The sequence below is a fragment of the Marmota monax genome, unplaced genomic scaffold, assembly GCF_021218885.2.
Source record: "Marmota monax isolate L192 unplaced genomic scaffold, Marmota_monax_Labrador192_F-V1.1 WCK01_AAM20220418_F8-fsc00241, whole genome shotgun sequence".
NCBI classification, from domain to species: domain Eukaryota; kingdom Metazoa; phylum Chordata; class Mammalia; order Rodentia; family Sciuridae; genus Marmota; species Marmota monax.
In genome coordinates, this window is record NW_026692134.1 from 228,087 (window position 1) to 372,265 (window position 144,179).

At 33.6% G+C, this 144,179-nt stretch overlaps 2 protein-coding genes and 1 long non-coding RNA gene across 3 annotated transcripts; 2 read left to right on the top strand and 1 right to left on the bottom strand.

The window, feature by feature from the left end:
- Window positions 1-16,729: 16,729 nt before the first annotated feature.
- Window positions 16,730-103,692, bottom strand: LOC131423200 (uncharacterized). Its single transcript, XR_009224296.1, has 3 exons — window positions 103,558-103,692; window positions 70,578-70,682; window positions 16,730-17,596 (listed from the first exon to the last, which is right to left on the bottom strand). It is a non-coding gene; the product is annotated as an uncharacterized LOC131423200 (long non-coding RNA).
- LOC131423198 (uncharacterized) lies at window positions 99,360-103,579 on the top strand. The gene is made up of 2 exons (XM_058570823.1): window positions 99,360-101,147; window positions 102,589-103,579. Exons 1-2 carry the CDS (start codon window positions 100,949-100,951, stop codon window positions 103,440-103,442), a joined length of 1,053 nt encoding a protein of 350 aa, XP_058426806.1. The 5' UTR covers window positions 99,360-100,948; the 3' UTR covers window positions 103,443-103,579.
- A 113-nt stretch (window positions 103,693-103,805) lies between the features above and the next one.
- On the top strand, window positions 103,806-106,401 carry LOC124108921 (uncharacterized). The gene is made up of 2 exons (XM_046467460.2): window positions 103,806-104,497; window positions 104,991-106,401. Exons 1-2 carry the CDS (start codon window positions 103,806-103,808, stop codon window positions 105,301-105,303), a joined length of 1,005 nt encoding a protein of 334 aa, XP_046323416.1. The 3' UTR covers window positions 105,304-106,401.
- The last annotated feature ends 37,778 nt before the right edge of the window (window positions 106,402-144,179 follow it).

A 144,179-nucleotide genomic window follows, 5' to 3' on the forward strand; every position in this document is an offset into this window, starting at 1 on the left:
CATGTTGATCCTTAGCAATTAGTGAGACCTTCTGCCCAGTAGTACCTGTGATATTTCTCAGTTAAAAAAGGATAGAGAGATGGAAGATGGCGGCGAGGGGAGTGCATTGCCCCCGTGTGCTGCTTCACTGTGTGGGAGTATGACAAGTCAGGACGGCTAAAGGCTATCTTGTTAGGAATTTCCAGCAATAGTGGGGTGCTCCGGAACCTGGAGGAAGGATTTCCATTGCACGAGGATCGGCTACGGGGACTCAAACGCGAGAGGTTTGTTGCACGGAGGGTAACACTGCTTATTCAGCAAATCGCCCCGCGGCTAGAGTCTGCAGCACACTGGGAAACGAGGAGATAGCGACACAGGAATACAGCGCTGCAGTTCCTGCAAGCCGTGCAAGCACCGTACTCAGGGCTGAATTCTGGGTTCGAGACGGGGGAAGGAAGCGGTCCATCTAGGTTCTCCACACCAGTCAGACCACAGAGGAGGCCAGCAGCCACCATGTTGGAAAGCTGACGTCACCATCCCTTTTTTCAACTGACCGCAGCTCATTCAGCCATAGAACAGGTAATTTCAGGCTGCCATTCGCCTGCGGCTTGCAGACAGATTGCTCGGGCTCAGTGCCTGGGTGCTTCTTAGAACCTGCTCTTATCAGAGCAAGCACCGAGCACAGGGCGGCCGAGTTCCGGCTTCCAGAACCGCCCTGGCCCAGGGCTGCGGAGCCTGTGGAGGCTGCTTCTTGGACCCTGCTCTTATCAGAGCATACACCGAGCACTAAGCGGCCGAGTTCCTGCTCCTGAAACTGAGCCGGCGGGGGCTGCTTCTTGGAGCCTACTCTTATCGGAGGACACACCGAGCACGGAGTGGCCGAGTTCCGGCTCCCGGAACTGCCCTGGCCCAGGGCTAGGAGCCCGCGGAAACTGCTTCTCGGTCCAGGTCCTGCTGAGGGCCGGTCAGGACTCACTCGTTGCTTTGGATGCCCGGCAAGGGGAACAAATTGCTGCCATTCGCATAGGATACCAACATGGCAGAGATCTGATGTCATCAGAAAGCGGCGGAGGAGAGAACTTCATCAATACCAGCGGCGACAGAAACAATTGGTCTCCTGGTAGGGGGGTTGAGGCACAGACACCCGAGTCTCCTCAATTTGTCCTCGAGCCAGAGGGGAGGAGCCGGGCCGCCGCCCGCGCCCGGAGCAGGCCCAGCGGCTCGCCAGCATGGCGACCACGTGACCCCAATTGGAGAGGGGGCGGAATGGAGCCGCTACCAGCTCCCACAAGGTGGGCAGACCCGCGACCCAGTGGTACACGGGCGTGGTAGGAGGGGCAGGGCAGAGCTGCCGCCCGCGCTTGCAAGGTAAGCAGACCTGTGACAGACTGGCGGGTCAGGCCCAGTGTCCTGCCAGCGTGGTACACACGTCACCCCAACTGGAGTAGGGGCAGAGCAGATCCTTCGCCCACGCCCGGATCAGGCCCTGCCGGTGTGGTGGTCACGTGACCCCAATTGGAGTGGGGGCAGAGCGGAACCGACACCCGTGCCCGCAGGGTGAGCAGACCTGTGACCAACCTGCAGATCAGGCCCAGAGGTCCGCAGGCGTGGTAGGAGGGGCAGGGCAGATCCGCCGCCCACGCCTGAAAGGTAGGCAGACCTGCAACAGACCGGCGGATCAGGCCCAAGAGCCTGCTGGCGTGGTACACACACCACCCTAATTGGAGTAGGGGCAGAGCAGAGTCACAGGCCGTGCCAGGAACAGGCCCAACGACCTGCAGGTGGGATAGCCATGACACCCCAATTGGAGTAAGGGCAGAGCAGAGCCACCACCCTTGCCCGAAAGGTGGGCAGATCTGTGACCGACCAGCGGGACAGGCCCAGTGGCCTGCTGGTACGAGAGACAGGTCACCCCATTTGGAGTAGGGGCAGAGTAGAGCCGCCGCCCGTGCCTGCAGGGTAGGCAAACTTGCAACCGACCAGCAGATCAGGCCCGGTGGCCTGCTGGCGTGGTACACTCGTCACCCCAATTGGAGTAGGGGCAGAACAGAGCCGCCTCTAGCACCCAGAACAGGCCCAGTGACCTGCCGGCGTGGTAGTCACGACACCCCAATTGGAATAAGGAGAGAGCAGAGCCGCCGCCGGCGCCTGCAGGAAAGATACGCAAGCAGTATGAAAAGACAAGGAAAGAAAGGACCACAAGCAATGCAGGTCAACGCAACTTTAGAAGAGGTAACAGCTGCAGCAGATGGAATGTCAGATAAAGAATTCAGGATATACATGCTTCAGATGATCTGGAGTATCAAGGAAGACATTAAACAGCAAAATCAGACAATGAAAGATCACTTCGACAATGAATTACGCAAACAAATCCAGGAAGCAAAGGATCAACTATACAGGGAGATAGAGGTTATAAAAAACAAACAAACAGAAATCCTAGAAATGCAGGAAACAATAAACCAACTTAAAAACTCAATGGAGAATACTACCAGCAGAGTAGAACACGTAGAAGATAGAACATCAGACAATGAAGACAAAGTATTTCAACTGGAAAAGAACATAGACAGCTCAGCAAGACTGTTAAGAAACCATGAGCAGAACATCCAAGAAATATGGGATAACATTAAGAGACCAAACTTAAGAATCATTGGGATACAGGAAGGTACAGAGCTCCAAACCAAAGGAATGAGCAGTCTATTCAATGAAATAATACAAGAAAACTTCCCAGACTTGAAGAATCAGACAGAATCCCAAATCCTAGAAGCCTACAGGACGCCGAATGTGCAAAATCATAAGAGATCCACACCTAGACACATTATAATGAAGATGCCCAACATACAGAATAAGGAGAGAATTTTAAAAGCTACAAGAGAAAGGAAGCAGATTACATTTAGGGGTAAGCCAATCAGGATAACAGCTGATCTTTCAACACAGACTCTGAAAGCTAGAAGATCCTGGAATAACATATTTCAAACACTGAAAGAAAATGGGTTCCAACCAAGAATTGTGTATCCAGCGAAATTAAGCTTCAGGATGGAGAATGAAATTAAAACCTTCCACGATAAACAAAAGTTTAAAGAATTCGCAGCTAGAAAACCATCTCTTCAAAACATCCTCGCCAAAACATTACAGGAAGAGGAAATGGAAAATAACAATGAAAACCAACAGTGGGAGGTAGAACAGTAAAGGGGGGGAAAATAATCAAAGAGGAAAACAAACCATGTTTAGTAACAGAAATAAACAAATATGGCTGGAAGAACAACCCATATCTCAATAATAACCCTAAATGTTAATGGCTCAAACTCAACAATTAAGAGACACAGGCTAGTAGAATGGATAACAAAACAAGACCCAACAATATGCTGCCTACAGGAGACGCATTTGATAGGAAAAGTCATACATAGGCTGAAGGTGAAAGGTTGGGAAAAATCATATCACTCATATGGACTTCGGAAACAAGCAGGAGTGTCCATACTCATATCAAATAAAATAGATTTCAAGCCAAAGTTAATCAAAAGTGATAAAGAGGGACACTACATACTGCTTAAGGGAACCATACACCAACAAGACATAACAATCATAAATATTTATGCCCCAAACAATGGTGCAGCTATGTTCGTCAAACAAACTCTTCTCAAGTTCAAGAGTCTAATAGACCACCATACCATAATCATGGGAGACTTCAACACACCTCTCTTGCCACTGGACAGATCTTCCAAACAAAAGTTGAATAAGGAAACTATAGAACTGAATAACACAATTAATAACCTAGACTTAATTGACATATATAGAATATACCAACCAACATCAAGCAGTTATACTTTTTTCTCAGCAGCACATGGATCCTTCTCAAAAATAGGTCATATATTATGTCACAGGGCAACTCTTAGACAATAGAAAGGAGTAGAGATAATACCATGCATCTTATCTGATCATAATGGAATGAAACTGAAAATCAACGATAAAAGAAGGAAGGAAAAAGCATACATCACTTGGAGAATGAATAATAAGTTACTGAATGATCAATGGGTTATAGAAGACATCAAGGAGGAAATTAAAAAATTCTTAGAGATAAATGAAAACACAGACACAACATATCAGAATCTATGGGACACATTGAAAGCAGTTCTAAGAGGAAAATTCATTGCTTGGAGTTCATTCCTTAAAAAAAGAAAAAACCAATAAATAAATGATCTCATACTTCATCTCAAAATCCTAGAAAAAGAACAGCAAAACAACAGCAAAAGAAGTAGAAGGCAAGAAATAATTAAAATCAGAGCTGAAATTAATGAAATCGAAACAAAAGAAACAATTGAAAAAATTGACAAAACTAAAAGTTGGTTCTTTGAAAAAATAAACAAAATCGACAGACCCTTAGCCATGCTAGCGAAGATAAGAAGAGAGAGAACTCAAATTACTAGCATACGGGATGAAAAAGGCACTATCACAACACACACTTCAGAAATACAGAAGATAATCAAAAACTATTTTGAATCCTTATACTCCAAAAATTAGAAGATAGTGAAGGCATCGATAAATTTCTTAAGTCATATGATCTGCCCAGATTGAGTCAGGAGGATATAGACAACCTAAACAGACCAATATGAATTGAGGAAATAGAAGAAACCATAAAAAGACTACCAACTAAGAAAAGCCCAGGGCCGGATGGGTATACAGCAGAGTTTTACAAAACCTTTAAAGAAGAACTAATACCAATACTTTTCAAGCTACTTCAGGAAATAGAAAAAGAGGGAGAACTCCCAAATTCATTCTACGAGGCCAACATCACCCTGATACCTAAACCAGACAAAGACACTTCAAAGAAAGAAAACTACAGACCGATATCTCTAATGAACCTAGATGCAAAAGTCCTCAATAAAATTCTGGCGAATCGCATACAAAAACATATCAAAAAAATTGTGCACCATGATCAAGTAGGATTCATCCCTGGGATGCAAGGCTGGTTCAATATACGGAAATCAATAAATGTTATTCACCACATCAATAGACTTCAAAATAAGAACCATATGATCATCTCGATAGATGCGGAAAAAGCATTCGACAAAGTACAGAATCCCTTTATGTTCAAAACTCTAGAAAAACTAGGGATAACAGGAACATACCTCAATATTGTAAAAGCAATCTATGCTAAGCCTCAGGCTAGCATCATTCTGAATGGAGAAAAACTGAAGGCATTCCCTCTAAAATCTGGAACAAGACAGGAATGCCCTCTCTCTCCACTTCTGTTCAACATAGTTCTCGAAACACTGGCCAGAGTAATTAGACAGACAAAAGAAATTAAAGGCATAAAAATTGGAAAAGAAGAACTTAAATTATCACTATTTGCAGATGATATGATTCTATACCTAGCAGACCCAAAAGGCTCCACAAAGAAACTATTAGAGCTAATAAATGAATTCAGCAAAGTGGCAGGATATAAAATCAACATGCATAAATCAAAGGCATTCCTGTATATCAGCAACAAATCCTCTTAAATGGAAATGAGGACAACCACTCCATTCACAATATCTTCAAAAAAAATAAAATACTTGGGAATCAACCTAACAAAAGAGGTGAAAGACTTATACAATGAAAACTACAGAACCCTAAAGAGAGAAATAGAAGAAGATCTTAGAAGATGGAAAAATATACCCTGTTCATGGATAGGCAGAACTAACATCATCAAAATGGCGATATTACCAAAAGTTCTCTATAGGTTTAATGCAATGCCAATCAAAATCCCAATGGCATTTCTTGTAGAAATAGAGAAAGCAATCATGAAATTCATATGGAAAAATAAAAGACCCAGAATAGCAAAAACAATGCTAAGCAGGAAGTGTGAATCAGGCGGTATAGCGATACCAGACTTCAAACTATACTACAGAGCAATAGTAACAAAAACAGCATGGTACTGGTACCAAAACAGGCGGGTGGACCAATGGTACAGAATAGAGGCACAGAAACCAATCCACAAAACTACAACTATCTTATATTTGATAAAGGGGCTAAAAGCATGCAATGGAGGAAGGATAGCATCTTCAACAAATGGTGCTGGGAAAACTGGAAATCCATATGCAACAAAATGAAACTGAATCCCTTTCTCTCGCCATGCACAAAAGTGAATTCAAAATGGATCAAGGAGCTTGATATCAAATCAGAGACACACCGTCTGATAGAAGAAAAAGTTGGCTACGATCTACATTCAGTGGGGTCGGGCTCCAAATTCCTCAATAGGACACCCATAGCACAAAAGTTAATAACTAGAATCAACAAATGGGACTTACTCAAACTAAAAAGTTTTTTCTCAGCAAAAGAAACAGTAAGAGAGGTAAATAGGGAGCCTACACCCTGGGAACAAATCTTTACTCCTCACACTTCAGATAGAGCCGTAATATCCAGAGTATACAAAGAACTCAAAAAATTAGACAATAAGAGAACAAACAACCCAATCAACAAATGGGCCAAGGACCTGAACAGAGACTTCTCAGAGGAGGACATACAGTCAATCAACAAGTACATGAAAAAATGCTCACCATCTCTAGCTGTCAGAGAAATGCAAATCAAAACCACCCTAAGATACCATCTCACTCCAGTAAGATTGGCAGCCATTATGAAGTCAAACAACAACAAGTGCTGGAGAGGATGTGGGGAAAAGGGTACACTTGTACATTGCTGGTGGGACTGCAGATTGGTGCAGCCAATCTGGAAAGCAGTATGGAGATTTCTTGGAAAGCTGGGAATGGAGCCACCATTTGACCCAGCTATTCCCCTTCTTGGTCTATTCCCTAAAGACCTAAAAAGAGCATGCTACAGGGACACTGCTACATCGATGTTCATAGCAGCACAATTCACAATAGCAAGACTGTGGAACCAACCTAGATGCCCTTCAATAGACGAATGGATAAAAAAAAAATGTGGCATTTATACACAATGGAGTATTACTCTGCATTAAAAAATGACAAAATCATAGAATTTGCAGGGAAATGGATGGCATTAGAGCAGATTATGCTAAGTGAAGCTAGCCAATCCCTAAAAAACAAATGCCAAATGTCTTCTTTGATATAAGGAGAGTAACTAAGATCAGAGTAGGGACGAAGAGCAGGAGAAGAAGATTAACATTTAACAGGGATGAGAGGTGGGAGGGAAAGGGAGAGAAAAGGGAAATTGCATGGAAATGGAAGGAGACCCTCAGGGTTATACAGTGGAGGGGGTAGAGAGAGAGGAGGGAAGGGGAGGGGAGAGGTGGGGAGGGGGGATGGTGGAGGATGGGAAAGGCAGCGGAGCACAACAGACACTAGTATGGCGATATGTGAATCAATGGATGTGTAACTGATGTGATTCTGCAATCTGTGTATGGGGTGAAGGTGGGAGTTCATAACCCACTTGTATCAAAGTGTGGAATATGATATGTCAAGAAATTTGTAATGTTTTGAACAATCAACAATAAAAAATTTAAAAAAAAAGGATAGAAATTTTTGATTTTTGTTCTATACATTTCTGTACTTTAAATATAAATGGAATAATTTAATTTAGAAGAATTTCATTTTTAAAAATATTTCAATTCTCATAAATCATAAACACAATTTAATTTTTAATATATATAAAATCATTTAAAGATATATGCCATCAAAGTGGATTTGTTTTTATTTTTTACCTTCACAATCAACTAATGGGAAATCTCAATGAAGTCTCAGAGCTGTGGCTGAAGCAGGAGGCTATGCTGAAGAGGAAGGAGTGGCTCTGAGCAAATTTTTTGTCTTCTTGGAGCAGAAATTATTAGTGTGATGTTACTTCTTGTGGAAGCTGACAACATGCAAACTTATGTTAGACCATATTGACCCAGCTGTGCTTGTGGGTAAGCTGTCAGAAGTACATTTTATGATTCTGCCTTGCAAATGAAAAAAGGTCCAAAGTAGACTCTTTCTGGGTGTTATAGTCTGAGAGTGTTGTTATTCTTCAGCTGTTTGAAAATAATCTTACTCTGCTTGTAAGAGTGGGATGCTCTCCTTGACTTGGATTTGGCTTCAAAGTTTTGTATGGTTTCTATGGACCTGACCTCAAGGGTGATGGTGGTCCCATCAGGCTCTTCACAGACATCTGTATTTCTGCATCTACTACTTGGTTACTACTTGAAAAGAGAAAGCTCAGATAAGATTGTGTGGCAGAAAATTTGGACTACCAAATAAACAAAGCATTTTCTATATTTTAGAGCTTTATCTATATATGAACATACATAATGTATATATTTGTGTTTATTCAAAACTTATATACATACACTCATATATTTATATCTAATATATTTTTATATATTCGCATGTAAAACATACATATTATATGTAACATACATGTGAAATCATAAGATGAATAGCACATCGATATATCTGTAACAACACTTTAATTTTTAAAAGGCCAGGGTAAGAAAGGAATACATAACAAATATTAAATAATTTAATAGATAAATACACTATAGTCTATATACATGATGGCAAACTATAAAGCTGAAAGATGGACAAATTAAAAAAAAACAGAGATGCAAGCATGCAAAAGATTTCAAGCACAATTGTAGGGTGATTATATCTGCAAGAAGCTAGAATACTGGCAAGGTGCCAATTGTGAAGGAGTCATTAGTTCATTTTTTAATTTGTTCTTGTCATGACAATATGACATATTATACATACACGGAGTATACATTCCCACTCTTCTAGTTGTACATGATATGGAGTTACATTGGTAGTGTACTCATATATGGATATAGGAAAGTAATATGCAATTCATTCTATCTTTCTACTGAGTTAAAAAATAGCAAATAATTTTTGTTTATCTAATTTTTAAATTATTTTTATTGGTTCTTCTTAGTTGTACATAACATCAAAACATTAAGATTTATTTTGACATAATTATATATTCATGAAATATACTTTATTCTAATTCAGTCCCCAGCACTTCCCCTTTCTCTTCCCTCTCCCCTCACTTGTTCTCTTTTTTCACTGTTCTAACTGCTATTTACTTCTAGTTTGTTTTTTTTTTTAATTAATTTCTCATGGATGTGCATTATGGTGAGTTTCACTCTGGGGTATTCATACACGTACACAGGAAAGTTTAGATCAGATTCATTCCACTGTCCATGTGTTTAAGAAGCTGGTGAATGAATCCAGGGCCCAACAGCCTTCTAGGGAAGCGCTCTACTACTGAGGTACATGTTGAACCCAACAATAGTTATTTGGAATTGAGGGAAATGGAATAAAGGGAATTCTAAAAGAGAGAACAAGAGTGGAAATGTTGTGCACAATAATTTGTGTGATGTTTTCACTGGGAATTTTTGATGTCATATTGGAAATATACTCACAACTTCTTTACTTTTTTTCTTTGTCTTTCCTATTGTGTGTGTGTGTGTGTGTGTGTGTTTTTCTTGGAATTCAACCTAGATCCTTGCACCTTCTAATCATGTGCTCTATAACTGAGGTCCAATCCTAGCTCCATTTTTTATTTTTAGACAGGATCTTACTAAATTTCCTAGGCTGGCCTCAAAGTCATGAACCTCCTGCCTTACATAAACAACTGCCTTAGTTTTCCAAATAGCCAGGATTACATGTGTGTACCATTTGTCCAGCTTTTAATTTTTAAAGTAATTTATATGAATATTGAACAGTGAAGCATAGCTGCTAAGTTATTCATAGATATTCTAGAAAGAACATTGCACTCATTCAGTCTATAAACATGTCTTGTATGTATTAGCACTAAAATTTAAGTTGAATTATAAATTTAAGAATTTAAATTTTGAATATCATAGAGAAAACCAAGATGACAACACATTAAAGTGCAAATTTTACTATAATATTAGTAATTCTAAATGTACTCAACCATCACTTAGAAGATAATAGTAATGTGGATATTTTAGCAACTTTTTATGCAGAGAAACTTAGCAAATAGTAGGTATTGACACTATATGGGAACTTTGAGATTGTTCACCTAATTGTTTACTATTTCCATAACATATGGTGGTTATAGAAATGTCCAGCTAACTGACTTGAAATTTTAAGGTTTCCTATGGCTCACATGTGATAATAAGCAATTGTATAAATTAGCAATGAGTGCATGAACTTTATCTTTAAAGAATAGTACTAATCAGTAAAAAACTGAACATTTTGTATGTTTTGTTTTATTTACAACTAACATAATAATGAATTAGTTTATTTTAATCATCTATCTGAAGTATGGATACTAAATTGAAAAACATTTTGAAGAAAATCATACATAATAATAACAAGATAGTGGGTAGAATGATTTCAATTATTTGAGTGGTGATTTTCAAGGAACAATCTTCCTATTTTAAAAGATTACAAGTAGATTAGATTATTTTTATAGTAACCTTTAATAGCTATTTATTTTAAAAAACATTGCAAATACACACTATTTTTTAGTAATTTATACCTGTTTTAGTTCCTCTGTACTGCATTTATTTGTGTAGTAAAGGTATTTATTATTAAAATGTATAAATACATTTTCTAGTTTTAAAATATTGTGACATTTTTAATTTTCTAATTTTCCATTACAATATAGTGACATAATTCATTTAACATCGTTTTTTCTGTCCTTGATTCAGTATTGATCATTTAATAATATACAAAGAGAAAACAATAATTCATTTTGAGAACATCTATTCAAAAATTGGTACATCTTTAACTCCTGTGTGTGTATGTGTGTGTGTATATATATATATATATATATAAAATATGTAACAAATTAACATATTATAAACATATAAATATATATATATATATATATATAAAATATGTAACAAATTAACATATTATAAACATATAAATATATATATATATATATATATATATATATATATCCAATATAGTGATATTTTCATGTAGTAATATATAGGCTATGCTAAGATAATAAATATTTGTTCCAGGAGGTAATTTGTATGTTTTCATTCTTTTAAAAAATTCCTTTTACTCTATGAACAGTGTGATTCTGCAATCTGTACAATTAGAAAAATGAGAAACTATACCCCAATGATTCAAGTATATGAATTGCCAAGATCATTGTAATGTCATGTGTAACTAATAAAAAAAATAAAATTAAAAAAAAGAAACATCCCTGGAACATAGAAGAAAAAAATTCCTTTTAAATAATATTATAAGCACAATACTTCTGTAACTTCTATATCAAAGAAGATTCTGAAATAAGATCAACATGTTATTTTTGAACAAATAGCTATCCTATTGTTGAGGGTGAGGTACAGAATAGCATGCTTGACAACTCTGAATAAAGAAGGCAGAGTTCAAACATTGATATAGACAGAATAAAAAGGAATAAAATATCACTAGCCTTCAGGTTTAATATTTGTATTAGTAGGGAGTCTCCACGGAAAACCAATATATATATGTGTGTGTGTGTGTGTGTCAATCATGAATGTATATATGTGTATATATGTATAAATGTATATATACGTTATGAGTATATATTTGTATTATGATGTGCAAATCTGTACATAGATACATGTTTAAATATACAGAAAGAAAAGGAAGAAGAGAAAATTATCATGAAAGTTGGTTCATATAATTATGGAAATGTCCCATCCTCTATTCTCTCTCTAAGCTGGAGAACCAAGGGCTCTGTTGGTGTAATTTGATCTGTGTCTGAAATACTAAGAAGAAAGCCTCAGAACAATGAACCACAATGCCTGAAGGCAGAGAAGATTAAAGTCTCAGATCCACTAGAGATAATTTTTCTGTACTTTATGTTTTTGTTCTATTGAAACTTTAAATGAATTATATAATAATTCCCCACAATCATAATAGCATACAATCTTTATTCAGTCTATTATTTACTCACTGAAATTTTCTGTGCTAGATAATTTCTCTTTTCCATTGTCCTTCAGAGATAGGAACCTGATGACTTCCTGAATCATGTACCTTCTGAGTCTTCCTTCCTTTGTGAATTAATTAAAGGCAACTTGTCATGAAACTAAAAGTCCAAGTTGAGCTGGAGAGGGTAATGTAGCAGAAATAGCAATAATGAGCATATCTCCCATATTAATTGTATAGTAGTACCTTCCAGATCTATTTGAGCCCTACTAATTGTACTCATTTGATGATGGAGGTCGAAGTTGGTGATGATGTTGTGGACCAAACTCTATGACCTATGGGTAAGATAGGTCAGTTTATTATGGACAGTTCAGGTCACCTGGTGATTTTCTTGACCATGATTAAGTGCTCAGTTTCTCCTACAGCCAAAAAGCAGGCCAAAATCTCTCCCTAGGAAAGGAGAGCAGTTATTTATGAGAATAACAAAGCTTTGCAATTCATGAATAAAGAACCTACATAAAACTACAAAAGGCATCCCTATCTTCCAGTGACAGTAAGCATCATTGCATCTATTGTATTGTATGGCATAAGCTGCAGAGCAGCTTTTACAACAGCCTGGGCCAGTTTTGGAACCTCTGCTGTTATGGGTTCACTCAGAACGTGGACTGAAGTAACACACACAAATGAGAAATACGTTGTCTCCAAAACACAAATTGCCCCCCAGGCCAGGTGCCTTTTTCTTGGTTGGAGGAGAAGGGAGAAGCCATTAATATACCAACTTATTCTTCACCTAAAAAGGGATATTTCAAAATGCCTTTCAAATACCTAGACCTCTAAATCTCACTGAAGTGGAAAACCATTTAGGGTTCACTGATGTGGAATATCACCCTCTCACATGCAAATGTCTTACTAGTAAATCTAGAGCAGTTGCTACTTCTCATCATCAAGGTCTCATCAGTTTAGTACAACCAACATTAGGCACCGATGTAATATTTTGTGGAATATAACAATCATCAACCAGAATATCACTAGAAAATTAAGTATGACATAAGGCTGGGGAGTTGATATGACCCTGAGGTAGGACAGTGGAAATACATTTTTGAATTTACCAGCTAAATCCAAGCTAGCTTCTAGTGGGCTTCATTAACAAGAAAATTGAGCAAAAATGAATCTTTCACATTAATAGTTTAGTACCAGTTAAAAGGGAGTGTGATAATTTACTCAAAAAATGAAGTCATATTTTTAACTGAAGCTAAAATTGGAGTCACTACTTGATTTAGTTTAAGATAATCTATTCCAGTATCTGATATCTTTTTGTATTCTGCAGAGACTACACAGAAGACGAGTTTAGTGGGAATATAGATGAACTCACAACCCCAGCATCTTTCAAGTTAATGATAAAGGAATTAATCTTTGTTTTCCTTATTTATATGTGATATTTCTGAAGTAGAAGCAGTTCTTTTTTCTCTTCTGTTTTTTTTGTTTGTTTTTGGGGGAAGGAGATCAGAGATTGAACCCATGGGTTGATTGACTACTGAGCCACATCCCAAGCCCATTTGTTTGTTTAATTATTTATTTACTTATCTGTCTATCTATCTATGTATTTATTTTGAGGCAAGTTCTCACTAATTGCTTAATGGCCTGGCTAAATTACTGAGGCCAGTCTCAAACTTGTGATCCTCCTGCCTCAGGATCCTCCTGCCTCAGCATCCCAAGCCTCTGAGATTATAGGTGTATGCCACTATAACCAGGAAGCAGAGGCAGTTCAAATGGCATTCACTTGGACTTTGCAATCATATTAGCCCTCACACTACAGGTCAGGAAACAAACATGAGCATTCTGCAAACTGTTAACTTTTTTCACTTGTGCATTTTGAGACTGAGAAAATTACTATAGGATAAGTTTCTAATCTCTTGGTACCCACTTGGATATAAACTTGAGCTAAACCCCAGTGATTACTGATCCCTGGAAATTTGATCTTCAATTAGTTGACCACAGTGATGACTTGGATTTCATGGAGTCAATGTCTGCTTAAAGAATAGAGCTAATTAGTGTCCCAATGATCCCACCATTTCCTTTACCCTAATGCATAGTTCTTTTTAATAGAGCTGGTAGAAAATTAACAGTACAGATTTGGGCATTTTACTATGGAGCTTTCATGAAGGCACTCATTTTTCCCTTTATTCAGGTGGTTCTTTGTCTGTAAATTGCATCAGGCCTGGGAACTGATTGAGAGACACTAACTCTTTTTTTTTATGATTAGAGTTAGACTTTTGTTCATTTGGCCTGGCAATTTTCTGCTTATAAAAATGAAACCAGAATGTATTAGACTTCATCCATTTTTTCTTCTAGGAACACCATGACAAACCATATGACTGTGTGAGTCAGTCTACTCTGACTGGTAGTTTCATTCTGCAATCTATTATAGTAATTATATTTTCTTAATCCAGTTGCTGTTGCTGTAACAAGAACCTGGATAACAAAAGTTTATTTAAAAACTGAAAGTTTACTTGTCTCCCAGTTTTGGATTCCAGAAAGCACAAGAACATGCTGATGCTATATTCTGGAGATTCTGTGAGAAAATAAATGTGCCAGGTTGGGCCTCCTCCATCTGCTTATAAAACCCCACCCTCATGACCTCATCTAATCCTAATTACTTCACAAAACCCTCATCTCCAAATATCATTGATATGTGAAATTGAGAATTAAATGGAACTCATGAAATTTGGGGGAGACATAAAAACGACAGCATTTTCACCACAGCCCCAACTTCACGTTTTTAACACATGGAAAATACATGTTTTCTAGCTCCATGTCTGTAAAGTCTTAATTAATTTCAGTGTCAAATAAAAAATCCAAAATTCAGATTATTTTGTGAATCAGGCACATAAGGCATAAATCATCCTGGGGTAAATTCACTCCAGCTATGAGCTATAAAATTAAAACAAGTACTCTACTTCACAACTTCAATGTTAGGACAGACATAGAACTGACACACATTGCAAAAGGTAGAAATTAGCAAAATAGTTCCAAATTCAATAATGGAAGCAACAGTAAGTCAAGATCTTACATTATTCAGGCTTGCAGAAATAACAACATAGGGACTCTGCCAAGTTTGATAGCTTGTGTCTTCTAGAGCAATGAGTTGGTTTATACATAAGGTCACTTGACTAGCAGTTGGATAGCTACACCAGAATGCAGGATAAAGAGACTCAGGGTGGTCCAGGGCAGTGATTCAATGGAGAATGTCCTTACTCATCCTCCAAAATCATGTTGTCTGCTAGATCACTGGGACTGTGCTGAAAGTGGTAGCCTTGAAGCTACCCTTAAGATTCTCATTATCTTGATGATTGCATTTATTCATACTAATCTCACTAGCAAGCAGTTTCTAGTTTATATCCTTGGTTTATTCTCCTAGAATCTTTTATTTTCTACCACATAGACAAGCTTAGAATTTTTCAAATGCCTCTGTTTATTTTTAATTACTTTTCTGGTTTAAATCTTCTTTTTGCTTTTTCATTTTATTTTAAACAGTTAAAAGTAGCCACATAAAAGCCTGAATAGTTTGCTGCTTAGTAATTTCTTTTGCCAAATGCCTTAGTTTATTGCCCCTAAATCTGCAGTCCTTAATGTGCTAAGCCATGTGCACAATGCAGTCAAGTTCTTTTCTGTTTTATAACAAAGATGGCCTTAACTACATTTTCCAAAGTCTTATTGCTAGGTTCCATTTGAAACCATATGAAAATGACCTTCACCATTCACATTTTTGTCAACATTCTGGTCATGATCACTTAGATATTCTCTAAGAAGTTTCAGATTTTCCCCATTCACTTCTTTCACAAAGCACTTGCCAGAATCTCCCTTAATGCTCCAATTATGGCAATATAAACGTTTTTCAGTATTCACTTCTAACCTCTATAAACACTTCCACATTTTCAGGTACTTTAAGAGAAATAGCCCCACTTCTGGATACCAAATTTCTGTTAATTCTTTGCCATGATATTACTAAGTACCAGAAAGTGGGTAATTTGTAGGACTAGGAGTTCATTTGGCTCATAGTTCTGCAGCCTGGAAATTCCAAGAACATGGTGCCAGCATCTACTTAGCATCTTGTAAAGGCTTTTTGAAGTACCATAATATGCCAGATGGTACCACCTGGCAAGAAAAATAAAGTGTGCTAGCTCGGGTCTCTCTTCTTCTTCCTACAAAGCCACTAATATCATCATTGGATACCCCACCCTCATGAACTTACATTATACTTATGTAATGGCTAATTTGGGGTATCAACTGGATTGAGGTTTGCCTAGAATATTGGCAAAGCATACTTCTGAGAGTATCTGTGAGGATATTTCTAGATAACATTGGAATGTGGGTGAGCTGAGAGAGGAAGACATGCCCTAAATGTAGGTGTCACCATCAAAGAGTATGGGGGCTCATATGGAATGAAAAGGCAGAATAAAAGGAAAACTCATACAAATTTAACAACACTTGAGTAATTATGAAATATCAGACTCCAAATTCTTCAGCCTTTGAGTGCAAACTTATACCAGTGGATCTCCAGACATAATTCAGGTCTTCTGCCTCAGATTGGTGCTGCATTATTAGTCTCTCTCTCTCTCTCTCTCTCTCTCTCTCTCTCTCTCTCTCTCTCTCTCTCTCTCTCATTTTGAGGTTTGTGAATTAATTTAATTTATTTGCTACCAAATTTCTCAGCTTCTCAGACTGCAGGCAACCATTGTGGGACTGTTCAGCATGTGATCATGTGAGTCAACTGAAGAAATCTTTATTTCTTATTGGTTCTGTTTCTATGGGAAACCCTAAAATATCTCATACTTCCCAGACTCTCAAAATACCACTAACATGAATTGGGGAGTTAAGGTCTGAACACACACAATTTGGAGGAAGACATTCACAAATACCATATGCTTACAATGTCTTTGAAAAATGAGTGTGGTCACTGGTCCCCTCCCACCATAGCATCTTTTAACTCTCCTTGTTTTTAAGCTTTCCAATTAAGTGCCTAACGCTTCTCTGTATGTTCTGACCAAAAGATCAGTGATTTTTGAACTTGACAAAGATGGTTGGGAAATGCTTATGAATTTTTTATATCTCAAAATACTGGTTAAATGTATGTCATGAGTAACTTCCCATTGTAGATGGACATTTCTTGAATGATGAAAACAATCTCAATGTCCAATTTCCGTATTCCTTTGAATCCTTCTTCTCCACAAGAAACTGAGATTAGCCATTTCAAGTTATAAAAGGGGAAGTCATTCATTCTTCTATATCTAAGGTGCCAACTCAACTATTTGATCACTTTATACCTGTTGGTTTTGCAACACTAGATGCATATTATCTGCTTAATAAAACCATCCTAGCTCAACATTGTGTTCCTTCCCTTACTATATTAAATCTTTAATATACATTTCCAAATATGGTCTCCAGTTTTCTACTTGTATATACTTGAAAATTCAAGTAATTATTTTGGAACATAGCACTCCTCCTCATGAGTCATATTTTTGATTAATTTATTTATTCATTTTTTTTTACAATGCTGGGGATCAAACCCAAGACATCATGCATGGTAGGTAAGAAATCTGTAACAATCTTCTAACTCAATTTTGTGACCAGGAAAGACTTGGGTCTCCTTGCAGTTTTGGGTGGGGTGGCGGGGGGGAGATGGATGGGCAGTGAAGAAAGTCTGTCTTGGAAGATAGTTGCCTGTGGGAAGGCCATTCTCTTGCTTTTCACAATGCAGGGTGAATCCTTTCAAATATAGGTAAAGGAGGATACATCTGTGGATGAGGAGGAGATCATTACTAGGTTTGTATAGACCACCTTTCATGAGAGTGGAGAGTCCAGTTCCATTGAGGATGGGAAGGCTGCTTCTACTGGTTATCAGGTGATTGCTTCCAATGGGGGGAAAATAATCATCAGCTTTTTGAAGCTAAAAATCTATAGCTTTATCACTTTCTTCTGACATGTATCTATTCCATTTAACAGGATTCAGTTCTTTCCTACTCGGTGCACTTACTTTAACAGGAGAAACCCAGGAAGGTCAAAAAACTGATGAGCCTTTTTATTCAGCCAATTGCTGGATGAGTTTCTGCATTTGATGTTCAGCAATTTTAGTTCTGTTAGTACATGAGATCAGGCTATCCTTCAGAGCACACCTAGACATTACTGGATCCTTTATACAGCCCTATAACTGACCATGTCCTTTTCTTTCATTATTTTTTCTAATAATATTAGAAGCAGCCAGCCAGTGACAAGTATGAATCTGAGCTTTCCAAAAATGTTCAAAATTTATCTAGAGAATCATTTCACTTTTTGCTTCAAATAAGTGGTTGATTAGGATTATTTATAGAAGTCATTTGCATATTTACATTGCCAGAGCATTACATGAACTATCAGTGCTCTTTTGAATACTGGAAAAGTTAATTGCAATCTTTATATTGAGTCAGATTAGAAAACCAATTTCAGAAAATCCATTGACAAGTTAAAAAACTCATTCTTAAAATTCTCTTCTTCTATCATCTCTCTTGGTAACAAAATCTTTATCATTCAAAGTCCTCCAGTAGAATATAATCATTATATGAAATATAAATATCATAAATATATTACATATGCATTATATATATTTGTATATACATATCATGCAATTATGATGACTGAGAATTGAAGTTTGTCATTTTTAAGCTGGAGAGCCATCAAAACTAGTTGTATATAACTCAGATGGATTCTGAAAACCTTTAAATCCAATGGTGTAATTCTCATTCTGAGTCTGAACATCTGACTCTAGGGATGAACAGAATGGGGTGTTGATGTTACAAGTGACAAAGTGTGGCCCTGGGTATTAGAAACTGTGAGCTCTAAGGGCAACAGAAGATGGATGACTCAGTTCAATTAAGAAGAACTAGCTTTCCCTTTGCAACATTGTTCTTTTCAGACCACAAACGCAGAAGATTTTTCTTAGTTCCATTGTTTAAGTCAGATATTTATTATTCAGTCTACCAATTCAAATGCCAATGCCTTCTAAAAACACCCATGAACAAAATTTTTGCAGCTTTCTGAGCATCCCTTAACCCAAACAATTTGACACATAAAATGAATCATCACTATAGTCATTAGTGAATGTTCAGGTCCATAATTCTGGTTCAATTTGAAATTAATAGACATATGCACTTCCATGAGGATTAAAGGAAAATATTCAGTAAAGATGTGATAAAATGTTGTGACCAGCAAACTGTGTGAAATTTTCCCTTGATAATGTTATAGCACCAGAAATATATAAAAAAAAAATCAATATTTATGAACCATCAGAGAAATACACTTTGAATCCACAGTGAAATATCAACTTAGTCTGATTACATTCTGTGTCAACCTGTGAAAACAACCTTGGATTGCTCACATTTTATTTTCTTCCCTTGAGAAGTTTAGGTCTATATTCGGATGTGTTAGGTGACTATACATGAAAGTTAATTTAATTACTTGCCATGTGTTAGACATTAATTCCCAAACACCTTAATTTTAATGTATTAAGCATAAGTATTTCCTTATCATAATCCTATCCCTAAGATTTTTAAGTTGTTTCAATTTTATTACTACTAGTACAAATATTGTGCTATTGTTACTTTTTCTGTTTTTTCAGTGACATAAAATTAAGCAAGAATATATCCACATATGTTAACCTAATTTGGATAAATCTCAGATTTTCTACATTTTAACTGCACTTCTTCCATGGCCTACATTGAAAGTGGTATATATATGACAGTTGATGTGAGAACCAAAAAACATCAGTGACATTGCTGGAAATATATTCTTCTGAGTTTCAGTAAAGTGAAGGATGTATCTTGAGAAAAATATCTTCAGTCATCCCTGTATTAAGCAATCTACCACTCCATCAATCAGAAGATGGCATTGTATCATAGAAATATAGTCTAAGAAACTATAATATATGACCTTATATCCATTTTAAGCATACATATTTTTAAGTGTGAATTTCATTACCATACGTCTTTGGAAAGCAAACAAATAAGTGTGCTTCGCTTTGCAAAATGAAGAAAAACAAATGTTACTGTGAGGAATAAGTGCTTCAAATATTATATCATAAATATGTTACTTGAATGCTCATATAATAGGTTTTAATGAAGTGAATATTTCACTTAGGATGATCTCAACCTATTATGCTTTTAAGTGGTTTAAGACATATTAGCAATGATGCAAACATTTTGTCACATTAGAAGTCATTAAAATTCACACAACAGATTAAAAAGCAAAACATACATTGCTTTCTTTAAATGTATACTTTATATATATATATGGATTCATATATATAAAACATTACATACATGAAACGAGTGAAATAGAAATATATATGTTTGTGTGTGTGTATGTGTGTGTGTGTTTGTGTGTCACAAAAATATCAATTCATATAGCCAGGCACAGTCGTGCATGCCTGCAATCCCAGTGGCTTGAAAGGCTGAGGCAGGAGGCCAGTGTCAACAATATATCAAGGCCCTAAGTTACTTAGTGAGACTCTGTATCAAAATAAAATTTTTAAAAAAGGGGGGTTGGGGATGTGGTTCAATGATTCAATTCCCTTTACAAAAGAAAAAAAGAATTATATAATAAAAGATTTAAACCTATGAACAAGAACATGTTTGACAAAATATCTTCAAAAAATTATTTTGGCAGTAATGTCATTTATTTATAAATGAAAATAAACCCAATATAAATCTATGTATCAACTTCATGCACATATAATGAAATCTCACACACTGATTTATATTAGGATAGCATAACTCATTGTATAATTTCCTGTAGCTGACAAATATCAATATCACTCCTGTGACTTTTCAGATAAGACTGAGTATTAGATAGCTTATAATATAATGAAAGAAGCAAAACAAAATAGCATGCACATAATTATAATGGTTGTATCACTTATGCATTTCCTGTAATGATATTTTAATAGTTTTTAAAAATGAACTGCATCATCAGCAAAATCTTCATGTTAGAAAAATCTGACATTGATGCAATTTAAAATGGTAAAAATATTCATTGTTCTTGATCACTATCCGGTATTAATGTATCAACATCAACTGTTGCCTCCCAGATCAGGTCCATAACAATGGTCAAATGGTGATGGTGGTGTTAGAGGCAATATCTCCCTTATTTACACTAATAAAATCAGAGTTTTTAAGTCCGGTGCAGAACACACCTGTAATCCCAGTAAATCAGGAGGCAGAGGCAAAAAAATTCCAAGTTTGAGGCCAGCCACTACAATTTTGGGAGATGCTGTTTCAAAATCAAAGTGACTGAGAATGTAGCTTAGTGGTAGGAAACCCCTGGGTCAATTCTCAGTATCTCATATGCACGTGCATAGAAATCAAGGTTGTTAATGTTATTTCTTAAATGTAATTTAATAAATAATCAATAAAAACATAAAAAAATATATGTATTAATGTTGTAAAATACAATGTTTGAACACATGGATACATTGTGTAAATCAGGATAAATATATCTATATCCTCAATCATTTATGATCTCCTTATGGTAAAATCATTCATGATTATTTCTTATTTATTTATTTGTTTATTTTTGTTGTTTTCTTTCTTTATTTTTTTAAGATCAGGGCATTATTTTTTCTATAATTACCCAAATATGCAATAGATGATCAGAACTTCTTACTTCTAACTAACTGTAACTTAGTGGTTTAGTCAGCTGTTGCACTGCTGTGAGTAACAGATTTGACCAGAACAATTGTAGAGGAGGAAAAATTTATCTGGGGCTCATGATTCCAGAAGCTCAATCCACCCAGAGCAGGCTACATTCCTTGGGGCTCAAATTGAAGCTGAACATCATGGCAGAACAGTGTTGCAGAAGGAAGCAACTCACAGGATGATCAGATAGCAGAAGGAGATTCCACTTTCCAGAAACAAAATATATAGCCCAAGGCCCACTGGAAATGAACCACTTCCTCCAGCCTCATTCTATCTGCCTCCAGTTACCACCAGTTAACCCCATCAGGGAGTAATCCACTGATTCATTTAAGGTTATAACACAATCATTTCTCATCCAAACCTGCTTACGTTATCTCATGTGAAGTTTTGGGTGATACTATATCTAAACCATAACAGTGTCCATTGATAATCTATTCTCCATCCAATCCTATGACCTCTTCCCCAGAAACTGGTAACCACCACTTCTATTTGAATTTATATGAGGATAATTTTTTTTATATTCCACATGAATAACATCATGTGGTACTTGTCTTCCTCTGTCTGGCATTTCTCTTAGCATAAATATTACTCTACTTCCATCCATGTCATTTCACAGGATTCTATTATTCAATGGCTGAATAGCATTCCACTGTGCACATGTACCACATTTTCTTCATCCATTCTTCAGTAAATGGACACTTAGGTGGTTCTCATTGTGAATAGTATTACAGTGAAAATGGGAGTGCACTATCTCCTTAAATTTTGATTCCAATTATTTTAGATAGTATCTTAGTAGTGGGACTGCTAGATAATACAGTTCTATTTTCTTTCTTTTTTTTTTTTGCAGATTTTCCATACTATTTTGCATACAGATGTTCTAATTTACATTCCCATTTACATTCTAATTTACATTCCTTTTCTCCACATGCTCACCAACAATTTTTATCATTAGTTTTTTGTTTTAATTGCCATAATAGTTACATTGAGTTGATATCTCTCATTGTGGCTTTTGATGTTTTCTGATGTTTTCTTAATGTTAGTATCATTGAGCATTTATTATAACTATTAGCCAGTTGTAGATCTTTATTTGAGAAATGCCTATTTAAGCATATCACTCTTTGCTTAAACTGTTTTTCTAATTTTTTAAAAGAACTTCTTTTTTATACCTTTATTTTTTTCTTATTTATCTATTTTTTATGTGGTGCTTAGGATTGAACCCAATGCCTCACAAGTTCTAGGCACTCTACCAATGATTCACAACTCCAGCCTGTAAACTCTATAATATCTATTACACAGTTTTTATTATTCCTATCTTTTCTGAGTACTAATCTCATGAAGTTTGCAAATATTTTCTCCCATTCTGAGGTGTGTCTCCTCTTTCAATGATTATTTTCTTCTGTACAGTTTACAGTTGATATAATGCCATTGTCCAGACTTGCTTTTATTTATTTTATTTTTTTTTAGTTGGGGAGTTTTTTTCTAAAAATAAATAAATAAATCCTTGCCCAAATAAATGTTCTGAATCATTTACCTAATGATTTTTCTATTAGTTTCATAGTTCCAAGTCTTACTTTAAGTATTTAACTAGTTTTGAGTTGATTTTGTAACTCGTGGAAGATAGTCATTGAATATCATTTGTCTGCATAGGAATATCCATTTTTCTCACCACCATCTGTTGAAAAGAATGTCTTTTTCACAATGCATATTTTAGCAACTTTTTTGAAAATCAGTTGGCTATAGATGCATATTTTATGTCTGGATTCCTTTTTCCATTTCACTGGTCTGTATGTCTGTTCTTACACTATATTATGCTGTTTTGTTTTCTCTGTCTATATATATATATATATATATATATATATATATATATATATATATATATATATATATTACGATTTGAAGTCAGGCAGTGGAATACCTGTTGCTTTGTTCATTTTTCTCAATGTGATTTTTCACTATTTGGGAATTTTTGTGGTTCCATAGAAATTTTAGGATGTTTTCCCTCTAGATCTATGAAGAATGTCACTGGTATTTTTAAAGATTTTTACAGAATCTATGCATTATTTTGATTAATATGAACATTTCAACAATATTGATTTTTCCTATCCATGAACACAGGATGCCTTTTTATTAATATGTATGTGTCTTTTTCAACCTTTTAATCGGTGGTTTATGGGTTTTATTGTAAAAATAATTTACCTCTTTTGTGATATTTATTCCTTGGGAGTTTATTATTTTTTAATTGCTATTACAATTGGGATTTCTTCTTTGCTTTCTATTTCAGATCATTTCCCATTGGTGTTTAGAAGCACTATTGATTTTTGTATACTGTATATCCTGCTGAGATAATTTATTTTCTAATAGTTAATTTAGGGAGATGAAGTTTGGGGGATTTTCTATGCATAAGATTATATCATGAGCAAATATTTGAAATTTGACTTTTTCTCCAAGTTGGGTCTCCTCTTTTCCAGATTTTCCAGTAGTATATTAAATAAAGTGGTGAATTGAGAATCCGCATCTTATTCCAGATCTTTGAAGGAAAATTTTCAGCTTTTCCACATTCAGAATCATATTAGTTGCATGCTTATAATATATGGTCTTTATTATGTTAAGATTAATTTCCTCTATACCCAATTTGTTCCACATTTTTATCATGAAGTGATGTTGCATATCATCAAAATCATGTTGTACATCTCTTGAAATTATCATATGCTTTTGGTTCTTAAATGTTTATTAAATGGCAGAATGTATGCTGATTTGCATGTTTTGAATAATGTTTTAGCCCTGCAGTAAATTCCACTTGATCATGGTGAATAAACTTAGTAAAGTGCTATCATTTTCAGTTTGGTAATATTTCGTTGAGGATTTTTGCATTGCTATATCTCTTCTTCTTGTGTTTCATATGATTAAGCAGTGAAGTCATCTTGTCCTGGGCTTTTCTTTAATGTAATATAGAATACATTTTTTTTTTATTTTTACTAATACTTATTTTTAACTTTACCTATTATTAGTCTGGGTTTTCTATTTTATTGCGATTTAATATTGGAAAAGTATGTGTGTGTCCAGGAACTTGTCTATTTATTTTATTGTATCTGGTTGTTGGCAGGCAGTTGTTCATAACAGTCTCTAATGATCTCTAGCATATCTGTTGGAATCTATTAGCCTAGCTATTTGACAATTCATCTTTTGAAAATTCAGTCCTTCATTTTTTGGTCTCTATTTTATTTATTTCTACTATGATGTTCATTAGATATTCATTCTACTAAATTTTTGTTTAATTTTTTTTCAATTTATAATATTTTGATATATACAAACAAGTATTTTTTTTTCAATTTTTAATTTGAGATCTTTCTGCTTCTTGATATGGGCATTGATTTCTACCCACTTCCTTATATATATCATATATATATATATCTTGGCTTTGTTTAATGCATCTACAATTTTATTTGTTTCAAGACATTTATTCATTATTTTAATTTCTTCCTTGGTCAAATGGTTGTTCAAAGTTATGTGGTTTAACTTCCATATATTTGCATAGTTTTTAAAAAATATTTTTAGTTGTAGATGAACACAATATCTTTATTTTATTTACTTATTTTTATGTGGTGCTGAGGATTGAACCCAGTGCCTCATATGTGCAAGACAAACACTCCACCACTGAGATACAGCCCCAACCATAGTTATGTAGTTTTTGATATTGTTTAACTTCCATATAGTTGCATAGTTTTTGATACTGGGATATTCTTTGTTTTGATATTAATATTTTCTACTGTTATTTATTTCTAGTTTTATTGTCTTGTGGTGGGGAAAGATACTCAATATGATTTTATTTTTTTTATTGTTGTTGTTGAGCCTTTTGTGGTCCACATGTCATGTGATCTATTATGCAGAATGTTCTAAGTTCTAAATGGAAGAAAGTGTATTCTGCAATTGTTGGACAGAAAACTCTGTGCGTGTTATTTTGGCCTGTTTGTCCTAAGGTGCATTTGAAATCAATCATTTTTGTCTTGACTTTCTGTCTGGATGATCTGTCCATTGGTGAACATGATGTATTAAATTCCCCTATAGTTTTATATTGCAGTCTATCTCTCCCTTTGTTTCTCTCAATATTTGCCTTATGTATTTGACTTATATGGTGTAATTCCCTTTTTTGTAACTTTTTTTGCTTTGGGCTTAAAACCTATTTTACCTGATATGTGTGGCTATTACTGCTTTTTTCTTCAGGTCTCATTTGCATATAATTATTTCTTCCATCTCTTCACTTTCAATATATTTATGTCATTAGATATAAAGTGAATTTTTTATCAGCCATATGTAGTTGAGTTTCTTTTAAATATGTTCAGAACTTTAGGTCTTCCAATAGAAAAACTTAATCTGTTTATATTCCAGGAAATATTTATAAGTAAGTTCTTAGCCACTATAACTATTGGCAACATGTTTTCTAGTTTTATTCTAGTTCGTTCATTCATTCTTTCTTTATTTCTTTTTTTCTTTCTTTCTTTCTTTCTTTCTGTCTCTCTTATAAAGTCTTGCTCTTGAAATGATTTGCTGTACTAGAGGTTTTTTGATCCCTTGATTATTTTTTAATCATCTATTATGGCTGTTGATTTTTTATTTTCCTAAGGCTTACACAAATATTTTTTTAATTATAAGAAACTGTCTTGAAAAGACAGCAATTTACTGTGATTATCAGGTTCAGACATTTTTTAAAAACTTAGAGAAATGTATCAATAATAATATTTTATTTGCATTCCATTTCTCCCCAAATTTTGAGTTTTGAAATTATATTTTATATATATTATGTTGAATAACTGTTACTATATTCATGCAGCTATTATTATTTGTTTTGATTTTAGTTTTCATATTAAAGTAATGATTGGTTTATGCACTGTGTTATAATATTAGAGAATTCTGAATCTATCTACATAATCTTGCTTTTTTGTTGTTTTGTGTTTGGTACCTGACTTTGAATCCCGGGGCACTTAACCACTGAGCCACATTCCTAGATATTTTTATTTATTTATTTTTATTTTGAAACAGGATCTTGCCTAGTTGCTTAGGGCCTCATTAAGTTGTTGAGACTGTTTTTGAAATTGTGATCTTCCTGACTCAGCCTCCTGAGTCACTGGAATTACAGGGGTCTTCTACTGCATCCAACCACAATTATAGTTTCTTAAAAAAATGTGGTACTCAGGGTTAAACCAGAGACTTGTGCATGCTAGGAAGGGTTCTATAACTGAGCTATATTACCAGCCGAAGAATTTGTCTATATATTTAATCTTACCAGTGAGTTTTATCACTTTCCTTGTTTATTCCATTAAGATTTTTATTTCTTTCAGTTTGAAGAGTTCTCTTTAGCATTTTCTATAGAATAGGGCTGGTAAAGATATATTCTATTAGCTTTTATTTTTTACTAATCCCCTTATCTCTCCTTTATTTCTAAAGGTTAGCTTTGCTAGGTGCAGTGTTTTTGATTGATATGTTTTTCTTCTCCTGTACTGTGAAAATTTCTTCCCACTCTCCATATGTGTAAAATTTCTTTGAAGATGTCTATTGTTAGGAGTATTGGGACATTCTTACATATTATTTATTTCTATTCTCTTATAGTTTTGAACATCTTGTTAATATTCATCTTTGATAGATTGAATTAATATATTTTGGGTTAGACTTGTTTTAATTAAATCGGGTTGATGACTTTGACCTTTCCATACTTAAGTATTTGTATCCTTTTCTAGGTATACCAAGTTTTTGTTTGTTTATTTGTTTGTCTTCTCCTCCCTTCTGTTCTCTTCTCTCTTCCTTCCTTTGAATAAGCTCTCTTTTCTTTTGGCACACTTAACTCATCTTGCAACTATACTTAGTTATACCAATATGCTAGGTTCTATCTCAAATAAGGGTCATATGTTTTGTCAAATAAAGGATAGTACATGTCAAGCATCTCCCCTTTGTTGCAGAGGTGTATGAAGTTTTAAAGGTTCTTGCACTTATATTCTTGTTTGGTCTCTTATGCAACAATACATGGATATTCCTCCATGTCAGAACTTTGTTCTTATTTGGAGTTATAAGATATAAGAAGCTGGTTTGGCATTAGCAGGAAAGAAAAGAAAAGGGGTTTTGTCATGAATGGGTAAAAGGGTTCTGTAGCCTCTTATAATTCAGCAATGTTTAGGACAAAGATTGAAAATGACTTAGAGTATTTTTATACATTGTGTTCTTTTAGCAGATACCCCTTGGGAGTTGCCCAGAAGAGTAGTAACTTATTAGGATCTAAGTTGTGTTGGGTCTTTGCCACATCTTCATCTCTTTCTGTACATTCATTCTTAATTCACAGGCTTACTTCTGAGTAGGTAATTGTGGAGGAAGATCATTTTTTTTTGGGGGGGGGGGCGTAGATACTTTCACTTGAATGGCGCAGTAGTTTTTGTTGTTGTTGTTGTTGTTGTTGTTTGCACAGTAGTTTTTGAGTAATTTTTGTACATCTTCAAAACATTCTCTGACATATTTTGAGATTTTTTTATGTTCTCAAACCTTTAGTGCCCAGTTCACTTTCCCACTTCCTAATCTCAGCTTAAAAATGTTATCCCATTCCAGCAGATATTAAATAATGAAAATTTTAAAATAAATGTGACATTTGGCAGCTATGTAAATGCTATAACACAATGAGTATTTTCTCAGAAGAATTTATATCTCTTCCTCAGGCACACAGACATCAGACTATAGTGTAATGATGCTTCACTAGGCCAAGGACTTGCCTATAGAGCTATCCTGAAACGTGCAGATGAACAACTCCTCATGACTTGGCACTGGGTATATGGGGAAGAGAGTCAGGCTGAAGATGGGCTTAGAGATGGAGTCAAAGAAACAGAGGAATAAAAACTTAGTGTTTTCATAAAAGTAAGAACAAAAGGATGTTCTAAAAAGTCATTTATAGATAATGCACCAAAAACATTATTTTGATAGTAATGAGTGAGGGTGAGGTAACAAGAGAACTCTTTAATTTTTCTGGGTTTTATTTTATTTTTTTCCATCTTTTTAAAAATTTCACCTGTCCAACATGACAATCAGCCTCTGCTGGTGCATAATAAATGCATTATGTTTAGAACCACAGACAAAAAGTCAATATTAGCTGTAAATATTTAATTACCAAATTTTCCTAATAATAGCTATTATATTTATCTAGCTCTCACCTGCTGGTTTAGGAGCTTTGTTACTTTTACAAGAACTTGTTCAAATCACTCTCCTTCATGCCACAGTATAATTGAGCTGAAGAGAACAAAACCATTTTATCAAGTATCATAGATATTAACTCCCTATCAATATTACTAATGCAAATATAAATTGCTCTTATGCTATGACTATTTAATTCTACCAACATGATGTGCCTCTTAGTTGCTGTACCAATTGTTTGGCAGACAGTGGATAGATTACTGTTTATATAAATATTCCTGGTATGTCAACTTTCAGAATTAGGCACAATTTTTAACAAATTGGATAAAATATTAAGTAGCTAATATTTTTTCTCAACTTATGAATATTAGAGTTCCAACAAACATAATGATTTTCAAAAATTCAAATGAGTATAATTAAAAGTATATTTCTTACCTAGTAGAAGCAAAATCACCTACCAAATAGAGAGCCACGGTATTATATGAAATATTTGTAATAAATATTCTGTTTTTATTTATTTCTATAGGTTTACAATTATTTCCATATAATCCAACCTTCTTTTAAAAAACCCAACCTGGGGCTGGGGATGTGGCTCAGCTGTAGAATGCACACCGAGCATGTGCCAGGTCCTGGGTTCAATCCTCAGCACCACATAAAAATAAATAAAATACAAGTATCATGTCCAACTACTTCTAAAAATTAAATATTAAAAAAATCCAACTTGCTTAACATAGCTTGCTTTGATGTGTAAGTAAGGTTAAATTTAGTAGCATTTCAGTTTAGTCACATGTAATTATATATTGCATTCCCCATACATAAAGACTTCTAAAAGGATGTAATCAAAGTCTGCTTCCTTATTATTTGAAAAATTCATTAAAATTATCTTTTAGATTGTTTTTTAAACATTTGTAATAGAGAAGTTTCTTTTTTAAAAAATATTTGCAAGACATTTTTAATACATATTCTTTTTTGGCAGGGGTTACTGGTGATTGAACTAAGGAGCACTCAACCACTGAACTACATCACCAGCCCTATTTTGTACTTTATTTAGAGACAGGATCTCTCTAAGTGGCTTAGTGCCTCACTTTTGCTGAGGCAGGCTTTTGAACTTGAGATCCTCTTGCCTCCACCTCCTGAGCTGCTGGGATTACAGGCATACACCATTGTGCCTGGCCAATTTTTAATACATATTCTTTTTTTTATTGGTTGTTCAAAACATTACAAAGCTCATGATATATCATCTTTCATACATTTGACTCAATTGGGTTATTCTTGACTCATGCCACTTTTCAGGTTTCGTACAGCTTTCATATGATCCATTTTTATTTTCATTACAATATTTATCTTTGTCTCCTAGCAAATTGGTTTTGTATTCTGCATCTATATTATTGAATTTATTGAGCATTTTATACAATCTAAAATTTATTTTTCTATGGACTACAAAAGATCAAATAAAATAAGATTTCTCTTCCATAATAAATCCAACATAGATACAAAGTCCTGTGAACTCATGATGTTTATTCCTATTCCCTAGTTAGACACACTCTTCTCATGTACTTATCAAAAGTCAACTGCTTTTTGTCTTAAACGCAGTAAAAATAGTTTTACTACTCTTTCAAATTATGTGGATTACTAAATCAAATATACACATAAAATCATTAGGAAAAAATGTAATTCCATTAAGAAAATTGAATGATTTGAAAAGTATAAAGGTGAGTCAGAATAATTATTGTCAAGACAGTGTGAGTCAAGTATAATAGGTGATTGAACTAAAGGGATTACAAGTTTCTTAAAGATCAAAGTACTGCTAAAATTCTCTCCTATCTTGGTAAAATAAAATGATTACTACAAATATGTTTGGAGTATAAAACAAAGACCACATGCAATTCCATCAACTAAGGACCTCCATACTAAAATTAAGGCTTTGATCATCATTACAGTAATTGTATGCTTGTACACATTTTCTTTTTTTTTAATTTTTTATTGTTGGTTGTTCAAAACATTACAAATTTCTTGATATATCATATTTCACACTTTGATTCAAGTGGGTTATGAACACCCATTTTTACCCCATGTACAGATTGCAGAATTACATCAGTTACACATCCATTGATTTACATATTGCCATACTAGTGTCTGTTGTGTTCTGCTGCATTTCCTATCCTCTAATATCCCCCCTCCCCTCCCCTCCCCTCCCCTCTTCTCTCTCTACCCCCTCTACTGTCATTCATTTCTCCCCCTTGTATTATTTTTCCCTTTCCCCTCACTTCCTCTTGTATGTACTTTTGTATAATCCTGAGGGTCTCCTTCCATTTCCATGCAATTTCCCCTTCTCTCTCCCTTTCCCTCCCACCTCTCATCCCTGTTTAATGTTAATCTTCTTCTCCTGCTCTTCGTCCCTACTCTGTTCTTAGTTACTCTCCTTATATCAAAGAAGACATTAGGCATTTGTTTTTTAGGGATTGGCTAGCTTCGCTTAGCATAATCCTCTCTAATGCCATCCATTTCCCTGCAAATTCTATGATTTTGTCATTTTTTAATGCAGAGTAATACTCCATTGTGTATAAATGCCACATTTTTTTATCCATTCGTCTATTGAAGGGCATCTAGGTTGGTTCCACAGTCTTGCTATTGTGAATTGTGCTGCTATGAACATCCATGTGGCAGTGTCCCCGTAGCATGCTCTTTTTAGGTCTTTAGGGAATAGACCAAGAAGGGGAATAGCTGGGTCAAATGGTGGCTCCATTCCCAGCTTTCCAAGAAATCTCCATACTGCTTTCCAGATTGGCTGCACCAATTTGCAGTCCCACCAGCAATGTACAAGTTTACCCTTTTCCCCACATCCTCGCCAGCACTTGTTGTTGTTTGACTTCATAATGGCTGCCAATCTTACTGGAGTGAGATGGTATCTTAGGGTGGTTTTGATTTGCATTTCTCTGACAGCTAGAGATGGTGAGCATTTTTTCATGTACTTGTTGATTGACTGTATGTCCTCTTCTGAGAAGTGTCTGTTTAGGTCCTTGGACCATTTGTTGATTGGCTTGTTTGTTCTCTTATTGTCTAATTTTTTGAGTTCTTTGTATACTCTGGATATTAGGGCTCTACCTGAAGTGTGAGGAGTAAAGATTTGTTCCCAGGTTGTAGGCTCTCTATCTGTTTTGGTACCAGTACCATGCTGTTTTTGTTACTATTGCTCTGTAGTATAGTTTGAAGTCTGGTATCGCTATACCGCCTGATTCACACTTCCTGCTTAGCATTGTTTTTGCTATTCTGGTTCTTTTATTTTTCCATATGAATTTCATGATTGCTTTCTCTATTTCTATAAGAAATGCCATTGGGATTTTGATTGGCATTACATTAAACCTATAGAGAACTTTTGGTAATATCGCCATTTTGATGATGTTAGTTCTGCCTATCCATGAACAGGGTATATTTTTCCATGTTCTAAGATCTTCTTCTATTTCTCTCTTTAGGGTTCTGTAGTTTTCATTGTATAAGTCTTTCACCTCTTTTGTTAGGTTGATTCCCAAGTATTTTATTTTTTTTTTTAAGATATTGTGAATGCAGTGGTTGTCCTCATTTCCATTTCAGAGGATTTGTCGCTGATATACAGGAATGCCTTTGATTTATGCGTGTTGATTTTATATCCTGCCACTTTGCTGAATTCATTTATTAGCTCTAATAGTTTCTTTGTAGAGCCTTTTGGGTCTGCTAGGTATAGAATCATATCATCTGCAAATAGTGATAATTTAAGTTCTTCTTTTCCTATTTTGATGCCTTTAATTTCTTTCGTCTGTCTAATTGCTCTGGCCAGTGTTTCGAGAACTATGTTGAAGAGAAGTGGAGAGAGAGGGCATCCCTGTCTTGTTCCAGATTTTAGAGGGAATGCCTTCAGTTTTTCTCCATTCAGAATGATGCTAGCCTGAGGCTTAGCATAGATTGCTTTTACAATATTGAGGTATGTTCCTGTTATCCCTAGTTTTTCTAGAGTTTTGAACATAAAGGGATGCTGTACTTTGTCGAATGCTTTTTCCGCATCTATCGAGATGATCATATGGTTCTTATTTTGAAGTCTATTGATGTGGTGAATAACATTTATTGATTTCCGTATATTGAACCAGCCTTGCATCCCAGGGATGAATCCTGCTTGATCATGGTTCACAATTTTTTTGATATGTTTTTGTATGCGATTCGCAAGAATTTTATTGAGGACTTTTGCATCTAGGTTCATTAGAGATATCGGTCTGTAGTTTTCTTTCTTTGAAGTGTCTTTGTCTGGTTTAGGTATCAGGGTGATGTTGGCCTCGTACAATGCATTTGAAGTTCTCCCTCTTTTTCTATTTCCTGAAGTAGCTTGAAAAATATTGGTATTAGTTCCTCTTTAAAGGTTTTGTAAAACTCTGCTGTATACCCATCCGGTCCTGGGCTTTTCTTAGTTGGTATCTTTTTATGGTTTCTTCTATTTCCTCAATTCATATTGGTCTGTTTAGGTTGTCTATATCCTCCTGACTCAATCTGGGCAGATCATATGACTTAAGAAATTTATCGATGCCTTCACTATCTTCTAATTTATTGGAGTGTAAGGATTCAAAATAGTTTTTGATTATCTTCTGTATTTCTGAAGTGTCTGTTGTGATATTGCCTTTTTCTTCCCGTATGCTAGTAATTTGAGTTCTCTCTCTTCTTCTCTTCGCTAGCATGGCTAAGGGTCTGTCGATTTTGTTTATTTTTTCAAAGAACCAACTTTTAGTTTTGTCAATTTTTTCAATTGTTTCTTTTGTTTCGATTTCATTAATTTCAGCTCTGATTTTGATTGTTTCTTGCCTTCTACTTCTTTTGCTGTTGTTTTGCTCTTCTTTTTGTAGGATTTTGAGATGAAGTATGAGATCATTTATTTGTTGGTTTTTTCTTTTTTTAAGGAATGAACTCCAAGCAATGAATTTTCCTCTTAGAACTGCTTTCAATGTGTCTGATAGATTCCGATATGTTGTGTCTGTGTTCTCATTTATCTCTAAGAATTTTTTAATTTCCTCCTTGATGTCTTCTATAACCCATTGATCATTCAGTAACCTATTGTTCATTCTCCAAGTGATGTATGCTTTTTCCTTCCTTCTTTTATCATTGATTTTCAGTTTCATTCCATTATGATCAGATAAGATGCATGGTATTATCTCTACTCCTTTCTATTGTCTAAGAGTTGCCCTGTGACATAATATATGATCTATTTTTGAGAAGGATCCATGTGCTGCTGAGAAAAAAGTGTAACTGCTTGATGTTGGGTGGTATATTCTATATATGTCAATTAAGTCTAGGTTATTAATTGTGTTATTCAGTTCTATAGTTTCCTTATTCAACTTTTGTTTGAAAGATCTGTCCAGTGGCGAGAGAGGTGTGTTGAAGTCTCCCATGATTATTGTATGGTGGTCTATTAGACTCTTGAACTTGAGAAGAGTTTTTTTGATGAACATAGCTGCACCATTGTTTGGGGCATAAATATTTATGATTGTTATGTCTTGTTGGTGTATGGTTCCCTTAAGCAGTATGTAGTGTCCCTCTTTATCCCTTTTGATTGACTTTGGCTTGAAATCTATTTTATTTGATATGAGTATGGACACTCCTGCTTGTTTCGGAAGTCCATATGAGTGATATGATTTTTCCCAACCTTTCACCTTCAGCCTATGTATGTCTTTTCCTATCAAATGTGTCTCCTGTAGGCAGCATATTGTTGGGTCTTGTTTTGTGATCCATTCTACTAGCCTGTGTCTCTTAATTGTTGAGTTTAAGCCATTAACATTTACGGTTATTATTGAGATATGGGTTGTTCTTCCAGCCATATTTATTTATTTCTGTTACTAAACATGGTTTGTTTTCCTCTTTGATTATCCCCCCCCCTTTACTGTCCTACCTCCCACTGTTGGTTTTCATTGTTATTTTCCATTTCCTCTTCCTGTAATGTTTTGGCGAGGATGTTTTGAAGAGATGGTTTTCTAGCTGCAAATTCTTTTAACTTTTGTTTATCATGGAAGGTTTTAATTTCATCTTCCATCCTGAAGCTTAATTTCGCTGGATACACAATTCTTGGTTGGAACCCATTTTCTTTCAGTGTTTGAAATATGTTATTCCAGGATCTTCTAGCTTTCAGAGTCTGTGTTGAAAGATCAGCTGTTATCCTGATTGGCTTACCCCTAAATGTAATCTGCTTCCTTTCTCTTGTAGCTTTTAAAATTCTCTCCTTATTCTGTATGTTGGGCATCTTCATTATAATGTGTCTAGGTGTGGATCTCTTATGATTTTGCACATTCGGCGTCCTGTAGGCTTCTAGGATTTGGGATTCTGTCTGATTCTTCAAGTCTGGGAAGTTTTCTTGTATTATTTCATTGAATAGACTGCTCATTCCTTTGGTTTGGAGCTCTGTACCTTCCTGTATCCCAATGACTCTTAAGTTTGGTCTCTTAATGTTATCCCATATTTCTTGGATGTTCTGCTCATGGTTTCTTAACAGTCTTGCTGAGCTGTCTATGTTCTTTTCCAGTTGAAATACTTTGTCTTCATTGTCTGATGTTCTATCTTCTACGTGTTCTACTCTGCTGGTAGTATTCTCCATTGAGTTTTTAAGTTGGTTTATTGTTTCCTGCATTTCTAGGATTTCTGTTTGTTTGTTTTTTATAACCTCTATCTCCCTGTATAGTTGATCCTTTGCTTCCTGGATTTGTTTGCGTAATTCATTGTCGAAGTGATCTTTCATTGTCTGATTTTGCTGTTTAATGTCTTCCTTGATACTCCAGATCATCTGAAGCATGTATATCCTGAATTCTTTATCTGACATTCCATCTGCTGCAGCTGTTACCTCTTCTAAAGTTGCGTTGACCTGCATTGCTTGTGGTCCTTTCTTTCCTTGTCTTTTCATACTGCTTGCGTATCTTTCCTGCAGGCGCGGGCGGCGGCTCTGCTCTCTCCTTACTCCAATTGGGGTGTCGTGACTACCACGCCGGCAGGTCACTGGGCCTGTTCTGGGTGCTGGCGGCGGCTCTGTTCTGCCCCTACTCCAATTGGGGTGACGAGTGTACCACTGGGCCTGATCCGCCGGTCTGTCGCAGGTCTGCAGACGTGGGCAGCGGATCTGCCCTGCCCCTCCTACCACGCCTGCGGACCCCTGGGCCTGATCTGTAGGTTGGTCACAGGTCTGCTCACCCTGCGGGCACGGGTGGCAGTTCCTCTCCGCCCCCACTCCAATTGGGTTCACGTGGCCACCACACTGGCAGGGCCTGATCCGGGCGTGGGAGAAGGATCTGTTCTGCCCCTACTCCAATTGGGGTGACGAGTGTACCAAGCCGGCAGGTCACTTGACCTGACCCGCCAGTCTGTGACAGGTCTGTTTACCTTGCAAGTGCAGGCGGCGGCTCTGCCCTGCCCCTCCTTCCACGCCCATGTACCACTGGGTCGCGGGTCTGCCCACCTTGCGGGTGCGGGTGTCGGCTCCGCTCTGCCCCCTCTCCAATTGGAGTCACGCGGTCACCACGCTGGCGAGCCACTGGGCCTGCTCCGGGCGCTGGCGGCGGCCCGGCTCTTCCCCTCTGGCTCTTGGACAAATTGAGGAGACTCGGGTGTCTGTGCCTCACCCCCCCTACCAGGAGACCAACTGTTTCTGTTGCCGCTGGTATTGATGAAGTTCTCTCCTCCGCCGCTTTCTGATGACATCAGATCTCTGCCATGTTGGTATCCTATGCAAATGGCAGCATTTTGTTCCCCTTGCCGTGCAACCAAAGCAACGGGTGAGTCCTGACCGGCCCTCAGCAGGACCCGGACCGAGAACCAGGGCAGTTCCGGGAGCCGGAACTCGGCCGCTCCGTGCTCGGTGTAAGCTCCCATAAGAGTAGGCTCCAAGAAGCAGTCCCCGCGGGCTCATTTCCGGGAGCCGGAATTCACCGCTTAGTGCTTGGTGTATGCTCTGATAGGAGCAGGGTCCAAGAAGCAGCCTCCGCAGGCTCCCCAGCCCTGGGCCAGGGCGGTTCCGAGAGCCGGAACTCGGCCGCCCCGCGCTTGGTGTTCGCTCCGATAAGATCAGGTTCTAAGAAACCCCCAGGCACTGAACCCTAGCAATCTGTCTGCAAGCCGCAGGCGAATGGCAGCCTGAAATTACCTGTTCTATGGCTGAATGAGCTGCGGTCAGTCGAAAACAGGGATGGTGGCGTCAGCTTTCCAACATGGTGGCTGCTGGCCTCCTCTGTGGTCTGACCGGTGTGGAGAAGCGAGATGGACCGCTTCCTTCCCCCATCTCAAACCCAGAATTCAGCCCTGAGTACTGTGCTTGCACGGCTGGCAGAAATTACAGCGCTGTATCCCTGCGTCGCTATCTCCCCGTTTCCCAGCGCACGCTGCAGACTCTAGCCGCAGGGCGATTTGCTGAATAAGCAGTGTTACCCTCCGTGCGACAAACCTCTCGCGTTTGAGTCCCCGTAGCCGATCCTCAAGCGATGGAAATCCTTCCTCCAGGTTCCGGAGCACCCCACTATTGCTGGAAATTCCTAACAAGATAGTCTTTACCGTCCTGACTTGTCATACTCCCACACAGTGAAGCAGCACACGGGGGCAATGCACTCCCCTCGCCGCCATCTTCCTCTCTAGAAAATTGTTAACTGCCTACCAAAATACGTTATTTTATAAATTATGTTTCCCTGTATTAAACTGAAAACTATTTTCCTGAAAACAAGTATTAAAAAAATTGAGAGGTTATTATTTTGACTGAGCTTCTATACTTGGCCTCAAAAGAGCAGAGCAAAACAAAATTGAGTCACTCATGCTAAAGGCCACATCATCAAGATGAAACCCAGAGAAAACAGATCAATCCAGAAATAGACAAGTTTTTCCTAAAAATAAGAGAGTTCAGTCTATCTGAGTCAGCATAATAAAGAAGTTCCCTTGCTTAACACTGACAAAATACAAAACAGGAATGTAACCTGAAGTGACCTGATGTTAACCAGTTTTACTTCTGTTGTTCTGTTTCCTCATTTGTGCCTTACAAAACCCACTATTCTGCCTTTGCTCAGTAATACTTTTCATTCTATTTTTTAATATCTATTTTAAATCAATGCCAATTAAATCTATAACTAATTTATTGTAATCTTGTCTTTTGAAAGAATAAATCTGTTTGTAAGTGTTACATCAGCTTTAAATTAAATAGCCATTTTAGATCTAGTGTTGCTGAGTTCCTGCAAACTTCATTAAGGTGAACTTCCTGGTGGCTTTGAGCCAACAAAATCCTACTGGCATTTCATCATTGTCAAGAGATGATTATATGCTTTTCTCTACTTTTATTATGCTAAGTGTGTACCATAAATTTGTTCTTCAATTAGGCCTTGCATGAATATAAAATTCTGAAAGCTATAACAAATAGAAACAATATTTTGAAAAATTAAGCATTTTTCCTATCAATATGTGACATCCCATGAAGCCATTTAAAACAAACAGTTTTATGTTTAATTCTCCTATAAAATATTAATTATGAATTAATATTTTCTCAATAGAGTTAGAAATTCTATCCTTATTCTGGATTATTAACAGTAAGAAATAATTTTTAAAATGTGAATGATACCTTACTGTTTTAAGGTAGAATTGAAGAAAGCATAATTATACAAAATGAAAAATAAGGTGTTAGTAGTTCTGTCATTCTCTCATGTCATTTGCCCAATTTATTTTTGAGTTTGGAAAATATTTCATATTTTTATTCAAATATTAAATATCAGTAACAAAGTCTGCACACACACACACAGACACAGAGAGAGAGAGAGAGAGAGAGAGAGAGAGAGAGAGAGAGAGAGAGACAGATTTCATCACAAATGTGTTAACCCCTTAAATAATTCAAATTGGTCTGATATTTGCACTGATTTGCCTGATTCACACTCATTTAAATTTATTTAACCAATTTACATAAATGAGTAATTGCACATACTCCATGCATACCAAAAAGAAAACCAGATGAATAGAACCTTTACTATTTTTCTGATTTCTTCTTTGAACCTCATGCCTCTGAATTTTGAATAGATTAAACATCTTTCCTCCTTCTTTGGGATACCATTTATATTATTGTGTTTTGTATAAAACATGTATAGGTTATTGTTAATTCAAGGTTTTCTCTGAAATAATTTTCTGATTTTAAGTTGAAGGCACTGAGACACAAAAATCTAATTCAATTTTATATTTCTCATAACGTATAACTGAAATTTGAAATAACTAATCTTAATTGTTTTTAACTATCATGGTGCACTCATGTTGTTCATTAATCTCAAATACATTTCAAAATTTCATTGTATGTAGAACATAAAGAAATGTTTAGAATATGTTTTTGTTATGCTATCAATATTTATGTAATAATATAGATTTGCTAAAGAGACCACAAATAAGATCTGGAGATATCTAACATTTTCCCTTTAAGTTAGTATTTTAACTTCATAATTATTAAAATTGCTTCTAGAATTCATTAATAAAATAGAAATAAATCTGTTCTGCTGAAGGGCAAGTAAAATTGTGCTTAACAGATATGAAACTGATGAAATGTTAAAATATAAAACATCTAGTTTTACTTTGTCACTTGCTAAAGAAAATAAGATATACATGTTAACTACAAGTTAATGAAAACATTCTCTGAAATGATCTCCTTATATATCAAAATGTATCATTTTAGATATGGTGATATTATTCAATCTTTTAAAAAGTGTGTGAATTTGAGAAGTTTAGTAGAATTACCATTTTAAGCATATATATATATATATATATATATATATATATATATATATACACATATATATAGTAGATGGACACAATACCTTTATTTTATCTTTATTTTATTTAGTGATTTTTTTATGTGGTGCTGAGTATTGAATCCAGTGCCTCACACGTTTGTTAAGCAAGTGCTCCACCACTGAGCTACAGCCTCAGCACTAGGATTTCCATTTTTCCCTTTTGAAAATAAAGATAATTAAAGTATGAATATTTGAAGGTGCACCTTGTAAGACCATTTATTCAGTGAGAGTCCTAGGTTTGATAGTTAGTACTATGGAAAATATAACAAAAAAAGGAGTCTGTAAATCACATTCTTTTAGTCCAAGAATTCATAACATGTTTTATTTTTTATTACAATAAAAATGTTGTGATTATTTTATTTACACATAGGTATGCATTTTATGAACATTCCCATTATTTTCTTCATCCTTTCTCTTTTCTCTATACTTTCTTTTTTCATTACACTGTCTTATTACTATACCTCCTCAGAGATCTGCACTGTGCAATTAGCCCAAACAATTAATTATTTACTACTTGCCAGCCAGTAAACCTTAAAATACCTGTCAAATGATTTAACATGTTTTTGGCAACAGTAGGAAATTCAGAATGCTTCTAAGTATGCTCCACAGGAAGAAGTTGTAGTTAGAGATCTTGGAGTAAAATCCATTTACTACCTTAAAGGAAAACACATGATATTGGGAACAGTACATCTAAAGTAAAATATCAACAGGCAGCCATCAGATTGATACCTTCAGATTTAACCAGTAATGGTCTGAGCAATCCCACAGTTGTTATTCACTGTTTGTTGAAAAGGGAGGCTAATCTTAAATTAAGAAACTTAAATGGGACTTATCATTTTCTCCATGGAAAGAAGTAAGATTTCAAAAACTCTTAAAATACAGGCACTAAAGGAAATACTCTTCAAGACATATTGTATAAAATATGGTATTAAATAGAATTTTTTTTGGTTAGTTTCTGACAAAAAGTAGTAATACAAAATAATTACAGATACAAAAATCCTGTTGTCAGGAAAATAGTCTTCATTTTGGCTACTGATAGTCCTGAAATTTCTATAATTTCTGTTTAATGTATAAGAAAAAGCACTTAATTGGATATAAAATCAACACCCATAAATCAAAGGCATTTCTGTATATCAGTGAAAAATCCTCCGAAAGGGAAATGAGGAAAACTACCCCATATACAATTTCCTCAAAAAAAACCAAACAAACAAAAAAAAAAACTTGGGAATCAACTTAACGATAGAGGTTAAAGATCTATACACCGAAAACTACAGAACCAAAAGAAAGAAATCAAAAACCTTAGAAGATGGAAAGATCTACTTTGCTCTTGGATAGGCAGAATTAATATTATCAAAATGATCATACTACCAAGAGGACTATACAGATTCAATGCAATCCCCCCATCAAAATCGCAATGACGTTCCTCATAGAAATAGAAAAGACAATCATGAAATTCATCTGGAAAAATAAGAGACCAACATAGCCAAAGCAATCCTTAGCAAGAAGAGTGAAGCAGGTGGTATTACTATTCGAGACCTTAAACTATACTACAGAGCAATAGTAACAAAAACAGCATGGTATTGTCACCAAAATAGACCTGTAGACCAATGTTACAGAATAGAGGACACAGAGACTAAGCCACATAACTACAGTTATGTTAGACAAAGGCACCTAAAACATACATTGGAGAAAAGATGGTCTTTTCAACAAATGATTCTGGAAAAACTGGATATTCCTATGTAACAAAAGAAACTAAAACTCTCTCTCTCTCTCACCATGTACAAAACTCAACTCAAGTAGATCACTCACCTAGGCATTAAACCAGAGACCTTTCACCTAATAGGAGAAAAAGTAGGCTCAAATCTCCATCATGTCAGATTAGGCCCCAACTTCTTTGGTAAGATTCTTTTTAAACAAGAATTAAGACCAAGAATCAATAAATGGGATGGATTCAAACTAAAAAGTTTCTTCTCAGAAAAAAAAATATATATATCAGTGAGGTGAATAGAGAGCCTACAGAATGAGAGCAAATTTTTACCACTTGCACATCAGATAGAGCACTAATCTCTAGGGTATATAAAGTACTCAAAAAACCTTAACACCAAAAAAATAAATAACATAATCAATAAATGAATCAATAAACTGAACAGACACTTCTCAGAAGAAGATATACAATTAATCAACATACATATGAAAACATGTTCAATATCTCCAGCAATTAGAGAAATGCAAATAAAAACTACTCTAAGATTTCATCTTACTCTACTCAGAAGGGCAGCTGTCAAGAATACAAACAATAATAAGTGTTGGTGAGGATGTGGGGGGAAAGACACACTCATCACTCATACATTGCTGATGGAACTGCAAATTGGTGGAGCCAATCTGGAAAGCAGATTGGAGATTTCTTGGAAAACTTGGAGTGGAACCACCATTTGACCCAGCAATCCTACTCCTCACTTTATACTCAAAGGACTTAAGAAACAGCAAACTATACAGGGAAACAGCCATATCAGTGTTTATAGCAGCACCATTCACAATAGCTAACTTGTGGAACCAACCCACATGCCCTTCAGTAGATGAATGGATAGGGAAACTGGTATGTATACACAATGGAACATTACTCAGCATTAAAAGAGAATAAAATCATGGCATTGGCAGGTAAATGGATGGAGTTGGAAAATATAATGCTACGTGAAGACAGCCAATCCCAGAGAAACAAAGATCAAATGTTTTCCCTGATATGAGAAAGCTAACTTATTATGGCAATGCATGGGGAAGCATGGGAGGAATGGAGGAACTTTACATAGGACAAAGGGGAGGAAAGGGAATGGAGGGAGGAAGGGAGTAGGAATTATGATGGAATGAGTTAGGCATCATTACCCTAAGTATATGTATGAAGACATAAATGGTGTGAAAATACTTTGTGTACAATCAGTGACTTGAAAAATTGTGCTGTATATGTATAATACGAATGAATTGCATTCTGCCATAGTGTACAACACATTTGAATAAATAGATAATTTAATTTAAAAAATTTGAGACAGTGTCCTGCTAAATTGCCTAGGGCCTCACTAAGTTACTGAGGCTGGATTTGATCTTTCGATCCTCCTACTTCAGCCTCCCAAGCCACTGTGAGGCCTGGATGAACACTATTATTATTATTTTTTTACATACATGACAATACTGGAATGCCTTACACTCATTATTACCCATTTACAGCACATTTTTTTTTGCAACTCTGTATATAAAGTATGTTCATGCCAAAATTATGCCATTATACATGTACTCTTTTTTTTTTTTGCATTACAATTCTTAATACACATATATACCACTGTTTTTCATATCTCTGTATATAGGGTATGTTGACACCAAATTCACTAGTATTTCTAATTGTATAAAATTTAATATGGTGATCTTAGAAATGCATTCAAGATGTAGATACTTTCTTTGTGTACAAAAAACATTTCTTATCCATTTTGTTAATATCCATTACATTCAGTATGCTAGATCAATATATAGAGATTTCTGATTAATCAATTATATGTTGAGTTTTGACTTCAACAAGATCCTTTAAAATATGAGAGTACTTAACAGCATTTAACATCATATAGGATAAATGTGATTATATTACAAATGAAGAAAGAGGATCCAACGTGGGTAAGTTGAGCTGAGACTATGCCAGGGGGAAGTCAACTATATGCAAAATGATCTGGGAGTTACAGGACAGAACCAAGTATACCACCAGAAGTGGAAGTTGGTCATCCTAAGTAAGCCAAGATTGGTTCTATAAGGTAATGACTATAAAACCAGAATACCATGGCCTTAGAAACCAGTGCAATATGACAGATTCAGATGGTTTGATGATAATTTGATTTAAAAGAACTTGAAAATCATTACATAAGGCAAAAGTTTTGATGTCCCAAACTATAATTGTGTGACCCACTCAACATGGGGTCTACCTGTAGGAGGTATTTACTTTTGAGGACATCTTGTTTTTCTAGATCCAGAAGATCTCAGATATGCTCCTCCCTTCTTCTTGGTGGGCCTAGACAACAATGCCAGGTTGTCTTTAAGAGTTTTTGGGATTTGTACCAAGGTACAGACCTGGAACAGATTCTAAACCAGTATACCATCTTCTTAAATCAGTCTTTGAACAGTGGAATTTTGACATAAATTTACTATGTAGATATATGAATACACCACAGTGAATCTTTACATCAAGTACATCCACATTACTGGGATCCTAATTAGAATAAGGTACACTCCATATTTGTATAAATAGGTCAAAATTGACTCTACCATCATGGATAACTAAAAAAAAAAAAAAAAAAAAAAAAACAAATTAAAAAAAAGGAAAAAGAAAAGAAAAACAATCTTTGAGGCATTCTGTGTGTTAAAAAAAAAAAAAAAGGTAGCCCGATTTGAACATCCCTCAGGGTATTAACAATATGTTTATTGTTAATATAATGGATGCTTTATTTTGTCAATTTCATCTGAAGAGAGACATCAGAAAATGGCAATTTTCTGTAGGGATTACAAATAAACAGAACTTCAAGAAGACATTTTCTCAATAAAGAGCCCACAGTCCACAGTGGGGTGCTGAACTCTGACAAAAGATCACACTTGGATTCCAGCTGCAGACTCATTGAGGAGGTATAATCTTGGGAAGGTTGCTTCCAAATCCCAGACAGATAGAGGCTTTCAGGGACAAGCCTTAGAAATATCCTTCTGCCCATAAAAATCCTAACCACTTCCTGTTAGCATCTTACAGGGAAACTAGTCAATGTGATTAGGCCATCTGTGTTTGCTAATTGCTATGTATGGAAGTTAGGCTCCTATCCTTTGGGAAACGGGGAAATAGGGTCTCTGCTTACTAGATGATTACATTTTAAATGATAGCTCTAAGTCTATGTGAAAAAAAATATATTCCTGGATTGTAAATCAGGCAAAGGCTTTTAAAGTGTTTTACATCTCAAACTAGCAGAGAAATAGTCCACAATAATAACATTTTCAAGAGTAAATGCTCTAAGAGGAAAGTCAGGGACCTATGATCAGGAAACATTTTGTCTAAGTACTTAGCACAGCTGAAGGAACTTTAAGATTGTCTTGTAAAAACCATGACTATTTCCATAAGATTAGATTAAGGCAAAAAAAGGTTAAGGAATTGAAAGAAGATTAAGATCATTATAAGAAAAAAAAAGAAAAAACTACGTATAGAGATACAATCTATGAAAGAATTGACTAGTTTCCCTCTATCCAAACAATGGCCCACTAGAAAATGTAATAAAAAAAATGGGATAGCATTCAAATGACACAAAAACATAATATATCTGAAAATAAATCTAATCGAAAGCACATATTCTGTATAGGAAAAAAGATAACTGTAGTAAAACACCTGCAGGAATGTTTTATAAATGGAAAAGAATACCAGGTTTTGCCATTTATGTTTGACAGGACATTATAAAACTGTGAATTTTCTCCAAATTAATTTATGTTAACCATCAGATAAATTTGATTTTATAGAAATGTTGTTTTTGACAAATGTCAAGACCTAAAAGTAAAAAGGATTTTTTTTTTCTAAAATTAAAATAGTTTTTTTTTTTTTTTGCTTTAATAGTGCACAAGGGGTTTATACTTAATTAAAATAAAAAATAGGGGACTGATTTTTCTGTTTTATTCAGTGACAATTATTTCTACAACCAATATTTATTAAACCATTTTGCTACCAGACTGCTGGCATCACAAATACCTAAATCCAGTCACTCATCTGCATCAGAGACAAAAAAAGAAAAGGAAAAATGAGTTTAAAATGTGTTTATTATTAATGGCAATTTGATCAGAGCTGGGAAGACAGCTAAACTGGATTCCCGTCCCACAGAAATGTTTTAGAGCAACAAAAAGCCATAAGGTTTACCCAGGCTGTGCTAACCAAAGATATGAGTATACTCTATATACGACAATTATGATTTTCCAACTTTTGTTGGCATCTGGACTAGAGCATTGGGGTGAGCTTCCATTATCAGTGTGAGGTGATAGGTTTTAGGCAGGTGAGATGGACAAAAGAGCTAGAAACAGGTTGTAGGAGAATTATAGGTTTTTCAATACAACATCTCTCTCATTGCTTAATCTATGTTTTGGTGAGCTAAATAACAATGCACATGATTATTATTGTGAGGGGATTATGATAAATTTTAAGATTTACAGATTTTCTAAGTTGGGAGGTGACAAGACTGGGAGAAAAACAAACCTGGGGAGTAACAGGCCAGAACTAGTATGCAGAACTTGGAATTAAAAAAAAAAAATACAAATGATCAACAAATATAGGAAAAAAAATTAACATATTTAGCAATCAAGAAAATGCAAATCAAATTTCATCTCACTCCAGATAGAATGGCAACCATGAAGAATAAATGCTGGTGAGGATGCGGGGAAAAGAAATAGTCACTGTTAGTGATGTTGTACATTGGTGTAACCACTGCAAGACTGGGATAAAGATAATGTGCATATATACACAATGGAGTTTTTCAACCATAAAGAAGAATAAATTATGTCATTTATAGGAAAATGAATGGAACTTGAGAGCATTATTTTAAGCAAAATAATTCAAACTTAGAAAGTCAAGGGTCATATGTTTTTTCTCATATGTAGAAGTCAAACAGAAATAGGAAAGAAATGGGGGCATCTCGTAAGTAAAGTGGAGACCAGTACTATAGAAGAAGGACACTAACTGGAGGAGGAGGAGTCAGGAAGGGGAAGTACTGGAGAATTTAACTGACCAAATATATTCCACTATTGTGTTCATGTTTGAATAAATAATACAGTGCCCTCCCATTACAAATTATTATAAAAAATCAATTAAAAATAAATGAAATATACTTTTTATTTCATTGTCCTTCCTTTATGTATTTTCAACCATTTTACTTCTTCTATTTATCCAGTTATAATCTCTCTTCCTATTTACTTGAAGTGCCTAAACTAGCTTTTAATTATTCAAATACATTATGTATTCTCTTCAATTTTCTATCTGTTAAACCATGAACCAAGATTTGTCTTACTTATGAGACAGAGCTTTAAAGAAAACACTTCTAATTCAGGGAATACTTTGCCTTTGCCACACCTAGAGTTTCTCTTTTGCAAATCAACTTGATTTTTAGTGGTTCTCAATATTTCCGTATGAATGAATATTGTTAATTAATGTGACAATTTACTCTGATTTGCACACTTCTGGTCCCCCAAAATTATACATTTATTTTACATTTCCACATTTTTAAAAAATATTTTTTAGGTGTAGATGAACATAATACCTTTATTTATTTATTTGACCATGGACTGATACTTTTGAAATTGTGAGCCAAATAAATCTTTCATACTTTGAGTTAATTTTCTCAGGTAGTTTGTGACAATGGTTAAAAGTGGACTAACACAGGAACATCCTGTGGTGATCTTGAGAAATAAGAATGTAGGGGCAATGGGAATGGAATTGATGGTCCTTTATCTGGAGATGATTGTAAATGTAGCCTCACCCTTGTAAGTAAGTAGCAGAGAGGCAGGAAATACTAGGAAGGGGTATTCTGTGGTATTCCTGATAGTAGAGCTATGGCTGGGGGTGGGAGTGTAGGACATAGGAACAAGCACATGCCCAGCTCAACCAAGCACAGACACTAGCTCTGATCTGACCTGATAGGGTCCCTAATGTGGTGAACCCTTTGTCCAGACATTTAGTTGTCACTGTTTACATCTCTAGTTCAGATGGATAGCCTCTCAACCATCATTCTGAAATTCTCAAACTTTGAAAACTGAGCTTTTTAAATTATGTATTTAGTAGCAAAATTTCATCTTTCACTAAAATGAGGGTCTATATTATTGTTTGTAGTTTCTCTTCTCCTATAATATCAAAATAGGTGAGAAAAGAAAGTAAAAAAACCTTTTTAAATTTTTATTTTTTTTTCATTCTAATTTGTTATACATGATAGCAGAATGCATTAAAATCATATTACACATATCAAGCACACTTTTTTCATATCTCTGGTTTTATATAAAGTATCTTCACACCATTTGTGTCTTCATACGTGTACTTGGCGTAATGATATCCATTTCATTCCATCATCTTTTTTACCCCCATGCCCCCTCCTTTTCCCTCCCACCCCTTTGCCTTTGTAGAGTTCATCTATTCCTTCCATGCTCCCCCTCCCAACCCCACTATGAATCAGTCTTCTTATGTTAGAGAAAACCTTCAGTATTTGTTTTGGGGGGGATTGGCTAAATTCACCTAGCATTATATTCTCTAACTCCATCCATTTACCTGCAAATGCCATGATTTTATTGTATTTTATTGTTGGGTAATATTCCATTGTATACATATACCACATTTTCTTTATCCATTTATCTACTGAAGGGAATCCATGTTGCTGAGGATGAAACCCAGTGCCTCACACATGAAGCGCTCTATCACTGAGCCACAACCCTGGCCTGTTTTCACATGTTTTATGTCACTTGCACACATGCATATTGAACATTCTTGGTAAATGGTAAATATATGATCATATTGCACATTGTATATTAAATATAAATTATTTTTATGTCTTTTGTATTGAAATATAAGCTCTTTAAAGACATATTGTACACATGAAATGCAATGATAAAAATCTATCTTGTCTATATTTTTTTCTTTTCTTTTCTTTTTCTTTTTCTTTTTTTTTTTTAGTTGTAGGTGGATGCATAAGAGTTGTGCTCAATCACTAAGCTACAATCCCAGCCTGGACCTTGTCTACTTTTATCATTGCATTTCATGTGTACAATATGTCTTAGCATGCAGTAAGTCCAAATCCAGAGTAAATGAAAAATATCTGCCCATACTCAACGATCCCTATTCCTAAAAACTGTTTCAGGAATACATGATTAAACTACATCTCAGAAAGTCTTTTCCTGAAGAACATAGTTATTGATCCAGAAACTGCACATGACATAAGCTAGTTCATTTAAACTAAAAGGATGATATTGGTCCCTCAGCAGGAGTAGTAACTTCCTCAATCTCTCACAGATAGAGGAGGTAAAGTTTGTGACCTCATTACTGAGAGGCTGTGATGCTCCTGGTAGATTCTTTGTGACTATCAGGAAAATTATTTGAAGAAGAAGTAAGAATTGGGCTGGAGATGTGGCTCAAGTGGTAGCGCACTCACCTGGTATGCATGGGGCGCTGGGTTCAATCCTCAGCACCACATAAAAAATAAATAAATAAATAAAGATGGTGTGTCCACCCAAAAGTAAAAAAAAAAAAAAAAAGAAGAAGAAGAAGAAAAAGAAGAAGAAGAAGAAATAAGAATTCAAGTCAGGCAGATAGAGTTACTAGCAGGGATAATAATAAAAACAAAATTTACCCTGAACTAAGGCCACAACATGTTTTAATTTTGACCATACTATAACTTTTTAGATTATATCTTATTTCTAAGCGAAACAGCAGATGAGCTTGAATTTAGTATTATTTGTAGTTGAAATTCCTTACCAGAATTTTTCTTCAGAAAAATTTGCTGACTTTTTCAAAAATGGATAGTTTTACCCCAGAATGCTGATTTAATAACTATCAATTCAAATGTGGAAAGAATTATTTCAAATCCCAGGGATTGTCTTACATGAAATAAGACAATTAGAAAGATATAAACATCACCATAACAAAAGTAATCCACCACTTAAATTCCTGAGAGGCAATACATAATAATTATAGTGAAGATCCCTGATTAAAAAACAAATGCACAAACAAAATACTTTCAAGCTAAATTTTAACTGTATTACTGTAAGAACTCTGATTTTGAAGAAATTTATGACTTAGATCCTTAGATCCTTTGTGAAATCTCAAAACTTGTTAGTTAGTAATGCTAATTTCATAAATGCTGGGAGAAAATTCTTATAAGCTATTGATTGTTGGAAAAAATATTTATATAAAATGAACATTATAATTTGTAACAACAGAGTTAAAATTTTACTCAGCAGGGAATAAAGCTAACAGAAAAAATAAGTGCTGAAAAATTCCCCAATGATTTTTGTTATTATTGTTGTTGTTTTCATTGCTCTTTTGATGAAAGGAAATTTTGAAAAACTTTAATGTAACTGCATAATTTCTGGAATTTTTGAAAAAAAATATTTTAATGTTTAACTTGGATCACTTATTTTGTAAACACAATCTGGTTGCTTCATAAAATTCGTGCATGTTACATATTTTGAGAAATGATAAACTTACGCCCTGAAGACTAGGGTGTAAGTGCAAAGAAATCAGAAATGTAGGTTTTTTAATCTGTATATCACACTGAACTTCTACCATGTGAAGACTATAGCCTTTTTAAAAAATATTTTTAAATATTTATATTTTAGGGTTTTTTTTAGGTGGACACAATATTTTTTATTTTTATGTGGTGTTGAGTATTGAACCCAACGCCTCGCACATGCCAGGTGAGCGCTACCGCTTAAGCCACATCCTCAGCCCTTAAAAAATATTTTTTTACTTGTAAATGAATACAATATGTTTATTTATTTATTTTTATGTGGTGCTATGGATTGAATTCAGTGCTCTACACGTGCAAGGCAGGTGCTCTATCACTGAGCTACAGACCCAGCCCTATCTATAGCTTTTTAACATGGATTTTTGCATTATTCTTAATATGGTAGGAAGTCAGTTTGGAATATTGAGTAGAAGACCAACTAAACCTCTTTGACAATATTATAAGAGTACTCTGATAGACTGAACATAGAAAAATGAGGGCTGGGGTTTGATTGTGGAAGCAACCAGAACATAGGTTATGGAATATAGGATATAGAATATACCATATATTTGCAGATGAATAATCATGATTTGGATCTGTGCAGAAGGATTGTAAAACATTCAGATTTTAGATGTTGTTGGAAAGTAAAACATTTGCATTTACTGATGTATTGGCTGTTAGGAGGTGACAGAAAAAAAAAATCCAGATGACTCCAAAGTTTTTAGGCTGAGAACGTGGAAGAAGATCATTGAAATTTAGGAAAGTTCATTTGATATAGGAAATATTGTATGAGTAAAAGATATGTGTGGAAAGGAGGTATACAGTAGATTGTGATATCGCTTTTGATGTCCAACTCAGGGGTTCTTTAGGAAGGATTTAAACATAAGAATTTGGGATTATGGGAGCAATATGAAGTGGAATTATAAAACTGAGAGTTTTAGGAGTATGTATGTTATATAAAGCCTTGGAGCCAGATAAAATTATAGGGAAAAGAGCAAAGAAACTGATTGGAAAGAATATGTCAAGTAACTATATTGCAATTATGTTAGTCTTTTCAGCTATTGCTTCATACTATCAATTGTAAATGGATAAATGAGGAATATGGGCTTTACCAGAACACTGCTGTATAATGATACTGAGAACAAATCCAGAAAGAGAAAAAATAAACAGAAAGAAGAGAAAAGAAAGCATAGTGAGTTAGAATTAGACAAGAATGGGAAAAGTTTGCATCCTTAAGAAATATAAAATATGTGATTGCATTAATGTGCTCTGAAGCAAATGAAACATTAAAAATGGAATGCAGAATAATCAGTTACTTTTTTTGTGCAATATATGCCTGTCAGTTTGCTTGAGTTTGATGACTGTGTTGGCCATTCATGATGTTCTACCCAATTCCCTTAAGCTTTAGATGTAACCATCTGCAATCTTTAGCACATAACCATCTGCAAGCTTCTGCTAGTGCTGGAGATACTGGCTTCAACTTGTAAGCTCACACAGGAATTGTCCCTATCTGACAGAAGTCATCTGAGGAGACATTTGCCTCAAATTTTAGATCAGTCATAGACTAACATGTACGTGGGGACAATTGCCTGTGTTCTTTGCCTGAACATGTAACAATTTTTAGTGTAAATTATAACTCAAATTTCCTTTTGGTTCAGACCAATTACATGTTTTATCTAGTATCCAAATGAACCTTCTTTCTTTCCCTTTTTCTATCTTGCTTCCTTCAGTTAACTTACAGATTTTTCCAGAAGATCACATATTCAAAAATTCATAACCACCAGATTCATGATGTCGAGTTATGTGTCCAGAGAGGATTACCTAAGAAATATTCTGGATGAATTTGCAGTTAAAGTTCACAGGATGACCTAAATGCTTCATTCTGAGCACTAAAAAATTAAATCAACTTTGATCTGGTCTTAGAAAGATAACAAAAAAGAACAGTTGATGGATTAGGTCACACACCAGCTAGACAGAATTAAGCATAGCTTCAATTAGGTAAGCTGAGTACTGGTACTGGCATGCTGGTATTGTACACGTTAAAATTTGCACTTGTGTTACACTAGGATGCTATACAAAAATGGAATGAACTGTTTGGTGCAATCTTTTTGGAGTTTGAAATGGGAGGGACAGTAAGTATTAGAGTATGCATTGACTATTGCTTAGAATCAATAATATTCCTAAAAGAGAGAAGTATAGATTCAAGTGAATCAATTATATGTGCAAAGAGAAATGTGGTCTAAAATCCCTTCTGGTCATCAAAAATATCTTACTGTATCATGATTGGAAGGTTGATTCTTCTGAACATCACAAATGTAATCTACATATGAGTACCAGGGCATCAATAAAGGCTGAATTTTCAGCTGTAAAATATGCAAAATCTGAAACCTGAGCAGAGAAATAGTAATAGGCTGAATGGTTTCAAAGCAGATGATTGAGAAATAGCAATGTCCAGAATCCCACAAACCCATTCTATCTATAGGAATCACTCTTTGCTCTTTATTCAGTGAAAGAGTTTCCTACTTCCCTTTCTTGAAGATCATGAAAATCCTCAAAGTAAGTAGTGTGATGTCAGAAAATGCTTGCCCTGCTAATTATCCAACCATAAATATGTTGTAGGTAATAAAAACACCACTCAAGTTTAAAAAAAATGGTATACCTTAACAAGCAATCATCATCTTTATTAAGAGAAGAGTGTGCTTAAATAAGAAAATATCATGGAAGTCGACTAACGTGCACTAGTCCAATCCTGGAGCATATGCTTGGGAATGGTTCTGAATCTAGTGAATTAAAACAAATCTAGGAGAGGATTATTGTGTCAATAAAGGGTCCTTCTCATATGTCCCATTATTTAAAATACTTGTAAGAGCACAAGGAGATAGTTTTAAATGCTTAAAGTATGCCTTTCAGAAGCTTGAAAAAGTATCCCTCCTTTTAAATGGAGTAATTGATCACCAGAAACACTCTCTAAGACTCATGAAGTTGTCATCAAGCTCATAGAATTGATGCACAGTGATGGTTACACTATATGACACTTGAAAGTCATCTGTTCACTGTGTTTCTAAGGAGCATCAGGACATTCTTATGGTGCAGAAGACAAATATTCAGATAAGTAGTGAAGGAACCAATACAATTGAGAAGATGTATAATGTGATCTCTGTACATCAGGTTTTGTAGGAAATGCTGTTATAGACTATAAATCCTAATAGAAAGGCAGAGGACAGAAAACTGAAATATCAGAGACCATTAAAGAACTTTAACCATCAGCAGCAACGTGAGTGTAATAACTATAATCAGCAAATGGTTCACCTGGGCATGGTAGTGCCCACCTGTAATTCCAGGACTTGGGAGACTGAAGCAGGAAGATATCAAGTTCATAGCCATCTTCAAAAAAACAAAAACAAAACAAACAAACAAACAAACAACAACAACAAAAAAAAAACAAGATGCTAAGGGAACTCAGTGAGACCCTGTCTCTAAATAAAAATACAAAATAGATCTGAGGAGGTGGCTTGGTGGACTAGTGCCTCTGAGTTCAATTCCCAGTCCCCACTCACCCCCTGCCCAAAACAAAAACAACAACAACTAGTTAAGAATGGCTACCAAGTAGTACCTTTCTGGCCTTGATATGTTGATATGCAGGTACCTGTGGAAGTGGCTAATATAAAACAGATATTTTGGTGAAAAAAATGATCAGTAAACAGTTAGGGAAACAGTTAATAGTATTTTCAGAATTGAAACTGGTACTCATACTCAAATCCTGAAGAGTGAATGGATAAGTGGGTCCTCATAAAGAAAAAAAGATTCTATAATCAGTGATTCAGTAGTAATTTATTTTGTCTTTTCCCAAAACGATTTAGAGTCATTTACATTGGTACAATGCATATGGAGAGTAAAATAAACAATATTTTTAGGGGTTTTAGAAATAGGTTCCCCTGCTAACATTAACATCTCAGAACCAAAAACCTTGATTATCTTAGGTATGTAGTGATTAAATAGAAAAAGAAATGCTATATTATTTTTAAATTTTAAATTTGCATGGGGTACAGATTGATTATCCAGTACATATACACAAAGTGCAAGGAACAAATCAATGTATTTATATTTCTCTTTCAAATACTTTTAAAACTTTTAATTAATACATAACAATTGTACATATTTACATGGGATTCAGTGTGATGTTTCTCCAATATTTGTACACAACGTGTACTAAAATAATCAGAGTAATTTTCTTACTATAAGTTTAAATATCTTTAATTTCTCTTTTAGTTACTCACAAAATATATAATGGGTTATTATGAACTATAGTTACCCACCATGATGTAGAATATTAGCATATTATTCTAGTATTCATCTGAGTATGTTTTAGTGCCGGTTATTCATCTTTCTTCTACATCCTCTGTTCCCCTTCTTAGACTCCAATAATCACTTTGGAGTTTGATCAACTTTTTTGTACTTACCATATATAAGAAGGAATATGTGGCATTTGTCTTTCTGTGTCTGATTTGCTTCACTTAATATTCTTAAGTTCCACCCATTTTATTGCTGCTGATAGGATGCCAATAATTTTATGGTTGAATTATATTGCACAATATTTAAAAATTCATTAATTTGTTGATAAGATTTAGGTTGAGTCTATACCTTAAGTCTATACCTCAAGGTTAAGGTTATACCTTAACCTTAACCAAACACTGTGTGTTTGGCCACAATAAACACAGCATGCAGTGATGGCCTTGATATGATGATTTCATTTTCTTTGTATATATACTCAGAAGTGGGATAAATGAATTATATGGTACATGTACTTTTAGTTTCTGGGTACCATCCATACTCTTCTCCATAATGATCATACTGATATGCATTGATATCAAGAGTTCTTAAGGGTTCCTTTTATCCATATTCTTACTAGATTTTGCTGTTCATCATCTATTTGATAAAAGCCATTCTAGTTGAAATGAGATGATACTGTATTGTTATTTTGATGTGCATTTTCCCTGAGGGCTATTAATGTTAAACATTTTTTTTCATAAACACATTGGTCATTTGAATTTCTTCTTTGGAGAAGTGTCTATTCATATATCATTTGCTCATTTAAATTGGACTATGCTTTTATTGAGTTGTAAAAATTGCTTAAATATTCTTGATTTATTTCTTTGTCAGATTAATAGTTTGCAAAAATTTTCCCCTTATACAGTACATTATATCTTCACTCACTTGATTGTTTCCTTTGTTGGGATAGCAACATATTTTGACATAACCCCCATTTGTCTATTTTTTTGCTTTATTTTCCTGTGCTTTTGCATTAGCTATATTATTTATTCTTAATTTATTTTGTAGTTTTGAGAATGGGAATACTCCTAAGAAACAGAGCTACTGGTGATATAGCAATCATTTAATTTGCATAGAGAAGGAACTTTTCTTAGTGTAAGGAAATATGTAGACTTCTTGGCAGTGGTAAATGGCTTAGTTTATATTTTAGGGACCTAAGAAGTAAATTTGTAAGATAAACCACAAAATAGTTAACTGGAGGTGAAATATAGATGGGTTTATAGGAATACACACAGGAAGAATACCTTACAAGTTAATTGTCATCATTGGGCTTCTATTGAGATTTGGCCAATAGCTGTCCTTCTTAAAGACCCTGCAACTTGGCTGTAGTGGCAGAGATGAGAGAAAGTTATTAGCCCAGGAGGACAATTTTTCAATTGATACAGCCGAAATAACTTATGTTGCCACTAAATCTTAAACCTGTGTATCACAGATAGTAAACATCACTTGGGAGAATTCAACTACCTACTTAGTAACAACTTGTTTACACATTTTCTTTTCTATTTTCATAAAAGGAAAATTTTCATCATGATATGGAGTGAATCATCTTATAGACAAGGGCTTGCATTTCTCATGAATATTACCTCAAGTAGCATCACTATCCATGAAGGCTCAGAGATTCATATTCAAATATATCATTTTTTAAACAGAACAAGGAAATATTTTACAAAATATAAAATATTGGAGTGGCAAAATGTTTTCAAAATATAAAAATGATCAGAGATTTATTACTTATTTTTATATCCAGAGACTACCATCTTATTTACAAGAGAAAGGTAGTGTCAGAAGGAAGTAAAACATCATGGTTAAGGAAAAAATGGCAAAGGCATGAGTAACCTCATTCACAATTGATCTCAGCTACTCAGTTGGTGAGCAGTGGTTTCTTAATCCTATAAATGTATGCTTTTGGATTCAGGTATTTGGTTCCTAGATTGGGTATAAAATAAGCATCTTACTGTTCTTAAAACCATGACAACCCCTTGGGCATTTCAAGAATTCAAACAAGTTCAGACTCAACATATTGGAGGTAGAAGCTACTGCTACATATATAATAGGGAAAATATATTTGGTAATCATGCTTTGAACATTTTGGAATAGTCACATGCCCAGCCCCACTATAAGTGTGAAAATACAATGATCAGTGTTCTTAAAGGTATGACAAAGAGGAAGATCACAGTCCAATGGAGTGTAGTCCTTGATCATCACTTCAGGAAAGCCTCCTAAACCAACTTAGACACTCACCAATGGGGAAAACAGATTGGAAATAGAGCAACAAGATGGTTAAACCTGGGAAATAGCCTCAGGATAACCACAGCAGCAAAAATATAGGTCTAGCTATAATTGAAATAAAAATTATAGCTAGTTCTCCAAGAGGTATATCAGTAATTTCACCAGGAGATAGAATAGCACAGTTGTTAATAATACCCAGCCTACATGATAAATTCTCCAGCCGTAGTGTAGAAAGAGGTTCCAAGGGATTAGGCTCCACAGGTGTAGATTGGGCTATGCTGTCTTTAAATTTAGATTCTCGCCCAATGCTAAAACTAAATATTCAAGGACATGAGTTTAATGGACTACTGGACACAGGTGCTGACCTTAGCATCATATCTCGTCAAGAATGGCCAAAACATTGGCCATTACAACAAGCCACTCAAACGCTTCGAGGCCTATGAGTGGCGACTAATCCCCATAGAAGTGCAATGATATTAGATTGGAAGGATCCTGAAGGATGTGAAGGAACTATACAGCCATATGTATTGGATCATCTTCCTATAAATTTATGGGGACAAGATGTCCTAGATCAATTAGGTTTGATGTTAACAAATAACATCAATCCTAATGCGCCCACTACTAGGGCTAGACAAGGTTTTAGGAAAGAAAAAAAGATTAGGAGAAAAAGAACAAGGTATAGCAGCACCAATTCAAATAGATCAAGGAATAAATAGACATGGATTGGGTTTTCAGAAGGGGCCACTGACACAATCAAAATTACTTGGAAATCAGAAAGACCAGTGTGGGTTCCTCAGTGGCCCCTGACTAAAGAAAAGATACAAGTAGCCCATGAACTGGTCAAACAACAATTAGCCGAAGGACATATACAACCTTCCGTATCTCCCCATAATACTCCCATTTTTGTCATCAAAAAGAAATCTGGTAAATGGAGATTATTGCAAGATTTAAGAGCCATTAATAATGAGATGGTTATTATGGGACCTGCTCAATCAGGGATTCCTCAATTGTCTGCTTTGCCAAAAACCTGGCATGTTTTAGCTATAGATATTAAAGATTGTTTTTTTTTTTTTTTCAATTCCAATTCATCCCGAGGATAGTCCACGTTTTGCATTTACTATCCCTGCACTAAATTATGAAGGTCCTGATCAGAGCTATGAATTAGAAATTACTCCCTCAAGGGATGGCTAACAGTCCAACTATGTGTCAAATCTATGTTAACAAAGCAATCCAGCAACATAGAAATCAAAATCCTGAACTACAAATATTTCACTATATTGATGATGTTTTATTAGCACATAAAGATAAAAACACATTGCTGGAATGTTATGCCACACTTACAAACTTATTAAAAAATTATAATCTAGAGATAGCAATAGATAAAGTACAATTAAATTTTCCAATTAATTATTTAGGAGTTCTATTATCCTCAACCATGGTCCGTCCACCAAAAATTCAAATATGAGTAGATCAACTCAAATCACTTAATGACTTTCAAAAGTTATTGGGAGACATAAATTGGATAAGGCCTTATCTAGGCATACCAACAGGAGAGTTGGGACCTTTATTTGATATTCTAAAAGGTCCATCAGATGCAAATTCACCCCGCATGTTAACTCCTAAAGCAAGAAAGGCATTAAAAATTATTGAAACATATATGGAAAATATGCATTTGGATAGAATTGATATAAGTTTGCCTTTATTATTTATTGTACTACCAACAAAAAATATTCCTACAGGAGTATTTTGGCAAGAAGGTCCATTATTGTGGATACATTTATCTTATTCTCCTAACACTATTCTTATTGGGTATCCTGAGGCTGTAGGACAATTAATACTCAAAGGAATAAAAGCAGCGAACGGAGTGTTTGGAATTTCTCCCAATAAAATTATTACTCCATATACTATGGATCAAATTGATGAGTTAGCTAATGAGTTAAATACTTGGGCAATAATCATGTATAAATCTAATGTTACATTTGATAATCATTTACCATCTAATCCTTTGTTGTCTTTTTGGTCTAAACATCCTGTAGTTTTTCCAAAAATGACAAGAAAAACCCCTATCATTAATGCTCCAAATATATTCACTGATGGGTCAAATAATGTCACAGCAGCAGTAGTTACCCCTGATCAAACTTTTACATTTTTAGTACCCAAACAATCAGCTCAAAAGGTAGAGCTTAATGCAGTTTTACAAGCTTTTGTGATGTTTAAAGATTCTGTATTTAATTTATTTTCTGATAGTCAGTATATAGTTAATGCTATAGTATCCCTTGAAGATGCTGGTAGGATTTTTCCTTCCTCTACTGTTTTTTCTTTGTTATCCACTATACAAAGTCTAATCTGGGACAGAAAAGATCCATTCTTTATAGGACATATCAGGGCACATACAGGATTGCTTGGAGCCCTTAGTTTGGGCAATGATTTAGCAGATAAAACTACACATGACATACATATTTTCTCTACATTTGAAGAAGCTACAAATTTTCATAAAAGATTCCATGTTAATGCTAATACTTTACAAAAGCATTTTAAAATAACTAAGGAACAAGCCAGACATATAATAAAACAATGTCAAAATTGTGTGACCTTTTTACTACAAGTTAATCTTGGAGTCAATCCTAGAGTACTGATACCTAACCATATTTGGCAGATGGACGTCACACACTTGCCAGAATTTGGAAAATTAAAATATTTGCATGTTACAGTTGATACTTCTTCCAGATTTTTGATGGTCTCCCTCCATGCCGGAGAAAAAACTAAAGATGTTATAGCTCATTGCTTACAAAATTTTGCCACTGTGGGCGTTCCTAAACAGTTAAAAACAGATAATGGTCCTGGTTATACTTCTACCTCTTTTAAACAATTTTGCTCATCATTTGGCATTACTAGTATAACAGGAATCCCATACAATCCACAGGGACAAGGCATAGTTGAAAGAGCTCATCAAACTATTAAAACGTACTTATTAAAGCAAAAAGAGGGAATTGGAAAGGGGTATATATCCCCCAAAGATAAACTTAAAATAACCCTTTTTACTCTAAACTTTTAAGATTTGGATTCATCAGGACTTAGTGCTGCGGAAAGCATATATATCCAAAAAATGTACATAAGCCTAAGGTACTTTGGAAAGATATTCTAACAGGACAATGGAAAGGTCCTGACCCAGTGATTGTCTGGAGTCGGGGTTCTGTTTGTGTGTTTCCACAGGGAGAACAGCAGCAGATTTGGATTCCAGAGAGACTAACCAAAGCAATTTCTACAGATCAAAAAGAAGATGATTTGACTCAAATCCATAACAGCAGATATCCAGAGCTCCAGCTTGGCTATTCCTACATCTGTGACAGTGATTAACCAGGATGATTTTTTCAATATCTATTTTATTATTGCCTTTTCCCACATCATAAAGTTTTATTTTATTTTTTGAGCTCATACAAACCTAGGTTAATGTTTTTCTGATCAGTTTTATGTTTTGACTGTGGAGTTTTTAAGCATTGCAATGGAGATTTCACCTAGGTAAAGCTACAAGGCCTTTACTATTGTCTTATGTGTTGTATGTTATGTGTGCACACTTCTGTTTTGTGTTGTATGTCTGTATGTGCGTATGTCCATATTTCATATATGAGGAGCGCTCATGAAAAAATGGATCCGAATTTTTTTTTTATTCATGTGATTTAAATGGTTTAATTTAAATTGGGTAAACAGCTGTTAAGGACTGTTTTTAAAGGAGGCTAACAGATCTGTTTGTTTACTTTCACCTTTCCTTTTCATTATATTTAATAATTCTGTTCAGGATAATGTCTCTTTAACATCATTGCCAGAATTCCTATCTTCATCCCAGTGCCGGTGAAGACAAAGATAAAACCAAACTACAGCTTCTATGATAGCTATCACAGTAAACTGTATAAACTGATGCATCAATGAATATAACTCAACAAGTAATGCTCAATCAATGAGTCAATTTACTTTGGGAGGAAATGGACATATTGATAGACTCCTCTGCTTTGAACTGCTTGCAGAACTTGCCTGGACTATGTTTCACTTGTATACATTGTGAACTATCGTTTGGTGCAGCGGATTGTGGTTGTGCTGGCATATCTTTGCTGAAGGTGTCACCCGTGATGTGATTTTTCCAAAGGAGCTGTCAATTGGCTTGGTGTCGTGGCATTTCTGTATCCTCCTCCCTTCTGCTAGTGATGGTCTAAAATTTGGGGGCCAACAGAGGTGAGGCAAAGAACCTCACCCCCCCACTGGCACCAAGGCCAAATTTGGGGGCCAACAGAGGTGAGGCAAGAACCTCACCCCCCCACTGGTGCATAGGCCTATCCACAAGTATGGCTATATGCTGGACCGGTAGTCAGTGACGGGTATGATCCAATTGCAGTGGTATCAACCTAAGACAGGAGGCTGATGCCTAGAGGTCAGTTCATCCCATGATGGGTAAAAACCATATGTTGAATTGGACAGCCTACCAGGCACGGTTGGTCCCTAAGCCACATTGCTTGTTGTTTAATTAATCAGAAGGGGGGAGATGCTGAGAGCCATAGCTAAGTAGGTACGACACATGGCAATTTCCTTGTCAGCCTACCCCATGTTGCTTAGAGGAGGGACTCTCCATTGTGGAAATGGGCTTGCCTTGGACCCAGGTCATTTGCAGTGACATTGCATGAAGTTTGAGTAAGGTGACCCTGCTCAAGGACTAGGGTGGATCCGGGTTTAGGGCGGATCAGGGTTTAGGGCGGATAGGGGTTTAGGGCGGTTCCAGGTTTAAGGTGATTCCTGCTGGGAATAGGGTGTATCCTGCTGCCTCAGGCGCCCGCCCGCTCCTTGAGTTCCATTGAGTTCTCGCAGGATTCAGAGAGTATTTGGGATTCAGAGCCCCGTGGAGAATGTGGATTTTTCCCCAAAACGTACGTGTAGAGTGCCGGTGAGAGTTCTGGAGTAAAGACTTGCTGTTTGAGTCTACAAGGCTGTGAGTGGCTCGTGATTTTGTGCCCAGCCAGACTGTGGCATCATTCCACAAAAGTTTTGGGGTTAGTCAGAATTATGGAAGAGCTGTAGCTGAAAAGAGTGAGTTTAAGGTAAGAATCATATGGACCTAAGTAATACTAGTAGTAACTGTAACTGAAAAAACACCTCACATCCATCCTCTAGCTTTTGCATGTACTACAGATAAAATTTCCATTCATTGTTTCTGTGGAGGAATTATTTCCCTTTGTGGATGGGAAGCAATTCACCTGGAGATACCTGAAAAACAGTACTACCCACCCCAGAGAGCAACCATTGACTAATGCAGGGATACAAAACCCTAGGTGTATCCCCCAGGTCAGAACATTGTAAACAATAGTCTATGTTCCAGGAAGTCAGAGCCTAGGCTTAAGCTGATCCAGCCTGAAACCACAAACTTCTTAGCCCTTCCTCCTTTCTCTTTAGCCTAACTCACTCCCTCGAGGAACTTTTCTGGGTGCAGTTCCTCAGTAAATCCCATCTACATCCAATCCTATCTCAAATTTCTGTGTTCCAAGGCAGCCCAAATAGACAGTCATCATTTCATTATTTTTAAATAGTTTAAGAACATCATGTTTCTATTTTTTCATAGTTATGTAAGATATTCTGCTTTTATTTTAAACAGAGAAGGTAGTTTCCTGGGAGCAGAGTAAGAAAAGTCTTAATATTTTAAGTTCAAAATCCCAAATTTGTTAATTTTTGCTTTTAGAATTTTTCATATACATATATGAAAAACAGACATGCATATACAAACACATATGTGTATATGTATAGGGACAATCTAATAAGTTGCTGTTACATATCTCATACTAAAGTTTTTAAGCATTGTCATACCATTTCTATACTACTAACGTATTTTTTTTGGTTATAATTTTCTTGATACTTACAAGTTTGGTGGGATTGATATTTTCCTGTTTGTCCCTCAAGATAAATAACAAACCTGTTTATCATAGGAATTATATCATGTGTGTGTATGTGTGTATGTGTGTCTGAATTTTCATGATCAAAATATTTTTTTGAAAAATTCATCATTAAAAATTTAAATAGGGCTGGGATTGTGGCTCAGCGGTAGAGTGCTTGCCTAGCACAGGCGGGACCTGGGTTCAATTCTCAGCACCACATAAAAATAAAGGCATTGTGTTGTGTCTATCTACAAGAAAAGATTCTCTCTCTTTCTATCTCTCTAAAAACAAAACAAAACGAAAAAACCATGTTATGTTCAATTGGGCTGGGGATGTGGCTCAAGCGGTAGCGTGCTTGACTGGCATGCGCGGGGCACTGGGTTCGATCCTCAGCACCACATACAAATAAAATAAAGATGTTGTGTCCACCGAAAAACTAAAAAATAAAGGTTAAAAAATTCTCTCTCTCAAAAAAAATTGAACATAGTGAAATCTTAATACATATAAATATTTACTGTTTGCATGAACACTGTAAGTGGGATTTTGTATTTCTGAGCATTATCATTGGTACTAACATTGACTTATATAAAGAGAAAATTTCATTAATATTTATGTATGCCTTTCTATTTCCAAATTTACAATTGAAAACTCAAAACAATAACAACAAAAGCAAATAGAACAAAGCCACCAGGTCTGCCACTTTTCTTCCCTTACACAGTTTCCAAAGAATTGTGTTTTTGTCATCAAGTTCTTAAATATGCTGTCATATGTTACAGCAGAAGAACTTGAAAAAATGAGGATAGACAAGAAAAAATGAAAGCAAATTATAGCCAACAAAACATCCCCTTACAGTGCTTCTTTAAACCTTTCCTACCCAAATCCCTTTGTCTTTAGAATACCTAATTCCAAATTCCAAATCACTTTCTCCAGGTAGAACCTCATTAGTCTCCTTCCTGTTAGTCATATAACAGATCCTTCAAATTCAAATAAGCTGATGTGAACTCTGGTCATGATCTGGCCTATGAATATTTGTAGTCCCTGGAAGGAAGAGCTTTATCTTATGAGATTCTGTAAGCTAATAAATTATATTCAAGCTGAGCATGAAGAAAAACTGTCAAGAGAACAGTTTTTACCCCTGCATGAAGAGTAGGTGGAAAAATTCATAAAAGGAAAATCATGATTGTTTATAAACTTCTGTCTCTACAAGAGAAGTCAAACATTATTTTAATACAGAAGCACACTATATTATACCTTAGAGATATTTATTAATTTTGTATCTAGCATATGCTGGTGTCAGTTAAGACACTACTGGAATGTAAATTGAAGTACAAGATCAGAAAAAAATAGGATATAAATTTATTTTCTTGTGGACTTACAAGTTGTCAGTGGCTAATTTATCAATTTTTTTAATATTCAAATGAAAATGAAAATCAGTGTCAAATGAACAGAGATGGCTCTGATGAAAATATTTATAATGGAACCCTTAAATCAAGTGCTCTGAGAAGTGCTTTTTTTTATTCATGACCATACTTAGACAGACACTGATCTGTTTCCATTTATAGGTTTTCTGTAACAATAGTAGGTACCACTATGGGAAAAATATTAAGATTTATGAGCATTTAAAACCCACTATCAAACATATACTCCATTTTGTTATTCTGTTACGCATAACCTACAAATTTTCTGACCATATTATCACTCTTATTCAGGGTCATTAAAGCATTATATGTATCTCAGGTTTTAGTGAAAGTTTTGTCAAATTTCTTAAGCATTCATTTGACAATTTCCATAATTTCTTTCCCTTTCAATGACCTGTGAAATTCATGTTTTCTACTTCAATATCTGGTTATAGGCCATTATGACAAATTGTCTCTTCAGTAATTTTATATTACTCTTTAGCTGTCTGTACTATACTATATTAGATAACCTGAGTGGACTGAGAATATATGCCCTTTTTATTAACACATATTAATTGTACATATTAATGGGATTCATTGTGATTCTTCAAGAGATTATTGCAGTGTTATTATTGCCCTTTTTCAAAAATTGTACCTAGGGGCTGGGGATGTAGCTCAGTGGTAGAGCACTTGCCTAGCATGTATAAGGTACTGGGTTCAATCCCTAGTAGTGGAGGAAAACTTTGTTGAATAAAAATTAAACCAGATTCTGCAATCTTAATTGAAACTACTAAAACTAATATGTGCACTATGAATGTACTATTAGTGATAGATGCAAGAATGTCTCACGCTAATGTTTCCTTGCTGTACTTCCCTAAACCTGTTAATATGTGACCATACTTAGCAAAAAGGTCTTTATATATCTTACTACAGTCAAAGATTTCTTTAAATGGGGAGGTTATCCTCCGTTATCCAAGTGAGCTCAATGGAATCATTTGAACTCTTAGAAGAACAGACAGAATTGAGACAAGGACAAGCAGCATAAAAATAAATTAAAAGTGATGAAGCATGGTGAGAAGATCTAAGAACAACGTTGCTGCCTATGAGGTAGAGGGCCTTGCATCAGGACCCTGCAAGATCCTAAGAGAGGTCTCTAGCAGGGTATATTTGTTACCAGCTGACATTCAGCAAGCAAATGGAACCTCAGTTCCACAGCAACATGGCATTGAATTCTTTCAACAACCCTAATGTACTTCAAAGCTCATTACTCTCCCCAAAGCCTCCAGAAGAAAAAAAATGAGCCCAGCCAACACCTCTGTTTTGGTCTTATGAGACACAAAGCAGAAGAGCTACCTAAGCCATTTTGTGCCTGGATTTATGACACATAAAAACTTTAAGGTCATAAGTATGTTTTAAGGTTCTAAATGTGTAATAATTTAAGCTGCAAAAATAATAATAAATACACTTGCTTTCTTATCCAATAAAATTATGTCAGAGGAGACTCAAGGATGCAATTTTGAATTAAGAAGTCAAGGTATACTATCTGAGGGAGCTTAAACATTTAGCTAATTTTCATGGACATTGCTCTGGTATATTTCGTAATTGACTCCTCTTTTTCTTATCTCCACATTCACATTTTTGAGTCAGTATTCTTTGGAATATTTTATGATTCCATTTTCCATTTAAATCTTGGTTATTTCCTGTCTGTGCTTATTTTTATTTATCCCTTAGTTATATTTCTTTATTAAAATACTATAGTTCAAAAAACGTATCTGTTTTAGCTGGATAAAGTGGCACACAACTGTAATTAGAGATACTTGGGAGGCTGAGGTAGGAGAAGTGCAAGTTAGAGGTCAATCTGAGCAATTTAATGAGACCTTGTCTCAAACAAACAAAAAAAAAAAAAAAAGAAGAAGAAGAAAGAAAGAAAAAAAAGACTGACCATATTGCTCAGTGGTAAAATGCCGTGGGTTTGATTTGATTCTCAGTATCCATATATATTCGGGGATATCTCTCTTTCTCTCTCTCTGTTTCTCATGTGTGTGTATATTTATATATATTTATGTATTTATATATATATATATACATATATACATATATATGCTTTAATCTGTAATATATTTACCTTATTTACATTTTTATAGATGTAGAAAAGTGAAATATTTTTAAATCAAAAAGAAAAAGGGAAATGTGTGCAAATCTGTGAGAGCAGTTTTGTATTTGCTCTTTTATTTCCTATCTTGTATTTTTCAAACTGAAATTTGTTAGTTCTTTTTTATTTAGACTTTTTAAATAAAAAGGAAATCAAGACCAGATACGTGAGGTAATAATAAGTTTGAGGTCACAAAATCAAAGAAATAGGCAATGTGAAATTCAACTCAGTATAATCTGACTTCAAAATATCTGCTCTTCTGACCACTCCATAATGTCTCCCTCAGGGGTACTCAATCTTGTATTCAGATTTATTGTTGCAATTGTATGAGATCTGATACAATAAGGGGCATAGGAAAACTGTTGAATATATGTGCATTTCACTGACTTCATCAGAAATAAAAGCTGATGTCCTTTGTTCAAGATCAAAATAGATTAAAATAGGAGAGTTTCAAATGATGGGGCATCATTCTCTAACATTCTGGGTAGGTGTCACCTTGGCAGAAAAACTTACTAAGATGTGATAAAGAGTTTGTGATTTATCTATTTTGGCTATCTGTATGAATTATGTCTATTCTCATTTTTACAAAGCAAGTTAGGAAAATGTTTGACAGTACATTTTTTCTTTTCCTTTTGAGTTCATTTTAACTGAGAGACATAAACATAAAACTCACACATATTAATTGGATACTATGTAATAGTTTTGATACATCTATACATTTTGTAGTGTTTAAATCAGACTAAGCATATCATTCTTTTCAAATATTTTTCATTTCTTTAGAGCAAAATCTTTCAAAATACTTCCTTTTTACTTTTTAAAATGTACAATCCATTACTGTTACCTGTAGTCACCCATCTGTGCAATGGGAAACTAAAGTTTCTTGTTCCTATATAACTGTAGTTTAGTGCCAATTGATCAACTTTTCCCCATCTACCTTTCCCCTTTCATCTCCTTGATTTCTAGTAACTAACCCAAATGAGACCATCATTTTTAGAATTCACAGATAAATGAGATCAGGTTGTACTTGTTTTCCTTCATCTGACTCATTTCATATAGCATAATGATCTGTAGATGCTTTCAAAGGACAGAATTTTATCCTTTACAATGGATGAATAGTATTTCATGATGTATATCTACATTTAGTCTATGATTCACTGGTTTATACACACTTTCCTTTTTTTTTTATTTAGTGTGAAACTGCTGCCAACAACATGGGAAAGCAGGTATCTTTTTGATATGCTGATCTAATTTCCATAGGAATTATTCTCAGTAATAGAATCACTGGATTATATAGTACTTTTGTATTTAATTTAAAATCTTAAGGAACCTCCATACTGTCATTCATGATGTCTATACTAATTCATATTGCCACAATTTACATTCCCATCAACAGTGTACAGGGCTTCCTTTATCTCCACATCCTTAGGACCACTGTTGAGTGTATTTATAATAGCCATTGTTATGAGACATTGTATCTCCTTGCACTGCTGATTTGTATTGGCTTAATAATCATTGATATCAAGCATTTTTTAATATACCCATTGGCCATATGTGTGTGTATTTTCTTTTGAGAAATGTCTACTTAGGTCTATTGTCCACTTCAAAATAAGGCTGTTTGCTTGCTTGCTTTTGAGTTTTGACACTTCTTACATAATCTAGGTACAAATATTTTGACGAATTATAGTTTGCATTTTTTTTTTCACATTTTCTAAGTTTTCTCTACACTCTAATAACTTTTCTCTTTGCTATGCACAAGATTATTTAGTTTGGTGTAACCCAAATATCTATTTGTACTTTTGTTTCCTGTGCTTTGGGGGTCTTGTCCAAACAACAACAAAGCACTTGCCCTTTCCAATATGCTGCAGCATTTCCCCCATTTTTTCTGTTAGTAGCTTCACAGTTCCACATTTACATTTAAGTCTTTTTTCTTAAACTGTTCTGGGCCCAAAACCATGCTATGTATGCTACCCACATACAAGTGATAACAGAATATTATCTAAAAACACTAAGTTACATCCCTAACTTCTGCATTAAAGTTTTTAATTTATTTTGAGTTCGTTCTTGCAGCTGTTTAGATATTAGCATCTAGTTTCATTCTTTTGTGTGTGAATGTCCAATTTTCACAAGAGCATTTATGGAACAGACTGTCTTTTCTGCAACATGAGCTGCTAGTGAGTTTTTCAAAAACATTTGGCATAGGGGCTAGGGATGTGGCTCAAGTGGTAGTGCGCTCGCCTGGGTTCGATCCTCAGCACCACATACAAAGAAAGATGTTCTGTCCACCAATAACTAAAAAATAAATATTAAAAAAATTCTCTCTCTCTCTCTCTCTCTTCTCTGAAAACAAAACAAAACAAAACAAAAAAACAAAACAAAACAACAACAACAAAAAACAACAGCACTTGGCATAGACACATGTGTTTGCTTCTATGCTATTCATTCTGTTCCACTGGTCTATGCACCCATTCTCATATCAGTACCATGGTGTTTTCATGACCACATTTTTGCAGTATCTTTTGAAGCTTTATGATATACCTTGCTTTGTCCTTTTGCTCAAGATTGATTGATTGTTCAGGGTCTACTGTAATTCCATATAAATTTTGTAAATTTTTTTTCTGTTCTGTGAAAAATGTCATTGATGTTTTGAAAGGAATTTCATTGAATCTGTGAACTGTTCAGTGTAATAAAATATTTGAATGATATTGATTACTTTTGTCAATGAACATAACTTTCCATTTGTGTGTGTATGATTCCTCTTCAATTTCTCCAACGTTTTATAATTTTCATTGAAGAGAACTCTCCCATTGATTAAATTTCTTCATAGATATTTTTAAACCATTTTGAATGAAATTACTTTCTTGGTTTCTATTTCACATAATACTTTATTGGCACCTATCTGTGCTACTGGGTTTTGAATGTTAATTTAATTTCTACAATCCCGTTGGAGAATATTTTGACATTTTCTATGCAAATACTCATGTCATTAGTAAACAGTGACAATTTGACCTGTTTCAATTTGGATGTTCTTTACTTCTTTCTTCTTCCTGATTCCTCTGGATAGAACTTCCAGAACTACGTTGAATAAAAAATGGTGAATAGAGTCATCCTTGTCTTAATCTAGATCCTAGAGAAAAAGTTTTCAGTTTTTTTTCCTTATTTAGTATAATGTTAGTGTTGGTTTCTTATAAATGACTTGTATTACACTGGATTATATTCTATGCATACTAAGTTGTTAGATGTTTTTATTACAGAGTGATTTTGAATTTTATCAACTCACTTTTTTGCATCTCCTGAGATGAACATATGTTTTTATATCCTTCTTTCTGTGGGTGTAACTTACATGTTTATTTATTTGCATATACTGAAACATGTTTGTATCACTGTGATGAATTTCACTTGATTATGCTGAAAAGCCATTTTAAGGTTCTGTTTGATTTGTTTTGCTAGAATTTATTAAAAGCTTTTGCATCTATGTTCAGCAACAATTTTGCCTGTAGGGTGTTTCTCTCTCTCTCTTTCTCTCTCTCTCTCAACTTGCTTTTTTTTTTTTTTTTTGCTTTGTTTTGTGTGGGTGTCTTAACCTAGTTTCAGTATCAGGGTAATACTGTCTTTATACAATGTTTGGAAGAATGTCTTCATCTTATGTTTTTTGGCTGACTTAAGGAGAATTGATATTTTTCTTCATTAAATACTTGGTGGAATCTAGCAGTGAGGCCATCTGATCCTGAACTGTACTTTGTTGAGAGACTTCTTACTACTGATTAATCTTTCATTTTTTTTTTTTTTTTATTTCTTCATTATCCAGGCCCAGTAAGGCACAGATGTCTAGGAATTTATCTACTTCTTTCCAAAACTTTCGGGCTATGTGCCTTTTCCTGGCACTAGATTTGTTCAAGAGGCTTCATCCATAGGCATGCCTGGGAGCAGATCTTTAGGATCTGCCCAATGTTAGGTTAGACTAGCATAGCACTGTTCCAGTACTACCCTGTTTTACCCCTATTATTTTACCCTATGCTTTGCTGTTTGGGGTTGGGATAGCCTTGGTTGGAGAAGTCCCCTGGGTACTTGGGACAGTACACTATGACACCTGGCCTAAAAAAAAAAGGTTCAAAGGGATTTTGCCAATAATGGGTTTTACTCTAGCAGGTCTGCTAATGGGTTTTAAGTCAAAGTCCTGGACTTAATTGTCTCCCCTTCTCTACATGGGAAGCATCTCCATCCAGGTTGTGTTGGTTTGAGTTGAGGAAGAGGTGACATGGGAAATTATTCTCTTCCTAATTTCTTTAAAACATTCATTTTTTTATACTAAAAACAGGCACTACAGATGTTCATCTGGTTTCATTAGCTCTTGTGAAGATTGTTGGGCCTAAATTGCAGTACAACTTGGTATGTTTGTGGGGAGAATATAGCTGGAGAAACTTATCTTCTACCTTTGTGTGTCTGAGTATATTTTTTGATCAGACTGTCTTGAATCTTGATTCAGTTATTTAATGAACAAAACCTCATTCAAATGAATCTGTGTATTCTTCTAATAAAGAACAAATCCTAAACTCTTTACCAATTGGTCCTCCACAGAAAACTCTAATACATCAAAATCTTTTGTATCTGAATATTTTTCCCCTTTCTTATTTCTGCAAAGTTTATTCCATATTTTCACATAGCTAGCTGCCTTTTTCATTTTGGTATTATGTTAAAAATCGCATTGTTATATTAACTCTCCATTTATTCTGTATGTGAATTGTACAATAAAATTTATTGTTCCTGTAACTACACAACAACACACACACACAGAGTTTTATGATTTTTGTCTACTCACTGAAATGCTCAATGAGTGCTGACACTCTTCTGCCTATTCAACATCCTATGTCTACTCAACATCCTGTCATCCTGGTCCAGAATGTGATGATATTTTGTATGTACACTGAAAAAACAAATAGATACGCATATAAATATGCTATATTTTTAGGCTGATTATCTGATAGCATAATTCTCTCTAAATACCATTATTGATTGAATGAAGTTATTATAGATTTAAAGAATAAAGTTATTTTGGGGGTTGAAGCCCTGATTAAATGATAGCATTTCTATAATCTCAGAAAATTTTGTTCTTGGTCTCTTTAAGTTGATATATATATATTTTTTTAAGATTGCTTTTGTTCAGCAAATTTTATAAAACTTTTTATAAAAATTGTTGTCACTCAAATATATTCAAAAATTCTACTTTTATTAAATTAGAATAATTGACAGAGTGCTCAGTAGAAAAGTGAAGCATTGACTTGTGGTAATAACACAAGAAATTGCCTCACTCCTTTGTTTTCTTTTTTGTTGAGAAGGAAGAACCTATATTTGAGAACTTAGGCAGCTGGTTTAAGTGGAACAAAAGAAACTTGCTGTGATTCTATTTGAGACATAATGTCTTCACTATAACAATTTTACATTTCAATATGACTGGGGAGTTCATTACTATTTATATCACACTGAGTACTTTCCATGCTTCTATGCCAAAGAACATTGATATTTTGTACCAAGGCTCTTATTACTTATGGTTTCATTTTAAGAGTCTGGAATTTTACAAGGCATCTCTATAAAAATTGAGAAATTAGAAATTTTCCCTCAATGTATTGTTTGTTAAAGCATGCAAATACCATTGATAATCACAATTATTAATAAGGTAGTAATCTAGTTTTTAAAATATATGTATTTATATCTGCCCTACAAGCCCCAAACACATTGTAACTCTGTACCTTTTAACACATACATACATACACAATTTCCATGACTGAAATTAAGTATTTATATACACACAAATGCAAACCTGTTTCTGGGTTTGCATATGTGTGTATTCACATTGGTTTCTATAATTTTAACTGTTGTTTTCTTTAGTAAGATTAGGAACATTTATATGTGCAGTACATTTTAGTAAAGAAATAATATTTGTTAAGTGTCATAGCATTTCATAGACTGTCTTGCACAAAATGTTTATAAATATCTGCTTTATTGAATTCAAGTTGCTCTTTGTATTAGTACACAGAGCAACCATAAAAAAAATACCATAGAGTAGTAGCTTAAACAACAGATGTTTATTTTCTCTTGATTTAGAGACTGGAAAGTCCAATATAAAGGTTCTTACAAATTTCTGTTATGGTGAGTTCTCTCATCCATGAGTTCTCATATGGTGTGCACACACTCACTCTCACAGAGCTTCCTCCTTACAGTCCTATGAGATCTGCCTCCCACTCTTGTGACCTCATTAACTTTAATTTTCCTGTCAAGGCTTTATTTTCTGGTACAGTCTCACTGAGAGTTAAATCATTCACATATGCATTTTGAGGGACAGTCCATAGAACTTCTCTTTAGAGAACTTTCATGTCTCTATTATTTCTTAGTTTACTTATAAAAATAATATTTATAATATTTGGCTTGTCTAAATTAATGATTTGCTGAGATCAATATTCTAAGTACACTATAATAATGATGCCTATTTTTATTGGGATATGTTTATATGAATTTTATATATTCATATTTAGAATTATGAATATTTATACTTGATATTTTTATGATTGGCATGTTTTTATTCCTAGAGTAACTTGCTTTAATCTTCAAGAGATGGAAATTTGCTCTCATAAACATATAATTCTTATAGCATTTTTTGAAAATATGGATACTGATAAACTTGAAAAGTCTTTCTTTTTGATTTTATAAACATTCTGTTTAAATTGACACAATTTTCCAGTCCATCATATGGGAAATCTCTACCACATTTATAATTATCATTCTTTTTAAAGAATATGTGCAAGTTATGACTGGTAATGTCATTTCCAGATAGTTTTATTAAGTTTGACCAATCCAATCTGTGCTAAATATTTTAATATTAGAGTCTAATACATTGTGTAGAAAAATCAGTTTTATTTTATTCCTTGAAATTTCATAGTACATTCTTCAAAATGCTCCTTGTACTTTAAACGGTTCATCATGAACTGCTAAATTTCCTCTCCATTGTAAACACTTTAGTTGATAACACTTTCTTTTGTGGCACAAATTCTACATCCTTCTCCATTCTCACCACCCATAACTTTTAGCCTTTAAATAATTACTAAATTTGTTGACCTTAACTATATACATATTGGTATGATCTGGGTAGAGGAAATACAAATATCTTCTTAAATAATGCCCATAATATTATGTTTACTTTCAATGCAACTGAAACTAAGAAGCAAGCAGGAACATAGCAAAAGTATGCTACAGATGTAAAACTTTTTCAGTTACCCTAACTTCAAATTCAACAAAAAGTATGCATCATATTAATGTTCCTCCTAAAATTTTGGCAACAGAGAGTTGTTTATTATAAAGCTGGATGAATCACCTGAAATCAAATTTATATATCTAAATATTTTATGTAGTTAAAGAAGGTACCAAATATTTTTAAGAGTTATAGCAGGTGTAAATATCTGTATATATATAAAAAAACTGAATTTGTTGTCCACAGAGGACTTGATTCTTGGGGATGAATTTTAAATTCAGTTAGGAGAAAGGAATCACATATCTTAGATATTTATTAACTCCTGGACAGTAATTGCTAAGGTTTTAATTCCATAAAGTGGTATATTCTCTAACTCATTGTAGTCAATCATTCCTGGGATTCATTTTTTTGGAAATGTGACAAATGGAACACATGATTTCTAGTAGCTTTAGAGATTTAATCATTGTAAAAAAGCACTATCTCAGAAGATGTACATAGATAGATATAAATACAGATACAAATCATTTGTATTTATGTATAAGTGTGTTAGAGACACAAGAGACAGAGAAAGACAAATTAGGATTAATAAGGCAAATGTGAATATATATTTTCATGCATGAACACAAACAAAATCAAGGACTGGCAAATAGTTACATGTAAACATTATATATATATATATATATATATATATATATATATATATATATATATATATACTTTCTTTCTTATTGCAGTGGGATAAAGCCAAATCAACTGGAGCCCTGTGACCATGTTACTACAGACAACATTTGGTTCAACATCACTAATACAGAAAGTACTTGTATTTATAAAAAAATCCTTTATTTCCTGTCTGATATTATTTACTTAGGAAATTTTTAAAAGTTTGCTTCACCTTTAACTCCTTGAATAACCTTATTAAGAGAAGTGTCCAATGAAATGATTTCAATTTTTAAAATCTTGGCAAGTTGAACCTAGATCCATTTTAATACAGTGCATGAAAATGCCCTTTGTCCCATCCTTGACACACACACATGTACCCTCCTCCCAAATACATGCATTTGTGTACATGCAAATGCACACGCAAAACTATTTGCCTAAATTTTTAGAGCATTGAGAGATATCTGTTTTTAGAAAGACCCACTAAGTTCAGCCTCTTCAAAGCAGCTCTTCCCAGCCACTCTTCTAGGAGAACTCTTCCCTGTCCAGGAAAATTAATGATCACATATTCAAGTGAATATAAATGTTGCCCTGTCTGAATGGGTTGCATTTTTTACCTCATGTATTTTTTTCAGATAAGTTGTTTACATACCCATTGAATAGGTATATTTTCAAATTTGCCTAAGGCTTATTAAAATGTTTTGACATCTATTAATTGAAATTATCTTCTAAATTTGGGCCAATTTCCACAGGCTTATGTGTAAATAAGCATAAGAAAACATTAACAGTTGTTCATACATCTTAGGAGGGCTCAGTAGATACCAGATTTTTCTGCTTATATTGATAAGAAAAATACAGAATGGGAAAACACCACATTGTAAATTTTCAATATTCAATATTTGATATCTGATATAGATTTTATATTTTAGTCAAACATAGGTCAAAATGACTAATGCATATACTTTTAAATTTCCCAAGCACTTAACTATTCTATATCCAGATCTTTTAAAGTGTGACTCAGTATGCTTAGTTCCTGCACATAACTGTGTATGATAGTCAAGCAAACTGGGTCTTAACTGTTTCATCTATATTTTACAAGTGAGGCCAAAGTCAGGGTGTATAATTCTGAGGAACAAAAAGTGGTTCAAGGTTTTCAGGACTCAATAACCAAGAGAGCTAAGGGAAAAACATCACACAACTTTACATCAACTGCATTAAAAAAATAATTTATGGGCTGGGACTGTAATTCAGTGGCAGAGTGCTTGTCTAACATGTATGAGGCACTGGGTTGAATCCTTAGCACCATGTAAAGAATAAACAAATAAAATAAAGATACGTTGCTCATCTACAACTAAAAAAATTTTAAAAAAATAAAAAAAAATTACAAGTGTAAGATGGATGCAATTCCTAGCATCATTTGTTATCCAAATACTAGGTTACTTTCGTTTTTTAAAAAATATATGCATTGAGCTAAACAAATTATTCGTGAATTATGCAGCAATGCCTTGGTTAAAAGTTTCCCTCTAAGATAAAGGTTATAATTAAAAGGAAAGTAAATATGCACCCAATTTAACCTTCAAGAAGGGAAAGGAGACCATCTGGTTTATTTCAATGTGTTTACTATGCAAATATGACTATAGTGGTTTATATGTTCTATTGTTGGCACCACTTTTAAATCTGTTTTTATGGATCATTTCTTACAGGGTCTCCCTCAGGAAGACATATGAGGTGACAGAGGGATGTTTGTAATGATTCTTCAACAATAATTAGTGATAGTGGTAACATTTAGAAGACTTTTACAGTAACAAAAGAACTAAGGTTACCTTATTTCCCTTTATTTAATAGGTTCATATTCAAAACAATAAAACACTGTAATCTAAATACATTTTAATATATTTAAAATAATTGAAGCTGTGCTGCAAGCTTGTAAATGCAATGTGCTCATAACCACGTTCATTTATAGAAATATATTTAAAATTTAAGACTGCATTACATTTTTCATGACTTTTCTAGTGTTTTAAGTGCAGTAGTTAATCTTGAAACAAAATTCCTTGCTATGAAGTGGTAATACACTACAGAATTTTAAAGATACTAGAAAAGGATGGAGTTTTATTTTAGGAAGAAGTAAGATATTCATATGTATATGTAGCCAAATGTGTGAAAAATACAATCTGCTTTATAGTATCTTCTGTTATCTGAAACATATTCAAACGAAATGATTGCCGCAAGCATGTTAAAAAAGAAAAAAAAAAGGTGCAAATCTTAAAAATATTGCCTGAGAAGCAAATTTCATGAGAAGGCAATGTGAGAGCTTCCTTTGGATTTTTGTCAGTGCAAAAATGAAATAGTCTTTTGTTTTTCAACGTTTTCTAGCTTTTTACAACATAATGGTGTATAAATACAGTGATAGCAAAGAAAAAAAATATGGCTTAGGATAATTTGCAAGAAATTAAGACTGTCAGAATACAGAGTTTCAATGTCATTTTGGGTGATTTCTGTCATTTTTCATCTATTCATTCTTTTTAATGTTTCTTAGTTATACAAAAATCTCATCTCAAGGCATTCAGCACCTTAATGATATATTTCATAAAATGAGATGAACTGAATATTAATATTAATATAAAAACAAAACTCTTTAACTGATATGCAATGTATTGTGTAGTTATCATTTTATCTGATCAACAGACTCACTCTCCACTATGGTTTTTGAGAAATTTCTTCAGCCAGGAAAAGCACTGTCATTCCATACATGTGAATGTATTTGACCCAGGCTGGACTCTGACCACAAAATCTGGCCCCAATTGAGCATGTGGCAAGAAAGAAACTGGAGTTTTCCCCTAAATTTTATGTGACTGACCAGGAGAAATAGAAAATATCTCCTTCTGCCACTCCCCTCAATAGTGTTGCTTGATATATATATATATATATATATATATATATATATATATATATATATATGGCTTTGAATACCCTAACTAATTATCACCCCCACTTATAATTCCATAATTTATATAATTAAATAAGTATCATTAAAACATGGATTAAATTAAATAATTCTAATCTGTTCATCATTTATAAGACTACTAGAGTTCTTGTTAATGGCATTTCAAAATTTGTTGTACAATAAGTTCATCATGAATAAATAGTTGTTTCATCAACTTTCATTAAAATATAAAGATTTTAGGAAAAATTCCTGGGCTTATAAGAGAGTAGTCTTTTAAATATTTTCTACTTAAGGTCATATTAAATTTATGGTAATCATTTTTTCAAAGGAGACAAATTAAATTTTTTATTAAAAATTAGTAATTGAAAACAAAGTACTAGAAGTAGAGGTGCACTGTATGTAACAGAAATGAAGAAAAAACTGAATTTATATTTTATCTTGGCTGAAACTTTTTTTTAGTTTTATATCATATCCCTGGTTCTAAAATTGCATTCAATTCATTTTTATATAACTATCTTTCTTAATTGTTTTTATACCAAGTATATTTCATCATCTAACCAATAATATAAACATGAATTATAATAGTTATAGTATTTCATTGTAATTGTGTTAATATGCTTGTTTATACATTCATATATTTTTCTGTTCCTCATCCCTTTTCTGTCTAAAATGAGATGTATTAATTCTAATAAACTTTATATCTGAGTATTTGAATTACATGGTGTCAAATAGAATGTGAATCACCTAAGAACAAAAATTCTCAAATGGGCTAATTTTTTTAAAGGAAAATCTTCTTGTGCATTTTTAATTGTCAGTTTCATGATATGGGTGGAGTGTGGCTGCCATTGTCAATGTTTTAAGGAGCAGGGTTAAATTGTCATGTTGGCATTCATATTCTTATTAATCTGCTCATTTGTCTAGGTTGGATGATATTTCCCAGTGTTATCCTTCTGATATATTTCTGGTTGGGATAGAGCAAAGGAAAAAAATCTTACTCTTGATTTAAAGGGCAAAAGTGAATTGCTAATGTTTCAGCTTTACATGATGGAGAAGACAGGATTATTCATTGCTTAATCAGTTTTCTTACTGCTGTGACTAAAAGACTTGACAAAACCAATCAGAGGAGTCAAGTTTAGTTGGGGGCTTATGGTTTCAGAGGTCACAATCCACAGACAGCCAGCTCCAACCCTCCAGGCTTGAGGTGAGGCAGAACATCATGGCAGAAGAGCTTGGTAGAGGGAAAGCAACTCAACATGATGATCAGAAAACAGAGAACGATACCTTCACTAGATACAAAATGTATACACCAAAGTCACCCCAATCCCATGCACACCTCCTCAAGGCACAGACTACTCGCCTTCTTAAACCACTTTGTTTTAACTCATTGATAAGGTTAAGACTTTTACAACTCAATCTTTTCTCCTCTAAACCTTCTTGCATTGTCTCATACATGAACTTTTGGGGGATGCCTCATATCCAAACCATTATACACAAATCAGTGGCAAAAGACAGGGGTTGAACCTATGGCTGCTTTATTTTCTTGCTTGAAACTTAAAAAAAGTCTACATTAGGGCAATATATTTAACACTAGTATAAGGACTCAGTTTTGGGGGTGAATATACTTAGCTCTGTTAGGAAGGACCCAGCTCTGCAGTAAGGTCAGGGGCTACAAACAATGCATAAATTCCCATTGACCCCATCTCTGTTGGGGATTTCAAATTTTTCTTGTTCACATTCATCTTAAGTCCATTTTCCTTTCCTGACTTCCTCTCTGGAACAAGTTGATAATGATTAACTGTAAGAAAAAAGCTCTATGGATACTGTTTAACCAGAAAGCATAGCCATCTTTGAAAATTATATATGATCAAAATTGTATGACAAATTCAAAAATCCATATGAGTAGATACACAAACTTAATTGAAAAAAATCCTCAAATCATCTTGATTGGCACAATGAGTCATGTATAGAATACTACCACAGGAGGAAGAAATATAGGCATTTATATGTGTCTTAATATTTTATAGTTTATATTTCAAACCAAACCTATATGAGAGGCTGTATTAAAACAATTTTATTTATCAAGAACTTAAGTCACAGGGGACATTTCAAACTCTGTGTCACTTAAAAAGTTTTTCTTGATGAGTCTGTTTCTATATCTACAAAATTATCAGCATCATTACTATAATCTTAAAGAGTAAATTTCTCCTTCTTTTAATAGATAATTGATACACATTTCTGACGAAATAGAAAATTCAAGTCATGATATATTTGTTGTTAATGATTTTCATAAGCAAAACTATATGAATGGGTTAAGAATTTTGAGAGAAAGAGAAGTGTGATCCTTCTATCAATTTGTTTTTCATATAGCTATTTCTTTTCACTATGTCATTCCATCTGCCCCAATTATTTTTTTCTTATGATGAAGTGTATTGTTTTATTCTTAACACAGGATTTCTTGAGCATGTGGTCAACTATTTATAAAAGTCTCCCTGTTTCTATTTCTTTTTCATTTGTCCCAAATGTTAAATTTTGTACAACATTAATATACAAGCAATAAATTTGGTTTTACTCTTGCTAAATAGTTGTAATATTAATGGTATTTTAACTACCAATGTTTACATGTAGTTTAGCAACAAGAATAAATAAAACTGCGTATTTTGTACAACTTTGAGAAGCAACAATTTTTTATAAATTGTAAATGTTATAAATATTTCATACAAAATATATTATAATTCCATAATTAAAAAATGAAAATTAGTAATAAATACAAATGATCACACTTTTTAAAATAGTAGACAGATTATAGAAATTCATTAAAAATTGGGTAATAGCTTAAAAATAGACACACACTAACATAACCAGTTAATCATTGACAAAGGGTTTAAAAACATACAAGGAAGAACGACATTCTTGTCAGTAAATAATGCTGTCATACTTGGACATACATATGTAAAAAGTAAATCTTGACAAGAATATACCCTTCAGATAAATATTTCCAAATGTATAATAGACCTAAATGTGAAACACAAACACACACACACACAAAATAAAAACATACAACAACAACTAGAAGATAATAGAGGAGAAAACCAAGTGACCATGGCTATGGTGACATTTAAAATACAACACTGAAGACATGCTCAATGAATAAGAACAAATGAGGAAAAAAAGAAAAATTGCCAAAAAACCTGCTGCTCTTCAAAAGACAATATTTAGAAAATGAGAAAAAGAAAACTACATTTGGATGAAATATTTTCAAAAGACAGATTTCATAAATGACTTCCTTCTATCAAAAATATATAAAGAACTCCCACAATTCAACAATAGGAAACAACTCTAATAAAAATGGAAAAAAAAAAAACCTACAACAAACAATTCACCAAAAATGACAAGCAGATGGCTGTAAATACATGGAAAAATGTTGAACAGTCTATGTCACTAGGGAAACACAAATCGAAGCAACAATATAATACCACTATATATTTAGCAGAATATCCAAAATGCAAAACAAAACATCATCTACTGATGACAAGAATGTGGAGCAACAGGACTTTCATTCTTTATTGGTTAGAATGCAAAGTACTACAATTCCTTTGAAAAACAGTTGGGCAGTTTATTACAAGGCTAAGCATATCCCAGCAGTTATGTCTTTTGAAATTTACCCAAATAAATTCAAGGGTTCTGTTTATGTCAAACCTTGACAAGGATATTTACAGAAGCTTAGTAATTCTAAAGGCAGAAGCAACCAAGATGTCCTTCAGTAGAAGAATGAACAAATAAACTGTTACATCCAGACAATGAAATATTCTTGAGCACTAAAAAGATATGATGCATAACATCATGAAATTCTGGAGGAAACTTAAATGTAAATTACTGAGAGAAGAAAGTCCATTTGAAAAGATTATATAGTATATAATTCCAAGTGTATGACCTTCTAGAAAAGGCGAAATAACAGACACAGTAAAACTAAATAAATATTTGCCTGGGATTAGAAGGGAAATAAGCATGAATAAGCAGAGGATTTTTAGGCTAGTGAATCTATTCTCTGTGCTACAATGATGGTTACATATCAATATGTGTTTATAAAAACCCATTGGATATACCACACCAAGAGTGAGTGCCAATGTTAAACTATAGACTGAATGATAATGATGTAATGTGACAATAAACATAGGTTCAATAATAGTAACAAATGTACAACTTTTGGGAGGAATATAGATTGTGAGAGATGTTTTGCAGGTGTGGATGCCAGAGGTATACAGGAATGCTGTACTGTCTGTTCAATTTTGCTATTCATCAGAAACTCCTCTAAAAATAGTTTTTAAAATGATGTTTCAATTAAAACTACATTTCTTAGCATGTAGCAGTATGCAAGAATCAGAATAGTTTACAATGACTATATGTACTTGGAGTTTGTGTATGTTATAAAACAGAATAAATCAGATAAGATAAAATGAAATCATGAATTCATGAGTGAATTTTTATTTTAAAATCACCAACCTATACTTTCACAGAACATTTATATTAGGAATCACATGACTGGGGAAATATAAGAATAGAATCATACTTGTTCTAAAGTTTCTGTTACTAATGTTTAAGCTTATTGTATTATAGGAGAAATAAAAATGAAGATAAATAAATGAATAAATAAAACAAGTATGAGAAAGGATTATTTCTGTCTGCAGTAATAGAAACTGTGAATAACACTAGCTTAATTAAAATTTAGAAAATAAACTCTCTGCTTGAGGAACAGTTGAGTCTGATTTTGTGATTCCCTAATGAGTGGTTGGTAGTGAAAGGGTCCCTAGTTCCTCTTCCAAGAGGTAGGCCTTTAAGCTATCCTTGGAAAATTAATCTATTCCTAAGAATTTCTCTCATGATTTTGAAATAGCTACCATAAATCTAAGGTTGATATCCTGGTTGGAGAGCTCCCCAAAAGCAGAGGAAGGACAGGGAGAATTACATGTCTCATAACTCCTACCATTTCTCAGAATGAACATTTCTCACATAGGATAGTGCAGAGACATTCCACATTACTTTTAATTCCAAAGTATTCATGTGATTATGCCTAGGTCAGTCCTTGAAAAAGAATAATAAATATGAAAATTGGCTTGGATTATTCCATAATTTTTTAAAATATAAATTTCACCAATTAATGTCTTTCACTTATCTATGATGTGCAATGAAGAATGACTGAACTGTCAACAAGAACTTCTCTATCCATTTAGCAAAATCTAGATACAAATAAGGCTCATAATTTTAGACAAGACATTTCATGTTCTATTTCATTGATGGGATATCAAACATGGAGAGTTATAAGGAGCATGTTATAGCAAATTTTTTTACAAGTATTCATTATAATTGAAAATAATGGACTGTTCTACTTATTGTGAGGATGGTGGGGTTTTTTTACCCATCAAATTGAACACTTCTAAGACTGTTTTCACTCCTATTAACAGATTTAATTGATTTTATTTTGTTCATATAAAAGCAACAATATATGATATATATATATATTTATAAAATACATTACAAAAATAGGAATATGTCACACAAATATGTAATTGCAATCACATAGTCTGATTATAAATAAATTTTAAAGATATATATGTATGTATGTGTGTGTATATATATATATATATATATATATATATATATATCAGCATAAAATACTAAAGGTTTTATTTTGTTTATTTAAAAAGATATGGATAGTCTGTTAGATATTTGGCACAATTTAATTCTGAAGTTATTTCAGAATTTTGTTTATGATTTTTAAATCCTAATTTCCAGATGCCCATTGAAGTTTTATCTGGAAAATCATACAGACAAGTGTAGGGACAACAAAACCTCTTTTCTGTTGTTGTTCTTTTGTTTAACTATCAAAATATATAAAATTCTTTTCTAAATGAGTCTAAGAAATCACCTTATTGACTACTCTTACACATGTCCAAATATTAATACAATATAAAGAGTGTTAGTTTGCTATGTCTGCTATGGAAGCCTGAAGGAGGAATAAAATCGGAAATAATTGTTAGGACAAACTAATATGTTTTTTTCTTTTTACATGTGCATACTCAATTTCTATTTTATCACACATTATTAAAACTTCACATAGATTTAAATATTCTATTATAAAACTTTATACTGTAGTCATTATATTCTACCATAGAGCTAAGTAACAACTATGGAACAATAATGAAAATCAACAGTTCATCAGGGCCAAAGAGGATGTATGTTACAAATATAAATATGGATGTAGAAAGATAAAGAACGGAAATTAAAAACTGAAGGAGATGAAATAAATTTTCCATATGTTATTTAAATTATTATTTATTTTAAGAAAAAAATTATTGTTTCCACAGAGGTATGATCAATTTTCATTAGGGACCCGAATTCTAAAATTGTTCCATTCATTGTTAAACATTTCACTTTCATTTACTTTAGAGTTAGTGTATGGCATATATGTCAGATCTTCTCTACATTCTGAAAAATATTTTGCTTGTCTTATTTCTTTAAAATGCCACATGGTTAACTATCAATTATTTTGTTTGCATTGAAGCTATTTTTATGCAAAACAGTGGTGAGACATTTTCCTCTAAGTTTACCTACCCTTTAAAGATTCTCGCTCATTCAAGATATATCACAGTTTCCCTCCCTTCGGTAATATTTCAAATGTACTTTACCTTGGGTGTTCCAACTATTATCTCTATAAATAAAGGGAGGGACACTTTTATAACCAAGTCACATAGTTGTAGAAATTTTCATTAATGATGAATATGGGAAGAGTAGGATTTTGTGCAATATCTACATTTATTTCCAAGTTAATAACCAGGAGAGTCTATGGAATTCTATGTCTCTATTGTATTGTTTCTGTTTATTCTTTTAATCTATACTGGAAAATTTCTGGTTTGAGAGTAAATACTTGATTTTTGAAGAAAGAGCTTATTCAATCACTGTGAGTCACAGATAATTCTCTGGGTAACTGTGTGAGAGAACTGTGTGTGCATTTTGTGCCATTTCTGTTTGAGTAGATATGAAAAAGCAGTATACTCATATTGATATGGTATTTGTGGTGGTATTTGTGGTGATGAGTGCTGTTGTTCATGTTGACACTTTGATCATTTATCATTGTGTGTGTGCATGAGCATTTGCTTTTGGGCTGCCCTTCTTTATTAAGTCTTTCAGCAGAAACTGTCAGCCTCAAGTAAAATGAACCAAGTTTTTAAAAATAAAGGATGAGCCAGGCATGGTGGCCCATACCTGTGATCCCAGTGGCCCGGGAGACAGAAGAATCCCAAGTTCAAAGCCAGCTTCAGTAACTTAGGAGGCCCAGTCTCAATAAATAAATAGAGCTAGGGATGTGACTCAGTGGTTAATTGTCCCTAGGATCAATCCCTGGTGCCAAAAACCAACAAACAACAACAAGAACAAAATAAAAGATGGCATTAAGTAAACATATGGTAGATTCCATGACCATGAACATGAGTTTATACAATTTGTATACATCATAACTCCAATTTAAATACACAGCAGATAAAAAATTTGCCAGTTGTGACAGTGAGAATTATTCTCTGAATTTCTATCCATTTAAAGATCTTATCCATAAAAACTGTACATGTTTGAGATGCACAGCACAGTATTTTGATATGCATAATGAGTACTACACTTAAGTAAATAAACATATCCATGTATTCACAGTCACCTTTTTTTTCATGATAGCTGAAATTAGACTATTTAGCCAAGTCAATGACAATTACTGCCCGATACTAATTAAAAATATATATATGCATTTGATCATCATTTTCTTTTTCCATAAAATTTCTGTACCTCATATTTCCTTGATATGTTCAAAAATCACAAACACATCATGATATAATTTAAGAAACCTAATAAGAAAACATTAAAAACAAACTAAAATACAAGCACTTATATCATATTTTTAGTCTTCATCTTCCATAACTGTATAATTTATCTTATGTTATTTAATTATCTATAATATATTCAGGCAGATTATGTTATTCCACTAATAAATTTCAACTAACTCCTGTTGAAAAATCATTTTTAAGAATTCACTTCTAATTTTACATCCATAAAATAATTCTTAGATAGAAAAAATGTACAATTATATTCATCACATTCATATTAATGAAAGATATAAATAAGTAATAGATTACAATTTAATTAAACATGATTTGTCTAGTTTTTGAGTGCATAGTAGTATCATATTCCTTTTAAATATATGTAGAAAATAATGGCCAAAAATTTAAGTATATAAGGTCTGATAGTACTTGTATAATTTTTTAAATACACACTAAAAATAAAGCAAATTCATGCGAACATGAGTACAAATTCAATATTAAAAAGTGTTCTTTAAATGAATGTGATTTTTGTCACTATAATTTCAAAGTTTTGTATAAATGCGACACATTTATAAAGTAAAAAATAGAATTTTAAAACATCATTTAATGTGCATATGTGTGTGTGTGTGCGCGCGTGCGCTCGTGTGTAGGTTTGTATGTGAAAGAGAAACTGAAGTACACTGTATTACTAGTGTGTAAATCTTGCCTAAGTGGCTTTATAAAGCTAAGAAGAGATTTCATATTAACCACATTTTTTAGGACATCATAGACTTATCCCTGAAGATTTGTCTAATATTTAAAATCTGCATACAATTTCAAAATATTACTAAGGTATTTTATTTATTTACTTACAATATTTGACTCTACAATTTTGTTAGAAGAATATTTTAATAGTTGGATACACTATTCTATACATGTAGAATCTAGAACTCATGGAATGATGAACTATTTTAAGTGAGAAAATGAGATATTCTAGTATTAAAAAGCAAGGGTAATCTTTAGGTATTTGATGTGGTATCACAGAGGTCACCTTGGCAGACAAGCTCACATCCCCAAACTGAAGTTGTCTATGTTCTTGTCCCTGGAACCAGTGATTATGTTATCTTACCTAGCAAAAAGTTCATTGTAGAAAAGATTTAATGAAAAAATGAGAAGTTGGGAAGATTGCTCTCTATTATCTACACGGACATAACCTAATAACAAGAATCTTTGTAAAAGGTAGAAGGAGGATCTAAAGTAGAGAGATGGTGATGAGATAGAATAAAGAGAGAAGTAGAAGTCAGAGTGTATGGAACTACAGCCAAGGAATGAAAATACCAGCCTCTGAAAAGGGAGAGGAAAACCATGTCTTCCTGGTATCCCCAGACCAACCACAGCCCAGGTGACATCTTCATAGGAGTCTGTTAAAAATCTAATTCACATTTCTGATACTTGGAACTATAAGTCAATAAATCTGTGCTGTTTTAAGCCTTTAAGTTTATGGTATCTTGTTACAGCAGCATTGAGAAACTAATGCATTCACATTATACACATATTAAATATATACTTATATACTTTGAATTTTAAAAATTACCTCTCCTCTTTGAGAGCATTAACTTACAGCACTATAGTTTGTAACACTTTGCATACTTGGGTATGATTAATTTGTCCATCCATATTTCCCATATAAGTTATTTATTTGAAATAATTAAAAAGAAAAACTAAAAATTAATTGACAGAATCCAAAAGCAAACATTCAAAAATATTACCAGTAGAAAAAGTAATTGACAGTTTTTAACACATTTTCATTTTATGATGAATTCTAAACCTCACAGCATATGGTAATTGGTTTGTCTTGAAATGATTTTTTTTAAAAATATGCACTTTTCTAAAAAGTGTAACTTCTTGAGCTGTCTGTCGTTTTAAATAAATTCACACTTTTCAAGCATATTTGTTTCCACCTACTGCATCTGATTATGGTGTCTTGCCCCTCTGTCTGCATTAACATAGTCTGTGTGGGCTCCTCTTAGACAGGAATATGCTGTTGTCAATCGCCAGTGGGCCCAGGGAAGGGCTGTTCATGTCCTTCTTTTATCTATCAAATTGGTGTAGTTTTCCCAGCAAGGCCCAACTCCTACATTAAAACACCCTTTTAGTATGACCTTCATTGTAACTGATGTCATCTATATTTTCAATTCCTTTCATACAAATGGAAATGCAGCTCTCTACATTCAAAAGAAAACTTTTAGAAAGCTTTTCCATTTTATATGAAGAGAACAAGAATGGATAGAAACAAAGAACTTCAAATAAAATTCTTATTAAAGAAAGGTTAATTAAATGAATGCTAAATTTATATCAGCTTGTTAGCAATGGTATTTTGAAAGATATGTTTAAAATTATAACTAAACAGAAGGCTTCAAAAGAGATGAAGATAAAATTGGGAAGAAAATTATTCCTTTTGTGGGAACATTGGCAGCCCTTATTAAAGGCATATTTTTATCTTTATTTTGGAAAATACAGTGTTGTTTTTCAAAATTCTACCAAGAGTTGCTGAGCTATTTTGCTGAGTAAATATTTTTTTCTTCTATGAGTGTTTTATTCATCTTAAAAATAATAATCATGAAATGATATACTAACAAAAAGTTTGGAAAACGCAAGAAAGTTGTACAGCAGTTTTCAAAATATAAGGAAACCTCAGGCAATGATTTAGGTGACTTGAGTAAATATTAAGATAACAATACCATCTATGAGTTGTCATTATAATTTGACATATTTTTCCACCATTAACTCTAAAAATGCTATTTAATAATAAGCCCATTCATGTTTTTTTTAATATAAGATTTTGATCTTAAAAACATCATATATTTATTCTACAAAATACTAACAAAAGATTGTCAGAGACCAAGATTTAAATCCAGTCAATTGAGATAATTATCGTAATAAGCTGGACATTATAGCAGATATTTTTATTGCATTTATTTTAGCTCAACTTACATGAATGTTCTCACCATAATTTTTAAATTTTTTCTATTTTCTTGATGAATCAATTGATTTACTGTGAGTCCTTAAATTTTAACTCTACTTATTTGTATGATTTAGGCTCTTTAAGAAGCATAAAAATGAAAACTCAACTAATGATTGCTTCAATAGGTAGAATGGTTATTAAACAAACTTACTCTCAGGGAATTTCCAAGTTTGAATAATTCAGTCAGTGAGGATTTTTTTTTAAATAACCAGTTTTGCGTCATGTTCCTTCCATACTGGCATAGGGTTGATGTTGGGATTGTGTCTTCCTTTATCTTCAAGAAATTTCTGTAAGTGCTTCAAGGAACATGTCCTACCCATCAATATCTATTCTAAAACAGGAATTGAGACTTTGATTTAGCTTTTTAAGAGTAATAAATAGTTCTTGGACACTCACAGATGACCTCCTATCATGAAACATGAATGATAATTACATAATAGACTCATAGTTAATACAATCCTTTGAAAAGTGACTATCATATGATTGCCTTAGATAATTTGATTTCCTCCACCTGGAGTTGAAGGATTGATTTCCTAACATCCCCGGAAATATAGGACAGATAAAAGGATTGTTACATCCTAAAAATAGGTAGCTAGACATACATTTTTAAAGGCAGAGGTTAGACCAGAATTGTATAATTATGTCAACATAGCCTGTGATAATATGTATAACTAAAATGAACTAATAAATAACATACAGGCTTTGAAAAACAGTTATATGCCACATTCTTAGATGAACTTTCCTTCCACATTTAGATTGCTTTATTCCAATTTCCTTTGTTCTGCATTGCTCCTATTAAGGGAATGATGTGGATGTAATTGTCTTTGCACTGCAGGCTATCTGCCTTTTCTCTATTAATACAGTATTTGGGAAGTTTTTCTTTATGTATATTTTGCATTTATGCCATGATTTTTTTTCCTTCCTATGTGTTCCATCAGTGGGGGTTTTCAATCTATAGATTCATTACTGACCTCTGTGTTGGATAATAACTACCATTTTTTTTTTAGAAAATTTCTCACCTTACCTTGCTATTCTATGTAGGTTTTCACTTCATGATTAATTATTCACATTCCTAAACCCTTTTCACACATATTGTGTTTCATTATTAATCTTTGCCAAATTCTGTCCTATTTCTTCAGAGATATTTTCTAATTCAAATAGTTTTTTTCAGAAATTCCTGGTCCATTCTCTTGACTCTCCATGTAATACCAGGTATATTTTCATTTTCAATATTTCTATCTTACCTCTAAACAATTTGCTTTATTTTCCATGACCAGCATACTTTTCTAAATGTTTACTGGTACTTCAAATATGTTTGTTTTAAAGATTTTTTTTTTACTTTTTTATATTGCTTCCTTGAATATGAGTTTGCCTCTTTCTGGAATTCATTGAATGAATGTAATTGTTTTGTTTTTCTGTCCCTCTGACTATTATCTTCAAAATGCTCTTTTCAGTTAAAAAAAAAATCCATACAAGCTTATTCCTGAATCTAGAGCTCCATTTTCTGAAAGACTTGTTCTAGAAAACTTATAATCACAAATTCTGTGAACCCCTTACAGATGTAATCTGTTTAAAAGACTCTGGCCAGATTCACAAGCAGGAATGTCTTTCCCAAGAACCTTGAAGTGATGTCTCTGCAATGCAGTCATAAAGAAAGAGAGAGCCCTTCTCTCCCAGTGTCTGCAAGAGGGTTAGAGACCAATTTAAGTGGGTACCTAACAAATTTACCACCTCATGCAATTATGTTTTGTTTTGAGGATATGATATTTTTTTCTTTTATTTTGGGTAAATCTAATTAACAAACAGGTCTGTGATGCTTTAACCCCAGCTCTTTGAATTTTCCCATTCCTTTGTTTCAGGGTAACTGAGATCTGAGTTCTGCCCTCTGTACTTTGGCAAAAGTCTCAAATTAAAACTTCCTTGTCTATTTAACTTTGATGCAATTTTGCTTTAGAGCCCCATAATTCAGTGTAAAATTTTATCTTTCTTGTTTGTAATTTTTTTCTACATATTTCTGGGAATGGTTTTGTGATTATTTACAATCACTACAAAACAATGCTTTTTTTTTTTCCACAAGTTTTTCTGCTTTTGGTTATGTTCATGGATCTTGTTCAAACAAATGTGATTTTTTGTTCTCAAAATTCATGAATACTAGATATTGAACTCTGTTTGGTGTTGGTAACTCTACTTTCTGTACAGCCTTAAACAAACAGCTTGGTTTTAGACAGATTGGATAGTTTATATCAGAACCTAACACCACAATTGCTTCACATTATCATTAGCAATTACTGTAAAATATAGTCAATGGAGAAATGTTTTGTGTTTATTGTCAAGATTTTTTGTGTGCACTCTCTTTCTCTCTCCCTCTCTCTCATCTTAGAGATATTAAAAGGAAGCGTGTGTGCTCCATTTGACAATTTGAGAAGAGTAGCTAATGCTGATAGATGTCTCTCTCTATCACTTTCCTGTTTTTATTCATAAGAACCCCATATAGTATATATTCCCAAGTATATACTAATGTTCATGTGACAGAATTCTGTTCAATGTAGTTATGATGGAAGTCTTTGTTTATGGCTGTCCTTCACAAATGAATGTGCAAAATATCAGAAAGAGGGGTCTTTCATGATTCATTTAGCCTTGTTTTCTTTCTGCCTTCAATTCTGTCCTTGGGTATAGAACAACTATCCTTGATCCATGAAGACGAAAGTTACATGATACAGGTAGTCAAATAGGAAGATAAGGAAATGTCATAAATCACATCTTGCACAAACACTGTGCATCCCAGGAAAGAGAGTCTCCCTAATTGTTTTAAATGTGGATAATAGCATGAATGATTTTTTTCTAGAAGGTAAACCCATAAAATATGAAGTAAAAACGGCCATAGAAATTCTCCATAGGAAATGAGCTATAATAGCCAGATGGACTAATATTCTCCATTTACTGGATGGTTTCTAGCAGAGGAATGTATGTGTCATGAAATTAGTGATTACTTCAGCTTCATTTTATCTTCTTATCAGAATGCAACTTTAATAAAATTATTCTTTTTCTTCACTGTATACTTTATTTAAAAAATAACATGTCTCTCAGTGACTTTAAACTGGAAGTTCTTAAGGAGTCATATTAGATCAATGAAAAATGATCTACATCCCCTGTAGGGTTTGGTCCACAGTCTCAATGTTATAATCACCTATGATTTTAGGTTTTCCCTTGGAGAGTGGCTGAGTGTATTTTTTGTAAGAGAAGTATATGAATACATGTCAGCTAGCCAAAGAGGTGGGAGTTGTATATGTTTTTATTTGCCTATCGAATACAGTCTCATTCCTTTCCTAATAAAATCAGTCAACATTAAATGTAGCAGTGTGTCTTGCTAAAATTATTCACAGTACATCTGCCCTTCTACTTAAAGAGTTCAGATTGTAGGATTCTGTCAATGAATTCCCACTGAATTCCCACTATATATATGAGCTTTCAATCAGGGAATCTCAATGAGTATGAAACAAAAAAATTCATGAATATAAACCACATGCAATATGGAGAGAACTTGGAATTAAACACATAGGAAAACTCAGAGAAATACTGCTCATTGGCTTTGGTGCAGATGAACAAACTGGAGATTTCAGAAAACCAGGTACATCCTGCTGCTACAGAACTTGCAGAGTAGAACAGTATGGAGGACTGAGGATGGTTGCTGTATCAGTGAGTCCAAAACAAAGTTCCATGTGGTGGGACTGGTAGCACAAATGATCTGCAGAGATGAGAACTGATCAGATGTAATAGAGATTACAGGTGAAGATGTCCATAGAAAAAGAATGGACAAACTGCAATGTACTTGAACCTCTTTTCTGTCCCCAGGCCTCTAAAGGATTATGACCTGAATGTAATTGAAAGAAAGAAAGAAGCAGACGAGAGAGAGGGAGAGAAGGAAGGAAGTGAAAGAAATAAGGGCTAATAAATTATTAAAATATGTTAGAACTCATTACTGGTAAAAATACAATTTCTAATACATAGGATGGATATGACAATGACATTGCCCACTGCTGTTGGTCCATTTCCCTTTGACACAGACCATCACAATTGGGGTAATTACTCTTTAGAAATAAAGAAAAATAATAAAAATAAAATAACTCTGACATCTACAAATCCTACAACTTCAGAGAACAGAATGTAGCATTCTGAAAAATAGAGAGGATTTCTTAATTTTTATTATTGCTACCCATTTTACTCATAGCAAAACTATTGAGGGATGGTTATCACCAGTCCCTCAATCGAGTGCATTTTATGTTACCTCTGAGCCGTCAGAGAAAGAGGCATGTGCCAACAGCATGTATCCTTTATCAGCTGACTAGGAAACAGTGGTCTAGAGACTTGCTGGCACCATCAAAAAAAGACATTTATGATTGCCCAGATTTCTGTCCTTTGAAAAAGTATATATACAATCTTTGGCTTCTTTTTATCTAACAAGCCCTATGAAGGTATGTGTAATTCAATCTATATTCAATGTGAGATTAAATATTTTAAATATTAAATATTTTCTGAGCAATATTTGGTACTCTCACTTCTCCTCACCACACTTCAGGATTCCGTTGCTGTCTTTCTCTCTTTTCATGATTAAATCTGTTGTTATATTCTATGTTTGGAATAAGGTCTACAGAGCAACATAAACTTTTTGTGGCAACTGCAGGTATGAAATATGCAGTGCTGTTTTCTGGCCAAGATCTGCTTCAGAACAAGGTAAAAGACTTTCAAATACATGACTACCACTGTTCACGAACTTAGCAAAGATATTTTCTACCTCAGGTAAAATCTGCTTTTATTTATTACAGAATAAGATAACTTTTGTGGCAAGAAAGATATTCCAAGAAGAGTATATAGGTAAAAATTGCACTCTATGAACCACACAATGTTTCTGTTCATCTACAACATCATTCCCATGTATTAATTTATGTTTTTATTTCTTCCAAAGTCCAAAAGTTTAAAAAAATGAACATGTCATGTATTGTTCCTAGACTTTGAGATGTCAATAAGAGTTTATTTGATTAGTGTTATTTGAGGAGCAGGGAAAAACAAATGTATTCAGACAACCATAGGTAAAATGTAAATCCAAGTTCTATTATTAATAGAAAAGTGATTTTTCTTGAAATAGGCTTCATCAGTTAAAAGATTCTGCACACATTCAAGCAATTTATAAAGATACATTCTCAGAATGAAAAGTGATGAAATAATAAATAGAAGCTTGATTTAATGAGACTCTGACACTCATTTAATCATTATTAAAAAGAATACTATACATAATTCCAGGAACTGGATTTTTTTTCAACATTACAATTAATAGAGCTTGACAAATGTTTCCCATTGCCACTGTGCTTATTAAGAATTGAAGAAGACATGTCATGATATCTATAACTTGACTTTAACTTACTTCAAGGGGATATCAATCTATAATGGAAAGTTACTATTTGTTTACTATACTCCAAGGTATCTGCAGGTTGATGTGCTCCATAGGCAGAGTTCTACTTTGACTTATTAGTCAATGACAAATAATAAATTGTTTTTAGCGTGCTTTGTCAAAATATTGTATTCAGTTTGACACATTCACTTATGACTCATATCAATCATATGAACAAGTTCACATATGGACCCAAATTATTTTAATTTGTATAGAAATTAACATATCAACTCAGATACCTTCTCAGGCACATTTAGGTGAAAAACGAAAAAGTGCACAGTGAAGTAAAATATCTAGTGTTTTTCTCCTAAAGGAGCAAAACAACATTGGTGAACTCACTTTGAAATCTTGCTTTGTGCTGACAGTTGAACTATAACTATATTTCATAAACCATAGCGCTCCCAAGTTACTGAAAATAAATTGATTTTCTGGAAATATGCGACACACAGGTTCTCAATATGAGTCTTGAACAGTCTGTCCCTAAAGTAGTTATTTCCATTTACACCCCTGACCTGCCAGTATCTGCAGTGCTACTGTAGTTTTTCATGTACTTCAAAAGCTACAGATCTGTTTCCATCCCTCTTAATCTAATATAAACTGCACATGCTTCTATCAGTTAAGACCTTCATTTTTATCCTTCTTCGATTTCATGACACCAGTGGTTCTATATTTCATAGCAAAGGGAACAGAATGAAATTACACATCTCTCAGATTTCAGCAATATCTGGTTTATGTGATTCAGGACCTACATGGAAAGAAGAGGTCATTCCCAATATTTCAGAAAATGCCTCTTTCTGGGCATTCTGTATAATAAATTTCACGATGTGTTTGAATGAAGGTGGTAAATAACATGTTTATTTGGACAACAGTGAAAAAACTTTAAAGCAATTAAGTTCTAAAACGGCAACTCAGTATAAACATAGGCAGTTCATGAACATGTTTATCAAAACCGTGGAATATGTAGTAGTCTATAAAGCAAACCATAGAGGAATTGAGTAAGAAAAGTTGTTAAATTATTCTAAATCTACTGTGAATCTCATCAGTAAGGTTAAAATTGGAGGGAAAAAAAAACATGAAAAAAAGCAATAAAACTGGGGGAAAATGTATTCCTTGATAATAAAAAAAATAGAAATAAGAAAATGTTATTTTATTTAAAGGTAGCATTTTTCTCTATGCTTAAGGATTAAACATAAATGTACATTTTGAACATTATCCTTAAAATTTTGCACCAGAACTTTAAAAATAAAAGAAAAAAGACAAAGACAAAAAAGTATGAGAGGAAGAAATGAGGTGGAAATAAATGCCTGAAAGAAAACACTTATTAAGCTTCCTTAAATTTTAATGCAATAAAAGACAGATTACTGGGGGAATAAATTTTGGCTAAGGATGCGATGATTTGATTGTAACCCTTTTTTGAAATATGAGAATGAGGATAATTAAGAGACATAATGAAGGGTCAAATTTCTATTATTTAATGGTGTTACAAAATTTCTTTGGGCCTGTGTTGATATCTAAATAATTGTAATTCTTTGAAATTGGATATGGTAGAATTAGTTCAGATGTTCCAGTCTGTTGATCTGGAGACATTGTAATATATTAACTATCTGTCACAGAACTGCCAGGCACTAGAAAGAATGTTAAGGTCTCAGTCATACAGACGGTTGTTAGGGCAAAAATCCAGTCCTGGTGTGAAAGCAGAACTCTGAATTTGGATTTTGACTAGAAGAGGATTTGCATGTGCTATAATCCACGGGGCCAACCAGGGGTAGATTCCATGTCTATAACTGGGTAATTGACTGGAATGACTCATCTGAATAGATATAAGCTGATTTGAAATGATGGAGAATGAAGCCCTGCTGGGAACCTATAGCAGGATCTGAATTAATGCGGAGGCTGATGCCAGAGAGCAGGAATTAAGCTTCCTGAAAACTAGGGATGTGTGACCATATACCAGGAGTGAATCCAGAAGCATAAGCCAAAGGAAGATCAACAAGGAACAGCTGTCACTATAGTAAATACAGGTACAAAAAATAAAAAGAAAAGCCAGAAAACAATGAAATTCTAATGAACTCTAAATTCAGCATTAGGGGACATTCAATATATTCCATAAAGTGTTCAAGAGGACTTGGATGTTTTTCTGTATTTATATACTTTTATTTAACATACTTGAGTTAATTAATTCCTTAGAGTTATGGACTGGGTTAATGTATCCTTCCACCTTAGTTTTTTTCTGGTAGAAATGACCTGATTTAGAGTTCACATTCATCACAAGTGGTTCAAAACCTTAATAGCGTTATTCTTGAAGACTGATGCCATCAAGTTCCACATGGGGAAGTGACTGTAAAACCATAAAACTGTCCTACAAATACAAAAAAAGTATCTTGAAATCTATGTCATGTTAGTACTGCCCTACCTAGAAATATATTGGCAATTGTCTCTTAATTGCAATAGGTGGTTGATTAAAACAGAGGCTATATATTCATGCTTGGTTTGAGCTAAAACTTTTTAAGAAACAGGAAAAAATAAGTGATTAAAAACTCTTTGAATATAGGCTTTCTTCTCTTAATGGAAATGAGACAACTCTGCCTTTGTGCTGTTAATCACCCAGGCTACCAAATCTTCTTTCATTCCCTATCAAATCTCCATATTGGCAGCCTGCTAAAATTCCCTGGCTCATACAATGTTTCTCATAGTACTGAATCTAATCACACTTGAATGAAACATCTTTTATAGAATGGAATTCTGTGTTTTAACCTTGACAAATATCTTATATGCTCTAACTGTAGATCATAATAATGTGGGCTCTGAATTTAGAAAGACTGAATTTGAAGACAGACATACCATTCACTTGCTCTGTGAGCCATTTGCATGTGATATTACCTGTTTTGCTTTACTTTTCTTGTTGGCCAAAAGGTCATAAATTCAATGAAGATTGTAGTAATTCATATATAATACTTTAAAAAAGGATAGGGCACATATTAAGCTAAATATATTGGCAGTAGTTGGAAAAGTAGTAGCAACCTTAGTAGTGCGGTTGCCAAATTTAGCAAAAAGAATATAAAAATAAAAATATTAATTTAAATATTTTGGAGATATAATAAAGTATCAGACATATTGGCCAACTAAACATTGTATATATTGAAGGAGTACAAAATGATGTTTGATGGATGATCACATTGTGAAACAATTTTCCCAACTCACATACTTAATTTCTGAGAAATAAAGAATAGTTTTTGAGGTTAAGTGTATCCCAAATATTGATGGGTGGCTCTAACAGTAGTGTTGTGTACTTGTAATTCCTATGTTAGCAAATTATACTGACATTAATTATTAGTAATCTAAAAATTAAATTCACTAAGAGTCTGATAGCTCATTAGTGATAAACAACTTCCAGTTCAACTGCTATTGAGGAACCTTTTGTGATTTCAGAGAAAAATGAAGTCCTATGAGCAGGTAATTGACTTTTTACAATGTAAGATATCACATAATTTCTGGGAAAATAAATGAAAATCAAAACATTTAAGGTTGTAACAATTGGTTTATCCTCTTGTTAATTATGCTAGATGTCATTGCTTTCTTTCTAGTCTTTCTTTGAAATGTCAAGAAATTTGGGACCAAGTGTCCCTCAATTGCATTATTACATAGGTGTTAACATTATAACTTTGTAAATTCTTCTAGAGTGAAAAAGGGCTACAATGTTTTGGATTTGATACTAAAATCAATTATTTCTAAAGACAGTCTGAAACTGGAAGTACTAAACAGTGAGAAACCCCAAGTGAAAGAGCTAATTAGGGCCACAGAGGGAACCATGAGATGGGGTCCCCTGGTGATTTTTGTTCCAATCCTTAGGTACAATATATCCAATACTAATTTCTAGTCCATATTTTTCATGTATGTTACTATTATATTTATACAGGTACTCATTTTGTAGAATGTGTGTACATTCAAGAGTGGAAAGGACACTATTTTTTATCTCTTACTGACATTTTGGCTGCAGAATTGTATCAAAGGTGATTGACCTTATTCCACCATAAAAATTTAAGTCAATGGAAATAAAGTCAGGGACTATGCAATAACATGGTAGACAGAAAATCAATATGTTGTTCAATTAAAATCAATCCATAAGATACATGGAAAACAATTTCACTACAGCCTATTTTGGCATACAAAATCACAGTCATCGCTTTCATTTATAAGGTAGAAGTTGAAAATATAGGAGCCATAGTCATAAATGAATATTAGTTTAAACTTTTAAAATTAAATTTATTAAGTAATTGCTTATTTGTAAGATTTGATATCAAGTTTTGTGAAGCCAAGTCTTAGTGGTTATAATGAGATTAATTTTCTATGCTTTAAAACATAAAGACTGATATAAAAATTAATCACTTATATGTAGATATCTCATTTTATGCTAACATTGTATTGTGATGAATATTTAAAGTAAAATTACATGTGCGTGTATGTATATTTTTTATCCAAGTAATTGTTTTCTATAATCAGCTAATGTGAATTAAAATTACATGTTATATGTTTGCACAATTAACACCAATATCACTATCACTTAGATATAATGTATAGTTATTGAAAATATGAAATTGTATATAGTTAGAAGAAATGTTAAATATTTCCCCAGACATCACTTTTATAAAAAATAAAAGATTCATACACAGAATGATGAAATTTGTTTAAAAAATTAAAATAGATTTTTTTTCTGCTTAATAAAGCAAAGAGTAAAATCTATTAGCAAGTTTGAGTTGGGCTCTTCTTTCATGGATCTGCTTTTTCATATAAATTTTTAAATGAAATTGGTAAAGCCTTTGAATAATCAATATGTCATTTTTATTAGACTAGAATGACTTTGCATATAAATATTAACTACTAATATTTACACAAAACTTTCTTTTCTTTTTTACCCTACTGGGAGTTGAGTCTTCTATGTGATAGGCAAGTACTCTACCACTGAGCTACACCCCCTGCCCATTTCCTTTTTTTATACTATAAGATAGGGTCTCCTTAGTATTCCAGGTTGGCATCCAATTTGCAATTCTCTGTCCTTTTTACACCTGTATACCTGGGATTATAGGTCTTTGTTAATGTGCCCAGCTCACATTACTCTATTCTGAACAAAGAAGCTCTCTCCCTTATCCTGATTTTTGAGACATTCATTTGCATAATCTTTTGGGTATGCAGCTAAATATTTTGGACATTGAAAGTGGTGTTATAGTCCCTTGTTGTTATTATATTGTCTGTCTATTTCTGTCTATTTCTCTATATCTGTAGCATATTTATTTAGTTTATTTATTTATTTTTGGTTCTGGGGTTTGAATCCAGGGGTGCTTCACAACTATTCCACAATTTTAACCATTCCCATTTTTTTTTCAAGAGAGTCTCACTATGTTGCTTAGAGTCTATAGTACTTTACTTATTTAAGTACTTTAAAATTGAAAGCGTATATACTTATAATTGCTGTCTTTTTTTTCTTAATTTAAATCGTTTTTCTTTGTTTTTGTTCTTTTGATGTAAAATCTACTTTTTCTGCCAGAAGAATAGATAATTGTGCTATAATTTGCTAAACATTTGCATAGAATATCATTTTCCATCTGTTTACTTTCCAACTTTTTTCTTACAGGTAAAGTGGGTCTCTTATATGCAGCATATATGTTTGGCTTTTTGAATTTTTTAAAAAATTGATTCGTCCATTCAGCCATTCTATATTATTTAATTGTTAGAATTTAATCCATTTATAGTCAAGGTAATTTTATGTAGGTATTTTCTACTACCATTATTAATTATTCTCTACTTTTGGTAGCTCTTTCTTTTTATTGTCTTCCTTTGTGGTGATGTGATTTTTTTTTTCAAGTAGTATGTTCTGAATTGCCATTTTTTAATTTTTATTTTTAGTGTATCTATTATTGATTTTTGTTTTGTAAATGGAGTTTACAAAAAGTAAATTTGGATGCAAAGAAAAAAGCAAAGCCATCTCATTTAAATTTTATCAGAGTTTTTACATTTTTATATTCCATATAACTTAAAATTATTGTAATCATTATTTTACTATTGTCTGTTAACCTCCATACTTCATGTATAAGTTATTTTTACATCAAAATCATATTATTAGATTATTCTCACTTTGTGTATTTACTTTTACCAGTGAGTGTTATACTTCTAAATGTTACTGTGTTGCTTGTTCAAATTCTTCTCTTTCAGCTTGAATAACTCCCTTTAATAGTTGAAAGAAAATTGTGGTAGTGATGAACTCGCTCTGTTTTGGTAGTCTGAGAAAACTTTATTTAATTAACTTTAAAAATTTCCTCATTTTTGGAAGACACCCTTGCTAGGTAGAATCTATTTCTAAGTGTTTTTGTTTGTTTGTTTGTTTTATGCTTCATCACCTTGAAAAAGTGTAAAGGTTAAATTTAAGTTTTGCTCTCCTGTCAAGTTTGTTTTGCTTTTCTGTAAGTTTAAGTTCTGTTTTCCTGGAACCCGAAACTTATGTTAAAAACAGTTACTTATGTCAAAATGTACCCTGACCCAACACCCCCTGACAAAACGCATGATTATTCTGTAATGGTTATTTTGTAACAATCCCACCCTCGCACCCTAACTGCCATATGAACTTCCCTGTTTAAACACTGCATAAAAACTCTGCTTAAGCTGTGCTCAGGGCTCCAGCTTCTCTCAGGAGAACTCTGAGCCCCAGCATGCTGGTCCAATAAACCCCTTTGCTTTTGCATGAGACAGTCTCTTGGTGGTCCTTTCCTCCAACGTTTGCCCAACCCTAACATTTGGGGGCTTGTCCGGGATTCGGCAGCGGCGGACGAAAGACCCCAACGGACATTTCTTGGGGGAAGTAAGGCGCCTCCTTTTTGTTTTGATTTTGTTTTCTTCTTTGCGATCGCTCAGGACTTTTAATTTTAGGGCTTGGCAAGGTGGCTGTTGGCGGAGAGCATAAGTTCTCCCTGACGGTGGTGGACAGACGTGTCCAGAAGCCACAGGCCACATCCCCAGGGGACGCCTTGGTGGACTCGGGAAATCGAGGGATGGAAGTGCCCCCGATGCGAGGGACAGAAGAGCCCTCAGCTCAGGTGTATTTTGCCACTGATTCAGACTCAGTGACTCTGTTGCCAGCCCGTCAGTTTCTGCTGGCTACTCAGTTTTGGTTTCTATTTCAAACTTGTGGTGGACGTTTATTGTTTGTCTTTGTTGTCTGTGTCATTACTTTCACTGTTTGCATATCCCTCATTATGGGACAAGGTACCTCAACTCCCCTGTCTTTGACCCTTGATCATTGGACTAAAGTCCACTCAAGGGCCCAGAATCTCTCTTTTTCAGTGAAACACCGGACCTGGCAGACTCTCTGTACATCAGATGGCCCACTCTCGGAGTCAGATGGCCCCCAGAAGGATCCTTTCACCTCCCTCTAATCCGAAAAGTCAGAAATATTGTCTTCCAGCCAGGGCCACATGGTCATCCAGATCAACAGCCATATATTCTCACTTGGCAGAACCTCTGTGAATCTCCCCCTTCATGGGTGAAACCTTTTCTGGTACCTGCCTCCACCTCTACTCCCACCATTCTGTCCCTCAAACCCTCCACTCCTTCTCCTCTTCCTCCCCCTCTTCCCTCCATCCTCCCTGAATCTCAGGATCTAACCTTACTAGATTCCCCTCCTCCACCCCCATATCCCTTGCCCCTCAGCTCCCAATGTCCTATAGACAATTCCCCTGAAGCAGATCCGATCCCTTCAGTAGAGGAAACTGCTCCAGATGACTCCCTTACGGTAACCCCAACTCCTCCTCCATCAGAGGAAATTGGGCCAGCAGGGGGAACCTGCTGACGGCGAATAATTAAGAATCCTGATGCTCCAGTAATGCTCCCCCTCCGCCCCTATGGGCCAATGATTGATGATGGACAAGGGGGAGAAATACAAGTTTACCAATATTGGCCCTTCTCCTCTTCTGATCTATATAACAGGAAAAATAATAATCCCCCTTTTTCTAAAGATCCCACAGACTCACAGGTTTAATAGAGTCACTGATGTTTTCACACCAGCCTACTTGGGATGATTGCCAACAGCTTCTAGGGACCCTCTTCACAACTGAGGAACGAGAGAGGATCCTCCTGGAATCTAGCAAAAATATTCTTGGACCAGATGGACAACCAACCCAACTTCCCAATCTAATTGAAGCTGCCTTTCCCCTGAACAGACCCAACTGGGATCCCAACACCCTCGAAGGTAGGGAGCATCTGTCCACTTATCGCCAGACGGCCAACTAATCTGGCCAAGGTAAGAGAGATTATCCAAGGGCCTAATGAGTCACCCTCAATGTTTCTAGAGAAAATTATGGAAGCATATAGGAGATATACTCCTTTTGATCCTCAGGCAGAGGACCAAAAGGCATCTGTTGCAATGGCCTTCATCGGGCAAGCTGCCCTAGATATTAAAAAAAAAAAGCTACAACGTTTAGATGGACTACAAGATATGACTTTAAGAGATTTAGTCAGAGAGGCTGAGAAAGTGTATTATAAAAGGGAGACAGAGGAAGAAAAAGAACAAAGAAGGGAGAAAGAAAGGGAAAAGAAGGAAGGTGAAAGGAATAAAAGACAGACTAAGATGTTGGCAAAGGTCCTGGTCACAGCAGCAGACAGACTAGAAGTTAAAAAGCAAGGAGACAGAAAAGGGTACCTGGGCCCACGCCAAAAATCGCCCTTGGCTTCAGACCAATGTGCTTACTGTAAGAAAAAGGGACACTAGGCCAGAGAATGCCCTAAAAGGAAACAGTCACGCCAGCCAGCCATCCTAACCCTGGAAGATGATTAGGGGAGTCAGGGCTCGGACCCCCTCCCCGAGCTCAGGGTAACTTTTGAAGTGGAGGGGACCCCAGTAAACTTCAAACTGGACACAGGAGCAGTATACTCAGCCCTTAATCCATTGGGCCCCTTATCAAACAAGAGGTCACTAGTTCAAGGGGCTAATGGCAGTAAATATCAGGCTTAGACAACTAAGAGGACTATGGACTTGGGGAAGGGTAAAATTCATCACTCTTTCTTGGTAATCCCAGAATGTCTGACCCCATTGATGGGCAGAGATCTGCTCACCAAAATCCGGGCCAAAATAACCTTTAACCCTGATGGTCCCCAAGTGGAGTTTCTGAACCCTTCAGTAAAGACTCCCATAGTCACAGCTTTAACTATGTCAGTAGATGATGAACATCAACTCTTCATGCCCTCTAAGACTGATCAAACGGGCAAGCTACCCCCAAAATGGATAATAAATTACCCCTATGCCTGGGCAGATACTGCTGGACTAGGTTTAGCAGTCAAACAGCCTCCGATAGTAGTGAAATTAAAAACCTCTGCCTCCCCAATCAATATTAAATAATATCCTCTAAACAAAAAAGCTAAAAATGGAATAAGGCCTCATATTCAAAAATACTTGGCTCTAGGGGTCCTAAGGCCCTGCCAATTGGCCTGGAACACTCCCCTACTGCCAGTAAAGAAAACTATAGGAGACTATCATCCTGAGCAGGACTTAAGGGAAGTCAACAACAGAGTACAGGACATTCACCCCACAGTACCTAATACATATAATCTGCTTAGTACTCTAAATTCTTAATGAAAATGGTATACTGTCCTGGACTTAAAAGATGCCTTCTTTTGTTTGCCTTTACATAAAGATAGCCAGCTACTGTTTGCTTTCGAGTGGGTGGATCCAGAAACAGGAACATCTGGCCAACTAACCTGGACTAGACTCCCACAGGGGTTCAAAAACTCCCCCACTCTCTTTGATGAAGCCTTCCACAGGGACCTCAATAACTTCAGGACTACACACCCAGGAGTCACCCTGCTTCAATATGTGGATGACCTGCTGCTGGCAGCTGACACCAAGGAAAACTGTGAGTCTGAAACACGAGCACTATTATCCGAGCTTGCTCGGCTTGGATATAGAGCTTCTGCCAAAAAGGCTAAAATCTGCCAGCAAGAAGTTATTTTCCTGGGCTATTCCCTTAGAGATGGCAAAAGATGGCTCACAGGGCCCAGAAAACAGACTGTTGTGCAGATACCGCCCCCATCTAATAGGAGGCAATTTAGAGAGTCTGTTGGGACTGCTGGCTTTTGTAGATTATGGATTCCTGGGTTTGCATCCCTAGCCGCTCCTTTGTACCCACTGTTGAAGGCAAACACCCAATTCCAATGGACCCCCAAACATCAGCAAGCTTTTAATGATATTAAAAAGGCACTGCTATCTGCTCCAGCTCTAGCACTTCAGGATGTAGAAAAGCCCTTTACTCTTTACATTGAAAAAAAAAAAAAAGAAATAGCCCGAGGAGTGCTCACTCAGACTTTAGGGCCCTGGAAGAGACCTGTAGCCTACCTGTCCAAAAGGCTAGATCCAGTGGCTAGCGGGTGGCCCCATTGCCTAAAAGCTTTAGCAGCAGCGGCCCTTCTAATAAAAGATGCTGATAAATTAACGCTGGGACAGAAGCTAACCATTATAGCCCCTCATTCCCTGGAGAACATCATTCGTTAGCCTCCAGACAGATGGCTATCAAACTCTAGAATAACTCACTATCAGAGCCTGTTGCTTGACAAAGACAGAATAACACTGGGACCCCCAGCCCCACTTAACCCAGCCACACTCCTACCTGAAGAATCATCAGAGCCTGTCATCCATGACTGTCAACATATACTGGCAGAAGAGACCAGTATACGACAGGATCTAAAGGATCAGCCACTGCCCCATCCTGAAGTCGTGTGGTTTATGGATGGCAGCAGCTTCCTCCAGGACTGTAAGCGGCGAGCTGGGGCAGCAGTAGTTAGCAGGACAAAAGTCATCTGGTCCTCTAGTCTCCCGTAAGGGACATCTGCACAAAAGGCAGAGCTGATCGCTCTTATGAAGGCATTAGAACTAGCAGCAGGCAAAAAGGCCACCATATATACTGATAGCCGATATGCGTTTGCTACAGCCCATATACATGGGGCTATTTATCAGCAAAGGGGGCTATTAACCTCGGCCAAAAAAGAAATAAAAAACAAAGATGAGATTCTCCGCCTTCTCTCAGCAGTGCAAAACCCCAAAGAACTAGCTATAGTGCACTGCCCAGGGCACCAAAAGGGAAATGATCCCGTGGCGGTCGGAAACAGAAGGGCAGATGAGGAAGCTAAGTTGGCAGCTCTGACCGGAGTAACCATGTTAACACTTTCCTCACCTGGGGAACAACAGTCAGGAGATTTAACTGCGTCGGAGTACCCAGGCAATTTAACACCTGAGGACACTGAAACTGAACTCCTTGACTCCACCGGGCCTAGCCTGCAATTTCAAAAAGCCCTACACTATGTTAAAGATGTGCATCAACTCACTCACCTTGGTTCAAAAAAACTACAGGCATTCCTGAAGGACCAAGAGCAGAAATTTCCACTGACCAGCACACAACGAAAAGAAATAGCCAAACGGATAATAAGAGCCTGCCGGGTCTGTCAATTGGTTAATGCTTACCCTTCCAAGCTTCCTACAGGGAAGCGCCTACAAGGGACCAGACCAGGACAATTCTGGGAAATAGACTTTACTGAAATTAAGCCAGCAAGGTATGGACTTAAGTATCTTCTAGTTTTTTGTAGATACTTTTTCAGGGTGGGTTGAAGCCTTCCCCATGAAAAAAGAAACAGCTCAAGTGGTAATCAAAAAGATCCTGGAGGACATCTTCCCGAGATTTGGCCTGCCTAAGGTAATAGGGTCCAATAATGGACCTGCGTTCATGGCCCAGGTAAGTCAGGGATTGGACAGGACCCTGGGGATTAATTGGAAGTTACATTGTGTTTATAGACCCCAGAGCTCAGGACAGGTAGAAAGGATGAATGGCACTATTAAAGAGACCTTAACAAAATTGAGCTTAGAGACCGGCATAAAAGATTGGACTATGCTCCTACCTTATACACTGTTTCGTTCAAGAAATACTCCCTCAGTCTCTTTATGTAATCTTACTCCCTATGAAGTTCTCTATGGTACCCCTCCTCCAATAAGAGACCTAACCCCAACTTTGAGACTTAATGATTCCTTCCATACTCCCTTGCTTGACAGACTTAAAGCTCTTGAAAAAACCCAGCAGTACCTGTGGAAACAGCTGGCTGCTTCCTGCCAACCTGGAGACGAAGGGACCCCACACCAATACCAAGTGGGAGACTTCGTCTATATAAGACGACATCAGGTGTCATCCCTGGAGCCTCGCTGGAAAGGAACCTGGTGGGCATGTGACTCAGGGTTAACTCCTTGCATTTCAGCCCAGATATTTAACAACTCTGTAAATTATTGTGTAATGGTACAAATATTTCCCAGAGTGCTCTATCATGACGCAAATACATTTGAAGATCAAATAAGGGGATATACCACCTGATTCCGCCGGGAACCTGTGTCCCTCACTTTAGCCATATTATTAGAAATAGGAGTTGCTACAGGAGTGGGTACAGGAACCGCTGCCCTGGTCCATGGGTCTCAACAAATGGCCCAATTACAAGCAGCAATAGATCAGGACTTAAAAACATTATAAACCTCCATCACAGCCTTACAAGAGTCCCTAACCTCTCTCCCTAAAGTTGTTTTACAAAATAGACGAGGGTTAGACCTCCTCTTCATGAGGGAAGGGGGACTCTGTGCTGCCCTAAGGGAGAAATGTTGCTTCTATGCTGACCATAGTGGGGTAGTCAAAGAATCAATGACTAAATTAAGAAAACGCCTTGAGGAGCAACAACGAGAGAGAGAGGCTCAAAAAGGATGGTTTGAGTCTTGGTTCACACAATCCCCCTGGCTAACTACACTCTTATCCGCCCTAGCTGGTCCTTTAATAATCCTCATGTTATTGTTAACTGTGGGACCCTGTTTACTCAACAGTGTGGTCTCCTTTCTCCAAGCTCAAATTGGACAAGTTAAACTTATGGTAATAAGACAACAGTATGTCCCTTTAGCAGACACAGAGTGTGATACCCCTCAATAATCTGTCACTTCTAAGATTAGAAGTACTCAGAAAAAGAAGTGGGGAATATAAAGGTTAAACTTAAGTTTTGCTCTCCTGTTAAGTTTAAGTTTTGCTTTTCTGTAAGTTTAAGTTCTGTTTTCCTGGAACCCGAAACTTATGTTAAAAACAGTTACTTATGTCAAAATGTACCCTGACCCAACACCCCCTGACAAAACGCATGATTATTCTTTTGTTGACTGTAAAATTTTACTGGGAATTCTATTGCTACCTACAGAATTTTATTTTTTTGTTATTTACTTATTTTCTTTAGCTTCTTTTAAGATTTTTTTTTTAAGTTTTAACAGTTTGATTATAATCTCTTACAAGACAGTTTTATTTGGATTCAATTAGATGGGAAATCTTTGAATTTCCACTTCTTGGAGATATATATATAGAACCAGTTTTGAAAATTTTGCAGCACTTTTTAAAAATAATCTTTCTCTTCATTTAATATTCTCTATTCTCACTTAAATACCAGTGATTCGTATATTTGCTCCTTTGGTATTGTCCCTTAAATCTTGGAAGTTTTAATTCCTTTTCATTCTATATTTTCTTCTCTGTCTATATATTTACAAAAAAAAATGTCTTTTATTTTACTGGATATTTCTTCCACTTGATCAATTTGGCTGACAATATTTTTTACTGTACTTTCATTTTTCTACATTATATTTTTTAGCTTCAGGAATTGTTAATTTGTTTTTATTATTTCAGTCTCTCTGTCAAAATTTTTCTACTTTGTTTCTGTCTGTTTCCAGACAATTTGATGAGCCCTTCAAAAATAAATATAAATTCTTTGACAGATCTTATATTTTCATCTCTTTAGGGTCAATCACTGGCATCTTTGTTTGCCCATTTGATAATAAAATATTTCCCTTCTTATTCCTAATTGTTGTGAGTATGCATCAATGTCTGTGGATTAGAGATATTTATTTTTCTAGCCTTTGCATTTTGGCTTCATATGGGACATGGAGAGTAATCCTGTAGATGAATCTAGACAGATTTTCTGTTGCAATCTTCAATCTCATGACCATCACAGCAATTACAGGGCTAAGTAGCTTTCTAGGCTTGGGTTCAACATGTCAAATTATATATCAGACTGGAATCCCTTAGTTGCTGAAGCTGGTGGTATGCCAGTCTGGATTCCAAGCCACTGAGATCTGCCTGCCACTACAATTTATTCTGACCTCAGGCAACTCTTATTAGCCTGTGGTAATGTAGGCCAGAACTTACCTAAACTTCTCAACTAGCAAAGAGGCCAGTCTAGAAACTCAGTCCAATAACAATTAATAAAATTATTTTTATATTCAAAACTATTGGCCTGGCACAGGGGGGCTTTCTGTATGTCATTGGGTTTTTCTGAGACAAATATTATATTATAATCCAAAGCTAAGATCTCTGATTTTGTTTTTTTCCTTTTCTTTTTCTCTAGATAAGCCTCCATACTTAGCTCCCTAGTTTGGGGGAAGATTAATTTGAGTAATGTAAATCTGTCTTTCATCTTTATCCAATAACAAGTTGTTACCTCTTACATAATCTTTTCATTCAAATGAAGACAGTTTCATGCATGATGATGGATTGATCTAATCTCATCATCTTACACATTTTATTCATTGTTTTTATTAATATGGCAGTTTTGCTTTTTTAACAATTGATTGTTTCTAGGATACATATAGGAAAAACATTTTAATTGACATTTTATATTTTCATTTGAACTCTAGTAGTTTAAATGTTATAATATTTTTTCATTTTATTTTCTCAAAAATGTTTATTGAGATTTTTATCTAGTGATATTATTGTTTTTTTACATTAAAATTAGACATTTAATATATTCAGTAGTAGATAAAAGATGGATTGTTTCATTACATAATTAGACAACACCACATTCAGTTCTACTTTTGAATATAAAAATAATTTTATTAATTGTTATGTAGCCTTGTAATAGCCTCAATTATTCTCTATGTGTCTATAGAATTTTCTTAAGACTTATCTATCTATCTATCTATCTATCTATCTATTTTGGTACTAAACCTAATGACCTCTCAAAAGCCCCACCAAAGATTATGATCACATTGGGGATTAGGTTATCAGCAGACAAATTTAGGAGAAAACAAAAATCAGTCCATAGAAAATTCTAAGAATAATTTTAATTTTTAGAATATTAAATATCATTCAGGTTTTTAAAATTTTAATTTGTTTTAACTGATACATAAAAATACATTTTAATGGGCTACCATGTGAATTTTTGTATACCTTCTGAAATATGTAAATCAAATTTAACTTGATTTACATAAACTTCTTCAAATATTTATCATTCCTTTATTGTGAAAATATTCAAATATTTTATTTTAGATTTTTAAATGTGAAGTACATGACTATATTATATGGTCACTCTACTGTGCGATACCACACCAGGATTTCTTTCTGTTGTGTTACAATAATTTAGAAACCATTGATGACCTTTTCCCTCTCCATTTCTCCCCCTGATTCTTTCTCTAGAGCAAAGGAAGGCCAACAATCCTCCTTTATGGTCAGGCATTGCAGGACTCTGCCTAACATTGGGCAGAATCACCATGGAGGGATCAGGTTTAGTAACTACATCATGTCTGTGACCACCAATGCAAAGAAAGTTGTGTCAATTCCTGGGATTACATATTGAAACGACCAACACAGGTCTGGGCTAGAAACATGGCCCACACTATTATGCACTGCTCATTTCTGAAATAGTAAAATTATTGCAACCAAATACAGATGATGCTGGCTGTAATAGAAGTCTGGGGCAGTGTGTCTCCTTCTGGCATATGAATCAATTTTTTTTTCTTTCCCCCTTTGGCCACAGAGGGGCCTGGAGAATGGAAGCATCAGGGTACTCTTTGAATTAGGTTTCACCAGCCTCTCACTTAAGTGCCAGAGCACATTCTGTGCTTACTACCTTTTTCTAATCCTAGTGAAATGGATAGTAATCAATTGGGTATATTGTTGAAGGCTGCCCTTAGCTGTTGGTGTTGATGCTAAGCTGGGACCTGCCTGATTTCTATGGTCACAAGCATTTATACAGTTTCAGAGGAGCACCCAAACCCATGCCATACCTGACTCAAACACAAGTCCATCCTACTTGGGCACAAGTCTTTAGACATTATCCAAAACAGGTCTGTGTGCTCCATTTGCAAGCAAGAGTCTGCAGATAGCTATGATGCTCGAGGTTGGGAAACAGGTAGCTTAGCCTCCAAGGCTGATGCTAAGCTGGTTTCCATGTTTCACAATTGTAGGGATCAGCACAGTCCTAATAGTAGTTTGTTTCAAACCCACAATAATGTTGGCAGTGTTGCAGGAGAAAATCAATTCTGCCCCACATGCATTTTAGTCTCTGCCTGCCTGATGCTAGGGAATCTATAGAAGCATGATCTGTGAGATCTGACTTGGGTAGAGAGCTTTTGGTTTCTGCCTGGTGACAGTTATCACAAAGAAGAACAAGCTCTGAGCTCCAAAGAAAAGTCTTGTTTCAGGTTTCATGCACTACAACCCTGAAATGGATTCTTACACCCACCTCTGCTGCCTGAAGTTTGGAAAGGTTGGTAAAGACAAACAGCTAATGTCGTTCCTGGGGCTCAGTTTGTAGTTATTGTCTCCAAGATGGGGTTATTGTTTTTTGCCCAACATAGAATTTTGACATATTATTCCTGGTATTGAGTTTCAAGTTGAAGGTCTTGGTATGTTTTTCATAAATATCATCCAAAGGTCCATGTATAAAAGTAGTGGTCACCAGCCTATGGCAGTAATGGAGGTGGTAGACTCTTTTAAGAGGGGAGGCCATGTGAGAGGAAATTAGATCACTGGAGGAATATGTTTGGAAATGATATTACAATCTCAGTTCCTTCTTTATCTCTTTCATATCCTGTGCATGAGATTAGCATACACACATGATCACTATAGGATCAAAATGACAGGGTCAATCATTCATGAACTGAATCTTCTAAAACTATGAGCCAAAATAAGCATCATTTTTAAGTTGACTACTTCAGGAATTTTGTTACAGTAACAGGAAGGTTACTGATTAACACAGGTATAGATTAAATTCCCTCTTTCCCCCATGTAGATAATGTCCATGTGCAATGGAGTTAGGGGAATGGTGATTCCAGTGAATCTTACCCTCCTACCTTCTTCAAAGCATCTTTTAATTTTATTACACTAAAATCAGGCGCTAAGTCCTCTCACTTGGCTTTAAAAAGCCAAGTGAAAGTGGCTTAAAGTATAAATACAAATAGCTGTTTCAACTGGTATCCACTGTGGTGAGACAATTACTGAAGATCTTCTCCAGTTGCCCTATTGTTCGACATCCTGTATATAGAAACAAGACGTGATATTTCGTTATTTTGTCATTGATATTTCAGAGGTATCCAAATACATTTTTATTGAAATAATGCTTTATTGCATAACAATTATTTTTATTTGTTTATTTAAATCAATATTCATTATTGAACACACAGTTAAGAAAGGGAAATAATTTAACATTACTTGGAAATAAACAATATTGTACTTTGTTATATAACTTTTTATGCTTCCTGAGAGGACATATTATGTTCATATTAGAAGTTAATAATCTTGCATTTTACTGAACTAAATATTTTATAAAACATTGTTTTAATGAACTTTTAATATATGGTTGTTCAGAGGATCAATTGTTTAAATAGTGACTAATTTAGTGAAAGAGACACAATTACAAAATACTAGTGAAACTCAATTCAATTTCTACCATAAAACAACTGTCAGAAATATTGGACCAAACTCAATATATTGGGATATTATTAATATTTCAGGGGTGGTTTGGTACCAGAGTTAGAACTCAGGGACACTTAACTACTGAGCCACATCCTAAACCTTTTTTTTAAATTATTTTTTAAGTTTTGAGAAAGTGTCTCACTAAGTTCCTTATGGCCTAACTAAATTGCTGAGGTTTGCTTTGAACTTGTAATCCTCCTGCCTCAGAATCCAAGTCCCAGGGGTTACAGGCTTGTGCATGCTTGGTTTAAATTGGGAGATTATTTACATATTTACTAACTAATGAAATAAATGTTAATATTTACAGAAAATTTAAAAATAAATGTTTTACCTTTATAGGACCAAAAATATCCTGAAAATGGAATAACCCCTTGATCTCAACATATGAGGATATATATTAGAATGGTTAAAATTAAGAGTATATATTCTATTGTTAATAATAGTGATAAAGATGATGGAAATTAAAAAAAATAAAAAAATTATATTAAAATAAGAAAACATAAGAATTTAAAGTAATAAAACATACCATAATTCAATGATTGAATTAATTAAAGTCTTTGTTTCCACATAAACAAAAGTTTTCTCCATTGTAGTGTTCATCATGAGTTATCATCCTAACATTTCTTTTGTCACCATTTACAGAGACTTACCCCTTGTTCTTTGTGCAGCAATTGGTATGCTATGTAGAATAGAAAGTTATTCAATTCTCTGGTTTTCTACTTTTCAGTTCAGAAATTTAATAAATCACAAATCCATTCCAATGTGAAGAACAGCCAGACACCAGTAACTAAATTCCCTTCTTAGCGAAGCCCTCAAATCTAGCTTACTGAAATCTGGGCAACTCCCTGGAACTCACAGACTGCTTACTAGAAATCCGGAACATCCATCCAGTCAATAATAACATAGCATTTTATAGTTGATATTATCTATTCTCTAATTTTTCAATAAGTATGGCTTAAACAGCTTATAAAACCAACCAGATATTGTATACCAAAGAAGTAGCAAACAAATAACACAAATCAAAGCCTTGGATAAGAGAATACCAACTTCAGTTTTATATTTAAACTTGTAATCTTAAAATTTAAATTTAAAGTTTCACAGGTTCTCTTTTCTATTACATTTTCTTTCAGGCATATTTTCTGATGATCTTAGTCTACAAAAGTAGTTTTACTCATGTTATTAATACTCATGCTTATTTCATTTGAGACTTGGCTCCCCATGTCCGGGAGCAATTCTTCCCATGTGGTGGGAAGTTATTGCTTCAATAACTATCAGCATCCGGCACCCATTTAGATACTCCACACTGTGTCCAGTGTTATGGTTTTTATATAAAATGTCCGTTATGTACACACGTCTTATAGCCCTAACTGATCCATTTTAGGTATGCTCTTTGGCTTCTAGTTTCCACATAATATATCATCACATATGGCCTACTTATTATTATCATCATCATTATTATTATTTTATTTTTTCCTAGGTTCTCATTCAATTGTGCTGTTTAGAGAATCTTCAATTGATAAACAAAATTTTTTTTTGTTTTATTTCTACACTATCAACAACACAGTGTTGGTAGTGTAGAAATATTTTAAAAGATATGAAGAAGGCAAATTCTATTCTTTCAATTCATTCATAAAGATATAAAACCAAAAATAAAAAAAGTAATAATGTTGAACAATAGAGAAGAAATACCTAACAAATGAAACGGGGAAATAGTGATATTTATATTTAATCTCTTCCTGCATCTTTTGACAGAAGAGCAATATCAAAACATTTGAGATCTGATTTAATTTGTTTTCCTTTATCCATTTTTAGATACAAGTAATAACAATATTTTTAGTCTTGATGTCAATTTATTTTTTACCATATCTACGTGAATCATTTTCCATTTACATATTTCTGAATTAACTATTTATTCTTGCCAATGATCAATTTATTAATATGTACATCCTAGACTAACAAGTGTCCCTTAAGTGTAACATGTTGTAAACATATATACACAATAAGAAAGTTGTGTATATGTTTTTAAAGCAGTTTTGCTCATTAGGAACTGAAGCACACATATTTTAAATGAATTATACTATTTCCTAAGGTAAATGAGAAAGCTATATTAAAAAAATGATTCAAGAATATTAAGTATTGTCATAAATCTTTTTGGTATTTTCAATTTAGCTCCATAATAAAAATATTTTCAAATGATTTCCTGAAAATTTTGGATTTTAAAAGGTTGACAAAACATCTCCTGAAATAGTTTTCACTGACTTATTATTAGATGTCAGGAAACAGACACACACACACACACACCAGGATAAAATTATGACATACTGTTCAGAGAGATTTTTGGCAAAACAGAAGTTAACAAAACCATAAGAGAATTAATTCTCTCAGCAAACATTAATTGAATGAATATAACCCCTGGCAGGTTAAGACATTTTGAAGGAAGAAAGCTTAAGATCTGCTGTGATTGCAAATTAGTTGATACTCCATGAAAGTAGAACTAGTACTTATTATATTGTACTATTGGGAATGAAGAAACATTTTAGAAAGGGATCATCTCAATTGCAAGAGAGTTTTCAAAAGATTAATACCCTTGGGATATTGAAAAATAAACCCAGTGAAATGATTATTAAGCATACAAACCATGACTGCTGATTTAGTCCTAATACATTTTGCTTCCACAGAATTTTAATGAAGGCTGGAAGAATATTCTGTAACAATATATCCTTTTATGTAAGGATACAAAAAAAAAAAATCTGAGCAAAGTAAAAGAACCGGTTCACAAAAACATAAAGTACTTAGTATTTTAAAATGTTTATTAAATAACATTGTATCAGAAGATATTACTTATTTTAGATGATTTAAAATTGCAAGACAATCTATATAGTCTATTTAAATAAAACTATAATTGGGTAAAACATTTAAATAACCAAAATACATTAAACTGAAGTGTATAAAGTTCTGTTTTGGATTAAAAATTTTGAAAGCAAACAAATAGTACAAATGTACTTTGATGGGAATCCACGTATATTTCATTATTATTAGTGATACATTAGAAAATCATATTTAATATTTTTATTATTACATATCTTTAATTTTTGATGATATATCTGTATTAGCACATTGTGTTAGGAATATCAAAGACATTGATAAAGAGGATTTTATTATTTAAGTAATGATATATATATATGTACATTTACTTATGATTTAATTAAAAGTATTAGATACTAGATATCTAATATATATTTCATACTGTAGACTATATATGCACACACATATATATATTCAAGAATTCCTTTTAAACATTTGAAAAAATTGCTAAAAGCATTACTAAAATTCTTAATTAGATTAAATTTTATTCTATATTGAACATGTAGAAAGTCCAGAGAATTGATCATAATGTAGAAAATTGAATTTTGAATGTATTTCTAATACTAATGATTATTTTTATTTAAACATGAAGTTATTAAAATGTATTATAAATTATGTAGCTGAAACCTATAAACATATTTATATTCTCACAGGGTATATATCTGCAGCATGAAATAACTCTAAGTATCTATTTTAAAACATAGATATAGCATTCTCTGTTTTCTCATGGATTTGTAGCAGGTGCTGAATAGTCCTCAAGCATGTGTCCTCATTTGAAGGACTCAGTGCATTCTGCATTTACTTATGACTGCAAACATCTGGCTTGTTTGCCTGAAGCTTTCTCTAATTTCAGTACCTTATTTTTCCATCCAAAATTATACAGGAAATGCCAGGGAAATAGTTTCCCTTGGAGGATCCTTTAACCAACAACTACTGATAGTAGTTGTATAAATACACCACTAATTGTCCTGTGAGGCAGGAAGTAACTCTTAGATGTACATTCTGAACTGTCTTGCAAAATTTTCTCAGTAAGGTTATAAGTTCCAGTCACCCACAGCGGTAACCACATTCTTTCTTTCATTCTTTTTTTAACCCTTAAACTAGGGATTGAACCTAGGGGCTCTCCAACACTGAACAATATTCCCAGCCTTTTTATTTAATTTATATTTTATTTCAAGATGGGGTCTTGCTAAATTGCCACTGCTCGCCTTGAAGCTGCAATCCTCTTGCCCCAGTCGTCCAAGTCTGTGGCATGATAGGTGTGTGTCACTATGCCCTGTGTTAATTCTATTCTTAATTCCCCATTGGACATCTATTTTCTTTTCTTTTCTTTCCCCATTTCCCCTTCCAAAACATTACTTATTTCATCTTCTTGGCAGACAAAATCTATACAGATTTCTGATCATACCATGTATATAGTGGTGACTCTAAACTCAGCTTTTGCCTTATATACTCTGCATATGTTCTGCCTTATTTATCTGCAACATTACTATTAGTTGAGAAAAAGCCTACACCTTTCAAAGGAATTCCAGTGGTGAGATTGCAGTTATACCTGAGCCTTAATCTCAAAACATACAGGAATGAGTTATGAACAATATAAATGAACAACTTGAGTATTTGAAACCTAAAACCATAATTCTAGACTGGAGTTCAGTTTTATCCCATCCATTGTCCACGAGAGCAATCTATTTTGTTATAGTTTTTTTTTTTTTTAGGATATATCCACATACTTATTTTAAAAAACTGCAGATCACCATGGATTTTCATCTGAAAACATTTAGTACTTGTGGATAAAAGGGACGTTCATTTTTTCTTCTAGAAGTGAGAGTTCATGTCCCCCTAAATCTGAGCAGAGACTTTGACTGCTCCTGCAACATACGGTGTACATAACTCTCCACTATGTTACAGGCCCAGATATGTCCCTTAGATGTCAAACATCATGCTGCAGGAGCAACTCCTAAACTGTGAAGGATGGTCCCATTCCCTGAACTGACCCCATTTTGACTCATCTTGCTTTTCTAATTTGCTTTTGTTTTTCCCCCCTTTTTTTCTGAGTCATCCCAACCCTTCTCTTCTGATGTCATCTTCAATTCCAGGAACAAAGTTTGATAAGCATCTTGTAACAGTGCTCAGAACTATCCCCAATGCAGCAGCATTCTCATCATGACAAGTCCCTGCCTGGCACATCATGAAACACTGATCTGCCAGACCATGCCTCACCAAGACTACATGCCCTGGCAGCTTTGCAGACCCTCTGACTATGAAAAACCCCAAACATTGCCTTCATTCTCCTTTCCATGAAACATCTATGTCATTGTCAGCCCCTGGAAGAGAGGGCTAAGGAGATGGGTCCCCCCTGTCTTCCCAGAGTAGTTGCACAAATTAAAGCTCCTTTTCTGTTTTTCACTATTACTTTTCCATCTAATTTTATTGAAGTGATGGTAAACATGTTTTCTTTGACCCCAACGTGTGGCCTAAGACTCTGAGAACTGAACTTTGCACTTGGCTCCTAGGAGAGTTAACCTAACAAATATCTGCCAGTCATATGGGGTAGTAAACTTAAAAGTAGGTCTTGAGAGCTAGTGAAGTTGTCATATTATCAATGCATGGAACAGAGACAGGCAGCTCAGCAGAACTGACTTGGTGATCCACAGAACAATGTGCAAGAATGGAATATTTATTTTGTGCAACTAAGTTATAAAACACTTTCTTAGGCAGAAATAGATAACTATAAATACCGAATACTTGCCTTGAAGGAATGCTCTATTTACAAATATATTTCATAGAGCACTTAAAATAGTGAAACATCTAAGATATTTTTTCTAGAAATTATGACAATGTTTTCTCACACAAAAATTAAATCAGTGTAATTTTATAATTTAAAATTATCAGAAATCTCCAATTCAGATCACTAAAAAGGAAAAGTAAATGTAAATAATGTATAAATGCTATTAACTTGACAGATTTATTTAAATACTTTCCCTCTTTATTCATTTTCTGTATAGTAGCCATAATATGATTTAAACACAGTCTGCATGCTGTAGTCTTATAGCATTTTTGTAATATTAAAAGGCATGTTATTAAATATGCATGATTTCACATGAAATGCAATAACAGCCTCATATATATTTTGGCAACTTTTAAGATATATATACTGAAGATTAAAATGACTTACAAATTGCTACATTTTGTAGTTAAAATGCACATTTATAAATTGTGTATGTAGGGTATATTTAAACAATAGACCTATGAAGTAAATATTTCATAAGTTTTGTTTAAACATGAGAAAAAAATAACAAAAAATGATAGCAAATCTGCAACATTTTCTTTTCATATGTTTATGTGTAAGAAATAATTTCACCAACAAATCTAGGATCCTTTGAAATATATTAATTTTAAATTGATAAAATAATAGCTGACATACATTAAATCCCTACTATGAGTTTTAGATTTTCCTTAAAATGTAAGTAGCCATTAAATCAAACTTGTTGAATAGATACTGTTAATATAAACTTGACAATTTTAATAATTATTTTTAATATAATTTGCTCTAAACCTCACAAGCAGTAAGAAAATACATAGCATTTTATGTGAAATTCTTCTGAGCACAATATTAGATACATTTTATAATGTTTTACACTATGTCTTTATCTTTACTTATGTGGATATGTTAATATTTTTAAAATGCAATCATTCTCATATAGCTTACCTTGTGTATAGTGTCTGTGTGATTTGTTTTAGAAATTTTGGTACTCACACAAAAATTTTTATTTACTCTCAGAATAATTTTTCAAATGTATGTTTCCCAGAAGCTAAAGAGATGCCTAAGGAATTTATAATGGATAATATGTAATATACTTGTTGCATTACGCGCACACACACACACACACACACACACACATTTAAATCCTCTAAGGGTTGATGTTTGCTTTCATGATAAAGACCATTTTCAATATGGCCTTAAAGGCTCAATCTGCTCCTTTTTTGTTACCTATTCTTACTTTCTTTCTTCTGTTCTGCAAACTTTATTTTTCTTTGTGTTTCTCAAGAAGGAGTCTCTTTGCCTTGAGTGTTATATTTCTTGTAAAGATGATTATTATTCATGTGATTTCATCTCAAAAGTCATTGCTGGAGGAGGTCTTTCCTGAAATCCCAGACTTGGGTCACATAATCCCATGAGACTGTGGCCACACTGTTTTCCCAATTTGTCTAGTTTATTGGATGGATTTTGACTTAGTCAAACAATAGAACTCCAATAATAAATAAACATTTAATAGTTGAATCTTAATAAAAATTATATCAACTATGGGATATCTGCTTGTTTTCCTATATTTCAAAATAAAAGAGCTTATAGAATCCAGAGACAAATTACGTTATGACTTTTAAATTTTGCAATAACAACCATTCAAGGTTGGGGAACTAAGTGTCAGGTATACAGTGAAAACTAAGGTTTTTTAAACATGTAAGAAATCATATCCTTTCTCCTTATTGTTGAACATGATTGCTTTACAGTTAAAACAACATTTCTTTTTCAAGTAACAATTTAATCAGATCAATTTCCTATTCGTGAGCAATGTTTCCATGCACCCTCTAGCTGATATTTTAAAATTAGTTTATATTGAATAATGTCATAGTTCTTAATTGCACTGTCACAGACCCTCATGTAGTATTGTAAAATATTCATTTCACCTGAAACATACATACAAACATACAAAATACACACACACATCTTTTGGGGATATCCCTAGAAGTTTCCATGTGTGTTCTTAAATATTGTTTGCCATTATATGACAATGTTTATATTATTTATCTGCTGTTCCCAGAACAACTTGAATCAATTGTACATGTGGCCTCTTTGATTAGTATCAGTGTGGGGTGCTAACAACAAATGTTCTACATCTGCTGTTATTTAAATTAGTAAGGTATTGCTAGAATCCTTACATTGTGCACTCTAAAAATATGTGAAAGCTTCAAGTTCAGATCTATCTTATATGGGCCAAGTTTCCTTTCTTTTTACACTTGCACACTCATTTAACATCTTAATTCTTAGTTTTTCTTCTAGTGAATTTTAGATTTAAATGGAAAATAAATTCATTTAAATATAGTATCAAGAATATCTAGAATATATGAATTTAATTTTCAATATCAAGTAAAAATCTGGTAATTCTTTCTTATTTGTGCACAAAAAATTTCACGCAAAGATATGACATTATTTTCTCCTCAAAATGAGTCCTTTCTGGTTTTTCCTACATTATTTTATATAGTAGATATCTTTTAATGGGTCATAAAAAATTCATACTTTGTTAAGTAATTTAATCAATCATCTCTATTTATAGTACTTAAATTCTATTTTATTAAGTACCATAATAAATTATATAATAGTAAAAAAAGCAACAGTGTATATGAATAAAATTGTGTATGTATGTTCATGTGTGTAAAGAGGCTAGTTTACAATTTTTTTTGTATACATGGTTTCTTTCTAATATCTGTTAGGAAAAAAAATTGTCAAAAATATTTCTTTTTTGTTGTTTAACATTTTCACATTACCAGCTTACTAACTGGACTAGATTTCAGTAGTCAAATAAATGAGCTTTTCTTTGTGAAAATCCAATTTTTACTTTAAAATGTGAAATAGAATCATGTGAGAAGGGGAAGGAAACCACATTTACCATGAGTTCATATTTGTGGTGCTTGTGATATGTCCTCTAATGTTGTAGGGCAAACAGGCTGCAAGGTATAAAATCTAGAGAAAATTTCCAAAATATTTTCTTTATGATCTGGAAACATTCTAATACACTTTCATCAAAGAAAATACATTCAGTATTTTTATATTTTATTTTTTTATTGGTTGCTCAAAACATTACAATGTACATTCATTATTTTATAAACATATTTACTGTTATGTGATAGTATCCTATTGTTGGGTTTTAGAAAATGCCAGATTATATTAAAAACATATATTCCAATAGTCGCTGTCTTTCTACATAACTGAGTGACCAAAATAAGATTGCTGAGTCAACATGAACATTCTCTAGAGTCACTTTAATATCATGCTTATATTCAATGTATACATTATTTACTAAGACAATGTCACTACAGAAATCTATGCTGAGTTGTATGGTAAACCTTGACAAAAAAGAAATGCAATATTATATGTGAAGAAATTGCAACCGAATACTCTATAACTCTTAATGAATTGCTCAGTGAAAATGATCATTAACTAAAAACAAGTCATTATTTAGAAAAATAAGGTATATTTATTATAATTTCAGTAAGATATTTATAATAGAATGTATCACACATAAAAATCTAACAGTGTTTTCTTAAATTGGTACAAAATTGTGCATGTTTAAAACTTAAAATGAAGTACAAATCTGTTGTGAAAATAACTTTTTTTCTTTAGCCTGATCCTTAAAACATATTCATGTTTCATGTATTGTTTCTGTCAATTACCACATCCATCCAGTACTTCAGTTTCCAAATAAATTGATACATTTAATGTTTTAAGTCAATATTGTTTATTCAAGGATAAGAGATTGTTTGCCATTCATGGATTGTTAGGATTTATAAACTCTAATGCTGTTTAGTGATTCCTGTTTCAAATAGCAAAAAACAAACAAGAAAGAAGTCAATGATTTCCTGTCTTAAATAATGCTTAGGTGCATACACACAACCCACATACTCTCACTTCACAAGCAAACATATTAACCAAGAGGTAAGAGTATTACTGCAAAGGAAATCATTACACCATAGGGCCTATGTTAGAAGAAGAGAGAATCCAAGTGTGGTGGTGCATGTCTGTAATACCAGTAACTCCTGAGGCTGAGGCAGGAGGATGACAAGTTTAAGGCCAGCCTCAGCAATTTAGTGAAATCTTGTTTCAAAAGTAAAAAGTTAAAAAAATAAAAAGAAACAGTGATTTAGCTCTTCAGTGGTAGAGTACCAAAAAAATAAAAATTAAAAAAAAATAAAAAGTACAATTTCCTAGATAGCAGCCCTTGCTTAACAAGAGGATGAAGGGAAAAACTCAGTATCTTTAAGTAGTGAGCTATATGTAATAACATAAGTTAGCTCAAATTCATAATTAAAATAATACTGTTTGAATAAGTAAACACTTTCACTATCATGAGAACACTTTTAAAATGGTCACATTCTAGTTTTGATCATTTATAATTAGGTTTCCCACGTCTGAAGGTAGAAAGAAATCCTTCATGAATTTGCTTTTTTTATGTCAGAACTTCTAGTAAAACTGAATCTATTAACACTGATTAAGAATTAACCATCACCAAAGGATTAATGAAGAATAGAAAAAACACAGGACACTTTGAACACTTAACTTTTACAAATAATAATGGAGCTGGAAAGGGGTTCTTATGTCATTTTGTCAGCCACACTGAGTTGTCCAGTTATTAAGATTCTGGACCATGGTCAGGGAGTTGGATTGTGAGGATGAGGGCATTGTGTTGCATGTGGGAGTTACCTGAGTATCTGCCACATGAATAAGTAAATGCAGGTGCAATTCTCTGGATGCTAGTTCAGATATGTGAACACATCATGGCCATTCCCAGGGACCATACTCTTTTTGAGTTGTCACATGAATCTTAATCAAATTTAATATATGAAAAGCATCATTTTGTTGTTTGATTGCTGACAGCTATTTAGCTTCAACTCTCCCACTTTCTTTTTACCTGGCATCTGGGCCAATGGATAATAAAACCTGGGTGCTGCATTGCCACAAGTCATACTTCTTCAAACCTGCCTCAAAACACCAAAAAAAAAAAAAAAAAGAAAGAAAAGAAAAGAAAGAATTCAGTCTCTTATCTTTGCATTTTCAAACTTTTAGTTTTTGTTTGTTTTTTTTTTTTTTTTGTAGTGCTGGGGATTGAACTCTGAGCCTTATGCATGCAAGGCAAGCACTCTACCAACTGAGCTAAATCCCCAGCCCTCTTAAGTTGTTTTTACATCAGGTTTTGTTTTGTTTGTTTGTATGTTTGGTACTGGGGATTGAACCCAGGGCTGCTTAGGTGCTTAACCCACTGAGTCTCATCCTTAGTCCTTTTTTTTTATTTTTTGTTTAGGGCTTCACTAAATTGCTGACTGAACTTGCAGTCCTCCTGCCTCAGCCTCCCAAGCCCACGGATCACAGGTGTGCACAACTGTGCCCAGCATTTAGATCAGTTATTAGGAGATTTTTTTTATTATTATTATCAGTTGTCTCCTTATGTGACTAATAAACTTTCTGGACTGATTTTGATCATGTTGTCATCAGTCTCAAGATCTAGCTACATTTGGGGAGGGGAGGTATTCTTCCTTTTCCTATGGCCATATACAGTCATGTCTATGACTTGCTGCATCTTGGTGTGGGTCTTGGGCTTCACTCAGTGGCTGTCCTTTTCTTAGGATTACTTGACCAGTTTTGCCTTAAGTTCTCATGAAATGTAGGTAATCTTCCAGAAAGTTCTTTTTGCTGATGTTAACCATAGAATATATCATTTGTTTGTATCCAAAATACCTAATTGATATATGCAGATTCTGTTCTCCTCTCTTCTCACTGGTTTTGATATTCTAAGAGACTTATTTACTTATTTGTAATCAGGAAGAACACACATACATGCTAATATACATCATTTAAATTTTATTAATACACAATCGTGATGGTTATTTTTATGTGTCCACTGGACTGGGTCACAGGATATCCAGGTATTTAGATAAGCATTATTCTAGATGTGTCTTGATGAGACTAACAATTGAATCTGTAGACTGAACAGAGTACATTGTGGGTGATTCACAGCCAACAAGCTGGGTACATTAATTAAAATAAAAAAAAAATACTCCTACCTGACTGCCTTTGAAATGGAAAATCATTTTTTCCTTACTTTGAACTAAAATAGAAATATTGGCTACTCCTGAATTTCAAAACTCCTGGCCTCAGATTAGAAATATATGATCAATTATTCTGAGTGTTATGCTTTAGCATGTGAACTGGAAGTTTATGAGTGGTTTATTGGATTGCTCTTCATCTTGACAACAATAGGTCTTGATACATCTAGCTCCCATGTAGTATAGCTAGTCCCTTACAATGAACACTTTCTATATCTAGACATGTACATGCATGCACACACACACAAACACACACATACACTATTGTTTTGCCTCTAGAAGGTGATAATTCCAAAGTTTAACTTCCATATTCAATGTTAATATTTTTTCCCATTTTCATATTTAAGATATGTGATATTTACTATGTTACTTTAAAAAATTAAAAGTATTAGAAATTGATTAAATTAATATGAGTACAGATTGGCTACTGAAATCAGATTGTTTAGAGACCAAAATCAAGAGAATTAATTGGATAAATTAGTAGTATATTAAAACCATTTAGCTACTTTAGAGTCTTGAAGCCACTGTAATCAGGAATCTTCCAAGTTTATGGAATAGTATAGTTTGGTTTCATGTGATATTCTATTTCAAGGGTTGTATATATAGTATCTACTACATATTGCCCTACCTATTTATTACTTCACTTTCTTATAAAGAGTGCTTTGTGATGCTCTTGGTGTTGTCTCAGTGTTTGTGTCCCCCCCCCCCGCCAAAATTCACTATCAATAGTGATAATCACTATCAATGTGATAGTGGGATCATTGGTAAATATTATTGTACTTATACAATAGCCTAAGGGAGCTTGTTATCCCATTTCATCAAGAGAGGACAACCATGAGATGCAGGCTCCAACCAGACAGTGAATCTGCAAGTATTTTAACTTCATCCAGAACTGTGAGCAATAAATTTCTGGTGATCATAAACCACCGTGTTTATGTTATTTTCTTACAAAAGTTATGGTAGACTCAGGCTATATAAAAAAGAATATCCAAGAATAAGCTAGATTGGAAACACTAGTGCATTCACAACTATTCTTGTTGAAACATATTTTTTTTTCTTCCTTTCGTATCAGGGTTTGATCTCAGGGGCACTCAATCATTAAGCTACATTCCCAGCCCAATTTTGTATTTTATTTATAAACAGAGTCTCACTGAGTTGCTTAGTGTCTTACTTTTGCTAAGGCTGGCTTTGAACTTGTAAACCTCCTGCCTCAACCACCCAAGCAGCTGAGATTACAGGCTTGCTCCACCATGCCCAGCTTTAAAACACACACACACACACACACACACACACACATTGTAAATGGACACAATACCTTTATTTTATTTTTATATGGTGCTGAGGATTATACTCAGTGCCTCAAGCATGCTAGGTGAGCACTCTACCACTGAACCACAACCAAGCCCAGAAACTATTTTAACTATCATTTTCTCATGTCCTATTTTGTATGTTTTGCCATGTCATGTGCTGCCATTATGTTACCACTGGCATTCAGTTGTTAAAAATTTACCTCAATTTTAGGAATTATCCCTATATTATATAGCATATACATGCAGTGCTATTGCTGCAAAAGATATATTTTCAAGGTTCGTATCTCATTTGGTACATTTTATCTATAAACTTCAATCATTTGTATTTTAAGAGTAGATTGCTTGTTCTACAAGAATATAATTAAAATATAATTAAAAATTATAATTAAAAATAAGATTGTATATTCATATATATGTTTTCCCTAAACTTCGTGACTGAATGAGGCAATTCAGTTGAAAGCACTGAACGAAGAAGTAATACCATAATTGCAAAACAGTAGTAAATTGAAAAGTAGAAATTACACTGAGTAATTTGAAAGAAGAAAGAAAAATGCTGCACAAAATTTAAAATGAGGAAAGGTCTGATATTAGATTTGAAAAGTAACTTCAGAAATTTGAGAGGTCATTTTTTAATGTATCATAATTAAATCAAGATTTTAAAAACATTAACATATGACATTTCTATACATATTTTATACATGTAATTTTTCAATAAAACAAGATCAGAAAGACATTATAAGCAACATATCATCACACTAATACACAGGGACACATACATTCACATACATAAACAAAAATTTTAAATATATTTTTTAGTTGTAGTTGTAGTTATTTATTTATTTTAGGTGGTGCTGAGGATTTAACCCAGTGCCTCCCAGGTGCTAGGAAATTGCTCTACCACTACCCACAACCCCAGCCCCCACAAGCAACATTTTTAAAACATATATGACAATAATAAATACATTTTTTTTCTGAAAAGAGAGATGATTCAGGAATAAAAATAGACTTAAATATGCAGAGAATATATTTGTAAATTGAACTGTAATAAAATTATTAATAGCATTAACACTATATATAACATGAACATATTTTTAAATATACTAGAAAAATATAAGTTTAAAAGCTATCAATAAGACGCAAATATATGTTTTAATTAGGTTTTTAATTGCTGGTACCAAAAATATCTGATAAGAGCAACTTAGAAGAGGAAAACTTAATGTGGGGCTGTGTCTGAGGTCAGTCCATAGATGATTCACTCACTTGCTCTGGACTTAAGGTGAGGAAGCATGGCATGGGGAAAGACCACACAGCAGAAAGCGACTCAGATCATGGAGGGTTAGAAAATAGAGACACAGAAGGGAGGGAACAAAGGGGATTCAGGAAAGATGAGTCCTTCCAGGGCACATCCCCAGTGACACACCTCCTCTAGCCATGCCCCACCTGCCTACATTAACACCCAGTCATTCACGCTAGAATGAACTTATTGTTACAGCTCTACCAATCCAACACTTTACCACGAAACATTCCTACATTCATACAGGAGCTTTGGGGGAACACCTATTATCCAAACCAGAGTATTCTAATGTAGTTAGTTTTATTGTACAAAATTAGGAGTATATTTGATTAAATTATATTTATCAGAATTTATGTAACATCAGCAATAATATTAAAAAAAGAAACAGTATAAATACTGAACTGATAAAGATAAATAGGATCCCAGGCACAGAGGCACCTACCTATAATCCCAGAAACCAGGAAAGCTGAGGCAGAAGTATCTCAAGTTGTAGTCTAGCCTTGACAACTTGGCATGACCCAATCTCAAAAAAAAAAAAAAGTAGGCGGGGTGGGGGGGAAACTAAGGATTTAGCACAGTGATAATGTGCTCCTGGATTCAATACTTAATATTGGGGGGAAAAAAGATAACGGAATAATTTATCAAAACTCAGTATATTTAAAAGAAGGTAATAAAGTATGTGTGTGTGTACTTAGATATATAGATCCATATAAGAATAAGTACTTTAAAAAGTAGAAGAACTAAATTCCCCAAATAAAAGAAAGAAAATCTGTCAATAAAATTACAAAATAACAAGCAAAAATGAAATCATCTAAATGGCCTTTAAAAAAGAGGTTTTCTTGAAACACACAAACAAAAAGTAGAAGGAAAATCTAAATTACCAAAAAAATCTGCACATTAACTTGTTACAATGTCAATTAAAAATGCCACAGAGATATACCTGGGCAGCAAGCAATACTAATTTCTCAAAATGACAACTGCTTATGCTTATATAGCGCTTACATTATGCCATGGACTCTTCTAAGTGCTTTATATATTGACTTGTTCTCTATGAAAGGAGAAGGTGGTTAAGGATTCAAGCTCCAATCATTTAGGTAGTTTCAGGACCAGGGTACTAGGGTAAGAATAGAAAATAATGACAATGGAAGAGACAAGGGAATGTGATGTGATGTGATGTGGTACTCTGCTGATTAACAACAACAACCAAATAACTCTAGAGTAAATATAATGAATGAGCATTGGATTGCTCAGTAGGTATTTTGCTCAAAAAACAAGATTCTGTAGAAGAGCTGCAGGATTAACAAAACTGGGTGTTCGCAGTTATAGAGGGACAGAGGATGGTCTTTGTTGCCCTTGGTAGAATGATGGAGAAGTGCAATTATTCAGAAGAGATTATCATTTTCCATATATATGGAACCAGTAATTAAACTTTAAAATTCATAATGTAAAATGTAGAAGAAAAGACAATGCAGAATAATAGCAGGAACTATCTCTCTGCACAACTGCTAGAACAAGAAAGTAAAGAATCAAGAGAATATACCTGAATAGAGCAACAATTTCATGAGCTTACACTCATTCACATTTGTAGGGCATGGCTGCCTGATTCCTGGTCTTGAGGCTGCACGTGTGGCTGGGATGGCTCCAGGCAATCAGCCAGGAGGCGGTGCTGTGGGCGGTGACAGAGGAGGCGGACCACCTCAGGATAGGTCCAGGACTCTTCCGCCCTTGTGGACAGATTGTGCCTTCCCTTACAGACTATGGGGTGAGTGTACACGTGAACTTGCTCCACCCCTCTGACCTTTATCCTGATTGGCTCCTGTGCAGTATATAAGCATTAAACGAGATCCTGCTTTGACTGTTCTCCCTGGCACATCTGATTGTCCTCCTGGGAGGGAGGGCTGGGTGTGAGCGGCCAGTTGACCTTTACCATTCTTGGCTCCTTGTGGTCCAGGTGTGCTTTTCCGGCTTCTCCCGCTGGTCAGGAGGAGATGGGGGCTAAAAACCCCAACACACATTAATAAAAAAATCAACACCTAGGAATTACAAAGCAAACATTTTACCTCCAAAGTTCCATAGAAATTTTAATAGAAAAACAAAATACAAACCCGAAATACAAAAAGATTGAAATTGTGCAGATCTCTGACCACAACAGAATAAAATTAGATAAAATAGCAAACATTAAATTATGTAAACCCAGAGTTATTTAAAAATTAAGAAAAACATTCTTCTAAACAGCCATTCTCTAAAGTATTTTATCCAAGATCTTTACTGACTTGAAGAAAAAACAAAAATCTCATGAAAATAATTAGGCAACTCATCCATATTTGTATATGGACATATAGTCTGAGAATAAAAAAAAAAGAAGAAGAAATGTTGAAGACAATAATATTTAAGGACGTACAAAAATTGGTACCTAGTATTGGTTAATATATTCTACCAGAAAAATGTTGAAAAAGTCAACAAAAATATTAATTAATGATAAAAATATGGAACAAGCTTAATATGTCCATAGAACCCTACTCTTATAAATCAGCAAATACAAACATACACATGAACAAGGATTAGAAATTAGAAATTTTCAACTAAAATTTCTACTTTAAAAAATTCTTTATTTCAAACATAAAAAGTCATTTGAGACTTTATAAAGAAGAGAACATTTCAAAACATTTTGTGAAATAAAAATAACTTAATAGCCAAAACATCTCAAAAAATTGTAATTTATTTTTAAACAAAATGGTAGGAAGGTTGCATGTTGTAACTTGAAGAGAGAAAGTTTCTTTTTTTTTCCGTCTTTTTCACTGAGTAATTATAAGCACTATTCACCATGTCTGTTGATTAAACTAAAAAAAAATCATAAAAAACAGAACAGTTTTTAAAAGTTGATACATTTCAAAACACATCGTTTATACATATATTTAGTCATCTGGGAATGGGGGTAGGGACCTTTTGCTCTTGTAATGGATACTTTCAAACATTAATAGCTAACTTATTAAAGAATGCCTAAATCAATTTGTATAAAATCAAACATAAGGTATTATCAATGTTTTCACAATGTGTATGATTTCCCAGGCAGGTTTTACATTGGATAAGAAAAATAAATAAAATTCAACAAACAGGAAAGAGAAACAAAGTTTATTTTATTCACTAATATTGTGTTTTTTATGGAAAAAAGAGAAGAAGAAAACCTATTAGAACTTATGAGATTGCAGCAGTGTTGCTAGACATTATTACCTAGACTCTATAGCAAACAAAGTCATTATTTTTGTTTACTATAGAGTGTGATATTAATATAAAATACTGAGGAATTAAACTATTACTTTCTCTTTATGGCCAAAATAATAACATTGTATTGGAAGGTACTGAAGATTAAATTAATGGAAAAAAAGGTGGTGAATGCAAGCATTCAGCACAAAAACAGACCTGTAAAAAATTAAGAAACAAATTTAGAAATAACAATAGTTGTATTGCATATCAGTGGGATAAGATGAATTAACAAATCCTTAACTGGTGCTGGAACGTAAAGTCATTCTTATAAGAGGTAAAAAAAAGAATAATAATTTGCCTCATTCACACTAGTTGAGTCCAAATAGAATGACAAAAATAGATTACAATAATTACAAAAATAGATTACTATAATTAGAAAACTACCATGATATTTTAATTTATATTATATAATTATACAAGATTACATAAGAATGACAATAAATAATGTTATTTTATTTTTATTACTGGTAAAGTTCATTGAATTTGTAAACATGTTAACCAACGATCTGTGAACTTCCATTCACATTGCAAAGTGAATCTATATTTTAAAATACATTTATTCCATACCCATGAAGAGGAAACAGAGAGAGCATAAGCTGCTCATAAAATGTTATCAAGGTGATAACCCTGCAACACTATTTTGTCATCAGTAATGATCTTCTGCTCAACTATTCCATGCATAGGGATATACTCCTTATAAATTTAGAAATATGCACACAATGTAGCTTATACAGATTACTACACAGATTACACAGATGACTTGTATTGGCATTAATTTAATGGGAAAAAAATCTGTAAATAATTTAAATATGATCCATATTTATATAATTAAATATAAATATTTATTAAGTATGATTAAAGATTAAATATTTATTTTTAAATAAAATACCTAAACACAATGAAATCCATTATAGCAGTGAGATGGAATTATCTTGTATCTAAATATCCACATTGATAAATCTTCTAAAAATCATAGTAAATGTAAAAGGAAGTGCAAAAATAATATATTAACCATATGATCTCTTTTATAAAACTAGTTATAAAATAAAGTTCTATATATGTGTGTATATATATATATATATATGTGTGTGTGTGTGTGTGTTTGTGTGTGTGTGTAAATAATCTACTTACTAGAATGAAAAAATATAAGTAAAGAGTAATATATTTTCTAAGGATATGTACATATGAAATTAACAATAAATGCAAAAATGAATATTTACATATATAAAGAAAGCAAATAAATAAAAAGTTAAGATTTTTCAAGTTCTTCTGGTGAAATGAGCAGAGATAATGATGTAATTGTGATATTCAGAATATATGTTTAAAATTGTTTATGTACCACATTTAAAAGTTTAATATTATGTGAACTCTATCTTTAGTTAAATAAATAAATATATGCATGCTTATATACATATTCTACATAAAAATCACATCTGGGTTAAAATATCTTTAAATTTTGTTTGATAACACTTTCATTATATGTGTATACACATTATATATCTCACACTACATTTTTCAAAAATGCATCCTCACTAAATTTTTGTCTACAAATAAATGTGGAAATAAATAATGAGTGATTTTTCTCTACTTATAAATAATTTTATAAATTCTAATCTATTTAAATTAACTGACATATAGTCATCTGATACTTGATAAGGCACAAAAGACATACTTTTTTCTTTTTGAGAAAGTATAGCCTTTATAATGAATGGTTTTGAGAAAACTGGATGTCTTTATATAGAAGAATGAAACTAGATTTTTCTTTCTCATCATGCCCAAATATCAATTCAAAACAGAACAAAGACATAGGGTTTAACAGAACTTTATTCTAGGTATTTCTAGAAAATATAGGGCCAATACTCCAACATATAGGTAAAAGCAATGACTTCCTCATGAAGAATCCTGCAGCTCACAAAATAATTCAAGAATTAATAAATGGGAAGGTAGCAAATTAGAAAACTTCTGTACAGCAAGGGAAACCAGATCATAAATAGAGAGCCTATAAATTAGGATAATTTTTCTTATAACTTTCTGACAGAGGAATAATATTCAGAATATATGAAAAACTCAGGGCTGGGGCTGTGACTCAGTGGTAGAGTGCTCATCTGGCATGTGTGAGGCCCTGGGTTCAATTCTCAGCACCACATAAAAATAAATAAATAAAATAAAGGCATTGTGTCCAACTACAGTTAGATAAATGAATATTTTTAAAAAAAGAACTCAAAAAACAGTACCAAAACCAAATAACCTAATAAATAAATAGGCAAATTTACTGAATAGACATTTCTCAAAAGAAGAAATGTAAATATGAAAAATAAGTTAAAAATTGGCATTTTTAAAAAATCTTTATTTTTTAGGTGTAGTTGGACACAATTCCTTTATTTTATTTGTTTATTTATTTTTTATTTATTTTTATGTGGTGCTGAGGATCCAACTCAGGGACTCGCATGTGCTAGGTGAGCACTCTACCCCTGAGTTACAACTCCAGCCCCCCAAAATATTGGCATTGTAACCCACGAGAAAATGCAAATCAAAACTATACTGAGAGTTCTTCTCACTCTACTGAGAATGTCAATTAACAAGAATAAAATGACAAAAAGTGTAGATAGGAATATGGAGAAAAAGGAAGTTTTGTATACTGGTTATAGTATTGTAACTTTGTACCAATATGAAAATCTGTATGGAGTTTTTTAAAAAGACTAGGAATGGAATCATCAGATGAGCCAAATATAGCACTCCTCAGTATTTATCCCCAAAATATGAAGTCACCATACTACACTGTTGCATGATAGACATTTTTATAGCAACACAATTCACAATATGCAATTTATGTAATCAACCTATGTGCCCCCAAATAGATGAATTAATAAAATGTGAAAAATATGTTCAATGAAGTTTTCTTAAGCTATAAACAAGTTCCCAGAGCAGACCAAAAATATGTAATTTTCAGGAAAATGGATGGAGCTAAAGTGCATCATGCTAAACAAAATAAGACACTCTCAGAAACTATCAAGGGCCATATGTTTTCTCTATGAAAGTTGGAGAGAAAACAGGAAGGAAACATAAAAAGGAAAAATTAGGTTTCTAGTATTGAAGAACGAATTTTGGGGGAAGTTGAAAGAAAGAAAAAGGGGAGATTCTGGGGAAGAAAAGTCATCAAATTTGTTATGTGCTTGTATGAATATGTCAAAATGAGTACTACTATTATGTATAATTATAATGAAAAAATAAAAATTTTAAAAACATAATACTGAGTCTTTTCATTATGAAGATAATATTACTTTCAAACTAGTCATGAAATTATCAACATTTAGGTAAAATTTTATGGAGTTTAATTATTCAAAATATAGATATATAAATCAAATGGCACTGAATTATTTTCAGGAGTATTAGTTGAATTGTTTTTGTTTGTTTTGTATTGCTGCAGTTCAAACTGAGGGACTCATGTACAAAAGGCAAACACTCCACTACTGATCTACATCCTCTGTCTAAATCTGTCCAAATATCCTCTATCTTAAAACCATCAAACATTCATTATTTAGGGAAAAAAAAAACAATGAAATGTTTATAATATTGTCATGTCTGTATGTTTACTTCTTTTTTTATAAGAGAGGGAGAGAGAATTTTTTTAATATTTAATTTTCAGTTTTCGGCAAACACAACATCTTTGTTTGTATGTGGTGCTGAGTATTGAACCCGGGCCGCACGCATGCCAGGCGAGGATGCTACCGCTTGAGTCACATCCCCAGCCCTGTATGTTTACTTCTTAAGAAAAAATATTACATACTTATTGAAAATAAATATTGCATTTATCATTATTTTATTTTTATTTCTTTTGGTATGGTAAAATATTCAATCACAAATGTCTTTCATGATTATTAGAAATATGTAAACACTGTCATAGAAAAATTAATTTATCCCTCTTAAACAGTAATATTGAATGTAAGTTTTTTAAAATATTTTTTTAGTTGTCAATGGACCTTTATTTTATTTATTGAGACGTGGTGCTGAGAACTGAACCCAGTGTTTCACACATGCTAAGCAAGCACTCTGCCACTGAGCCACAACCCCAGCCATGAATGTAAATTTTTAATGAGGAAAATTTAAAAAATATCAGAATCCTATATTTTTCATATAATTCTAAGACATCTAATTCAACTCAAACCATCCAAAGCAATAAAAAATATGTTGTTCACAAAATTTACTCATGAATACACAAAATATAAAACACTAAGAAACAAGAACAGGGTAGAAACTAGGGACATAAACATGCAGTTCTGCAAATTTATTAAAAAATACAGCTATTTTAACAGCACTTGGATTTGTTCCTTCTTTTGTAATTGGTTCTTTTTAGTTATAAACAACAGTAGAATCTATTTAGACATAATTTTACAAGCATGAAATATGTATTTTTCTAATTCAGTCCCAAGTACTTCTCCTTCCCCTTCCTTCTCCCCGTTCCTGGCTCCCTTTCCTCTATTGATCTTTCTGTCATTTAGGGGTTATGTTTTAATTAATTTCTTGTAGATGCACATGATGGTTAACCATTAAGATGCAAACTGTGCTTTTAGCAGATTACCTCCAAGCTCCTTACATCCATTTCATACAGAGCATATCTAACTTTTTTGAAACAGATAGTTCCATATTGATCTTTAAATAAAATAATTTTTCAGGAGAAATTTCATCATTAACACAAACACATAATAATAGTTTAAAAATCTGACTTCAAAGATGTTCCAGCTGCAGTAAATATAAGAGATTGATATGTGAAATATATGGATATAATGTACATATTTATGTATATATAAATATATGCATATGTATGATTGTATCTATAATTTAGTTTTCAGGATAGCAAAAAAGAAAATCAATTTAAAAGTAATAGGTTCCACTTCTTAAATAATTGTGTCTATGTGTACATTATTTTATGCATTTATGAAATATACGGAAATTAAATATGAATATAAATATATGAATTCCTGAGACATATTCAAATTATCTTTAGGGATTTAACAATTATCTAATATTAGTTATTGCCTTAAAATTTATGCTGTTATATTTTTCTTACAAACTGAGGTAATTTGCAACATGTTTCAGATGAATAAAGTACATTGAATTATGTTTAATTTTCCTTACATGAAAAAACAGAAATAATGTTTTGTTATACATATCACACTATGAAGTTAATATATTTATCTGTTTTAAAATAGGGAAACTGAGATCAAGGGTAGAAACTTTAAACTGATAAAACATTGATTTAAAAAAATGTACAAGGAAATATAAAGAATCTTTGCATTCCAAACTTGTGATAAAGAATTCAAAGTCATACTTCCTTCATTCTCTCATACTGGCATCTTTCACTTATCCTTTATTTAATTTAACCATTAAAATTCTTTCTATCCTTGTATTGTAATTCTAATATTGCATTACATACTAAGGGGTTGTTGATGTAAGGCAGTGTTCCATCTTCAAGAACGTTGCTTTCTGCTGAGAAACAGTTTAATTCTATAGGGATTAAAATATGCAGTTATATAAATAGATAAAAGGAAATAATAAGAAAGACATCTCAGACTAGTTAAAACTTCTGTCAAGTCATGGAAAGTATTTAATTGAACATCTAAAGAAGTATAACTGAACTAGGATTGGCAAATTAACATATGCACAGGAAAATAAGAAGGCTGGCATGTGCATTAAATGACCATTACTATCCAGTGTGCATTGCAAGAAGGAAGTCAGAAAAGAACCTGAAAGAGATGAGGTGGGGTTGGAGTGGTGAATTGGAGAGTTATTCAAATTTCCCACAGGTCATTACAGCATTTTGTTCATAGTGAATAAATTTGATTTTCATCCTGTAAAGTATAGAAGTAAATAGAAACAAGTATAAACTATTAAAATTAGTGTTCTGACCAAGTGTGCACAGGTAGCAGTGCAAGGGGTAGTTTTGAGGGAGAAAAAAAAAAGTAAAGATAAGAAAGAGATGGGTAGAAAGTTTATAAATCAATTAACTGGAAAACAAATCACTGGGGAAATAAGGACAAAAGGAGCTAAGCATTTTGCAAACAGAATTAGAAGAGCTTTTTTCTTTTGTGAGTGGAATAGCTCAAGAGGAGGAGAAAATCTATAGAGTCGTGTTTCTCAATTGGGCAAGAGACAAATGTAGCTATCATTCCTGTAATTATCACTTGGAGAAGAACAGAGTGAAATAGATGCTGAGTTAAGTTTGGATTTTATTAAACTTAGGTTCTTATGAGATTATATATAATAAGTAAAGTAAGTAAACAATTTTGCAAGTTAGGAATCAAATTTTAGAAGGAGTTATAGATTTCACAGGCATGACATTACAAAACAGAACTGGAATTACATAGTTATCATTTTAGATTTCAGAATTGTCTTTTAAGAAATGGATTAAGAGAAAATGAAAGCACATATTTTACTAAAGGTGTAGGTAAATGGCACTGCTCCTAAAAATAGTTGGGCTTTATGAAGAAACAAACAGTTAAAACATCATTTCATTTTTTTTGTGTGTGTGTCAAACTAAATGACCTAAGTGATAATTGTCTTTTTCAGAACTTGGCACACTATGGTCTGTAAGGTTGCTATCTATTTTCATAAATAACATTTGTTGAAACATTTACAAAACCATGTGTTTTTCCATGTTCCATGGATGCTTTTACGCTGTGGCAGTATAGTTGAATAGTTGTGATGGAGACCACATGGCACATGAACTTAACGTAGGGCTCTCTGCCCCTATAAGAAATATTCCCTGGCCTGTTGTTTTTAACAACTTGCAAATAATTGCTTTTTAAGTTAAATAATGAAAAATAATTGAGATTCCAATATATCAAGCCATTATGTATTGGTTTATTTTATATTTAAGTTCAATTTATTTTTCAGTGACTCCTAAAAATTATAAATATTAACTGGGTAACAGGTGACATTTCAACATATGTAGTGTTGTGCAATATTTAAATAAGGTTGAATGCATCTATTTTTATAAACGTTTATAATGTGTTTATAGTGGAAACTTTAAAATTCCTTTCTTCTAGCCTTCTGAAATGTACCATGCATTATTGCCATCAGCAGTCACATAAGCATGCAATAGCATATCAGGAATGTAGTACCCGTTGGTTGACTTCGTCTCCTTCCATCCTCCTTATTCTTTCCTTGCTGTGATAACTACTATTCTATATTAAACTTCTATATATTTTTCAAATTTCACATATTAGTGAGATAAAGTGGTGCTTGTCATTCTTTGCCTGGTTTACTAAATTCAACGTAATGTTCTCCAGTTTCATTCATAATAAATCAGATGACATTCTTTTTCAGCTATATAACAATTATTTGTGCATATTTAAAACGATTTTTTAATCTATTTGTAAGTTGTCCATTACATTGTTTTTCTGTCTTGACTGTTTGGGTTTTCTAACTACTACACTAAAGCGTGATTAAAACCATGAGCTAAAATAAACTATGCCTCTGCCACATTGTTCTTGTTTTTTATATTAATTAGCTTGATTTAATTATCCCAAAACACATACATCTATCAAAACACCACATTTTACCATAAAAATTTATATAAGTATTAGCTATAACTAAGAATGAAAAACTGTTACATTTTAAAAGGGACTAACTCAAATTTTTAATAATCAATTTTTAAAAATTTATTTATTTTTATATTCTAATTAGCTATATATGACAGTAGAATGCATTTTCACACATCATAAGTAAATGGAGTATAACTTCTCATTCTTCTGGTTGTACATGATGTATGACACCCTGGTCACATACTCATATATGCACATGGGTATTAATGTTTGATTCTTTATGCTATTCTTCCTACCCCCATATCTCCTCCCCTCCTTTCTTACCCGGATGCCTGAATCAAAGTACCTCTATTCTTCCCTAGCCTCTCCAACTCATATTATGAATTAGCATTTGCATGTCAGAGAACATTCGGCCATTGGTTTTCGGAATTGACTTACTTCACTTAACATGATATTCACCAATTCCATGCATCTACCAACAAATGACATAACTTCATTCTTCTTTAAGACAGTAATATTCCATTGTGCTCATGTAGCATGGTTTCTTTATCCATTCATCTATTGAAGGGCACCTACATTGGTTCCACAGTTTAGCTTTTGTGAGTTGAACTACTATAAACATTGATGTGGCTACATTACTGTACTATTCTGATTTTATGTACTTTGTGTATAAAATTACAAAAGAGCTAGCAGGGTCAAATGGTGGTCCCATCCCAAGATTTCTAAGGAAACTCCATACTGCTTTCCGTAGTGGTTGCACCAATTTGAAGTACCACCAGAAGAATCAACTAATGGGATGGATTCAAACTAAAAAGCTTCTTCTCAGCAAAGAAAACAATCAATAATGTGAAAAGAGAGCCTACAGAATGGGAGAAAATCTGTACAGAATGCATCTCAGATAGAGTACTAATCTCCAGGATATATAAAGAGCTCAAAAAACTTAACATCAAAAAAAAATCAAATAGCCCAATCAATAAATGGGCTAAGGAACTGAACAGACACTTCACAGAAGTAGAAATGCAATCAATCAACAACTCTATGAAAAAAAATGGGCAACATTTCTAGCAATTAGTGAAATGCAAATCAAAACTACTCTAAGATTTCATCTCACTCCAGTCCAAATGGAAATTATCAAGAATACAAGCAACAATAAATATTGGCAAGGATGTGGGAAAAGGATGCTACATTGCTCTTGTTGCTGCTCTTGATGAAAAAGCTAACTGAAAACCATATGATTCTAACTTGTGGCAAAATTGGAAAATATATTTTAAAGAGACAGTAAAATCCAATAAGTATGACAATCATGATAAAAGTAAACAATAAATATTAAGGCATTCCTTCCACTTATATAACTTAAATTGTGCAATTTGTTTATTATTATTATTTAATAAACAAAAGCCTATGGAAAGGGCATGGAAAATGGAGGAGAGGACATTGAATAGAAGTCATTCTGAAAGAGACCAACAAATCCCTTGTCTGAATGTTGACAAAAGATGAAGTGAAGCTGGGCTGCTGTGTGCTAGGATTGAAACCAACTCAAAACCTCCCAAATAATAAACATGTATATCATCAAGGGGGGTTTCACTAAATCACTGTTGTAAATATTTTATATTTCCATTGTATTGAATGATTTAATGATATCATATTTTAAATTAATGATATAAAATATGCAGCATAAGTGAAATTTTAGCTATTAATTACAAATATACATCCTTTTAAATTTTATATATCGTATTTATATAAATAATGAATAGATAAACTCCTGTCCTTCAGAATTCTATTCATTTAGTCTATGGGCATATTTGGCATAGAATATTGAGGTTTGTGTTTGTCAGTATACTTCAATGGAAAAATATATTCTAAAGAGAGCATTTACAGTTTGATTTTATTTGTTTTCCAAGTGGAAAAATCATGTCCATAGTAAATGCTTTTACATATATATATCATTACATATAGAAATCACTTTATGATGCCGAGGATTGAATGCTAGGTCTCAGCACTGTGCTCTACAACTGACCTAAATACAAAACATTTTATCATATCTTATGTATCATACTTTGCATGATATAAAATTATTTGATGTACCATAAAGAAAGAGAAAATCCTGAAATTTGAGGTACTACATAATGATTTCTCAGAAGTCATATATTAAAGTTAGTAATTTTCACATGAAAAAAACATATCTTAGAATTAGTGAAATATTCCAGTTTAACAATAAAGAATTAAATGTCATGTATTAACATATTAGGAAAATGATCTTTTCTGCCATTAAAAAAACCCTGAAATGAAAATTGACAAAACTACTTTTAAATTGTTTGATCTCTGTTTTGAGACTTTGTAGAAGACTAATTTAACATGTCAAGGCAGAAATTTTTAGAATTGTAGATACTGATTTGAAACATTAGTGGATCTGGTAGGGTTTTTTCCAACTTTCTCCCAGGTAAGCCATAAATACTTTTGTATTAAATATTTATTTAGCATATACAACTTTGTTTTTTAAGATTTATATGCTAAGGTGAAGAACAATTTTCAATAAATTTAGAAGATAAATACACAAAACTTAAGAAACCATTATCTCTTTTTTTTCAAAAAAGATAAATTACTTCACTAAGTGATTTCCAATTAATGTTAATATTTCCTGGAAAATTGGGATACATAAAAATATAAATTGAGTTATATTATCAGACATTAAGATAAAATGTCTATGGGGACTCTGTCAGATGTGACAGGTAGTTTTTTATATGATTTATTCAAACTACATTAGCTCTTACTTTAGTCAGAGTGGTGTAGTATTAATGACTTGTTCTAAACACTTCCATTGACTGCAAGTAATTCTAAAATGTTCACTGTCCACACTTCATAATTGCTTTAATCTCATTTGTAATTGAATATCATGTCAGGAAAGGAAATAGACATGATGATTGGCATGTGAACCAAGAAGCCTGTCTCATGCTTCTGTTCTATGAGGATGGTCACATTTCCAATATGCTGCTCTCCTCCATAAGGTAAAACAATGTTTTAATTTGTAGGACTCTAGGCTAGTACTTCAGTGTAAGGCACAGGCATGGGGTTTGATATATGAAATTCTAAGTAGATAAAAAATTTGTTAAATACATTATTTTGAGAGTGTCATTAAATTTTTCACTTTGTCTCATCTGTTTGAAAAAGTACGAAAATTAAAACGACTTGACTCAGGAGTTGTGCATAGGAAATGAAGTTCTTTGGAATAATGTTTTGAGTTAAGCACTCTAAACTGTCAGGCAAATCTTGATATGGTTGAGCTACTATGGGAACAGTATTTGATACATTAGCAGCAGTAGCAATGGGGAAAGTAGACAACTGTCACCAGAAAAAAAATAAACCTAGGAATAACTGTAATTAGTGTAAAAAGTTGTGGATATTGACAATATGGGTATTTTAAATCATCACATCTTATTTAATTTAGTAATCACTCTGTGAGCATATGAACAAGGAGGTAAGATGCTTATTTTACTGAATATTTGAAGATTATTTTCACCAAACAGATTTCTCAGGAAAGTTATTAAACTCATTAATTGCACTTGAGAACTTCAAATTTGTAGTAATTGGTTTCTTGAAAATTTAAACCATTTAGAACTTCCTTTTTTAAAGAAATGAATTCAGAATACAGTGATGATTTAAACAAATATTTATAAGAAAAATAGAAGTGAGCTTTAAAAATGCCTTATATATTTCCCTCAGTGAATATTATCTAGATTTATTTTCATACTATCAGTGTGATAAAACATCCATATGGATAAAGCATTATTATGGATTTCAAATGGTTTAAAGATGGAGCTGGTGCTGTTAAGTTTTCTGGCTCTTTACCTGAATTTTTTTTTTAGAAAAAAGGCCCCAAAGAATGTCATAATGTAGATTTATGAATGTATTATTATTGGTGGGTCTTCAGAGACCCTCTTACATTGCTCTATGGCTCATAAATCTTTAGGCAATTGAATTCTTTCACCAAAAAACTGCATGTATTCATCTCACTGAAAATATACCCAGTAAAATTTTTCATTGTATGCCTTTCTTACTGTTCTCGTAAAGATGTTGTATTATAAAAATATGTATCTTTCTACTAAGATAGTGGATAATCTTTTCAAAGATGGACACTTCATAATTCTATTATTATTGCAAAATTTTCTTTAGAATTCATTTGTAAATGCTATTTTTTCTTAATTATTGTCATGAACATTATTTTTAAAGAACATTTATATCAAATCTCATAACTTTCTTACTTTAAAAATACTGGGATGAAATATACATTTTTCTTAAACTCTAAATCTCCAGGTTTAGATATACATCCAAGAAGTTAAATAAAAAGATAGATAATGATATGAATTCCCCAAATCCTTTTATGATGAATATGCAGCAAAAAGTAGAGATGGTAACACTTTGAGAAAATTTGACATTGTGTCTCATGGATTTACAATAAAATCTCTGCCATCAGTTGAATTTTTTGAAGTTTATATATTTCATTATATGAAAAAAACTACTTCACAGGAGCTTAGGCCATGGATGCTTGAAAACCCTAAATTCTTCTAGGAATATTGGAATCATATATATTGAATTTCTAGCAGATACACATCAAAAAGTATGTATTGCTATGTCTTACTATTATATACAGGCATCAGTCTTAATCTTGGTATTCATATCTCAGGAAATAAAAGAATATCTCATAGTTATTAGATATGGTGCTGTTTTTTATGAAATGTAGATTAAGTTAGTGCTCTGCATGTCTACCATGCCATGCACCTTTAAAACTTAGAAACTAAATGCATTGCTTATCATTAGCAATCAGCTATGGGAATATGAATTTGAAGCTTGTACAAAGTGGTAACATTAAGTTACACTGAGCTACAAAAAGAAGAAAATAATAACATTCAAATGTTACAAATAGAGGTTCTTTCATGTACAACCTTCCTCCCCCACAACTAGCTTTAATAATTCAAGTATTACTTGTTATAACACAGAATTTGAAAGCATCTTTTTTTTTTTTTGGCAGCAAACTGTCTATGAAAATGAAGTATCTTTCTTTGAAATTTCCTTAATAATACAAAATAAAAGGAAATATTTTGATTATTAAACTTTTTCAATTTTAATATGATTAGGAAAGTAAAAATAAAGCATATACATATAAAATATGAATTCATTTATGTATTTGAATTTATTGTCCACAAGTAAACTGGTTGTATCTTTTGAAATATTTCCACATAGGAAAATTATTTGCACCTTAAAAATAATAACAAAATTTAAAAAATGTCATTGTGATAAGGAATATATTTAAAACTCGATTGACATTGCTTTTGGTTGAGTTCTTTCAAATTTTCTATACTTCTTGTGAAACTTAAATGTGATGATTACCCATTTCTCTTTTTTTAACACACAGGAAATATTAGTATTTTTATGGTGATGGCATAGTAAAAATGAAAAGAATGAATATTTATTAAACTAGCTATTCTAATCAACAGAACAGTGAAATAAATCACAGAATTTGTACTCTGCGATAAATACACACCTATGCACATAAGTTGAGAAATTCCTCTGGATTAAGACTAAATATTAAATTACTCTTGATGCAATCTTGAAATAATTCCCCCAAATCTATCAAGTATGTGAATCAAAAACCTAATTAACTTCTAGACTTTTTTCCCTATAAAATAGACCTGAAGTAAAGTGCACAATGCCTGTTATGTATTATATTTAGAAACTATATGAAGATATTTTCCAAAGATCAAAAATATTGTGATACTGTTTGTATATATTAAATAAAATCAATAGGAAATATGTTTATTTCAAAAGGATATCTTCAGTCTGGTGTCATAAAATCAAAATTTTATGTGACATATCATAAATATTTACTATTACAAATAAGTGACATAAAATATATCAATGATTTATCCAACAATATTGTATAGCATATGTAATATTGTAATTGGCTTATAGTTTCAGAGAGTAGTCAGATCATAAGGCATTTTTTAAAAACAGATATCAAGAAGTGAGAATTTAAGATCAGCTTTTACTGAAAAATCTCTTTCAGGAGGAGGTTTGCCAGTCTTAACTTTTAATCATGAAATAAGGTAAAGTGCACATTAAATAATCACAAAACATTTTGCATTTAAATTTATTTATACCCCAAAACAAAATATTTCCAGCTTGACACTTATCCAAAAGAGCTTAAAGCAATAGTCTCATTTATGCAGATCTTTAGAGAGCATTGAAAACATTCATTTTTAACGTTAATTTTAGCAGATGAAATGCAAGCTGGTAGAATTTTTCTTCATAAATTATGCAAACCAGTCAAAATAGTATGCCAAAACTATCTCACCATATCAAACTTTACTGTTGGCAAATTGTTGTTACTTAATCCATTATTTGAATTGTTATGGATAACATTTTAATCCTATGGTGAATTTATATATTAAACTTACTTTTTTAAAAGTTCTCTAAAGACAGCTTTCAGAGGGTTGCAGTATTTAAAATAGTGTCTTATAATCTATATGTCTAAATTTTAAAAATAGATCTTCAATTTATCACAATAATATTTTATTGTTTTTTTAAGGAAGTCTTGTACTTCATTCTCACATGTTTTTCTAGCTCAAAGATATTTTGGTGGTATTTTAAGTGTCATATTTGATTAAAATTATTATATTTTTCAGTCTTCTTAAAAATCTTTTTATGTTGTATATGTACAGCATGCCTTTATTTAATTTATTTTTTTAATGTGGTGCTGAGGATTAAACCCAGTGCCTCATAAATGCTAGGCAAGTGCTCTGCCACTGAGCTACAACCCCAGCCGTCTTTCTTTCTTTATATATATATATATATATATATATATATATATATATATATATATATATATATTTATATATATATTTATATATATTTATATATATATATATATATATATATATATTCTTTATATATATATATATATATATATATATATACTTGTATATGCTCTTTACTAGATTAAGAAAGTCGATTTCTTCTACTGTACTTAGAATATTTTTAATGTTAATTTATAATCATGATCAAATTGCTCATTTACCTGAGGTATTCCTGCATCTTGTCATCATTTTTCTTGTCATCATTTTTCTCCTTATTCTATGAAAGAAGTGAATTATTTTTGACAAAATTTTAAAATGTTAAATCATAACTGCATTTCTGAAATAACTTCATCATGTCTGGGAACATTTTTCGTAGCTCTGATACTCTAATCCTCTTTTCCACGGGGTTCCACAAGGCTGCCAAGAGCACTGCTAAGCCTCCCATTTCCCAGTCCAGGGGATGGCAGTGGATGTCAGTACTGGCTCAATTCCATGGTTCTCTATCCTCCATCAGAACCTGCCCTAGTGCATCTTTCATATATTGTTAACTCTCAGGTGCCTTCAAGTAGATTTTATTTTTTTAATTACAAAATACCAAGATATGGAGAGGAGGTATCTAGGTTGATAGGATAGAGTGGTAAATAATTTGAAATCTAAAGTGACATGATTATTGTAATTAAATAATCAGAATCAATTTAATTTTATTAAAACTGTTTCAAGAAGATTAACTTATTGTTTTGCAAAGTTGATAAATATAACTAAAGTTATTTAATAGCAATTAACTTAATAAACACTTTCCCATCTGAAATGTTTTAGTCAGCTTTCTCATTGCTGTGACCAAAAGAGCTTACAAAAACAATTTTAGAGGAGGAAAAGTTTATATTGGGGCTCACAACTTGAGAGATTTCAGTCCACAGACAGCTCCATTGCCCTGGGCTCAGGTATGGCAGGACATCATAGCAGAAAGGTATGGAAGAGGGAAACATCTCAGAGAAGAGTGATTCAAAGTCATTTCTAAAGGATTCACCTTCTCTGGCCACACTTTAACTGCCTAGTTAATCCCTATCAAGGTATTGATACTCATAGCTCAACTGTTTTACTTCTAAACTTCATTGCATTATCTCACACATGAGCCTTTTGAAGACAGCTAATATCTAAACTATCACAAGTATTGATTTTAGTTAATATTCTAATGGAAAAAATGTTTTTAGAAAGTAAAAAAAAGACACTAATTTATCATCAATAAACTACTTCATTCCCACCTCTTCAAAATTTGTATGTGTATAGGTATACTAATTAATTTATTAACAGAAAAAAAGGCTTTACTAATTTGGATGGATTTATTCCACAAATGTACGCCACAAATTTTCTTCTGTTTTGTGATTTTGTTCTTCATTCTGCTTCAAAAACTTTTCACTATAATCTTTTATTGTAGAAGTACTCTTCCCATATGAGCATTTTTTTTCTTGTTGTT

Excerpts from the sequence above, each read along its gene's own strand:
- LOC124108921 (XM_046467460.2), top strand. The coding sequence starts at position 103,806 with ATGAAGGCATTAGAACTAGCAGCAGGCAAAAAGGCCACCATATATACT. Across the intron at positions 104,498-104,990 it reads ACTGAAATTAAGCCAGCAAG|ACTTAAAGCTCTTGAAAAAA; the intron begins GTATGGACTTAA and ends CTTGCTTGACAG.
- LOC131423198 (XM_058570823.1), top strand. The coding sequence starts at position 100,949 with ATGTTTTCACACCAGCCTACTTGGGATGATTGCCAACAGCTTCTAGGG. Across the intron at positions 101,148-102,588 it reads GGATCCCAACACCCTCGAAG|ATAGCCAGCTACTGTTTGCT; the intron begins GTAGGGAGCATC and ends CTTTACATAAAG.